This window comes from Gopherus evgoodei, chromosome 20, assembly GCF_007399415.2.
Source record: "Gopherus evgoodei ecotype Sinaloan lineage chromosome 20, rGopEvg1_v1.p, whole genome shotgun sequence".
Classification (NCBI taxonomy): domain Eukaryota; kingdom Metazoa; phylum Chordata; order Testudines; family Testudinidae; genus Gopherus; species Gopherus evgoodei.
Genome location: NC_044341.1, coordinates 10,889,811 through 11,011,706, shown reverse-complemented (window position 1 = coordinate 11,011,706; position 121,896 = coordinate 10,889,811). Strand labels below are relative to the sequence as shown.

Genomic DNA, 121,896 nt, shown 5'->3' with positions numbered 1-121,896 from the left:
GTGATGCTTTAGGGAGCCTCGGGGTCACATTTTCAATCTTTTGGCCACAACCAGTGTTAAAAACTTACTTGTTTTTAATAAAAGCTGAGAGTCTCTTGTACTCACATGACTCCAGGGGCTGGAGCTTTAATAAATACACCCCATACCATGGCAACCCCAGCACCAGTGGACGCCAAGCACAAATTCACCCACTGAATAAGTCACATGGAGGTGGCTTGAATATTTAGGCTGATGTTTCCAAAGCCACTGTAAGGGATTTGAATGCTTCCTTCCCAATGAGAATGGGGTCTCCAGATCCTCTTGAATGTCAGCTGGAAAATACACAGCTATGCCACACAGAAACAGGGAACCCCTAGACCCTTCACCATCACTGCCCCGACCCTAGCGCTGAATCCTGCAATCCCGAGGCAGTGCAAAGCAGTCTCTGTCAGTCCTTTGCCAGCACCTGTCCTGAGCCCTTGTCCATGGCTCAGACCCTGGTGCCACCCGCTCCCAGTGCCAGTCTGTCGACTGGTTTACCTTAGTCCACCCCGTGCTTTGCTGCACATTGGGCTACCCACATCTGCCATCCTTGCCTCTCAACTGCCCTTCTCTTCAAATTGGACTGACTACCTAAGAGAAAACCACCAGGGTTTTGGCAATGCTGAAAGAAAGTGGATTTTTCCCATCCTGTGTGGTTTAGGTAGCAAGATAATCAGCGCCTAGCTCCCTGGGATTGTACGGTTCTCTTTCTCTCTCCCCAGAATATCCTAGCACCAGCAGGGAGGAGAGAACTCCAACCCTCCAGTAGTCCCACTGGAGCGGAAGGAGAATCCCCACCAGCAGTAGAGAGCTTATGACACACACACTGCGGAGCAGTTCCGCTTCCACCCAGCAGAGGGCAGCGGTGCCACATCCCAGGAACTAAAACAAACAAACAAACAAACAAACAAACCCGAACCAGCCCGTCCTGCGGTTCCCAGCGGGATGCGTCCGGCGGGCCCCGCAGCCTGGCGGTGGGTGCAAAGTTCAGCCCCAAACTTTGCAGAAGTTGGGCGGCTGGGCGTGGCGTGGATTCAAACACCGCCCGGTTCCGCGCGTGGGCTCCACCTGCTCCGAGCCCACGCACCCAGCTCCCCTTCCCCCGCAGACAGGCCGGGCGCCCCGGGATCCCAGGCTCTGCCTCCCCCCCGGCTCCGGCTTCGCGGAGACTACAATCCCCGGCATGCCCCGCCGGAGCGCTCCCTGGGGTTCCGGCGGCTGCTCCGGCTGCTGACAGCGAAGGTGAGCAGAGCTCGGAGGCAGGCGGCAGCCGCAGCAGCAGCAGCCCCCAGAGCTAGGGAGAGGCAGGAGGGAGCGAGCCCGTCCCCAGCCCGGCAGGCTCGGCGGAGCCCGGCAGGCAGAGCGCAGCAGAAGGCGAGAGAGGAAGGCGGGGGGAGGAGGAGGAGGAAGGGGGGGGGGACAAGCAGCCCAGCTGCAGAAGCCAGAGCTCTGGTCTCTGTCTTCATTTCCTTTTCCCACCCAGCCCCGGCGGAGGGTGGAGAGCGATTTCTCCCCGGCTTGCAGCCCCCTCTCCCCGCGCACACGCCTCCCTCTGCTCCTGGCTTTTCTTTTGTGTGGTTCCCAGGCAGGCGGAAAGCAAGGGGGGGGGCGGATCGGAAGGGGGGGCGGCTAGGCAGGGGGGGGGATCATGTCCAGCAGAGTTGCTTGAGGAGAATGTGAGCGGAGGCGATGAACATGCTGTCATTGAAGGTGGCCAGTGGTGCTGAGGGCTCCATGAATCTCTCTGGCAGCAAAGACTCAGCCCCAGTGGAAGAGAAAAACCTCCCCCGGCGGGCGGCTTCGGAAGGGCTGGGTGCCCAGCAGCCGGCTGGTGAGTACCAACCTTTCCCTGCCTCCCCCCCCCCCCCCCGGCCCCTGGGATCCCCACGCTGCTCCGCTCGCCCGGCTCCTCAGGGCTGCTGGGTTTGCCAAGCAACCCCCCCTTCCTCTCCCCCCCCAATGAGCTAATCTAGGAACTTGCTGCAGAGTGCTTGGGTAGCAAACTCTGTGGGGAGGGGGTTAAAGGGCACCGTGCAGTCCAGATGAAACAGCCTTTGTCTCCCAGTGTAGCGGCTTGGCAGCAGTTGAGGCCAAGTGGGTTGTATTTCTCTGATTTCCTGTCCGCCCTCCCCGAAGCCCACACCACTCCAGCGACTGCCTCGCAATATGCTGCGAAGCAGCCACCTCTCCATCTCTCGCTGGCTGGCTTTCTGGGTGTGTGCCCCCCCCTCCACCGCCACCCTTTACCAAAAACAACCACACACAAAAAAAAAAACTCAATCCCTATCAAAAATCGCTTTAGGTGTAAACACTGATCCTGCCTTGCACATGCAGATGGGGGCGATGCAGGCAGGGGCTGTGCATTTGAGAAGCCCCAGAGTAAGAGGATATGTTTACTAAGTGGCGGGGGTGGGTGGGTGGGGAGTTGCTTTGAAAGGGAAGGGTGGGTGGCGAGGGGGGGGGTTGGAATGGAAGATCAAGCCAGCAGTCTTTATTATTTCAGCATGTGGGTTTGGTTCGAGGCAAAAGCGTGGGGGTGTTGGGGACAGACGCCTCCTGGCTCTGGCTCATCCCCGCCCCCCCTCAACTCCCCAGTTTGGCAGGGTGAAGTTGCATCCTCTGTGAGAGTTGTTCCCAAATTGCAGGAGTTTTAATTGCAGGGCAAGGAGCAAAAGCCGCAGAAATGTTTGGCGAGGGGGATATGGTGGGTGGGGGGAGGTAAAGGCTGGGGTGGGGAGACATTGTCTGGCAAGCAGAGTTGTGTGCATGCGCTGGCGGGGGGGTGTTACTAGAGCCAGCGTTACCTGTGGAACAAAGTCGCCTACTTCTTTAAATAAATAAATAAGCCTGGAATCTATGCATTTCCTTTTGGAGGGATGTGATTTCACAGGGTTCCTCCGCCTGCCTCCCCCTGCATGTGGGATTGCTGAGTGACAGCTGTCAGGCTGGCTTGTGTCCACTAGAAGGCAGGCGGTAGTTATAATGAAGGATGTCAACAAAATTTGTGGTGATATTTCTTTTCTCATGTGTGTGCCTGTATCTCTGTTATATCAGCCCAGCCCTTCCTGCTGTGCCTCCCCCCGCCAGCTCCAAAGGGGTGGGGGCTGCTGGACAGCAGAGGGATAGACCTTTGGATGGTGGGATTTGTGGGGGGAGTTTTCTTTGTGATCCATAGAGGCCTTTAGTTGCAAGCATGGTGAAGGTGCTTGGCTGGGCTGCCCAGGGGGGAGTGCTGCACAAAGTTGGATGGATTGGAGACCCTGCTGCTACCTTAAATTCTACAGATCTAGTTCTTAAGGGCCAAATTTTTGTAAGAGTCTTTTCTTTTGGATTTTTTTTTTTAAATCCCCTTGGTGCCAAGGCGCTGCAGCCCCTGCTTGCGAATAACACACTGGAATTCTTAGCTCGGACCCAGACACAGGGTTGCTGGAGTAGCTCCACTGGCCGGCACTAGTGGGAGACCAGAACTACCCCCCTGGGTGCTTAGCTGGAAAACACTGAGATTCTTATACATCCAGAAAACCAGACTACCCTAGTATCCAGGCTGAGGAGACTGAATACTCTGCAAGCTCACTTGGCAGGGGCCGGTTTCTCCCCATGCAAGACCAGGTGGCCAGTGCATAGAGAACTTGGCATGTTGCTTTGGGAGTGGAGATCAAAAGCCCTGTTCTGAGCTCAGTTTCACAGCTATAAACCCAGCGGTCAGTGGAGTGACTCCAGATTGACACCCACGTGACAGAGAGCAGAAGTGAACCCTAAGGACTTAGGCACCCATTCAGCAAAGCACTTAGCAGGAGCTGAAGACTCACTGAATTCAGAGCTTTGCTGAATCGGGGCGTGATGACTCACTCGGTGTCCCCTGGCAATGACTGTCTTCTTGTCGGTGGGATCTGGAGTGGGGGCGGGGAATGCTGTTCTTTATACCTATGCAACCTGAATAGGCCAAACCATCCCTGGTGCAACTCCACTGCAGTCCACTGCCTGCTGGATCGTTATGTGGCAGGGTGATTTTAGCCCACTGGACCCGACTGTGCCCTCGCTTGTGCTGGTTTTGCACTGAGCAAGTGCCCCACTCGCTTCCTGTAACACACATGCAGAATAGTCTGGCTCTGTTGCTTTCCATGGAGCTGCTCCCGGTTGGCACCAGTGTTGGTCAGAGCAGGATTGGCCCCGGTGCCTTGTATGTGGGTTTGAAGGGGAAGTATTGGCATGGACGTGATGCAGCGTTGGGAGCTGGAGGCTGGTGAAGGAGAGGCGGTGGAAGGTTATAGGAGGCTTGAAGGGGCTGGCTGGCCAGAGTGCCTGCCCTGGGCTCCTTAGGAGAGGCAGCAGGGACCCGGGGCAGTCTATTTCTGCTGAGATCCTGAGGAAAGCTCTGGGAGAATTGTAGGCTTCTATAAATAGCGTGTGTCAGCCAAGTGGAAACAGGGCCTTGAAATGCTCCTGCTATTCTCCCGAGCGCTGGAAACCAGCTCTTGGTAAACAGGGCTTTGGTGGGGAGGGCCCTCTCCTACTTCTGGACTTGTAATGTGGGGGGATGGGGGGAGATTTCTGCCTGGAAATGGAGCCCAGCACCCCATGGAGAAGGGGCTCTGGACACCAGCCTGGGGCTCTGGCTTGCTGGCTGTGCGATGGGTCCTTTGCATTGGAGATCTTCTCCCCTGCTCTTGGGGTACCGTAATGGTCAGTCAGGTATGTGCTGTCCTGTCGGGCTGAGCCTTACTAAAGTGACTAGGGATTTTGGGTGCCCAACCTGAGACGCCGTAAAGGGGACTGGGTTTTTAGTAAGTGCTGAGCATCCTGCATCTGAAACTCAGACCCCTTTAAAGTGGATCAGGTCAGGCCCCCCAAATCCCAAGTCGCTTCTGAAAATCCTGCCCCTCTGTATGAGCGCATATGATCAATGTATCCATTGTCGACCCGCTAGATCCATGGGGGGTCATTGTCTTCTACTCTGGCACGTCACCATTGACTTGGAGTTATTCCTGGTTCTACACCTGGTATGAGCGAGGAGCGACTCCGAACTGAGATGTTTAGCAAACCCATTGTGCGGGGTGTGTGTGCGTGTGTGTGTAGACCATGTTTTTGGCCAGATCCCTGGAAGGGTCATGTGAAACGTACAGTAGAGCTGTACGTTTTATATCCATGTGGAATAAAATCCAGAATGAGATGCTGTTACATTTCCAGCCCTGCTGATAACCTGGGCCTCTGTAGGGTATAAGAATAAATGTTCAGCTTTCCCCACCACCTCCATGTCAGGTGATGCATGACGGGCGCTAGAAAGCCCTGACTTTTGGTCTGTTTGGGGCAGACAGGTAAAACTTTGCTTCGGAGCTTGCATGTTATCTTCCATGCTGGGGAGTGTGGAAAGTGTGTTGCCCTGTGGCCTGCTGGTTCACATCCCTTCCCACACTGGTGCAATTTGCTGGTGCAATTCGCTGTCCCTCAGCTCTGCTGTGAGGCATTGTCTGTTGCACAAGAGTGCGTTGCAGTGCCTGCTGTGACTCCACCTCTCTGTTGCACACCTGTTCTGGTGCTTTGCACAGTTCCCCAAGGCACTTTGGCTCTCTTCCATAATTGTGTGACTGCATTGCTCACTGGGGCATTTGTGCACTCCTGAGGCAATGCCCTGACCGCTATGACACACCAGCCAGAGAACGTATGTGCAAATGCACTGTGCTCAATGGCTCCTAGGCTTTGTGCACGTGGGTGTATTACTCACTATGAAATAACCAGTGTGTCCCCCTGTGCATTGCAGGGCCAGTCATAATGCCTCCTCACACATACTGGTGCATTGCACAGACCAGCAGGACACCTTTGCTTCTTTGCACACTGTCCTGTGCAGAGCACTAGTGCACCGCCTCTCTCCTGCATGCTTACACTGGTGCGTTGCACTCAGCGTTGCCACGTCTCTTGTGTGCACACGCACTGGTGCATTTTATCATCCACTCTTTCACCTTTGCTTGGGCACATGGGTAAAAATGTTTTGTTTCCATAGCAAAACAGCTTTAAGGCTGTAATTTTCTTTTTCTTCAGATGTGATCTCTGAGGTGCCTACTGCGACTCTTAGTGGGGTATATTTTGGAGCCCGGGATGACAGGGATCTGACACACTCTTGGGATAGTTTGGCAGTGTAAAAAAAACAGCCTGGAGTTTAATGGGCTGCTTTCCGGGCCCAGGCTTGCTTGCTGTCGAGAGGGTAGCATGTGCTCGCAAGGTGATGAGGTGTGTGCGGGAGAACATATGAGGAAAGCGTCCCACTTCCCGCTTGGCAATACTCTTCTATTTGGGCTGGGAGCTTGCTGAACTGGACTCGGTCTCAGCAGAGCGCAAAGATACGTGGGGGACTGAGTCCCTGTTCCTCTCTGTGGGTTGGCTGCTGGGGCTGCGTATGGGGAAGATTGGCACAACGATCTCCTCTGCGGGGCTGGCATCAGTCACCGGTTCCATTGGCTGTCACGGAACCGGGTGTCCCTGTGCGTCCTGGGTGCAAAAATCAGCATCAGAGAGTCCTGCCGCAGCCAGGGGAGGGGCGTCAATGGGAGTCGCGTCCCTCTCCTTCCTCCCTGCTCCCCGGCACTGCACCTTGCCCAGCCTCAAGACAGGCTGATGTTTTCTTGGCGTGGGGAAGGCTGCTAGCCCCCAACGCCCTTGGGGCGGGGAGGTTCCTGGGGAATGGAGAGACCACTCAGGGGATCTAATTAACTAACGGAGCCCCCTGGCCCAGGGGAAGCAGGGTGCTGGGGGAGGGGGATGTTGGGTGGAGCAGGTTTCCAAACAATGGGTTGCCCTTTGGGGCTAGTTACTTGCCTGGGCAGGAGGGCTGCCCCAGGGGAGCATCTGTTAGAGCTTGCAGGATGCATGCAAAGCTGAGCGGGGAGAGAGATGCAGCATATGTGAAGTTTGTGTGTCCCCCTCCGTCTGGGAGCGATCTGCTAGAGGGAAGAGTTGCCTCAATCCAAGGGAAGGGTGGGGCAATAGCAGCCTGGGAGACCCCACGCCCTCCCCCTAAAAGCGCTGATGGCCGTGGTTCTGTTCCCAGCTCTGGGAGTGGGATCTAGTGGTTAACGGAAGTGGCTGATAGCAGCCCGTCGTCCGTAGCCTCCGCTTGGCTGGTCAGCATCTCTGCCATGGGAGAGGGATAAGACCAGACCAGGTTTGTGAGACAAAGGCGAGCCTGGCTCTGCGTGCCAGGTTCTGGAGATGGGGAGCCGGCTGCTTGGTACCCAGGCCAAGGGAGTCTGTTAGGGCGGAGCTGTTCTGCGCCCTCTGCCAGCCCAGGTGGGCAGCAGCAGTGGCGTGAGGTGGTGGAATGTGACTCGCAGGCCAGGCATAGGCCGGGTGCAAAGTGCGAGATGCTAATAAGAAGCGGCAGCAGCCGTTGGGCCCTCCGGGGGGGTGAGGTGGGAGATCCCAACCCACTTCCAGGGAGGGGGCAAAAGGGATGTAGCAGGGCATGCTAGTTAGGGAGCAGGAGATTAGGTCATGGGCCTGGGAGACTCAGATTTTCATAGACATGGCAAGTCGGGGTGGGTGTTGAAGAGGCCACAATGGGGATTGGGGGGGGATGCCCTATCAAAGGCACGTGCTTAGAGATGGGGGGCTGTTGGGGATCCCCAGCTCAGAGGAGATGATGGGTTGGTGAGCCGAGACCTGGATGGGGAGGGGACGTGTGTGCAAAGGCAGAAAAAAAGACACTTTTTAGGGACCGAGAGACTCCCCCAGGCACACCCCTGGGGTGGAGAAGTGGAGTGAGACACATTGACGTCTGGCAGACACGACCAGGGAAGGCAAGCCACTCAACATAGGTATGTGTGGAGATGTGGTTGAATGCCGACGCATCCTTATACGGCAAGATATGGGGAGACTTGGGAAAATTGACCGTGGTACCAGTCTTCCGAAAGGAGGACGCTGTGATCCTGGCGTTTACTGGCCAGGAACGTCTCTCCTCCCACATTAAATAAAGGGGTGCACTTAAGAGAAAAATGTCAAAGGTCCCAACCCTCTAAAGGCTTGTGCAGGTGCTTAACATCCATGGTTCTACCCAAGCTAAGCCTGGATGTTAGTCTGCAAGATCAGGGTCTAAATATCTGGAGGTTAATGGAACCTTGGTGCAATAAAGATCAAATCTTGCAGTACCGTAAATCCAGGTGGCTCTTTGGAAGTGGCTGAAGTTTTGCTGATTGACCCCAGCTGGCCCCCAGGAATTTCCCCAGAATAAAATGTGATGGCTTTGGTTGGGGTGGGATGATACAAGGGATGCTCTTAGGGGAGCACGGTGGATGACCTGTAAGGCACCTCGATTTTAGTCGCGTCTTTGATAGGATCTCACAAAATCTTATGGGGAAAGTTCAATCCTCTTGGCCTGGAAGGAGCACCTGTGGGGACCGAAAAGTGGCTGAAGGATTGTGGTCAGGCAGGGATGATAAAAGTCAGTGCCTGGCCCGGTGTTAGGGGCCTACCAGGGGCTGTTTTTAGAACCAGTCTTGATGGTCCAGAAGATACTAAACTGGGAGGAGCTGGGAACGCCAAGACAGACAGACAGGGCTGCCCAGAGCAGGGGGCAAGTGGGGCAATTTTCCCCAGGCCCTGCAGGGGCCCCCACGAGAATATAGTATTCTGTAGTATTGCAACTTTTTTTTATGAAAGGGGCCCCCGAAATTGCTTTGGCCCAGGCCCCCTGAATCCTCTGGGGACAGAATAACCCCACGGGCTCTGGAGAGACCAGAAAATAACAAACGAAGATTTGGGTTTGGTGGAGGACATTCAAGTTGGATGAGACTTTGCTGCCAGAATGAAATTTTGACCAAGACTGAAGAGGGGGAAAAAGCCATAACGTTTAGGGAATGTTATCTTCTTCTTATTTCGTTCCTTGTTTTTCAGTGTGGCTAGTAGAAAGCCCTGGGAAAACTAGCTGGACCAGATCTTGGATGAGAAGGGAAGAATGTGGGAATGAGTAATGGCCTGGAGGAACCAAAATGTGACAGTGGGCAGCAGGTTGAACAGGGAGGGCTTTGCATACTTGCAGTGCCCTATGATAACAAAGAAAGCCAGGGCAGCCTTGGGCCTGTGTGCTCTGAGACCTGGAGCAGGGGAAGCTAGTGTCCTCCTTCCTCCCAATACCACCCATCCCCTGCTTTTTGTGATGGGGATCTGGGCTGTATTGACCATCAGAGCCTGTTGGAAGGACCAGCAGGGGAGACTGGCTGGGATCTGGGGAAGGGTTTTACTTGTGCTGTGATTTGGAGGGGTTTCCCTTGGGGAGCCCTTCTCTTGCCTACCAATCCACCAGCCCACTGGTGCCTTTGTAACGCTTCCTGCAGCTCCTGGCATGTTGGGTGCTTTTTATAAGTGGTAGTAAATCTATAGGTGGTTGGATTGTCCTGACAGCCATGCCCCGGGTATGCCGTGCTCGGCTCTGGGCATCTTGTAACAAAGGGAGAACTGAGCTCATTTGCAGAGGGTCGAGGGAAGAGCAGCAAAACCGATTCAGGGCTGGAGAGGCCAGCTGACATGAGGTTGAATAAGGATAGGCTGGCTATGGGCTGGAGTGAATGGGGCTGGGGGCATATGCCAGGCTGCAGGGAGATTAGTTTGCATGGACCTGGGAGAGGAGAGGAAAAGAGGCGGAGGGAAAACTTTGATTGCTGTCAGGGGAGGAAGCTTCCTGGCAGTGGGAGTTCTGGGAGCATGGCCTAACATCTCAGGGCATGTGCTAAACCAGTCAGCGTATCGCGGGCTCTGAGCCTGCTAGGGACGGGGACGGGGAGCTGGGCTCTGTTTTTAGGTACTTCTATGGCGCCTCTTAAGTCCTAAGTGCCTCCAGTCTTCAGTGTATTTTGTCCTCACGTGCCCCGGGAGGCCGGGCAGTGCTGTTACCCCCTTGTGCAGAGAGGGGACCTGAGGCACGGAGTGATAAAGTGACTGGGAGGGTTGGGGGAGGGGTCTGTGGTAGAGCAGGGAATTAATGCAGGGTTCCCAAGTTCCAGGTTCATGCCCTAACCTCTGGGCCCCCCTTTCCTTCCACCAATAGGGGTTGCTACCCATCGGTCTTTTCCATCTCTGATTGCAAGGGGTCCATACGTGTCGTGTGTGCTGGGGTGGGAGGGGAGACCCCAGGGATTTCTCCATGGCAAGGGAAGCTCCTGGTTCTGCAGCTAGTGGAAGGGCATTGGGCGCATACTGTAACATGACTCTGGCCTGCTCTGGCCCAGCACGGGCTTTCCCCAGAGGATCCTGGATCAGTGTCTTGGTCCATGTCGCTCCATAACCAGGTCTTAGCTGGGGGTTTCTCTGCCACTCCCTCCCGTGCCGGCTTCCCCAACAGCCGCCACTCACATGGCGTGTTCTCCCGGGTGTCCTCAGCATGCACATCTGGTCCACCTGGGTGTTAATGGGATGTTGTGGCATCTCTCCCCCGCTCCCCAGCACAGCCATCCCTGAAAAGCTGCATTTCAGGAGGGCTGGGGGTGAGCGTGATGAGAACTCTGGGCCAAGAGGGAGGGCAGGGGACAACCCCGTTCAAGATGGGGCAGGACCACTCTGGGTGGGAGCCCCTGGGTGTGCAAACAAGGGAAGCAGTGAGGATAGGGTGGGCCTGCCATGCCCAGGGGAGCTGGTGGGGAAGAGAGAGGCAGGATTGGAAACAAAGAAGCACCCCCTTGGGAAGGGCCGGGGAGAAGAGGCCTGGGCTGACCCATGACCAAAGGGAGATGCTGAGTGTCCATGGTCAGACACAGTGCCAGGACCTCACGCTGCGAGCAGGTGTCTGCAGGTCCCCAGGGCCCACTGCTGGGTGCAGAGTGGGGGCTACCGCTGGAGCTGGTGTGGGTCTAGTGGGTGCTGTGTGGGAGGGGCGAAACAGAGGGGCCGAGCTCTGTGTGACGGGCTGGGGGTGGCTGCCCCCCCTCGATGTGCTAGTGAAGGCTGAGGCCCAGTCCAGCTGCTCATGTTGGCTGTTGATGCGTCCCAGCTGTCTGCTGGCCCCTAGGAGCGGCTGGGCGGCTCTGAGGTGCTGGGGAGTGGGTGTGGAGAGCCTGGCTTGCGAAGAAGGGGGCAGGGCAAGGGAGGAGATTGGGGGCGGGGGTGTCTGCTGTTTGGCTGCCAGGCGGGCGTGTGTGCAGGGTCCGGCTCCGCGAGCCAAGCTGCCATCTCGCCCCTGGGCTCGGGGTGCGGTGGGAATGGAAGCGGATTGGGGCGCGGTGCCTGGTTCTTTCCTTGCCTGGCGAAGGCCTGGCTAGTGCGGAGCTGTCACCTGGCTGATCAAAGGTGAATTCCTGAGCCAAAGCCCCAGGAGCTGTAATCCTCGGGCTGCAGCCTCCTGCTTTCCTGCCCCGCCCCAACCCCACAAGCAAAAGGAGCCCGGATGGAGGTGCCTTCCTCCCATCCACCATCCAGGGAGCTCCTCATCCCAGGCAATGTCCGCGTCAGCGGTTTGTAAGGAGATGAAAACAATCCATAAAGCTTGTTCTCAGGCCTGGCATTCTCCCTCCTTTCCTCCCCCTCCCCGTTTTCTCTCTCTCCCTTCCCACCTCTGCTCCTCTGAGATGCTTCAAACGCAGGGATGCCCTGAAGGCAGCGGAAGCACCTAGCAAGCACACACTAAATATTTGAACATGGATGGGCAGCTGGAATTTTACCTGTGGGGATCCCCCCCCACCATGACCCCTTCTCCTCCCAGGGCGATGGGGCAGGAGGGACAGACATAAGAGCGGCCAGACTGGGTCAGACTAACAGTCCATCTAGCCCAGTATCCTGTCTTCTTACAGTGGCCAATGCCGGGTGCTTAACAGGGAATGAACAGAACAGGAAATTATCAACTGATCCATTCCCTGTCGCCCATTCCCAGCTTCTGGCAAACAGAAACTAGGGGCACCATCCCTGCCCATCTTGGCTAATAGCCATGGACGGACCTACCCTCCATGAATTTATCTAGTTATTTTTTGAACCCTATTATAATCTTGGCCTTCACAACATCCTCTGGCAAGGAGTTCCACAGGTTGACTGTGCATTGTGTGAAATTCTCTGCCCTCTCTACCCTGCTGGCCATCCCCATGTTCAGGAAAGGGGCTGTGGAGGCCTTTGCTCTCTGCCAGGCATGGCATGATGAAAAACACCAACCCTCACCCTCTCCGGCAAGCGGCAGGCCTCTTTACTAGAGAGGGATCAGCGGGCATCTCTTCGATACAAAGCGCTCTCTCTGCAGCCCCTGGCACACAGACTCATGCACTAGGAGCCGCATTACCTGCCTACAAGCTAGTATCTCAGTGCACGCTAGTATCCCAACGCTGACACCAGCGTGCCCCCAGCCCACACTTACGCTCACCCAAGCCAAGAGGTACTATCCCCCCATCACATATATCTGCACCCCTGAAATGTTCTGATACACACACATATCCCGCCCCCCCCAGCACAGGCCTGCAGCTCCCCACCAGACACAGGCAAACATCTGCTTTCAGAGCCGTCCCCCGCACCATGGCTTCCCCCTCCCCCAGGCTGAGAAGCACCCTCCAGCCCAGCCCCGAACCCTGCAGGGGCTCCTGACTCCCCTCCCCTCCCCAGCATTCCATGGGAGTGAAACACACGAGCTGGCAGGGGCCGTCTCTCTCTCTCTGGCCCGCTGTCTGATTCCTGAACAAAGCCTCCCCTAGTTCTCCGGGGAGCCAGGGCTGAAACAGGAGAGGCGGCTTCTGCTGCCGCTGGCCTGGAATGGCTAATGATTGTTCCTCGGTCCCACCTCGGCTTTGCACTGAGAGAGGCAGAGCCCTGGGGTGGGGGCACTGGGGAAGAGAGGATAGGTCTGCAGGGGTCTGTAGCTCATGCTGGTCTGGGTAGTTGTTGTTGGACCCTGCGGGGGTTTACCAGCACTCTCCTTTCCACACCCCTGTCTTCCAGGCCTTCCCGGGGGGGCATGCGGTGCTGAGGGGTGTTCTTGCCTCTGCTCTGGGGGGTTCCCTGTGCTGTCATAGGGCTACAGTGACTGCCCAGCTGCGATTCTTCCCTGGGGACCTCTCAGAGAGGAAGTTGAGATGCAACAGCTGGAGTGTAAGCACCTTACGGGCAGAAATGCTGGGCCAGTTCTGTTCTATCTGCCCCCGGTGGGAGGGCGGATCAGCAAAGCCAAATTCCTTCCAGTGTGGCCGAGAGCAGAACCTGATCGCTGCTATCCCTGCACCTCAGCAAAATGCCAGGCACCCTAGTGGTGCTCCCAGAATTACAGGGATCTCTTGGAGAAAACGTAGAAATCAGTCACCCTGGTGGATCGAGGGTGGTGGGGGGAGAAGCCACGCTCATGGATACTGTTGAATTCTGGGGTCCCCAGCAGGTCCCCTTCACTTATCTAGCCCCGGTCGTCTGGAGAGCTCCCTGCACTTTGCACAAACCCACAACTGCCACATTGCGAGGTGGGTCAGTACCATTATCCCCATTCTAGAGAAGGGGAAACTGAGGCCTGGAGAGGGGATGTGACTTGACCAAAGCCATGCTAGAATAGGGCTTTGTCAGAGCCCAGATTAGAAGCCAGGATTACCTGGCTCCTAGTTGTGTGTACAGGCCACCAGACTGTGCCACGACAGTGGTATTCAGGTGGGCACATGAGAGCCTGCTCACTTTCTAGGTACATGCAGCAAAATGAGGCTTCCCCTCCCCATCCACCTCCGGTAAAGCAAGTCCCTGTCAGAGCGCAGTCCCCGACAGCGAAGGTTATTTTAATGGATGCATTACTTTAAACGAACCCTTCGCCATCTGTTCCACCCCCTAATTACGAATGCAAAAAAAGCCCATCTCGCAGCCAGCGCAGGAGAAAGTAAAGATATAAGTGATTTAAATGCATGTAGCCGCAGCTCTGCAAGCAGCTGGGATGGGCTGACTTTCACTCCTTCCTTTCGTCTCCTAAAGTGGGGCAAGTGGCGGGGGGCAGGGCCTCTGGTGCCCCACGCTGAGGGTATTTTTTCTTGCAAGGGGAAGGGTGGCTTTGCTGGAGAGCAGGCTCCGGCTCTCAGGAGGGGGCAGCAAGGGGGCATCTTGTTCCCCTCCCCCGCAGGTTAGCTTTGCCCCACAGCTAAATTTCTCAGCTCCTAGGATTCTGAGCCTTCAAAGTGCAAGGAACCGTTTTCTGCCTTCGTTTGCTCCAGTGCATTGTGGGAATGCCAGCGGGGTGGGGGGAGTGTGCGAGAGAAAGAGAGAGGCACACAGCTGCATGCCGTTTCAGACAAACCCTGGTTCTAATCAGCTCTAAGCCGTGCCACCACTGACTCGTTCAAGGCAGCTATCTGGTCAGGATGCTGCTTATTAGATGTTTACGCTGCAGTTGTGCCTCAAGGCCAGGCAGTTTGGGACCTGGGGCGCTAGGCGCTGTACAAATAGCTGGTAAATGATGGTGCTGCCCCATAGAGCTTAGGGGGTGAGACTGAGTGACTTGCCCAAGGTCACAGGGGAAGTCGATGGTGGAGCAGGGACCTGAATCTAGGTCTCCTGAGTTGTAGGTTAGTGCGCTAACCACTAGCCCATCCAGCCTGCTAGTAGCCCCATGCTAATGTAGCTTATGTGGACAATGGTGCCTCACAGGCAAATGGCAGAGATGAGCCTCTCAGTCCAGGAGCTTCCAGTCTGAGATAGATGAAAGGTTCAATAAAAAATAACTGATCACCCCAGGAAGAGAAGCGAGGCTTGGTGAGAGGGATAAGAGGGTTAAAGCCCACAAAGAGCAGTGGGAGAGGTGATGTCTCAGAGAGTGTGTCAGCTGTTCCCAGGGCAGTGGATCATACACCGTTGCCTGGTTTCGCGTATTTCGGGTCCGTCAAGGTTTCTCGCAGCCTGATCGTGCAAGATTGCCCAGTGCCCTCAGCTTCCACAGCTGCGAGCAGCCAGCGCTTGGCACCGTTGGCCCCAGGATTTTGTAATTTTACAAGGAAAGCTAATGTGAATGCCCACGTCTGATGGGTGGCTATTGAAAGGGTTGGCAGGAGGGCTTTGTCAGCGCCACCTCCTTGTAAGAGCAGCTGTATGGCTCTTCGGCGCCTTGCTACAAGATTCGGAGGGGGAGCTGCTGGAATCACATGTGGGGTCATGGGACAGTGAGAATAGGGAGTGCCAAGAGACCCACTCTGCGCCCTGGGGGGTAGGGTATATGCGTTAGACTGAGCTGGTGGGGCAGAGACCACGAGGTTCACCCGGCTGCAGAGTCATTGCCAGCCTGTTCTGGGAGGACCAAATTCTCCACTCGTTCACACCAGTGTAAATCGATTGTCTTCAGAGCAGTTACTCTGGATTTACACCGAGAGCAGAACCTGGCTGGTAGTTTCCAGTGTTGTCATTGCAGCTGGCTTTGTTGTATGTTATACACGTGAAGGGGAAAGACTATTCAAAACGGTAGGGCAAGATTTTCTAAAGTGGCTAGTGATTTTGGGGGCCCAATTTGGGCACCTTAAAGGTGCCTGATTCTCAGAGGCGGGGTTGCTTGGTGCTTTCTGAAGATCAGGCCTCTGTAAGATGGCACCAGAATCACTAGTCGTTTTCGAAAATCTTGGGTGCATTCTTTGACAAGGGACCTGAGCAAAACTCCTAGCTGTCCTCCGTCTCGCAGAGCAGGAGAGCCTGAATCAAATGCAATGAGACCATTTCTGCAAGGGTAATGCCCCATTTCACTCCATCGGTTTGACCAGCCAGGTCAGCCGATATGCCTGAAAATCCAATGCCACACGGGAGGTCGGGGTATATTTCGCCTAAGTTGTGCCGCATGTGTCCATGCATTTGTGCAGCTTGTGTGCTCAGAGATGTTCTCTGTTCCTCAGTAACACCCAGCTCTCATGACCTTTTCTATTTTTCTTAAAGCCCCAGCTGCCGGAATCATGTGATTACAGGAGACTCTTGGCTTCCATTTTGGGGGGGGGAGTGTGTTTCTCCCTCCCCACGTATGGTTGCAGAGAAGCTGGAAAACACAATCCCAAAAGGGTTAAATACCAGAAAGCAAATAAAATGCCTAAAATGTGTATTTTTAAAATCTCATTATTTTTAAGCCAATCTCATGCTTGTGGGGGTCCTGACTTGAGATTTTTGAGCACTTGTGGGCAATGATTCTGTCTTCTGTGTGTGCGCAAGGCCATGTTTCTCCCTCTGGGGGGATGGAGGGACACACACACACTCCCTCTCCCTCTCCCAAGAAACCGGCAGCTCTCTCACACAGGTGCGGTGCCCTGGAGTTGCTATAGATCACCAAGGGATGAACTCTCCCAGCCCCACCGTACAGTGCGTATTATCCCCCCCCTTACAGATGGGGAACCGAGGCAGAGTGCGGAGAAGTGACTTGCCCTGGCTCCCATAGAGAACCTGGAGCAGAGAAGGGCATTGGACGCAGATGACCAAACTCTTCGCCCTGTGCCTGACTCCACCAGATCCAGCCTTCCTCTCTGGGAAAGGCCAGGGGAGCCATGAGGTGGGTTGGCGATGGGGGCGTGGGAATCATAGGGAGAATGTCACAGGCTCTGCAGCCAGCTGGTTCCTCCTGTCCTAGGGAGGGGAGGCAGGTGGGTGAGGGGCTGCTCTGACCCTTTTTGCTGTTCCTGGGAGTGGGGTCTGCCAGTGAGTTCAGGCCCACCCCCAGTCTTGTCTGTGTTCCTGGGTGCTCCAGTCTCTCTCTGTTCAACTGCAGCAGATGTGCCAGCACTGCAGGAAGAGAGAATTAAGTTGGGCTGGAGGAATTTGAAAGCCTGCTGCAGGCCTAAGGGTCTTAAACACCCCTGTGGAGACGGGCAGTCATGCAGAATTAATCCGAGCAGCAGCCCGGCTCAGCTTCAGCCAGTGCAGATCTTCAGGAGAACAAGAGGGGAGTGGGGTGGGATGGGAGAGCGTGCCGAAGTAAAAGGCAGCTCTCAATGTGGAAATTAATAATAAAAAATTCAAGCTCTAACCTGGCCTTCCTCAGTCTTGAAGGTGGGGGCTGGTAGGGAGAGGAGGCGGTTGAATTCTGCCAGAGCTTAAGGAAGACTTGTCGGAGATAGCAAGTGGACCCCCACTGCTCCAGCAAACAGCAGGCGTGGGCTTGGGAGGAGGGCAGGGAGCCGGATTCTGCTCTCATGGCCCTGACAGAGGTTGCCTGGCTTTGCACGGTGTGACCGAGTGTGTGTGTGTGTGTCCACCAGAGAAAGTGCTCCCTGATGTCTCCCCCATGTGTCCCCCAATGGGAAACCTTGCAGCCCTTCCCTGGATGGCTTCGGGCCATCTGTTCCGGGGGTGCATGGGCTTTAAAGGGAAGGCATGTGGGGGAGACGGGGGATCCTGGGCCGCTTACACATGCTGGACCTCTGTGACCTGTGTCATGTGACCCGGGAGAGCCCCCGATGAAGGCTGATCTCATGGAGCAGCCGGCCCCGGATCTTATGGCTGGCAGAAGCACTGGTCTGCAAAGGGGCTGCGGGAGGGGGAGAGGTGCCTGATATTCCTTCCCCGCCCCCGAAGGTGGAGCCCCTCCTGAGCGGGGCAGAGCATGAGGAACGCCCAGCCGCCCAGGCTCGCCCTTCCACGGGAGGGTGGGAGCAGGGGCAAGACTTCTGCAGGCCAATGGGAAAATTCCCCAACCCCCTCCCCCGTGTGCAGCCCCCCGGATTTGGGGCCGTGCCCAGCAGGGTCGTGGCGCTGTCGAGTGCTCTGCAGCTGTTGCCTGGCCCTCTGCTCCTGGGTTTTATAAATAATGCAGCACAGAGGCGTGTTGGCAGAGAGCGATGCAGACAGTCGGGTCGAAGGAGCCTTCAGCACAGAGCGAGAGAGAGAGAGGCTTGTGCAACTTCAACCTTGTGGTCGCTGAAGATAGCTGGGCTTCGTCTGGCTGGCGCATTCACCTGCCCTCTGCTCAGCAGCCCGGGAACGGCCGCAGGGGCCCTGCTGGGTAGGTCTGCGCCAGCTGCCCGGGGAGCTGTGGAAGGGAGCTAGGCCTCGGGGGAGCTGCTTTCCTGTGTTTTGGAGGTGGCGTCCGCACTGGCTTTCAGCTGAGGCCCGCTGGGCGCTGCGCAGGCCTTAGCTAGCCTCACGGCCGTGCTGGGGCGGAGGGAGATCTCTTGTGTCCACTGAAACCGAGGGATGGGGACTTGGCCAAAGACGCTGAATGGCAGAGATGGGGGTAGGAGCCAGGCGCACTGACCCCCAGTCGTGGGTCCTGACAGCCTGAATACAGCTCAGAGTCAGGACTAGAACGCAGATGTCCCCAGTCCTCTCCCGGAGCTGGGACTAGAACCCAGGAGTCCGGACACCAAGCTCCGTGCTCTCGCCACTAGACCCCACTCCCTGGTCCAGGGGAAGGAGGTGTGCATTTTCCGAGTGTAAAGGTGTGCGTGTGCGTGAGCGAGCCACAAAGAGACCGCCGATCAGCCTGTTCTGGGGGCACCCCGCGGAGTCTCCAAGGTGACACCCACACACCACGGGGTCCCTTGCGCCCGCGCCTCGTGGCTTAGTCGCCCGATGGCGGAGCCTGGCTTGAACGGTTGCCATAGCAACCTGCCGTTGCTAAACTAACCTGAGTAAACATTGACGAGGCAGCCGAGAGCCCCGCTTGGGTCGGGGTTGGAGGTTGGGATGCTTGGCAGGGGGTGGCAGAGGGAGCCGCTGGGGGAGGAGGCGGAGGGGGCGGTGGGTGGCACGCAGGCTTTGTGGAGCTCACTGAGGGGGCGGCTTGGTGCTTGGGCCCTGCAGGGATTAGGGCAGGGGGGGTCCGAAGCCTGTCCAATGTCCATGGTCTTCCCTACTCCCATCTCCCCTCCTCCTGTCACCAGCAGCTTCTGGTGCAGCCAGCAGGAAAGCCAGGAGCCAGCGACGGACTAGAAAACAGTCTTGTGGAAGTATTTTTTTCCTCTTTAATTTAATTTCCGGCTGCGGTTGGAAAGATGCATAGGGAGCAGTGTGGTCTATTGGCCAGAGCAAGGGGCTGGGAGTCAGGACTCCTGGGTTCTCTCCCAGGCTCTGCGTGGGAATATGGGCCAATGGTTAGAGCAGGCGTCGCTGGGAGTCAGGATTCCTGGGATCTTTTCCAAACGCTGGGCGGGGGTGTGGTCGAAGTACGGGAATAGGAGCTGTGGCTCCTGGCTGCTGTTCCCAGCTCCGGGAGGAGAATTTACAGCAAGGGCCTAGGAGCCAGGACTCCTGGGCTCTATTCAGGTTCTGCTGCTGCCTGGCCGGGTGACCCTGGGCATGCCACTTCCCCTCTTTGTGACTCAGTTTCTTCTATAAAAGGAGGGGGAGAACACTTCAAAAACCTTTGTGGCACAAAAATCTCTTTCTTCTGTGTTACTCTAGCTGGCCTGTTTGCAAAGGTCCGAGCCCAATAGACAAGTGGTTCCACAGACAGGGCATGGGGAAGGTTCCCTCCCTGCTAATAGCAAACCATGGGGCTACCTATGTGGAGAGGAGTTGAGCCTGTGAGCGGGAGATTGTGCCTCAGCAAGAGGCAAGAGGGCCTGTGTCCCAGACCAGCTCCATCAGGAGCGGCTGTGGCGCTGGGAATTCCTGGAGAGCCCTGCACAGCCAGGGCTTCTGGCGCTTACCTTGGGAAGGAGCAGAAAGAGCCAGGCTCTTGTCCTGGGGGTGGGGATCATGCAGGGAGCCAGGAAGTTGCACTGCAGAGGGCGGGGATTTTTTTGTTTTTTTTCCCCCAGATCCGGGCTGCCTGCGGGGGCTGTTGGTCTTGTTTGATGGGGGGACGGCGGTTTCGTGGGTGACATGCAGATGTGTGATGCTTTGAAGGGAGTGGGCTGCAGGTTGGCAGGCTGGAAGGAAAGCCCCTCAAGCTGATGCGAAGTGGCTGAGTCCTGCCTGGTTATTAACACTCTTGTCAAAGTGCTTCAAAGAACTGAGCCTCCCAGCCTGCTGGGCATGTAGCCAAGTGTCTCCACTTTACAGATGGGGAAACTGAGGCACAGGGCATTTAACTGACTTGGCCAAGGTTGCACGGGGAGTCAGTGGCACAGCAAGATTAGAACGCGGCTTCCTGGATGCCTGCCGGGGGCCTGGCCTGTGTGGCATAGGGTGTAAGTCTGGGCAGAATCTGGTCTCCATGTGGCATGGGTCTGGCCCCAAGTGCTAGGGGCTGGAGTCAGCGTCTGAAGTCAGTGACGCAATTGACAGCAGTAGCATGACTGAGATCAGAGTCTGACTCTTGATTCCTGGCCCCTCAGCTATCAGTGCGGCACTGCCCCGGGTGCAGGTGCATTTCTGCTGCAGGAGTCTTACCTTTCCTCCCCTATGGGTAGGGGATGAGTCATAGTGATCTGGGGCCAGGTTCCCCACCACCACCCCGGTCCTTCAGCCTGGGAGCTCCCCTACAGCCTGGGCTCCAGCAAATGAAGACATTACCTGTGGCCTCAAGCACACCTGTATTTTCTCATGATGGGTGGGTGGCCGCAGCCCCTGCCCTGCCCCCTCGGGCATAGTAGGGTGGGGTGGGACTGGGAAAGGCAAGAGGAGGTGGGCATGCTGAGCTTGCAGGAGCTGCCTTGGGGGAGACAGGACTGGAAGGATGGCCTGAGCCCATGTGCACAGCTGCTGATGTCACCCCCCTACACACAACCCCCGCATCTCATCTCAGGGCTCTTGCTCCCTGCTCCTCTGAGGTGTCTGCCCCATATCCCCTACTGTGCCCCCCCCCCGGTGAGGGAAGCTAAGCAGCACTTCATTCCTATGCCCCACTGACTCTGAGCCTGACTCTGGCGGCGGGCAGGGGCCACTGGCGGCTGTGGGTGGCGGCCAGGCTTGTGGCACAGGGCCGAGGTGCAGGGAGTGTTCCGGGGGCGTGTGCGTGCATTTGTGGTGAGGCTAGGGCGTTTCTCGGCAGCCGCCGCCTCGCCTCCCCACCTCCCTGCAGTTGCCACGATGAGTCAACTGCCCTGGTCCCTCCCTTTCCTGGTGGCTTCTCTCTTGCTTTGTGGGGTACGGTGACCCCCGTAGAGCCAGCGCCCCCCGCAGTCAGAGGTGGTGCCGAGCACCAGGATTTGCTTCTTCCTCTGGCTGTTTCTCTCCCCTGGCCTTGCTGGCTGCTGCGCTGCCCAGTGAAATTGGCGATGATTGGCTCGTGGCAGTCCGGCATCAGTCACGGAGAAGGCCCTGTGCCCCCTCATTTGTGTCTTGGGGCTTCAGGACAGTAATGGAGCTCATTAGAGTCGGAGGTGCAGGTGCCCTAGGTACCTTGCTCATCCCAGAGGGCTGTTAATGAGCGGCTGTTAACGAGCAGCTCAGCACTGCACTGCTCACTCCTGAGTCTAAGTGAGGGAAGAGGCTTGATTTGAAAGCAGGACTTGCAGGGCTGTGTCTGAAATTGCAGAACTGCCTTTCGGTGGGAGGTGGGAGTGGCACAGCTGTAGCTGGGTTTGACAGGAAGGGGTTAATGAAAGGCCAGTGGTGGCTGGGGACCAGCTTCTCCTCCCTTAACCTGGGTCTCAAAGGTCCCCCTGGTATTTATTTGTTTGGTTTGGGCCTGACATTTATTTCTTCTTTTCAGTGTGGAGGCTTTCAGGTTCTTTTCTTTGCTACCTGCTACCCGCTGAGTATTTGGGCAACAGAGCTTTGCTTGTGATTGTACAGCTGCCTTTGTGCAAAAATGCTTCCGCGGGGGATCCATGTGTTGCACGGCTGCCCCTGGGCCACAGTGCTTTGGTATTGCACGTGCGTGGTCGCACAGCCTTCATGTCGTCCCCCGCCCCACCTCCTCGCCCCCTTGTGCACTGCTGTTCCTTTCCGGGCACCAGCTCCCTTGGCCTGGCTGCCCCTCAGCTGACTCTGTGGCAGTGCCCACCCTCTTCCGCCGGCTGCTGCGATTGCTGTCGTCCTGGGAGTTTGCTATGGTCCTAGTGCTTAAATGCTGATTGCACTTGCAGGCCTTCTGGCCCAGTTGTCTAACAGCCTGAAACCTGCAGGAAGATTGAGTGGAGACTCCCTGCCAGCAGCCCGCTGATTTCCTCTCTCACATACATGCTGCACTCGCACCTGATTAGGCTCTGGAGCCTCTTTCCTTTTGCCTGCATCACTGCAAAATAAATCCGCCTCTGCTTTTCCCTCCCTCCCCTGGGCCAAACTGTCGACGTCTCCCCCTGCAGCTACTGGCTGGGTCTGGCATGCCACAGCTGGGGAGGTGTGTGCAGCCTGGCACGGGGAAAGGATCTGAGTGCTAATGCCAGCTCTGCCACTGACTCCTCATGTGTCCTTGGGCAAGTGACGTCCCTTCTCAGTGCCTCAGTTTCCCCAAGTGCTCTTAGACCCATTTTTCCAGATGGGAAACTGAGGTACAGAGGAACCGAGTGACGTGCCCACAATCCTCTGGAAGCCTGTGGCAGAGCTGGGCTTCAGCCTGGGCGCAAACCTCTACACTGCAGTTAAACAGTCCTGTAGCCGGAGTCCCGGGAGCCCAAGTCAGCTGGCACGGGCCAGCTGCAGGTGTTGATTACCGTGTAGACACACCCACAGTGTACTCAGCACCCACAGCGCCAGCTGAAGCCAATGGGAGCTGCAGGTGCTCAGTGCTTCTGCAGACCAGGCCCTGGGCATCTCTGGTTGAAGGTCTGAAAACGTGGGCTCCCAAAATTAGGGGCTTATTCTGAAAAAATTTGGCTGTAAGCACCATGCCTTGGTTTCCCCATCTGTGGAAAGGGAATGAGTAACCCCTTCTGAGGTCGGGGGGAGGGGAGAGATAATGATTTCATTAGTGTTCGGGGCAAGCAGCTGAAGCTATCATGGCACTTGCTGGCGAGGGGGACATGTGGTGAGGTGAGGGTGGGCACGTGAATGCGGCTCACTTCCTGCCCCACTCAGCTCCCCACACCCAGCTCCACCTGTGCCCTGTATGTAAAACCTGGCCATAGCGCTCTGGTCCCCGTGAGGCCAACTGCCTGCCTATGGCCCAGTGGGGCTGAGAGGCGAGGCGGGTTCGGGTTCGGGAGATAGTTTCTAATATCCCTTCCCCCGCCCGCACGCTTCCTTTCTGCAACTCCCCCTCCAGCTGTCTCCCTCCCATCAGGTGCCATCCTGTGTTGAAGCTCTGGCCTGAGCCAAAGGATATTTCACTCTTCCCGCCCCCGCTGGTAACTTCAGCTGCCTCTTGCGTGGTCTCTGTGGATGAGGCCCATGTTAGGACAACCTGGTCTAAATAGAGCCCCTGGAGCAGATGGGTCTCCCCGGTGCTTTCGTCCTCTCAGCCCAGTCGGCCATATGAAGCGGGCCCCGGGTTTTCCTGTCCCCGCCGCACTCTGGCAGTGGTGTGCTCACCCCCCTTGAGCCCATCATCCAGGTCTCACGTCGCACATGCGTGGCCACAGGGCCGGCTTCTAGGGGCCTCCCTGAGGTCTGGCCCAGGTGAAACTGGCACGTTGGCAGCCAAGGTAGCAGATGGAGGAGACCGAAGGGCTACAGGGTCGGCTGAGCTCGTGTGGTGGGGGCGAGAATTTGGTGCTCCCGGAAGTAAAGGACTCAAGAGGGGGACTGGGGGAAGGAGGGGTGCAAGCATTCTCTGGGCTGCTCTGCCCATGCACTTCAATGTTAGCCAGTCCCGGGCCTCTCGCTGCCCACGCTGCCAGCTGCACTGGGCTTGCAATCTGAGTAAGAGCCCACTGGTTGGTGGCTGGTGACCTCCTGGCTTGCTTGCTTTAGCACAGGGCAGTCTGTGCGCCTCATAGGGGGCAGCCGGGACCCCCCCTCATCTTCCAAGTGGCATGAGGGACGTTCCAGCCATCTCGTGGCGCTCTTCAGGGGCAGGTGGGTTGGCTGCCCAGGGCAGGCATGGCTGGCACCCATGGGGCTCATCTGTGAGAAGTTGGGGTGAGGGTTGGGGGGCACTTAGCTGGCAAGAGCAGGCAGCTGGGAAGGGGGAGAGGAGTCATCATAAAGCAGAGATTCTGCCCTGGCCCCATCCTGCTCAGTCTGGATTTGGAGGTTATTCTATCAGCCAGTTCCTGGCCTGGGGGGAAAGGGGTGTGGAGGGGCAGGGAGCTGAGGAAGGGACGTTTTACCTGTGCCAGGGGTGGGGAGCTGGAAGAACGGCTCTGTTAATGTGCTTTCGGTTACGTATGCAGCGCTCGGGCTTTATCCCTGTCCCCGGATGGCCACATCCTCCCATTCAATCCAGCCTCGGCAGCAGGGTTGTCTTCCGGCCGGGGCAGGTGGGGGAGGTCAAGTTCGCAGCTGGGCTCTGGGGCCCATCTCTGGGCGGCGGAAACCACAGGGCACCTTCTGCATTGTATGTGTGTGTGTGAGAGAGAGAGAGAGAGAGCCGGGGGCCGGGAGAGGGACCCCAGTGTCTGTGTGCCAGAGCAGGGTCTATCCGCTGAGACTGAGCGAGGAATGGCTGCCAGGTTGGCACCTGCCGTCACAGCACGGCTGGGGCCTACCTAGCCCTGGGGAAGCAGGTGTCCCTGCCCGTTGTCTCCTCTGGCCTTGATCCCCTGCCCCTCTCTACAGGGGTGTCTCTCACACACCCCTGCCCCAGGGAGGCCAGCCCTGCACCCCACACACTGGAAGAAGGGCCAAGGAGGGTGATGAGCTAAGGCCAAGTGTTGCCTCGTTCCACCCTAATTTCCCTCCCTCCCCCTCTCCCCTGCCGGGGACTCTTGCCCTCCTCCCACTCCCAACTCCTTCCTCTTTCTCCCCAGCAAGGAGGCAGCTCAGCCCAGCCCAGCCCAGCCCAGCAGGCAGGCTGCCGCCAGCAGCAATCAGCTGGGCCTCTTCTCTGCCACCTGCTACTCTGCCTCTGAGTCACTGCTTGCATCCGGGCCTCCCCCGTGTGGTCCTGGGGAGAGGGGTGGGATTCTGCCTTGGCTGGCACCGACTGGCCCCATCGCTTCCTGGCCGAGGGGAATTTCTCGCCTTCAGGCGGTTCCAGTCCGAGGCCAGAGTGGATCCTGGGCAGGCGGGTGGTTCTGGGCCCTCGCCAGCCACTGGACACGAGTCCCTGGGCCTGCAGCAAGCTCTCAGCCTTGGTGCTGTAGATGTTTGCTCTAGGGGGAAGTCAGGACACCGGGGTTCGATCCCCAACCTCGCCCCGAGTGTGTTCGGTGACATGCCCAGGCAGACGATACTCTGTGTTTCCATGTGCCCCAGACACCAGCCTCCATCCTGTCCCGCTCAAGCCAATGGCCAGACTCCCTTCGGCTCAGGGGCAGTAGGGACGAACCCCCGTAAGGCAGGGGCTGGCGTCCCCACGTTCTGGCTGGGGAGGCAGGCGGAGAGGGGAAATAACATGTCCATGGTGACGGGCTGGGATCAGAACTGGTGCCTCATGGTGCGGGCTGGGAGGTCCTCGATCGTGCCTGGCCAAGGCGATTATGGAATACACCGTTAATGATGTAGTTAGTGGCCGTGATCCTGCAATGTGGGCTGCTAGTTCGGATCCCCGTGTCTTTGTGCAGTCCCAGTGACATCTGTGTACGCGCTAGCTCTGCCCGGGGCATGGGCAGAGAAGCGTTGCTATGCTCTGTGCCGTCTTATCCTGCAGCCCTGGCCGTGACTGCCTGCCCTTCTCCGGCAGAGCCCTGACCCCCATCTGGGAGGCATGGGGCTGTGACGTCTTTTAGCTTGTCCTCGGAGCTGCTGTGGTGAATGGAGGGCGGATGGATCTTGAGCTATCCAAATGGTGGGCGTTTGGATAGAAGGGGGTCTGTCCTCCTCCGAGTGTCCTGGAGAAATGGTGGGGATGGGCCGTGGGTCGCTCCCAGCCAGGCCCTGCTGGAGTATCGAGTTGCCCGCTCTCCTATCAGGGTGATTTCCCCCTGGCTGAGCCGTGGGGCTGAGGCAGAGCTACCTGCACATCATTAGTGAGTCAGGAGCACTGAGGGGAGAGTAACCTGGTGGAGCTGGAGTTCACCCCGTGAAGGCTGCTGGGTGCGAGGGGGAGGAAGGAGTGCGGCCCTCGCTGCTGCTGCAGGCAGCTCATGCTTGGCTGCAGATGGAATGGCCCCAGGTGTTGCAGGGAATGCGGGCGGCTCTCTGGGAAGCTGGAGGGGGCCGGGTGGGGGATGGGCAGGAGGCTTTAGCCTCATAAATCAGAGATTCATCTTCCTTTCCCTCCCCCCCCCCATTTCATCTCTTGCCAAACCTGCTTTTCCTGCAGGCCATGTGCAGGGCCCGTGTCCCTGATCATCCCCAGAATGCAGAGACTGGAACAGCGCAGCCCCACTCCTGTGCGGCTAGGGGTGGGATCTCCAAAAAATATATTGTCCTCTGGACTATTTCCTCCTCTGCCCCTTGCCTCCCCTGCTGTCTTACCCTTCTCTCTACCCCTCACCCTCCTGTGCCCCCCATCTCTTCCCGCCCCAGGGGACAGGGTTGGTCCGGCGCCTAGCCCAGCCGGGGCCTGACCCAGACCAGGGGCTCCTAGGCGCGACCACAGTGTGGCTGATAACCAGGGGACAAGGGGAGGTTGTCCCCAAGGTCTCCTTCGGTGGTTGCTTGGTAGTTCAGCGGCTCCTCCTGCAGAGTCCCTCAGCTGAAGCCCTAATCCACGGTGACACCGCGACCATCTCCGCAGCGGCTAATTGTGGTGTCCCCAGCCGAGGATTATGGTTTAAAGTGGGGAATAAGCAGCGGGAGCAGATGAGCTCCTAAGCAACAAAGCTCCTGTTTTCATGCAAGCGACTTTTATTATTACTATAATTAAAAGCCAACAGGAGGGAAAACGTGCCTCTGCTGAGCGTTCCCTGCAGGGTTGGCTGGGCAGGGACAGTGCCGCAAAGCTTTTTACCTGTCAGTGGGTGCGTAAGATCCAGCCTGTGTTTTAGGGCATCCTGCCAGGAGCAGAACGTAGGAGTCCTGACTCCCTGTCCGCTGCTCTGACCATTTGACCGCGCTCCCTCCCAAGCTGGGAATAGAACCCAGAAGTCCTGTCTCTACGCCCTCTCCCCTTCCTTCCCAGCTCCATCTCACGCATGCTTATCCAGCACCTTCCATTGGAGGGTCTGCAAGTGCTTCGCGGACATCATTGAATCATAGACTATCAGGGTTGGAAGGGACCTCAGGAGGTGTCTACTCCAATCCCCTGCTCAAAGCAGGACCAACCCCCAACTAAATCATCCCAGCCAGGGCTTTTGTCAAGCCAGGCCTTAAAAACCTCTAGGGAAGGAGATTCCACCACCTCCCTAGGGAACCCATTCCAGTGCTTCACCACCCTCCTAGCGAAATAGTGTTTCTTGATATCCAACCTAGACCTCCCTCACTGCAGCTTGAGACCATTGCTCCTTGTTCTGTCTTCTGCCACCACTGAGAACAGCCGAGCTCCATCCTCTTTGGAACCCTCCTTTCAGGTAGTTGAAGGCTGCTATCGAAACCCCCTTGCTCTTCTCTTCTTCAGATCAATAAACATCACCGGGTCAGGCCTTCCCTGTCCTTTCTGAGCTGGGTTCTGTGGTGCTGTCCCCATTTCACGGGAGTGGGAGCTGAGACTTGAAGAGGGGAAAGTGACTCACTCACGGTTCCGCTGTGAGTCTGTGGCAGGAGGAGCAGCCAGGAGCCTTGATCCCCAGCCCCTCCCTGCTCTAACTACTTCTGCCTCCCCAATCCCCTCCCAAGGCCAGGAAGAGAACCCAGGAGTCCAGGCTGCCAGCCCTGTGCTCTAACCACAAGCCACCCCCCAGTGCTGTAATGCAGGCAAGGCTGTCTCTGGGGTAATCTGTGTGCTGAGTGAATCTAAACTCGGCCCCTGTGAAAGGGGCTTTGTATACTCAGGGTAGAAGCAGGCCTGGCTCCTCCCCGGGCCATCTCTCGGTCCTGTCCTGCTGCGCCTTTGCATCAAGGCCACCATTTATTGCGTCCTGCTTGGGAAGGTGACACAGTCAGCAGCTGTGGTTTAGCTCAGATCTGTCTGGCCACGTTTCCACAGCTGAGCGATAAGCACAAGCTCCTTGCAAGAGCCTGAGCCACTGGGCCCGGCGCGGGCCGGTCTCTGGAGATGATTCTCTTTCAGGCCACGGGCCTCAGGTTTACCCTGTTCTCTGCGCTAAGCAGGTGAAAATGGAGCTCGGAGCTCTGAAACCGCAGCATGCCTGGCATGTTCTCTTTAAACAGAACTGAAGTGGATTTCGGGCTGCGCAGAAGTGACCCTGGAGGCTGGAGTGATCCACAGAGCATCAAATGGGGAGCAATTTGCAATGCCCTGGATTTGAGGTGAAAGGCTCTGTGTTTCATTGTCAAGCTCCGCAGATGAGCGGAGGAGGAGGGGGAGGAGTTTTGTCCTTTCTGTACTTCTGTGGCCGTCCCCACTGGAGATGTCTCCTAGCCTTTCTCCCTGGAGTTCAGTCTCCATGGCCCATTCAGTCCTGGGGGCCTCTGCTGAGCCTGCCACGATGCTGATTCCCAGGCTGTGGATTTCTGACCAGTAGGAACTGGCCTGAGACAAACCCATTCGTTTCAAGGAGCCCATCAGAAGGGGAGGAATTCGCAGTGCCTACCTGCCCATGCTGGATTTGAACCGAGAAGTGAAAGGCTCCATGTTTTATTGTCAGTCCCCTAAATCTGAGCCAACCACCCTCATCCCGCATGTGGCCCGCTCTAGTCAGTCTCCCAGGGTGACTATTAGGCTGTTACAACTGGCTGCCTGTGGGGCACTTTGCCACATTCAGGAACTGCTCCTGTAGCCCACGGAGCAGGTCTCCCCCATGATCTAACCGTGACTAACCTGGCAAACCCCATGGCTGCAGTAAGATCAATCTCCTGCTTTTTTAAGCCCTCCAAAGCCCCTTCAATCCAGTCCCGTATATGGGCGTTTCTGGCTGCGCTGCCCAGAGGGGAGCAAAGCGACAGTGGCTGTGCCGGAATACCCGGGCTATTTATGTCACACCTTCGAGTTTGTCAAAGCGGCCTTCTGCCTATCAGTGTGACAGAGCAGTGCCAGCAAATGGCAGCTCTTTCCAAGCAGGTACTTCTGCCTGGGAGCTGCCGGTTCCCCAGTGCCTGGCGCATTTGATTTCTCCGCATGGAATTCAGGGAGAATCAGCACTTTGGGGCGCATGGAGGATTCTTTGGGAGCCGTCCGAAAGCAGCCACTTGGCTGGAGGAAACTTGCTGCTGGCAGAGGGATGTGATGATGTGCTGGGACACAGGACTCACTTTGGCTGTCTGCGGTGTCACCTGTGTGCCTCAGTTTCCCCTCCCACTCTGTCTGGTTAGGTTGTGAGCTCTTTGGGACCAGGGCCGTCCCTCACTACTTGTCTGTGCAGCGCCTAGTGCAGTGGGGCCCCGATCCCAGTTGGGCACCTCGCACACCTGCTAACTAAGAGTGATGCTGAGCCCCTGTGTCTCTGCTGATTGCCTGCCCCAGGTGCCTGCACTGGCCTTGCTGAGGCCGCCCAGGAAAGAGAGGCAGAATTTGGTGCCTGGGGCTTGGCTCTTGGAGGAAAGCGGCTTTGGGGCAGGGCTGGATGTGCATCGCACATTCCAAAGCAGGTGGGGCCCAGCCTGCCACCCACCCAGCCAGTCAGACGGGTAAGGGGCCAGAAAAACAGGAGAGAAGCCTCAAATCTCTGATTCTCCCTCATCTTCCCATGTGCACTACCATCGTACCTTCTTGTGTGCGGCCCCCATGGCACGTGCCTGCACTCAGCTGCAAGGCCGTGATCCTGGCCACGTTCAGGTCCCTCCTAAAGACCTGCTTTGGCCATTCCGCTTGGTGACAGGTATAGAAGTTGCCCATTGTTCCCCTTCTCCTAATGCCTGTGGATTGGTCCTTAGACTCTATGGTCCATCCATCCCTTTGTGAGTGTTTGGAAGATACCTGGCAAGCAGCAGGCACTGCCAGAAACAATGATACACAGTGGACCAAGTTCTTGCTCACCTTAAATATTCCCCTTCGAAGTTAATGTGGGGGAGGCATAATCATGGGAGAAAGGGAAGCAGGATTCAGAGCCCTGCATCACTCGGTTCCCTGAGCTGGAGCCTCTCGCTGAGCCGTGTAGTACCCGCGCTTGGTACACCGACGTTTTGAATACTGCGTGCAGATGTGGTCGCCCCATCTCAAAAAAGATCTATTGGAATTGGAAAAGGTTCAGAAAAGGGCAACACAAATGATTAGAGGGATGGAACGGCTTCTGTATGGGGAGAGATTAATAAGACTGGGACTTTTCAGCTTGGAAAAGAGTCGACTAAGGGGGGATATGATTGAGGTCTATAAAATCATGACTGGTGTGGAGAAAGTAAATAAGGAGGTGTTATTTATTCCTTCTCATAGCACAAGAACTAGGGGGCACCAGATGAAATTAATAAGCAGCAGGTTTAAAAGAAACAAAAGGAAGTATTTCTTTGTACAACGCACAGTCAACCTGTGGAACTCCTTGCCAGAGGATGCCATGAAGGCCAAGACTATAAGAAGGTTTAAAAAAAAAAAACAACTAGATACATTCCTGGAGGGTAGGTCCATCAATGGCTATTAGCCAGGATGGGCAGGGATGGTGCCCCAGCCTCTGTTTGCCAGAAGCTGGGAGTGGGCGACGGGATGGATCACTTGATGATTATCAGTTCTGTTCATTCCCCCTGGGGCACCTGGCATTGGCCACTGTCAGGAGACAGGATACTGGGCTAGATGGACCGTTGATCTGACCCAGTCTGGCCGTTCTTAGGTTCTTATGAATGCTGGGGGAATCATAGGATGGCTGTTGCAGGCAGGTTCTCCCAGACCTGCCCATTGCAGGGTGTCTTGCATCTTCCTCTGAGTTCGCTTCTGTCAGCCACCGAGCAAAGTGCCTCCCTGCTCTGATGCTGTCCTCTGGCAGGTCCTGGGGTGCTAGGGGTGGGCATGGGAGACACGCCGGTCTGAAAGGTAGGTTTGTGTGCAGAGATAAGGCTCCGGATTGTCATGGCATCAGCATATTGGGGTTGATGTCCCCCCTTAAAGCTGCTCTGCCCCTGAAATGGGAGCCCAACCATTATTTCCCTGGCCTTTGCTGGGTTTTGAAGTCCTGCCAGTAGCACTCTGCAGATCTGCCTCATTAACAGGCAGCCAATTAGCACCCTCCCCGCTTGCCCTTGTTCAGTCCCCTGAGGGGTGGGGACAAGCCACAAGGCAAGCACCCCCCTCCCACCCTCCAGTCCCTGTAAGTTCTGGCTCTCTGCATTGTCCTGTCCCATCCTGCTATGTCCCTGGCCTGATGGTTTATTCCCCTTGATTCTGGCGTGCGGTGCCGGGGCTGCTCTCTCTCTGGACAGGAAGACGAATGAATTCCATTACGGGATCGTGATTTTATTCCACGTGTCAGGGAGTCTGAGATTAACTTGCTCACCAGTCTGTGACAAACCCAGACACACACACACACGCGCGCGCGCGCGCATAAACACAGAGGTGTTTGCGCGCCTGCTACAGGTGGGGCCGGAGCAGTGCACCGAGCCCTCCCCTTCCAGCAGGGCCCGCAGGCAGACGTCCTTCTGTGCTGCAGCCCCTCATGCAGCAGGAGCAAAATGCCACTGCCTTTGCATGGAGGCCTTGCAGCATGCACCTTTCCTGGGCTTCCCCCCAACCCACTGGGCAGCAGCCTGAGGGTGCAGAGGGGGACCCTAGGGCGAGCTACAGGAGGGGACCCTATGGACTGGGCAGAGCTCCCCGGGGCTGGTTCAGGTTCATTTGCAGTGGTGGGGGGAATGGTGGACTGCTCCTCTCACTTCCTCGGCGTGGTCTCGAGAACAGCTGTCGTCCGGGTGTCTCCGAGCATGTCAGCCTGCCCTGGCGGGTGCTGAGCTCCCAGCACGGGTACAGTGGTTAAAAAAGAAGCGGGGAAAAGGCCCTGTGCTAAACTCCATATTCCCCAAGTGAGAAGTGTACGGCTAGCTCCCGGGGTGGGCACCACCCCACCCCTTCCATCCCCGGTGCAGCGGGGCTGCACACCAGGCCTGTGCTCCTCAAAATAGGCCTTAAGCAGCTCATAAGCAGTGCCCGGCCTTCCTGCAGGCCCCCGGCGCACGGGTAGCGTCACCTCCAGTAGCTTTCAGGGTGGGGCAGTGAAGTGTCTTTGCCCTGGGGAGGGCAGGCCTGGTGGCCCGGAGTGCGTGGTTAGAGCTGGCAGAGGAGGCGTCCCTGGCAGTGTTCCTCCTTCAGCCCTCTGTGTAATCCCTGGCACGCTGGCTCCGTGTCACTGTTGCTAGGAGAGTGGGTCCCAGGCTGCCCTGCGCCGACTTGCCTGTTGGCCGTGTGTAGGGAAACAGGAAGGGCTCCTTGGCCCCCTCTCTGGGCCCTGGCCTGGCAGGCTGCTGGGGGTGGGGGGTGGGGAAGAGACCCGGCAGGAAGGGCTGAGTTAGCACAGCTGCCTGGAGGGCTGGAGTGACAACCCGTTCAAGGCTGGAATGGCGGAGCCTGACTCCCGAGTACCTGGCTAAATGGCACCGGTTGTCGGGGGCCGTGCATCTGCCGGGGCTGTGTGTGCCACATGGCTGCAGTGCCAGGGAGGGCTCGGCACGGCTCGGCTCAGCTGGCTGCGTGTTAACAGCCAGGAAAGAGACACACGCAGGCAGTAATGAGCCAGTGAATAGAAGGGCTGGGGAGTTGCAGTTGACCTTCCCAGTGCAGCTGGCGTCCTCCTTTCCTCTCCCGCCCCGCCCTGCGCTGATATGGGTGCAGGCAGCTGGCTATGTTTGCTGGAGGCTTTTGCATTCCACTTCTTGGGTCACTCGCCTTCTAGACCTCTCCAGGGAGTGAGGCTGCTGGGAGCTGGAGCAAACAACTGGAGGGCTCGGTGGCGGACAGACCCCAGCGTGGGGGCAGGAGGGGGGCTTCCAACACCATGGCCTCACTCCTCTTGCCTTCCCCCCTCACCATGCGGGCACATGTTTGCCTTTTGGAGCAATTCCTGGGGTGGGTGTCAGTGAGATGCCAGGGGCTGGGAAGCAGGGTATTCCAGTTACGCGTAGGGAAAGCCTGGGGCACGGTATTGTCTGGGCACTGCCTGTATCATGGCAGAGGGCCCGCTAGGTATGTCGCGGTAGCCTGGTGGTGGGTGATGGAGTGAAGCCAAGGGAGGGGGGAATGGGGGTTTCACATGACACAGTGGCAGGTGGAAATTGGGGTGCGGGTGGGGCCTGTTCTGGAAAGGAGAAGGAAGTCGGCCCAGGCCCTGCTCGGTGGGTCCCTTGGTTCTGAGCAGGCAGAGCTGCTGGGCTGTAGCAGCCGCATTGTTCCTGGGCTTGCCCTGGTTAATGTGTACTGGAATGCGCTGTGGAATTCTCCCTGGGAAGATTAAGGGTCTGTGCGGAGCCACAACAGTGCAACATGATTCAGTGCTGAAGGGAGAAGGGGAGGGGGATAAGTGTGGGGCAGGGAGGAGAAGAAGGTCCGTGGGGGTCGAGCTCTCCCAGGGAGCCCGGCTGCACAGGGGAAGGTCAGGTTTGGCCAGATGCAGCCCCTCCACCCTCCCTCCAGCGCTTTGCACATTAATGCAAATGCACAGGCCTGAGTGGTTCATTAGCAGCGTGTGGAATGGAATAATGCATCCGCATCCCATTAGCCTAATGAAAAAAGGGAACGGGCACCTGGAACAAAGCTGCCGACTCTTGGCTAGTGTCCTGGAGCTGACAGCGCTGGGGCCCCCGCTTGCATAGCCGGGCGCATCCTTGGGGGCCGGGCATGCCCAGCGCCCTGCGAGGGGAGGCCAGCGAGAGAGGTGCCCACTCTGGACAGGACGGGGACACACATGGACAGCTTCCCTGGCGCCTCGGTGCGGGAGCTTCTCAGTCTGAGCCAGGCACACATGGCCCAGTGTGGGGCGCATCAGGCAAGGGTGGGCAGTTGAGCTCATGAGCTGTCAGCTCTGCAGGGAACTTCCATCCTGCAGAACAGTACCATTGGCCCCTGGCCTGCTTCTGTGGCTCCCCCATGGCTCTGAACCCCCAGGGCGCTTGGGAGTCAGTGCCACTCCCTGGTCCTAATGGCCCATGCAGCTTGCTGGCTGTGTTGGTGTCTGGACTGGGGCCCAGGGAGCGCTGGGGCCAGTGAGCACGGCGGGTGTGACCCAGATCTTGGCACGCCCATGGTCCCCCATGAACTGGCCACATCCTGATTAGGATTATGCCTGGATTTACTCTGACAAATTTGCTCCATTTGCTTTGCAGCTTCTCTGAGTGCTCAGCAGGGCGGAGGCTGCTTGGACTCGGCACAGGACCATGCAGAAGCAGAGGCTGGTGGGGGCGGAAGTGGGGTGGGGGAAAATTTGACTCCTCTCCTCCCAGCAGGAGGGGCTGTCCAGACGTGGAGGAGTGTTAGCAGACAGCTCCTGCCCTCCTCCCTTCACCCAGCCTCTCCCAGCAGGCGGCGCTAGAGGGAGCAGCGGGGGAGTGTTAGGTGTGTGGGAGGGAGCAGGGAAGGATCAAGGGGTTCACAGCAGGTGGCGCTAGAGAGGAGCGGGGCAGGAGCAGGGGGCGCTGGAGGGAGAGGGGCAGGAGCAAAGGGTTCCCAGCAGGCGTCGCTGGAGGGAGTGGAGCAGGAGCAGGAGGGTCCCAGCAGGAGGTGCTGGAGGGGAGTGGGGTCGGGGCCGCCCGTCGGCCCCAGCAAGTTTTGAAAACAGCAAAGCAAAGCCCGGCTCCCCCAGCCAGAGTACCCGGCTCAGCTGGGCAGTCGTTCTGAGCCAGGCAGAGAAATGCCCTGGTCTCCGGTGCTGGGAGAGGGGAGGCTGAAGGATTAGGAGAAGCGTCGCCAAACAAACCAGGCTGTGCCGGAACCAATTAGCCTCTAGCAGGCAGCGTTTCGGATGCTGTTATTTCTGCCTCTGCTCTCCCTCCTTCTGTCTCTCTCTGCCGTTCTCTCTCTCTCTCTCTCTGGCTCCGCGTCCCTCCCCTTCCCCGTGCGCCCGCCCGCCCCCAGCATCTCCGCTGTCTCCATTCCTCGCCGTGTCGGAGCTTGTTTTGGGCAGCACAGGGTTGGAGTGAGTCACACCGCGCCGTGCGGAGGGATTAGAGGAGAAGTCTGCTGTCGCTGGGCATTGGGCCGCTCTGGCACCGTGGGTGGAGAACGGTGTGTTTTTTGTGAAACCCCCCGCCCCTTCACCCGCCCGCCCCCCACCCTGTCACCCGCCAGCATGGCCCGGGGTGGGGGGGTCTCTTGGCCGAGGCAGCCGGCGGCTGAGTCACGGATGAAACTTTAGAGCCGTTGGAACTTCCCCCGTGCTGGGGGAAGTGGTTTATCGGGGCGACTGGGCCGGGCATGTGGTTACCCAGTTTCCAGACTGGGCCCAGTGCACCGGTGTGAAACCAGGGGCTTTATATAGAAGCCCGGCTCTGAGGCGAAGGAGGAGAGATGTCTCTCCCACCCAGGGGGTGGCAGGGGGTGAGGTGGCCTAGTATTTCCTGCTGGCCCCCTCCCCTTCTGAGCACAGCCATCTCCTCCCCTCGCCTTGAGCTGCACTGGTAAGATATTGCAGCGTCCCTGGATCAGGAGGAGATTTAGGTCAAGTGCTCAAGTGAGTGGAAACAGCCATCTGTGTGGGGAGAGGCCAGGCCATCCGGAGCCCAAGGAGCCGATGGCCAGCGTTGCAGAGCAGGCCTCAAGGTGGGGGAGGAAGAGACCAAGGCGAGGACGCTGGCTTAAAAAGGCGCCGCAGACTCGACGGAGCGGGCGCTCTTCTCGTCTGCGGGCTCACGGCCTCCCTTTGTCTCCTTCCTGCAAAATAAAAATACCACCCCCCACCCCCCCAATGCACATGCACACTGGCAGGGCTGCTGTCAAACGGAGGGGGAAAGCTGCAGGAGCTGCCTTGGCCAGGATCCAAGACCCTTCTGACATCTAACAGGAAGGTGTATGTTTGGGGACAGGGGAGGGAGAGGATAAAGCGATCCGAGTGCCAGGCAGAATTGGGCCTCGGGATGACACGCTGCAAAATCCCAGCCTTCTCCTAGGGCAGGCGTGCAAATCTCCCCGCTGATAACGATCTAAACCAGGAGGAAGCATGGCCTAGTGCGTGGAACAGGACTCCTGGGTTCAGGCAGGGAATGAGGGTGGAGCTGCGGGGGACCCGGAGTTCTCCCAGCCGTGGGAGGGAATGTGGTCGGAGGGTGCTGGAGAAGAAGGTATTTTCTTGCCATGAGTTAGTCACCGCAAGGTAAAGCCTAGGGAAGTCAAGGCTGTTTGTAGGTTTCACGGGTGAGCAGATCAGGGCAAAGACTCTGGGGCCTCTAGGGTTTGCCCCAGTCTGCTAACTCATGGGAAGACCAAAGCGGGGATAATTTTAAAGTAGGCTTTTACCTCATGTTAATTACAGGGTAACAAACGTGTGTTAAGGACACACCTTTGTCCTGGTGAAGACAAGGCCTGAAGGTTAGAACCAGGGCCTGGGAATTAGGACTCCTGGGTTTTCTTTTTGACTCTCACTGACTCATTGGGCAAGTCACGTCACACCTCTGTGCCTCAGTTTCCCCATCTGGAAATACTATGAGCTTCAGTAACCCTGTACCACCCTCCCCAGAAGATGGCATTATATGCGTGGGCGTATATTGCTGTAGTGTGTGAAGACCCCAATCAGGTACCCGCCGTTGTGCTAGTCAGATGTTTACAAGGTTCTTAAAAGGTCTTTGAGATCCTCAAGGGAAAGGCACCAGAAGAAGGTAAAACAGTGTCATGAAGAAGTTCCCAGGCATCTGAGAACGGCAGGATATTGGGACCGCAAGGGATCATCCTCTGGGTAGGAAACCGGAGTCTGGCATTTTCTGTCCTTCACCTGCCGTTCTAGTTCTGTGTTTCCTGTGGAGTTCTTTAATTTTCTGATTGCATGCGTGCATGTGACGGAAAAGAGGAAACCCTTAAAAATCCTGCTGTGGGCGGGCATATGCAAACTAGGCTCTTTCCTGCAGATGGCACTGACGTGGGGTTGTGGGGCTGGCCTGGACCTGCTGATTCAGCGTTCCGAAGGCAGATGGGTCACGGGAGATTTCCTGTCCCGCAGTTTTTGAGGGATCACATAATCTCCAAAGTTAGAGGTGTGTGCAGTTAGAGGCAGTCAGGTGACCTTCGGCGGTCCACTGCTTCCGCGGATTTGGCGGCGTTTCTGTGGCTGATCTGCTGGTCCCACGCCTTCGGTACCTGCTGCCAAATTCCCGCCATAGCTGCAGCACCAGCAGACCACCCGCAGGCATGCTGCCGAAGGTGGCCTGACTGCTGCCCTCACAGAGACCGGCAGGCCGCCCCCTGCGACTTGCCGCCCCAGGCACACGCTTGCGGCACTGGTGCCTGGAGCCACCCCTGGGATTGTGTATGCGGGGGGGCGGGCGGGGATGGGCAAAGGAAAAAGCCTTTCTCTGCCATCTTGTCCCTTCCTCCAGCCCCGGAGCTGCATCGGTCTCTGCAGCGCTTTGCCCAGTCATATTCTAAATGGTCCAAGCCAAGGGGGCTCTCCAGCCCGCTACTTGGGAAGTCGTTCCCCAGGCTCATGGACCCATCGCACCGTTAAGAAGCTTTGCCCTGTTATTCAGCCTGTTTACATGGTAATTTCATTCCCATTTGCTAGGGAGGTGAAGCATTGGCTCAGCAAGTGTGTAGCTGTTTCCTGGGCTGCTGAGGACAGGGTTTGTCTTGGTAGAGTGGGGCTGTTTGCGGGGGCAGGGGATGGTGAGATCCCAGTGCACTCTTAGGTCCTGATCCTTTCCAGAAGCTGGGAATAGGCGATGGGGGATGGATCACTTGATGATTCCCTGTTCTGTTCATTCTCTCTCGTCACCTGGCATTGGCCTCTGTTGGAAGACAGGACACTGGGCTAGATGGACCTTTGGTCTAACTCAGTATGAACATAAGAATGGCCACACTGGCCGTCGATGGCCTTTCCTAGGTTCCTATGTCCTTCAAACTGCTGCCAGCAGCTGGACCCCAGCACCCGCTCAGTCGCACCAATGTCAGGCCCTTAGTGCCCTGCTGCCCCCACCCCACTGCGTGACGCCCATTCACTCAACGGGGAGGAAAGTCTCCTCAGTGCAAAGTTCTGCTTTTAAACTGAGCTGGTCTCTCGCCTTTAAAACCGGACCCACGGGGCTCCCAAGCCATCCCTGTCGCTGGGGCTGGAGGGGGGCTTTGTCCTTTCTGTTTCCTTTCGTTATTTTGGTGGCTCTGTGCAGCTTTGCTGAATCTCCACTAGGAGGGTGATTTGATTTGATTTTCCCTCCAGGAGTCCTCTCTCCACTTTGCACTTGTTCTGCCAGCTCTGTGTGGCCCGGGGGGTGAGCAGCACCTCCAAGGAGGAAGCATGCGGGCAGCCGGTTTGGTGCTGGGGAGGGGTAGTTGTGGCAGGAGGAGATGGTGTCGCATGTGTGTCCGGAGGGATTGTGTGGGGTGGGTAGGGAGAAGGGGGGGATCTGGGATGGATGGAGAGGCATATGGGGCAGTGATGGGGGACTGGGTGAGAAAGAAGTGGTATAGGGTGCTGGGGGGTGGGTACAGTGGGAGCTTAGTGCTGGGGGAAGGTTGGGGTCAGGGAGTGGGGGGCTGGTTAGGGGAAGGGAGTTACTATGCTGATTTCCCCGAAGCAGGCGATCCTTGGGGGAGTGTAGTGACTGGGGGCTGGCAGGTGGAAAGGGTCTGTGGATTCCAGGAGCTGCTGGTTCTTTACCGTCTCAGAGGGCTCCATTAATTCTTTAAATATCCAGCCTTTCCAGGTGGGTTTTGTTGAAAATTAATTTCCGGAGCTATTTTAATTTCGCTGTAGTTAATTTGCTGTTTATTTTAATTAATTAACGTTGGGTAAATCTCCTCCCAAGCATCCCGCAGTCGTCTGTGGGAGCCAAACCCGGGTGGGAGTAGGGCCGCCCAGAGGGTTCAGAGGGTCTGGGGCAAAGAGGGGGAGCTGCAGTGCTTGTACTCACCCGGCGGCGGTCCGGGTCTTCGGTGGCGGGGGGCCCCTCAGTCACTCCACGTCTTCAGCAGCACTGAAGGGCCCCCGCTGCCGAAATGCTGCCGAAGACCCGGACGACCGCCGGGCCAGGGCTCGGGGGGCCCCTGCAGGGCCTGGGGCTTGGGGCAAATTGCCCCACTTTCCACCCTGGGCGGCCCTGGGTGGAAAGTGTGTGGGGAGGGAGGGAGCCAGGGATGCCAAGGGGATCGCGGGGGCCAGGGGTGCAGGAGGGAATCTTAGTCCTCTGCCTCATTCCTCTGTCCCGCTTGGGGTCTCGCCCCTAGAATGGCCTTGAGGATTTGGCTCTCGACTGGAGAAACGCATTGGGATCGATAAACTGGAGCATCCCCTCTGTGTCCATCTGTGCTGTGGGTCTGGCACCCCAGGCCACCGTGGCCCATCATCAGCAGCAGGCAGCAATGCTCCAGGTCCCTGCTCCATCGCCCAGGGAGGAGCCTTCGGCTTGTTGAAGACAAGCTGAGGGGCAGTGTGGTCCAGGAGGTAGAGCGCTGGCCTGGCCATCAGGGGATCTGCGTTCTGTTCGTGGCTCTGCCGGTGGTCTGCTGGGTGACCTGGGGCCAGATGCCTCATAATTCTGCCCCCTTTTGTCCCCGTTGGCTAATCGGGCCGTAAGCTCGTCAGGGCAAGGATTATGTGTGCGTGTGTTTGTGCAGCGCCTAGCACAACTCCCTTCCTGCCCCGGAGCTCGGCTGGGGCCTCAAACCATGGCTGTCATGTCAATAATAGTAATAGCATCAACCCCCACCCCCTGGCTGGAGTTGTGGGCCTCCTTCCGGCCAGGGGCGGGGAGCCACCTGCTTCTCACAAGGGGTAGAGCCCCAGGGCGGGGGGACTAGCGGAGAGAGGAGAGCAGGAAGCTGTGGCAGGCACAGGGTCTGCAGGATCAGCGAGGAGGCTGGGGGGCGGCGTGGCCAGGGACAGAGGAGTGTGCAGTGGGATCTACCTCCTAACCCCTTTGTGACTCCTGGGGAGGAAATGGGGGTGTCCCCCAGGAGCCCCCTGCCCCAGGCTGCTGCTCTCCTCTCCCGAGGAGCATCAGCCGGCCAGGCTGCTGTTGAGAAGGCCCTACAGCCCTGCGTGTGTCTCCGTCCTCCCCGTCTCCTCCCCCGCTGGGGGCTCAGGCCAGTGGCACCACGGGTGGCTCACCTGGCCTGCTCAGGGTGCAGGGTAGCAGCTGACTCCAGCCCAGCGGCCTGAGGGTCCCCCGCCCCTCCCACGCAGGGCACGTTTCCTCAGAGACAAAGGGGTTTAGGAGCCCTTGTCCTGTGGAGGGAGCCTATCTCACCTGGAGGCGGTGGGAGCCGCAGGCATGGGGCCAGGCCTTGTGTGCACTGCAGTGGAGTCCAAAGGCCCCAGGCGGGAAGGTGCGAGGGGAGGCAGGATGGTTTGAGGGCCTGGCCTGGTTGATCCTGACCCACAGACGTAGCCGCAGGGGGGGGAAGGGGTCCATGCTGGCAGAGCGGGCCCAGCCCCGGGCACCTCTGCGTGGGGCTATTGTATGGTAGCACCTTCTCTGGCTCTCATGTGCCTGCCTCCCCATGATGCAGGGATGCTGCACGGCCTGCTGCAGGGGCTCCCCAGGCCCCCCGTCTCCTCTCCACGCCCCTCAGTGGCTCCTTCTCAGCCCCAGACTCACTTCCAGCCCCTGGCACAGAACCAGCCCTTCCTGGGGCGCTGGATCCCCTTTATCCTGCCCTGCAAGAGCTCTGGATCCCCCAACTTCCTCCCCTTCACTCTGGGGCTCCAGGCCCCTCTCCCCCTCCCTCCAGAACCCCACAGGACAGCTTTGCCCCAGACTCTGGGTCCCCATTTTACAGCCCCGCTTCCTGCAGCAGATCCCAGCAGCAGCCCCCAGCTGTCTTCTGCCAACCATGGGGAAGGAGGCTGCCGTGATGGCTGGGGCGGGTGCCTGTAGCTAGGCCAGGGAGGAGAACGAATGAACGGGCAGGGATGACAAATGGAGGAGTGCATGAGAGGGGGAATGTGCAGGGTTAGGAGAGGGATAGGGTGATGGGGCGGGAGGGGGTGAGGTGAGGAGCAAGCTAACATCAAAGCAAGGAATAGGAGAGAGACCTGAATGCCCTGGTGGGGTAGTTGATACGGTGGGGCTCAGAGCAGAGCTACAGGCGATAATGGGTGGGGGGGAAGGGCCTCTGGGGCCCCAGCTCCACTGGGATCCACAGGGTCTGGTCTATGCCCCAGCGTGTAAGCAGGCCCTAGGGAGAGTGACTCCTTTAGTGGACCGGGCCCCAAGGGCCCCCACACTTGCGCTGGCTCGAGGCCCTGAGACTGAACCTGGGCTGTTGCTTAGAGGGCGCCCTGGGTACTTTAAAAACCGCCTGCTCGTCTCCTTCTGAGTCGGGCTCCCCCTGCCGATTCCACGGCTCCCCCAGGCCTCCCTCCTCAGAGCCCCACCTCGCCCCTCAGCTCCCGCTGTTTGGCCTGACCTCACGGGTCCCTTGCGTTCATTGCGGGTGAATGCTGGGACTGAGCTCTAGTCATCGGGGGGCTATCGGGGCCCACAACAAACCAACTAAACTGTGTGATGCTCCCAGATGCACCCCTGTCTGGGTTTGCGGCCTGGCTAATTCTGGAGAGGTCAGTGGAACTGCTGGGGCTGGGCAGAGTCCCTGGCCCCGATCCTGGGCTGGAAAGCAGATGAGTCCCCTTGCTGGGAATTCTCCCACAAACAAGAGGGGGGGCGAGGTAGGTCAGGTAGAACAGATGCTGCCCCCCTCTGCCGGCGTGGGAGGGGGTGTGGCTGAAGCACCCTGCTTGCCCGGGGTGATGGAGTGGCCTGAAGAGGCCATAACTTAAAGCAGCATCTGGGACTACCCTGCCTTATGTGAGCAGCCAGGCAAACCCTCAGCCAAGCCCAGAATTCAATGGGCACAAAGGTGGCTCCTTCCCCCAAATTGGGGCCCTGGGCCTCTGGCCCATCTGGCAGTGCCCTGCACATTTTGGGCACTTGGGGTGACAACTGCTGTTCTCTCCAGCACTGGGGTCGTGTGGGGCTCTGCGTGGACAAATAAACAGGCCCATTTCTGACCTCCAGGAGCTTGCAGTCTGACTTGGACTCAAAGTAACCCCGAGCCCTGGGCCATAACATGTTGCAACAGCTGCACTCGATCCAGTCAAATTGCTGGGCTGACTTCAGGGGGGTCCTGAGAATGTGGAGGTGGAAGGGAGTGGTGAGGGTCTCCATGGGTTTGCAGAGAGCTAATCCTGGTGCCCAGGGCACTGGTGAATCCATGGAGACCCTCACAACACCTTGCAGTTACTCAGGGGAAGCTGGGCTCTGGACCAGCGGGGTCCCCGGAGCCTTTCCCTGCTGCACTGTGGAGCATTGGAGGGTGGGGTCCTTCCAGAGATCTTTCCCTTGCAAAGCAGTCCAAAGAATGGAGGAGTTGAACTTGCCGGTGTGGGGGTGGGGGGTAAAGAGGAAACCTAAATCTCTCTAGAATGGAATCGACACAAGGGGATGCCGGGCCAGGGGTCCGTCTGCGAGCACACGTGTGCTTGGTGCACGCCAGGGCCTTGACTTCCCTGATCCGGGGGATCCAAGTGTGGGAGGCTTTGAGGAGGCTGTTGCTAAGAGGTGCCAGGGATGTGCTGAGCCGGGAAGGGTTAATGGCACCAGGACTTTCGGAGAGTCTCCCTCCCTCCCCTGCCTGCCTTGTGTTCTTGGCAGGGAGGCTCCCCTAGATAAGGGGAAGTGCACAGGGGGGAGTCGACCAGAGAGAGCCCTGCTGCTGGCAAGGAAGCAGAGACCTTTATTCAAACTATGTGTCTGGAACCAGCCTCCGGGAGCAACAGAGAGAGAGACAACAACAGGGACCCAGGGGTGTGGTGGGGGAGGGAAACTCCCTGTTACATTTCACCCTCCGGCCCAACCGTCTGGTGAACGGCAAAGCAGGCTGGGCTGGTGGGGAGGCAGGGAGGGAGCAGAACTGTGTCTGTGCCTAAAGTGAGTCCAGATCTGCTCAAACCGCAGGGCTTTGGAGGCACTGCCTGTCCCGAGTGCTGGGTGCACAGCCAGCCTCTTCAGAGAGCACAGCTCCTAGGCTGCAGTGTCTGCCTGCCTGCCCCTGCCTCGGCTGGGAGTGCGGGATAGCTAGCTTCCCACCCCTCCATGCCCGAGTGGAAGGCATCCCCCCAGCGTGTAGAGGAGCGCCGTGTGGCTTAGTGAGGGAGGGAGCACTGCCTCATGGTTAGAGCAGGGCCAGGAGGCAGATGACCAGAGTGCTGTGGACATGAACTGGAGCATTTAGGCTCCATCTCCACCACTGCCTGGAATGACCTCAGCTGGCAGTGCCATGCGCCCAGGCCCAGCCATCCAGGCCTTTCACAAGCATTGGCTGCAACGCCGGGGGTCGAGCCCTTTATCTCGGCTCTGACTGATTGGATGCCTCATATAATGGACCAAGCAGCCACGAGGGATTTTGCCTGGAGCTGGCTGTGCTCAGCACCTTTGAAAATCAAGCCCTTTCAGCACCGTACCTCGGTTTGCCCATCTGTAAAAGAGGGATAATACTGAGCTGGGGAGAGGGGCTGAGGATTCATTCATTAATGTTTGAAAAGCACTTAAATAATTCACCACATTCAGTGGCAAAAGAAACCCGGCTAGTGCATCAAGCCCCCTGCATTAGCCTCTCTCTGCATCCCTGAGCGTCACTCGCTTCATAGCACATAGAGGCAGGAGGGGAGCAATCCAGAACTAGGAATCTAAATGGGTCAGAGCCTAAGGGTGCTGCATGGAGGGGATCCTGCAGACTGGGATATGCCCCGGGCAAGTCTGGGTGGAAAAGTTCTTACGGGTAGCCCCAGTTATGCTGGTGGTGTTTCCCTTTGCATGTGTAAATCCTCTCCTTTAGCCCAGGAACGGCTGCCCTCACCCGTGCAAAAGCCCATATAAGCAGATGCATTTGCAGATCCAGTGCACTTGCAGATTACTGGGGCAAATTACTGCTGATTTATTACCAATTCATTATTTGTATTCTGGTTGTGTCCACAGGCCTTAAAGTAGGATCAAGGCCCCATTTTACCAGGCCTTGGGCAAACATGGAGAGAGATGCCTTGTGGGAAACGTGGAAGATACTGAAACACTATGACTGCCATAGTTCTTTGCACATGTATAGAACCGTTTGTGCTTACTGTGTCCTTACTTAAGCAGATGGTGTGGACAACTGGCTTGAGCAGTGGACTAGGACTCAGGATACCTGGGTTGTGTTGCCACTTGCCTGGTGGGTGTAAAATGAAGCTATTGACGAGTTCTTTGTAAAGTGCTTTGAGATCTGTTGATGAAAAGTGCCACAGAAGAGCTAAGAATCATTATTATTAGGCTCGCGGAGGCGAAGTGATGTGCCCAAGGTCACACAGGCTCCCCATAGCCTGCTTTGTCCACATGATCATCCACCACGATCGGTCTGTTTAGTAACACCACGCTACATGCTTGTTGCAAGGCTCCACCAAAGTTGCTGGGATTTAATGATTCATGTCAGAAGTTTGGCTGAGGCCCGAGAACCGGTCTGGTTGAATTATTTCGTTAGGGATATTTTTTTGATGAAAATGGCTCTTTTTGGGGGGGGTCAAAATAGAAATTTCTGTGGGAAAATGTTGATTTTGAGCAAATGGTGGTGAGGAGGAAGGGGGTTTGGCTTCGCCAAGAAACGACACATTTTCTGTTTCTAGCAACTGAACATGTTCAGCCAAATCCCTGCAAAATTTTCAGCTTTGGCAGCCCGAAACTGAAGCTGTTTGCAGAAAAATGTCAATGAAAATGAATTTCATTTTCCATTGGGGGGGGGAGAAAGGGAGAGAGAGACACAAAAGCATCTGCAGCCGTGTTCTACAAACAGACCTGTTGCGTGAGCCTGGCTGTATCAAAAGTTCCTGAAACGTGGGGATTTCTTTTGGATTTTGGAGCTTGAATTGCAGTTTCACTCAGAGAAATGCATAGTGAGTGTGAGAATGTATGCAAATTCCTATGACTCAAACTTGAGGAAAGGTTCCTACAACCGCCCTGTGAACTGAAGATTGTCCCCGCCCTCTGTGCTGCCGGGCTCCAGGAATCTGCAATGCATTACTCTTTGCCTCTTCTTTATCTATAAAGAACATTGCCATGAGAATGGGATCTTTGTTTCACAGGGTGCATCTACACTAGGCAAGCAAGCTGCTGCAAGGACGCCACTGGCATGGAGTGGCTGGTTCCTGCTTGTCCTTGTATCGGGTCAGTGAATCCAACCCAGCATCTGACAGAAATGCTTTCACTCCTTTGCACGTGGTGCATGCAGCCTGGCTGCGCCGGTGCATTGTGGGATGCCTGTGGCACCCAGCATGGTTGCTGGGAGCAGAGGCTTTTGGGTAACTTCCACATGCAGGACAGAGTTAGGAGCAGCAGCCTGAGTTTTTGTTTGGGTGGTTTTTTCCCCCTAGCCACACAGGGGAATCCATTATACGAGGCATCCACTCAGTCAGAGCCGAGATAAAGGGCTCGTCCCCCGGCGTTGCAGCCAATGCTTGTGAAAGGCCTGGATGGCTGGGCCTGGGCGCATGGCACTGCCAGCTGAGGTCATTCCAGGCAGTGATGGAGATGGAGCCTAAACACTCCAGTTCATGTCCGCAGCTCCCAGTTCTGTTGCCTGCCCGTGCTGGGAAGTTACTGACAGGGATACTCCTGGGCAAACAAAAGGGCTTGTGCCTTGAACTCCATTGCAAGGTTTGGGGTCGGGAGAGCACTGTGTTATTTACAAAACGGGGCCTGTCCCTGCTCAGGGGCTCCTGGCCCTTCCGCACCAATAGGATTCGGGTGTCAGGTGGGCAGGGAGCAGCAGGCTTGCAGGATACCTTAAAAAGCGCAAAGCTCCTGTTTTCATGCAAATTCGTTTTGTTCGGAGTGAGCTGGGAAGGCTGGAGGAACGGGGCTGGGGATGACCTCTGGGGAGACAAGGGTCATCATTCAGCTGGAGTCAAGATTGAAACCTAGTGCTCCGTGGGGCTCTCCCCCAATGATGATGAGGGACGAGGGCGGTCTGTGCTCAGAAGAGGCCCACCGCTGGGACAGCTGGGTTGACCCTATTCCACACTGAGAGTCCTCGACATCCTAGGACCAAAGCATCAGGGATGCTGGAGCTCCGTGGGCAAAGAAACAGCGACCCTGGTCCTAGACCTCACTGCAGGCAAAGCCAGGGGTCTCTTGCTCCATTGCCGAGGGCCTCCCAGATATTAGAAGGTATTAATCAAGAGAGCGGCTGTCTGTCCTCGCCTTATCTCTGTCCATTCCCAGGCAGATCACGCGTCCCACCTTCACCAAGCAGGGAGTTGTGGGAGACAAGCTCAGGCCCTGGAGATAGAAGGGTACTTCTGTTTTTGCGGGTCCAGCTTGAGACACCTTGAGCCTGGTTCTCAGAGGGGCCAGACCTGAGCAGCTCTACACGCTTCCTGAAACCAGGCCCCTGGTGTCTCAGGGGCTCCTGAAAAGAGCAGCCAAGAATGCTAGACATCTGAGTGGGTCGCTGTGAGACATTGGAGCCATGCAATAGCCAGCATGTCTGGATAGGGCTCTGCAGAAGCCATCCTTGGAGATACAGAAAGGGGCAACACCCTGACAGAGGGCAGGGCAATCCCGGTATATAAAAACTGGGGTCCTAGTCCTGGAGTCCCACGGGGCTACTCCCAGGAGGAAGGGCTGTGGGGTCAGGGCCTAGTGTACGTGCGGTAACCTGTGGAATCTGGCACACTCTCAGGGGCCAGGAGAGCGAAGCTCAAGGGGGTTGGATTATGGTCAGAGGAGCGTGCCGCAGCCTTCATAGCCTTTGAGGGCAGGAGGGACTCTTGCCATCCCCTGGTCTGATCTCGTTCGGGTGGATGCACCCTCCCTCCGCATGGGGCTGGCCTTGCTGTGACGTTTGCCCTGGGCAGGGCTGCTGTGGTACGTGGGAAATGTTCCGAGACCCCTTTGTGCCAGTCCGAGTTCAGGGCAGTGCAGGAGCGACTCTTAGCAGGGTTTGCGGCAGGAACACAGTCCATCAGGATACGATTCACCTTTGGCAATTTCCTCCCAGTTCTCCAGTCAGCCACAAACTGATATTTTGTAGTATTGACATCAAGGCCGTGAAATGTGACTTCATTCCTAGCTGGCAGCGGAGCAGGTTTATACACAGGCACCGGTGAGCTATTTAGAGTGTGACCTTTTCGGGGCAGAGGGCGTTTCCTGCTCCATCTGAACAGCACCTCACACGGCAGTGCCCTGATTCTGCCTGGAGCCTCGAGAATATGCCTGCAATCCAAATAATAAGAAATACTCCTATTTTGTGTATACATCTGTCTAATTAATCCCATAGGAAACTAGGGTTTGCCCGACCAGTGGCCAATCTAGCATCTAAGAGTGGCCTACAAGCATCGTCCCATAAAGCACCTGATCAGTTGTGTGTCTCAGTAGATGGTGAAGAAGGAGCAACTTCTTCCTGACCCCTGAGGTGCCCAGCTCCTACCCTGAAGCCTGGAACTGGATCCCCCTTAGCATGTATATAACGGATAGTGATGGTAAAAATTATCCAGCCCTTTTAAAATCCAGCCACGGCACATGACCTTGAAACCTCCAGTGGCAGCAGTTCCCATAGGAACAGTGCCTAAAGCGGCAATGTCTTTACCTGGCTCAATCTTGAGCGACCCCCTCGTTCTCTGATGATGGTTCCGCAAAGCAAATGAGCATCTGATCTGCCCTTTGCAGTTGCAGATCTTGCACTAAACCGCCTCATTTAAAATGTAAATAACCCTCTAATTTCTGAAGCTCTTGGGCCTGGGCCATTCCCATCCTTGACTTGCCGACCTTCCTTCAACCTCTCCTGCCCCTTTAAGTTGAGGCAGCTGAACCTGGGTGTTGGAGCTGCCCCTGTTCTTCTCCTGTTTGTACCGGGTCAATTGCAGGTGTGATTTTAGAGAACGGAATTCTGCCCATGGCTGGAAATGAGCGAGCCCTGATTGACCTTAGCGGTTGTCTTCTGGCAGCACCTAGGAACCTGAACCAGGGAGCAGGACCCCATATACGCCAGGGGCTGTACAAACACATAGAAAAGACCATCCCTGGCACACTAGACCTACAATATAAATAGTCAGGCCAGATGAACCAATCTAGACAAACAGCTTGTCAGCTGTACAGCCCTTGTAAGCTACTGTCCCTCCCCACTTTTCCCCTCCCCAAACAAGTTTCCCGACTATCAGGCTGCCACAGCCGACCTTCTGCCCAATCTAATCTGTCTTGCATTATTTCCTGTCTCTTTATTAATGCACCCAAGTCTCCTGTTTGCTTCTTTCACTGGAGTAACCACAAGAGGGAAGTTGGAGCATTCTATGATCCTGTCAGAGCACGGAGAGATGTGTATAAACTCATTCATGGGTCTCCTGCCTTGTGATCTGTGGAGTCAGAAGGCTTGCTCTGTGAAGCAGCTTGCGCTGACCACTGTCAGAGCCGAGACGCGGGGCTAGATGAACCATGGGTTTGATTCAGTTTAGCGAGCCCTGTGCTCCTTTTGCAATTTATTTTTTAACAAGAAGATCATGCTTTTTATCAGAGCCCAGAATACTGTGCCCTTTGCCCTATGGCAGGGTGGCTGTAAGGTTCTGAGCGACCCGCACAGGAGGAAAGTTGCATCAGGATTTGTCTTCTAACTAGAGCTGGGCTTTTCAAAGCAGCCTAAGGGGTTTAGGCACCCAACTCGCACTGACTTTCACCTGCCTTAGGGCCCTTCGCCTGGATCGGTTTCATGCATGGCTGAAATGTGGTGGGGTGGGATTGTGAGGGGAGTTAAGCCTCATCTGCACCAGAATGGAAAATGGTGCTGCCTGCAACCATTCTGGAAAGCTGCTCAAGGGATGGGCTCCCTGCCGTTTGAGGCCTCTGGAAAGGAGGGGAGTTTTGCTACAGCATCCACGCCCCGAGCTGGGGTTGGACTGGGTGGAAGGGGATCCTGCAGCAAAGATGAAGTCAGAGTTTTTTCCCCAGCTCGAGTTGGGCGGAGAAGATAGACTCCGGCTTGGGACCCACCCCCGAAGAGAGCAATTGCTCCTCATCCAGGAGAAACTGGCACATGGGTGGTAGCAGTAGTATAGACGGGGCACCGGCACTTTTAACCACTCTCACTTAATCCTGCTCCAAGCAGATCTACCCCTGCCTGCACTAGTGCTTTCCTCCCATTGCTGCCACTGGCAGTGCCACCTCTGTGGAGAACCCCGAAAGGAACTAGCAGAGACGCAGCCTAGTGAATTATCTCAGTCCATTCTGTGGTCCTGGTCCCCACCTCCTGTTGATGGCATCGTTTCATCACCCAGTCTGCCAGCACTTCATGTGAACATAACCCAGGTTCCTGCCATGCTAGGATGCAGTCGTGCTCAGACACAATCACGCGGTCCAGAATGGAGGTGAAATTCAGTTGCTGTTGCTCCACGGCCGTTGTGATTTCCACCAGCTGAGACTCCGGCCCGTTGACAGCAGCGTCGGTTACCTGTGCAGGAACCCAAGTGGGCTTTGTGGTTGGGGCAGCACATACGGGCCTGTTGTGGGAGATGAAGCCAAACGCTAAGCAGCTGAAACCACCTGAGCCATGGGGTACTTGGGTCTAACTTTGCCCTTTGAAATCATCTTGCTGCTGTAAAAGAGATTTTGATTATGATGATTTTTTATTATTGCAGGTTTTAAATAAATTGGAGGGCTGAGGCTCAGGAGATCCGGGGTTTCTTCTCAGCTTTACCCCTGCCCTGTTAGGTGACCTTGAGCAAATCATGTCCCCTATCTGGGCCTCAGTTTCCCCCATCTGTAAAATGGGGGTAATGCTACTGCTTCTCGTTTGTGAAGTGCTGTTGAAGAGCGCTGTATGAGAGCCAGATGTTGTTATTGTGGGGAAAATGGTACATCCACAGCCCAGCGCCACTGACTAGTGCTGGCAGATCAGCTGGTGGGCTGTAGAAGCACAGTGGCTGCGGGTGTCAGAGCTTACGAAACGGTTCTGGGCGGAGGGTTTTATTTTAGAATGCCGTCTGTGGACATGGGCCAGAAAGGACCCCGGAGACCTAAAATAAAATATTTTCCCAGTCGGATGCCTGTGATTGGAAGATCTGCTGCTGCCATCGTGCTGAGTGGGGTTTTGCAGCTGTGTGTCTCCGGGTGACCACCCTGCATGGTTGTGTGCGTGCGCAGTGAGAATAATTGGAACGTCTGGAGCACTTTTGCTTGTGAGGGTCTCCAAGTGCTTTTAAAAAAACGTCCATTTGTTAATCATCACAGCTTGAGGCAACCGCCTGACCCCTGCTTAACAAATGGGAAAACTGAGGCAGAGAGGGGATTTTTCTACGATGACACGGGGGGCTTGGTGGAGGACATGGGAATAGAACCAAGGAATCTTGACTCCCAGATGCCAGCAGCTTTCACTCTAGCTGTTAGGTATGCTGGTTCAATGGAGGCAGGGACTGTCTTTCATTATATGTTTGAAGAGCGCTCAGCACAATGGGGACCTGATCGTGACTGCCTTTAGGAACTTACAAAATAGTATTTTCACTTCTTATGTTGTCGCTTTAGGATATGAGATGTATGTCAGACATACTCACGCATGTTTTAAAGTTGTAGGAGCGTATGAATAGCAGTTAGAGCAGGGGAAATGAGAACTGGGACTCCTAGGTTCTCTTCCTAGCTCTGCCACTGATTTGCTATGTAGCCCCAGTCACTGCCCCCGCTCTGTGCCTCCATCTGTAGAACGGGGGTGCTAACCAACCCGCCAAGATACTGGCTGGGTTCTGGCTTCCAGTATATCTTTCCAGATGAATGACCATCTGCAGAGGGCTGGGGAGTCCCCAAGTGAAAGGCAGCTTCACAATGCAAAGTGTTATCATCGTAACGTAAAATGTGCTTTTCCTCTCCCAATTTGTAACACTGAAGTTCGTATCCGAAGCGTCTCTGCCACCTCTCAGCAGGCAGCTGAAATCTACAAGGGAGATTGTGTCCTTGCTCTGGTGGATTTTCCCCACTGCCTCCCTCTGTGGAAAAGGGGGGGTCGGGGTGCTAAAAATCAGGAAAGAGAGAGTTAGAAGAGAGCCTCCCTTTGAAAACCCTAACCTTATTTTCCCAGGTCCAATGCCAGTTTCCATGGAAACAACAGCCGGGAGCAGAAATGGGAACCAGAATCCAGAAATGCAAAGCCTAGAGCTCCTATTAATTTCACTTGCTGGATTCCAGCTCCCGTTTCCCCAAGGAAACTGACTTCAGATGGAGGAGAATATAGGAAGGCTTTCTCTGTGGGACCACAATGGCTGCTCCCACCGACTCGGCCAGAGCCCGGAGCCTGCATTCCAGGCCAGAACTGGGCCTCATTTTTTGTTGCTTCAGGCCCTGTTTCTGGAAACGCAGTCAGAAAAGCAGCCGGCAGCTGGGGCCAAGGCCTTGCCTTGGGAGATTTCAGCTGCTGGCTTCCTGCTGGGGGATGCAAGTGTTAGGTTCCAAAACCAGCTACGGATTTGGACCCATCTTGGGACAGGCAGTGGCTGGGCTGAGGGTTAATGAGCTAACACGTTCCAGCCTGCCCTGTTAGCAATTTCATTCGCACACATACCACGGGGCGGCTGGAGATCACCGCAGTCGGGATCTGTGTCAGCCAGTTGGGCTCCTCCTTTCATGGCAGCCGTTCCTTCCTCGCTTTAGAAACGGTGCCACTTTGGTTGTCCTTTTAGGCATTTGGGCTCTTTTTTCTGATGTGACTCATGACGATTTAATCGTCCTCTTTATTATTGCAATTGCCTGAACGGGGCCCTGAGCACCTTGGCGGAGGAGGGGAAGGGCATGGCTTCAAACGTGTACCTCTCTGCGGGTTAGTGTGTGCTCTCTGTGTGTGTCTGTAGTGTGGTGCCCAGCGTCTCAATCCCGATGTGTTGGGTATCGCACAGTCCTGGCCCTGCTTCCCACTTGCCATATAACCAGACACAACAGGTGTTTAACGCAAATGAAAAAAAGACCAAATAAGTTGAACAACCGTGAGCAACGTAAGAAGCGAGGAAGATATTTATTATTTGTTTTCCGATTGTGCCTAGGATCCCCAGGCATGGCCAAGCCCTATTGAGCCAGGTGTTGTACAAACCCAAAACAAAAAAACGGTCCTTGCTCCAAAGGTGACAATCTAAGGGTGTGTGTGTGTGTGTGTGAGAGAGAGAGAGACACACACACATGTAGGCACTGAATGCCGTGCACTACCTTTATATTGCTGCTCCTGGCAGGTCTTGGCAGAGAGCCTGGAGAGCGAGGCCCAAGTTGCAGAGTTCCTGTTCAGAACAGAGTACGGATCAGAACTTCCCCAAGGTTTGGGTGTGTCCGGGACATGGGTTTGGCCAGCCAAGAAGTTTCGCTCCAGTTCCCAACTCCGCAAGCCCCAGGAGGATCCAGATCCAGTGTTTTGATTTGGGGGCACGGGGTGCTGGAGTGGGGGGGGGGGCTGAAACCATGCAGAGAGGGCTAGTGCTAAGCAGCCTGAGTAGAGACTCTGGGAATAGGGGGAGGTGTCTTAGCCCGAGTCCGGTGCGGTGCAGTGAGGGTGCTTTGTGTCTCAGCAGCGCTCGCTCTGGCCCCGAGCTCCCTGCTCTCATGGCCGGATGAATGCTTTGCCGAGGGTTTCAGGCTATTCCTCCGGGTCTCTTTCCCAGTCTGCCGGCTTGGCTGGGGGAGGGGTGTTTGCAGCCTGACGGAAGAGAAGCTGAAGCATTGTACTGGAGACAAGAGCAGTTCAGAGAGGGGTTGGGCTCCTGTGTGACCCCTGCATCCATCTGTCCTTGCTGTCCTGCCATCCTAGGGGGACAGATAAACATATGCAGAGACCCTAGGCTGGCACCCAGTTAGGGGAAGGCTGGGGGTGGGGGGGTCAGTATTTTAATCAAGTCCGCTGTATGTGCTACGTGTGCTCCTGGGAATCGGGACTCCTGGGTTCTAGTCTTGACTCCTCCCTACTGGCTGGGTGACCATGGACAGATCCCAGCCCCTTCTGGGATGCAGGTTTTCCCATCTGCAAAATGGGAATAAGGAGACTTGCCCTTCTGTGCTGGAGTGCTTTGAGGGTCTCTGGTGATGGGTGCTGGTCAGATTCGAAGTTGCATTATTGGTCTGGGTGGCTTGCTGTTTCGCACGTGTTACGAGGTGCCCAGAAGTGACTGAAATGGGAGTTGTAGAAATACTTAAACAGAGATGGGCCCGTTGTGTATTTGATTCTGCAAAATCCCCTGTAGATTTGGTTCTGCAAAGCCGCCTGGGCCAGCTGCATGTTCTGCAAAGCCTCAAAGGGCTTGGACCCACAATCCCGTGTTTTTGGGCTAAGCTGCGTGTGTACAGACAGGCCTGTGTTTTCCCAAGTGCATGTGCCCGCAGGCTGGAGCTGAATGCGCTCCTCGGGCTGTGCCTATGCAAATCCCTGCCTTGCTCTAGCAAAAGTGCTTGTGTCTCGCGCACGGCGTGTGATGTACACATGCCCTAGCGTCTTTCTTGAGGGTGCGCTGTGGAAGATTTCTGAGGGGGTAGCATTGCTGCAGAATGGTCCAGGAACCCGGAAGCGTCTTGAAGGCAAATGCTGGCGCCACCACCAATGCCCTGTGTAATATTGGCCAAGTTGCTGATGATCTGATTTTCCAGAGCACCCAAATGTCCGCTGGGGGAAGGGATAGCTCAGTGGTTTGAGCATTGGCCTGCTAAACCAGGGTTGTAAGTTCAGTCCTCGGGGGGGCCACTTAGGGATCTGGGGCAAAAATCAGTATTTGGTCCTGCTAGTGAAGGCAGGGGGCTGGACTCAATGACCTTTCAAGGTCCCCTCCAGTTCTAGGAGATAGGTATAGCTCCTATTATTTATTATAGGTTAAGTGAGGTTGCTGAGTGCTCTGAAAACCAGCCCATTAGGCTTTCCCAGCCTCTCCTTCCCCATCCATACAATGGGCAAAGGGCAACTGCCCTCCCAGGCAGGTGTGCTGCAAGCAGGGCTCGGGAGTGATTGTCCGGGCCGAGCTTTGGTGCAAAGCGTTGAGTGGTATTTCTCTCCCTCTCCCTGTGCTGTGTGTTGAGATTCTGGGATCTGTGCATACTGACTGGTTAACACCAGCTTTGTGTGCCCACACCGGTATACATCATTTGCAGACGGACAGGTATCAAGATACATTATGGATAACTCACCGAGAGAGACGCTATTAATAATACAGACACATACAGAGGGAAGAAAGTGCACACTTGATTCTCATGCTGCTACCAGGAGTTCTGAAGCTGGATCTGGCTGCCTCTTCCCACACGTGACTGCAACACAGTGGGTAGCTGACAGCCCAGAGAGACTGGCTTGGGGCCAGGAAAAAAGCAGAAAACACAATGTCTGTGCATATCCTCTCTCTTAAAATAACACTCCAACACCGTCTGAGACGAATTAAAATAAGATCAGGAGCAATCTTGCAGGGAGAGACGGAGGGAAAGGCAGGCAGGGAAATGTACATGGCTGGCTTTCGTCAGCCGCTGCCGCATGGATGCAGCTGCCTCCCCGCGCTCTCTCTGGGTACAGGGCTCTTGGGTTTGGAACTTAAGTTTAAAAAAAGAGAGAGAGAGAGAATCCAAATCCATGTCAGGAAGCGGGAAGGTGGTGGGGGGAGAGAACCATGACGTCGTGTGTACTGGATGCCCAACACATGTCGGTCCTTTAGGGGAGACTTGGCAAGGCGAGAGATTGCGAGCAGAGCCTGCATGATGGAGATCATCAGGAATTTCCTGCAGCTGGAGAACACACCAAATACCAGAATGAGCGCGCGAGAGAGCGCGAGAGAGCACAGGGCGGCCAAAGGGGGGAGAGGAGAGAACTTTAAATAATCATTAATGAAAGCGCCGCCAACGACACAAAGCTGCTGCCGCCCCGGTGGCTGGGGGGGGGCGTTGTCAGGAGTGAGCGGGAGCTGGGGAGGAAGGTGCTGGATTGGAGCAGGGCTGGGTGGAGGGGACACTGGATCGAAGAACCTTGGCTCTTGGGGTTTTTTCCATCCGTTTGTTTGCCTTTTTTTTTTTTCATGGCATGCCGTGGGCTGGGAGGCTGCCCTCGGCTCTTGCAGTGCGATCTACAGCAGAGACACTGGCTTTTGCTTCCTTCTGTCCCACCCTGTCCTCTCCCCTCCTGAGACATATGGGATGCCTTTCTCCCCAACTGCATCCTGGCATGGAGCATGGTGGGAGGTGCCTCTGATTTCTTGACACTGGGACGTGCCCGAGACCAGGGGCTCGGGTGCGCATTTCCCCGGTGGGACTGTGGCTTGGGAAAAGCTTGTTGGCTTCAATGTTTGTTTTTTGGAAAAAAAATCAGCCCCTCAAGTGCCCGGCGTGTTTGCAAACCCTGGCTGGACTTGGTCCGGTCGACCTCCGCTCCGCTTCCTCAGCTGCTCCCTTGGCTCATCCACCATTTGCTTCCCGTCTGCCCCTTCGCACCAGGAGCCGTCTCCTCTGCAGTGCCTGCCATGTGGCTCCCTCCCCCTTAGATCTTATCATCCGGGTTCTTCCCACCCTAGTCCTGTAATGGGGCAGGAGCTGTGGTTGCACCCGTGTTTCTGGTTACAGGGGATGGTTCATGTTTGTGGTTTTACCTCTGTAGATCTCCAATGCAATTTGGGAGGCCTGTGGGGTGGGGGAGGCAGATTTTTACTTATCTCTATTGTGGTAGCACCTACAGGCCCTGGTGGTGGATCAGTGCCCTGCTGTGCCAGGCGCTGTACAACGCAAAGCTAGTCACAGGGGATGGAGAAGGGTTAAAAGCGATAGCACTGGGAGCCTGCTTCCCGTCAGGGCCTGTGTTGCAGAGAGACAAGTTAGTGCGGTGATGCCACAGGCCCCGAAGGGCAGAGATCTGCAACATCCGTGGGTGTGCTGAGCTTGCAGGGCATGCAGTGAGCTGAGCACAAGCAGCTGTGCGTGGAGAACCCTGCAGGCTCCTGGCTTCGCCACTCTCGGCAGCCCCGGATTAATGTCCTGGGACAGGCTTTGTACAAAACGAGCCTTTTCTGGGGTTTGGAGCCGCTAATGCATCCAGGTGCAGACTGCCCCCTCCCCCTCCCCAGCTTCTCCCCCTTGGATTTAGTACTTGGCTGTGCAGATGCTCACTCTGGCTCCCTCGGGCGGGCGTGGGGGGGACGAAGGGGGGGAGAAGAGATCAGAAGGGGGCATCTTGCAGTGCAGGAGCCAGGTAGCTGAAGGTCACAGGGAAAATCTGGAAGTGGAGTTTGGAGCTGAACTGGAGAGCCCTCCGCCTTTGATGGCGGGGAGATGGGAACAAAGCATGGCAAAGGAGTTAGAGGGGAAGGGAGCAGCATCTCTCTTCATCCGTGCCCTCCTCTGCCAGGGGGCTGAGCACCTGGCACCTCGTCGCCACAGGAATGGGTTCCTTGGGATGTCCCAGACAGGCAGCTGGTGGCAGGGGGTAGGATCTTTGCAGTTGGGAAGGTTTGTTTATCACTTATTTACCTGCACAGCCTCTGTAATTAACCAGGTAGAAGGGCCGGAGAGGGGTCCCGGGGACCGGCTTGTGCATTATTGCCAGGTGGCAGCCAGCTAAGGTAGAAAGCAGGCCCTGGGTTTGCAGTCCCAGAGCCGGGCACCTCGGTTGCTCCAGCACCAAGGGAAAAGGTTCCATTTATTCCAGGCCACAGCATCTCCTTGACCCCAGTGCCCACCTGACATAGCTCCTGGGCCCGTACTAGGGATGCTGGGAAACAGCTGATCTTATTAGCAGGCCTCAGATTTGCCCAGCAAACCTGAGTCCCAGTGCAGTGGCCTGGGGCAGAGGGAGTGGGAAGTCTGACTCTTGGCCTTCTGTGTGGGCTTGTAGCCGAGAGCCGTGGGTATGTTGTCTTCCCCGCTCCCTGTTTTTGACATGGAAGGAGCTGCTGCTTGTGCTGTTGGGGTATCAAGCAGGGCAGTGGCTTTCTGGGCCTCCAGGTTGTCTCCGTAGCCAGGCGCGTTCCTGGCCTTTCTCCTGTCCTCGCCAGCAGGTTCCCATTTCCACCTGGGGCAGCGGGAGCATAAGGTGCTGCCAGTGAGGGACCTGACCTGCAGGAGGCGCTGTGCCAGTGACGGAGCTGCTCCTCCTGCTGGCACATGCACGCTGCATAGGCTCTAGAGAAGATGGTGAACCCCTGTCCGTGACTCATCCAGACTCCTCCTGCTGCATATTGCTCTGGTCCCTGGCAGAGGAGCCTCAGCTGCTTTGCAAGCACTACTTGGTGACACCCCCGCACGGCGGCAGAGCACCGTTCACACTAGTCTGGGACTTACCCAAGGTCACGCGGCAAGTTAGAGGCAGAGTCCAGGACGGAATTTGGCAGCCTTGGTGTCCAGTCCGTTGCTCCGACTTCAGACTGTGCTCCCCTCACCCAAAACAGAGTTCCTCCCTCCCCCCCCCCCAAGCTGGCTTTTGGCCTTGCCTCTGGGGTGGCTGCTTCCCAAACAACCCCTGGGGGCGGGGTGGGGGCACCCTGGCTGCGCCTATGCTGCCGTAGTGGTGCAGCTTGCTTGTCTCAGTTGACCTGGTTTGCTTTTTCCATTGTTTCCCTTTGCAAGAATCCAGAGGTGCCCAAATGGAGTGGGGTGCCTAGTGATGGCAAGGGGGCAGGGGAGGCCCTCAGGGGGTGACTCGGGGCTGGCTGGAGGAGGAGGCTCTGGCAGGCTTGCTCCTTCATCTTTGCTCCTCCTCTCCCCTCCGTATAGTTCTTCTTAATACTAGATTGTAAACTCTCGGGATCTCTGTACTGCGTCTGTGCGGCACCTTGCACAATAGGACCCTGGTCCTGGTTGAGGTCTCTGGGTGCTGCTAGACTACAAATAACACTAACAATTCATGGGCAAAGTAAAAGCGGTTACTGCAGGGAACAGAACAGAGGTGGAGGATTGTCCAGGGAGCACAGAAAGGCAGCGGGCCATACAAGGCATAGACTGATTCCTGCCCTAGCCAGCAGGGGGCACTGCAGGAGACAGGCTGGGAAGGGCATTGCATAGGCTGGGCACCAGGGCATTGTGTATGCTCTGCTAGCAGGGGGGCTGCCTCCCATGCCATCGCTGGTGCCGAAGAGGGCACTGGCACCATCTCCCTCTCTGCCGAGATAAGGAAGTTGTCTCCGGGATTTTTGCGTGATGGGAATCTCTCCTGCCCCGGCTCACTGATCCGCGAGGCGTCCCTTTGATCTCAGCGCGAGATGCAGCAGCCACGGCACAGAGAGGGGCTTCGTTTTTCCGTGTAATTGCAGGTCCTCTCCTGCTCCTCAGTAGGGGAGAGAGGGAAGAAAAGGAAGGAAGCAAAGAAAGAGAAGTGGGGGAAGAAAGGAAAAGCAGAATGGATTTTTTGCTAACAAGCTTGAAACTCTGGGGAGGAAATTCAGGGTGGGGGGCTGGTCCTGGCGTCTTGGTGTTGCATGTCTCTGCGTGACGTGAGGAGCTGAGGTAACCCACCCCTGGCATTGTCAGTTACTGGTTACCTTAAAATCAGGTGAATTGGGCACTCTGACAAGGGAGCAGTGTGGAGGGAGCAGGGGTGCAAAGCATCCCCTGCCCAGCTCTGCCACTGCCCCTCAAACCTGCTCCTGCCGCATCCCCTCCTCCTCCAGTCCTGGATTCCACCCAGCTGTAATCCTGACCTGCAGCCCCTGCTGTTCCATGTGGCTCTTCGTCCACTCAACAGCTCTGTTAATGCACATCCGTCTGCTGCCCCCCTGCAAGGCTAGTCCTGGGCTCCCCACTCAGTGCTGCTAATGCACTTCGTTCCTGACCCTCTCCCAGCTCTGTCGAGGCCCCTCGGCCCTGAATGGCAGCCCCCCTGCTGCAGCAGGGCTGGGTCTCTCCTGTGCCTCGTCTGGTCTTGGGTGCCCAGGCAATGCGCTGATTCATCCCCATTCGGATCCGCAACAGCCCCTGCCATCCTGACCTCACCCACCATCAAGTGCCTGCAGCCCAGCTGCCAGCGCCTTGTCTGAGGAGGGGCTGTTCCAGTCCCCGCCCAGGCCCATCCTTTGGGTCACTGACTGGGATGAATGAAGAGCATCTGCAGTGCTCCCGCACCCTCCCTGTCCAGGGACTGAGCCACCCTCTTGGGAATCCACCTGCGTCTTGGTGCTGCGGTGGACAGAAGCCCAGGGGCTCCCCTCTTATGCATGCGCTGAAACAGGCTTGGGTTCAGTTTCCTAGAGCTGAAAGGTGGATTTCCCCACCTCCAGCCATGAGGGAGCGATCCCCGCAGCCAGCCGCATGCCTTGGTATCTGTGCATTCACTTATACCGGAGACCGGGATGCTCCAGAGCTGACCTGTGGATCAGTCTGTCTGCTCGTGAGCGGTGGGATCTGCTGCTCTGCCTGAGGGAAGTGGGGACAGCGAAACATGGGGGTGATGAGTTAAAACCGAACTAGTTGAGTTCCTCCTTTGCTGGGTTTTCCGGCACATCCGCTCTTAATTCTCCTTCTCTTGCTCCATGCTCATCATTCTGCGCATCCTCCAGTCCCTGGAGTGGCCAGCAGCAGCATTGTGCTGTCTTGCTGCCATGGGGGTGGGCAGGAGGAGCTGTGGGTCCAGGTGGATGTTATGCCGTGGGAAGGAAGGAAGCGCTGGAGGCCTGGGAGCAGCTTCCACTGCAGTCATTGACCCAGGGATGGCTGGAGCTCAGAGCACGGGTCTCTAGGTCCGAGCTCACGCGCCAGGCCCTGCGGCTGGGGCTTGTAACAAACTGGCACACTCTGCAGATGGAGGAGGCGGAACTGGCCCTGCCCAGGTTTCATCCTGGGCACACAAGAACAGAGAGCGAGATGGCTCTGGGCTAGCTGGGGCCCTGCGTGGGCTGGGATTTGAGCCTTCACTCAACAGGAGCCCAGCTCAATCAGCCACTAGCACCGTTCGGGGGTGCAAACCCAGGTGTCAAACCCTGCCTTAAACTGGGGACATCCCAGCCCTGTTCAGTCGATGGCAACGCGCCCGTTGGCTTCAGTGGGTCCGCAGCTTGCCCTGCCCAGCGTGGAGCAAGGGCAGACCCTTGTCTAGTCTGGGAACAAGGTCTCCCCTGGCCAACCAAACCATTTAAACCTAGTTTAAATGGGACCCTAAAGTCAGTGTGGCGGGGGCCACTAGCTTCTAGCAGCCGTTTCGCCCTTGCTAGCGCGGGGAGGGGGCAGAAGGAAGCGCCTCAGCCTGGATCTCTTCTTCTAACCCACACCGCTCCATTTTCCTAAGCCTGTGGCTGAATGGCACTTGCAGGAGGCCGTAAATCATTGATCAGCTTTGCTCCAGCGCTGAGAAGACTCTGTCAGAGGGGAAGGTCAAGCCGGCTGCAGGGGAACCCTGGCACAATCTCTCTTGGCCCTTTCACCAGGGGGCCGGTGCGAGGCATGGCTGGGGTACCCGCCCGCCCCCTCGGGCTTGTCCCTGGCTCAGCCCGCAGGGAGGTGACTGGGGATACTGGCTTCAGCAAGTCTGAGCCTGGCATCTGTCGAATGTCACCTTACCCAGACAGTCTGTGCTTCCCTCTGTCTCCATATCAACCGTTCTGCTCCAACCACCTGCACGGGGGTGCGGTATCGAGGTGCGGTATCGAGTGGCTGGAACAGAAGAGCCATTAGGCAAGAAGATTAGCTCGCTGCCTGGGATCTGCAGCCAGTTCCCCACCTTCCGCCCATTTGCCTCCTCCCCCGGATGCTGGGCTGAGGCCCATAAATCACAGCTCTGGGGCCTAATCCCGAACGGCTGACTCAGAGTCTCCTAGTCCCATGGTGAAAGAAACAAGCCGAGAGATCCTCTTTCCCCGCCCGGGCCGCTCTGCACGGCTTCATTTACTTTAACCCTGGGAATCGAGGGTGACGCCTCATACGTGCCAGGGCCAGCTCGGATGAGCTGGCAGCTGCCGAGGCCCCCTGGTCCCACCCTGACGAGGATGGTGGGATGGCCGCTGTGCGAGCTGCAGGACTGCGCAGTGAGGAACACAAGCTGCTGGGAGCCGTGTGGGGACAATCTCTGGAGCATTTAAGCTGCCTCCCCTAATAGGACAACGATCCATTGCGGTAGGCGCTCACAAGACGTGGGCTCAGTTCTCTGCTCTGCAGCCTTGGGCAAGTGAAGTCAGCTCGTGCTACGTGCCTCGGTTTCCCCAGCTCTGAAATGGGGAGGGGCGGCTACTGATCCGTTTGTGAAATGATTGGAGACCTATGGGTGGGGAGCGTTCATGATAACGCTCTCTCAGCTCTGCTGGGGACACAGCACAGGCCTCTGTACTGGGACAAATCCAGGCCTCGCAGAGAGCAGCTGTGGGGAAGGAGGAGAGGGCCTTGCACTGTGTCCTGCCCTCTGCAGACAGGGATGGTGGGGTGGGTGGGGGAAGCTCCCTTCAACAGACCAGACGTTCTCACCCCACTGAGGGGCGGGTGAGGGGTGAGGACCCTGTCTGTGATTGGAGATAATGTGAATGTGCCCCAGTTACATTAAGCCCCTGGAGAGCCTCTGGGGTCCGAGCGGCCCAGAGCAGAGAAACCCGGAGGCTGAGGGCACCTCCTGACTGCAGTAATGCAGGGAGGACAGCAGGGGCCCGGAGCTTTGTTCTGAGTGACCCAGAGGCGTTAGGCGCTGTGTGCTCCCCATGCCCAGCTCCAGCCCACAGCCAGGCCCTGTGCTGGGCTGAAACTAGGGAAAGGGGCTTTGTGGGCTGTACAGAACCCGAGGAAGCTCTCAGACAGATAGATGGACAGGTCCCTGGGTCATGGGGAATGCAGAGGCCATCTGGATAGCTAGATCTCTCCTTTGGCAGGGCCTCCGTGTTGCTAGGGGAGCCCCGTGTTCAGTGGAGCTGAAGGGATGTTGGTGTGTTGGGGTCGGGGGATCCTTCACTGATGTGACTCAACAGAGCCCCATTGACGTCAGTAGATCTGGGCCAGTTGGCATCCGCCAGTGATCCGGCCCCAGGAGCACATGGGCACGAGAGAGGCCAGGGGCCTGATTCCGAGCTAGCGTAGCAACCGTTGTCGTCGGTGGAGCGGCTCCCAGTTCGGGCCGGTGCCTGCGATCGGAAGCATGCGGGTGCGTGGGATGGCAGAGCCTGGCTCCCTGCAGGGGCATGCCGTTCCGCCAGCATCCGTGCTGGCCCCAGCGTGGTTTGAATCCACTGCAAAGGGAAGGTCTCAGCCCCGCCTCCCAGCACCTGGTCCAGATCCGGAGGATGGAGGGAGAGACATGAGCCACAGATAGCTAGATTTGTTTTCCTTCTAGCCCTTCCACAGCAAGTCCGCCTGCTAGTGTGTAATTTTACCACGGTGCCTAAATGAGGGACAGAAGTAAATTGACCTTTTCACCCTTTTTCCTACCAAGGGATTATAGCCTGTTTCCTGTTAAATCTCCTCAAGAACCGGTTTCATCCTGCTTTGGGGGAGCGGGGGGGGACGACTCCAAGGGGGCTTTATTTTTCCTTCTCTCTCAGCAGTTCCAGTTGGGATTTCCAAGGCCTGCTAATTATCCCAGGCTGAGCGCTGGTGCTTGTTCCCGTACACGGCCCGGGCTCCTCTCTAGCCCGGGAAGGTGGAAAATCGCTAACAGGAAGGAGGCGAAGGCAGGCAGTGATAAATATTGAAAGGGTGGGATTTGGATGTGGGCACAAGCAGCTGCGGTGGTTCCAGTGTCACACTATCTCTCCACAGGTTTACTGACCCATTTCCATTCACACGGCTGCCAGTATCTTAGCAACTGCAACAGTCCCCCAAGAACAGGCATATTGCCTGCTATTAGTGACTGCTGCAACTGTGTCAAGGTTAGCCTGCTCCCTGAAAGCCCTGCAGTGTTTGTTTTTCACGAGAAGCCAGCACAGGCTGTTTTCTGACCCAGACGCGCATGCGCAGGTAGAAGAGACTGGGTGTGTGTGTGTGGAGGGAGGGGGAAACAGCCCCTCTCTCCAACCCAGCCCCCTTCTTCCCCGGATCGTGAACCGTCCGGCTGTCCCCTGCGTCAGCTCCCTGCAGCTTTCCCGGGGTGTCCCCACCGTGCTTCTCGGTGTGCGGGAAGGAGCATGCGGTTGGATGCGCCTAGCTGCCCTGCTGTACAATGGAGCTGTGGGCATGGGCGACCTTAGTCCTCCTCTGGGGTGGGGATTTACCCCCATTCCAGCAATCTGTGGCTGGCCACCCAGGGGAAGCTTCTGGGGGACTTTCAAGGGGGCAGTTACCAGCAGCCGGCCAAGCTCCCAACACAGATGGCGAGTGCCTTGGATTGGGAAGCTCCTTGGGGAAAGAACTGTGGCTATTTTCACCGGGAGTTAGGCATTTGGGCAGCTAACTCCTTTAAGGTCCTTTGAAAATGGCAGCTTGTGTCCACCGATGGGCCTGCTGCTTGTGGGTGAGCAGCACTCAGAGCTTCAGAATAGAGCCCTGCATGGGACTGGTTTTCTTCATCGCATCCCCACTCCCACCCGCTCCCGCGTTGTTTCTTCCACTCCCATCTGCAAAAACCTTAGATCCCGCAAGCGAGACAGATTCCCCCATGCTGCTGGAAAAAAAAACCCAAATGCAGTCGGTTAATATATATAACAATGGCATTCAGAGAGAATTTTCACCACTAAAAGAATAAACCAAATCTTGCTTAAACCATTTAGTGTTTTCCCGTAAATTACCACAGTCTGTTTTTGGGTTTTTTTGCCACCCAATCCCGCCCACAACAAAGCACATTTTACCCTCTCCCACTACTATGGCAGTGGGTCCAGTGGGACCGGCAAGATCCCATTCCCGGTGCAAGACTCTACTTCAGAGCCACGACATAGCTGCAGTTCCAGGCGCAATGGGCCACACAGCTCCCAGGTGTTCAGGCACCGAACTAGCAGAGAAGATTATCACAAGAGCGTATCACCCAGCAGTTCCCACTGAGACACGTGTGGCCTTGTATCCCATCAGTGGGGATCTGGGCCTGACTGCAGGGCTGGAGCACTTTGGAAACTCACCCTCCATGTTGGTTCTCCTAACACAAACGGGGCAGGGCTACCGTCAGTAATAACAGTCACTTAGGATTGTTAACCCGTGTCCCTAAGACAGGTGCTCTGGCCTCAGAATGCACTAGCCCCGGGAATCAGTTTTTCCAAAAGGCTTTTTGGGTTGTTAGTCTGAAGTTGGATCCGTCGTGTGTTTTCCATTACTGGAAGTTTCCTCCATTTGGATGTTTATCTCGTATTTTTTACCCTTCAAAACCAAGCTGTTGGGATATTTTATTTTTTCCTCCCTGATGAAGTTTGGCAGGTGATTAGTCCTGGATGTGTCTAATCGGTTTTTTCCTTCTTCTTTGGCATCTTTGTATTGAAGAGACATAAATAAATCAGGCAGTGGGGAGAGAGAGATTTAACTTTGAAAAGAGGCTGCTTAGAAGAGAAGCATCCGTAACTTTTTTTTTTCCAAGCTTCTTCTGGAGAGACTTGCACCCGTGGAGTCTCTCCATCCTTGTGATCGTCACAATCCTCTGATGCAAGAGTGCATGCCTGCTTGTGTACCACTGCCCTCTACTGGATAGAATCAGAACTGCGCAACTATGTGCCATAGGCCCTGTATTCTCACGTGATCGGGAATCTATGCACTTTGGCGGACCTGAGTTCTGCTTCTGCTAGGATCAGTGTGGGGAGCAGTATGTTCCTGGGCATCTCAGAATTGGTTACAAGAAGCATCTCCATAACGGAGCTGCTAAGTGATTAAAGCAGATAGGTTGGGGGAGACACCCAGTTTGTCAAAGTCCCTAAATACAAATGAATGTAGTATAGTGCTGACTGTCTATGGGGTAAAACCCCTGCCGTACTGTGTGTGTTGGGCAGGGCGGGGTCTGAGCCTGATTTACATAGAAATTTACAGAATGTTTTACAATCAGAACTAAGCGCATCTCCTCCCTGAGTGCAGGGAAGGAGCTGTTCATTGGTAGAGCTCACCCACAGGACAAACCTGCTGTCGGCTCTGTTTTGGCCTTGCCACACGTTTGCAGGGCGAGGCTGTGCTTGCCCCTCCAGAAACCCCTTCCATGCGCCACCACAGTGCAGGCTGCACAGAGCCACCATGGCAGGGGGTTGCCTTTGTACCCTTTGCCTGTTCAGCCATTGCCGCTAACATGCTGCGCGCCTTCCAGGCGCATGTAGGCATTTGCCATCCCCGTGAGCTAGTGCATGTCATTAGTCTCATATGCAGATGGGGAAACCGAGCCACAGCAAGGGGCAGGGACTTGCCCCCTGGCAGTATGCTGAGCCAAAGGCAGAGCTAAGAATAGAACCCAGGAGTTCTGGGTCTAGGGCCAGAGTATTCACAAAGGTCCAGCTCCCATTTAGTCACCAAAATAAGGGCCCAGATTTTCAGAAGAGGTCAGGATGGTGGGCGCTGAGCTGGCGGAAAACCTGGCCTGCAGTGTCCCACTCGGAGCTGTCAGGTGCTATTCCCCTCGAGCTTTTGGAAATTGAGCCCCAAACTCCCTTTGACTTCAGTGGGAGCAGAAGCAGGCCCCTGCTGTCTGTGCATCTTTGAATTTAGACCAGATCCTGAGTGTTGGTTCAGTGTGGCGTTGTGTCGGGGCCTCCCGCAGACCCTGTCCGTGTGTGTTGGTACAGCAATACCTCCAGGCCTCATAGTGAGACAGTCCAAGCCCCAAAGTGCTTGTGAGCTGAATGGAAAGATAGACAACCAGGTACCAAGGGGGAAAGGGACTTTCCCAAGGTCACCTAGTAGGCCAGTAGCAGAACCAGGAATAGACTCCAGGTCTCCTGACTCCCAGTCCAGTGCTCTTTCCATTAATCATGCTGCTGCCCATGTAAACAAAAGGTGTCCCTGGCCACCGCAGCTAGACAGTGAATCAGACTTGTAGGACTGGAAGGGACCTCGAGAGGTCGTCTAGTCCAGCCCCCTGCACCCATGGCAGGACTAAGTATTATCTAGACCATCCCTGACAGGTTTTTGTCCAACCTGCTCTTCAAAATCTCCAGTGATGGAGATTCCACAACCTCCCTAGGCAATTTATTCCGATACTTCACCACCCTGACAGTTAGGAAGTTTTTTCTAATGTCCAATCTAAACCTCCCTTGCTGCAATTTAAGCCCATCGCTTCTTGTGCTATCCTCAGAGGTTAAGGAGAACAATTTTTCTCCCTCCTCCTTGTAACAACCATTTATGTCCTTGAGAACTGTGATCATGTCCCCTCTCAGGCTTCTCTGCTCCAGACTAAACAAGCCCAGGTTTTTCAATCTTCCCTCATAAGTCATGTTTTCTAGATCTTTAGTCATTTTTGTTGCTCTTCTCTGGACTTTCTCCAATTTGTCCCCATCTTTCCTGACATCTGGTGCCAAGAACTGGACACAATACTCCAGCTGAGGTCTAATCAGTGCGGAGTAGAGCAGAGTAATGACAGGGCGGCCTGTAGAGACCTGGGGTTGAGAATGGTCAACAAACTAGGCATGGATTTGCAGTTGGATCGGGTGGTGTCCTGCAGGGGTCCCTTGCCCGGAGGTATCAGCCCAGCCCAGAGCAGGGAGATGAAGATTTCCCTCTGGGCGGCCTTGGTGAACCCCCACAACCAGCGAGCTCCTGAGCATCTCAGTGATGTGGACAAAGGAAGCAAGAAAGAAGGAAGCAAGAAAAATGATTTAAGGGGTTGGAGGGATTGATTTATCCAGAACAATTAAAAGAGCTGAATCCGCTTAGCTCAGCCAAACAACATCCAGGCAAGGTAGGGCTGAGACCTGTCTGCCATGTCCAGAGTAGCCCAGGGGAGAAACCATACTGGTTAGGGTGGGTAAAGGGGACGCTCTTGGACACGATGGTGCAAAGGGCTGGGCGAGTCCCGACTGAGTAGCATTGTGCCCGTGATGGCATCTGCAAGGCCTCCCTGGCAGTGGAAACTCCACTGGCTCCTTGAGATATTGCAAACCAGCCTGCACAGCCCAGGGCCTGGTCCTGACTGGCTGGGGGGTGGACTTGGCCATCAGCTGTTTTTTGTCAGCGCAGTCTTGGCACGGGGGGCCTGGAAGGGACCCGTCCCCACCCTGTTGCTGGAGCAGCTCATGGGCATCGCAGAGGTCCGGACTCAGAACTGAACTCCAGCTGGGAACGGAGAGAGCCCAGGAGCCGGGGCTCCCATAGCGAACGCAGGGGCAAGAGACTGAAAGCGCCAACGACCAAGCCCAGGTAGGGAGGGGTGCCGAGCTCTGCTCTGGATTGAGGCGGGGGCTAATCTCGTTGGCCTCAGTGGAAATTGCAGCCAGTTACCCCAGGGCTGCCTTTGGCCCAGCGTCTCCGGGTTTAGAACCAAGTGGATGGCAGGGGAAGGGGTGCGGGGTGCAGCTTGATCCTGGAGCTGGGCTAGCTGCCATCCAGGTGTCCCAGAGCGCCGGATGCCTCTCAGGCGTATCCTGAGATGGATGGCAGGGGAGGCTGCAGCCTGGGGTTGTGCTGTTGCCAGCTGCTTCCCTTGCTGAGTCTCATTTTGAATGAGACAAAGTTAGAAAAAAACCACCGTCACCCCTATTCTAAAACTAGATTCTGGTCTAAATCCTGGTGGGTGAGTAGCTGTGCTAATCCCTGGGGTTAATCCGCGCCTCAGGAGCAACTCCTAGCAGGGGCCGTGGCAGGAGAGTGGACGGGACGTGTTTCCCTGTCCTCACCATGCTACCAACGCGGAGTGAGGAATGAGGTGTCCCGTACCCAGGCGATCCCCCAGGGAGAATTTCCGAGGTCGGCAGGACGTAATTACCTGCCGGGCGGCTCTTGTGATGGGATTGTCAGGGAGCACATGGGGCGGGGGAAAGGGGGTCAGGGGGCCTCTGGCTCTTCCAGGAGTCAGCACCTCTCTCAGCATGGGGTCCCCTCGTACCTGTGCAGTCACTCAGTCGCTGCAGTCTCAGAGGGAAGTGCGCTCCCTATGGACCCGCCAGTGCCGCTGCTTGAAGCACGCGAGGTTTCTTTGAAGATCTCCTACCCCAGTTCGGCACTGGAATGGACACAGACGTCGCTTGCTTTCCTCTGCACCCGCCTCTCCTCCACTCAAACGTTTCATGGGTCTCGCGGTCTGACCCTGAAGCAACTCAGAGCAGGAAGCTCTCCCCAGCTCGGCAGTCAGAAAGCAGAGAGCTGCCTCCTTCACTATGGGTGTTTGTAGCCATGTTCAGGAAGCTAGAGCTTAAAACACTTACGTGAATGAAGCCAGGGGCCCTGGCAAGGCTGGGTGGGGGGTCTAGCCAGTACGTCTACGCGCCCTGCGGGACCGCAGGGAGAGAGGATCCTTGTCCGGGTACTGGGAAGGGAACTAGGGGCATTCAGTGAAAAGACAAGGCGGCAAATTCACAACCGATGAAAGAAAATACTTCTTCACCCAAGGTGTAAGTAGACAGTGGAACTCATTGCCACAGGAAGTCATTGAGGCCACGAACTAGGCGAGATTATCTGGATGACACCAATCCAGAGCTGGAATAGTTCCCACCAACATACGTTTTGAGAAAGAGAGGAATGCTCCATGCGTGGGGGTTCAAGCCAGCCTCCAACTACTAAGATGGAACCTAATGTTGAGGCCTCTGTCCTCTGAAGCATTTGGGGCTGATGCTGCTGGAGACAGGCCCCTGGACTAGACGGACCTTGGTTCTGATCCAGTCTGGCAATGAGTATGTCTCTGCACTTCCAGGCACCGCTCGGCCCCCACCCCCATCGCTCCTGCTTCTGCAGCTAGAGAAGGTGGAGGGTGGGCAGGCTCACTAGAGGGTCTGGGCACTGCGCTCAGGGACTCTGCCCGTGTGTGCCCTAAACTCCCCCATCATCTTCCCTCGCCGGCCCCTAGCGCTGACTCTCGCAGGCAGGATTTGCAGCCAGGAAGCGAGGGAGGTGTGTTCCGGAGGCCACCGGACTTATAGGAAAGCCCCCCCGCCCAAGCCCAGGAAATATGTTGGGATAAGCAGGGGTGGCGCCAATGGGGATTTGGCCCCCCGCTATGCTTTGGGCAGTTCCTGGTGCCCTTCCCTTTGCCAGCTGCCAGGGTGGTGAGGTCAGCCCTGTTCGGGCCAGCTGTGGCTGTGGAGACGCTCCAGCACCCTGGCCTGCCCGAGGCAGGGTTGCTGCCGGCAAAGGGGCCCGTGGAGAAGGGAGGCCTTAGAAGGCCCAGGCGGTTTCAGCAAGTACAGATTGAAGCTTCCCGCAGCTGCAGCGTAGATCTTCCTGGGCCCGCAGCAGCAGGAGCCGTGGCGAATTCTCCAGCTGCTTCTGTCGGGCGATGTTAGGCTAATTAAAACAGCCTTCCACCTGGCAGATTGGTTAGCGGCTCCCGGCCGCCGGAGAGCCACCGGGGCCGAAGGCTCTAGCCCAAAGCATACGGCTCCGGGAGCGTGTTTGAGAGTGAGGGCACAAGCAGGGCGCCCAGCCGGGGCGGGTGCGCAGAAACCAAGTTGCCTTTTCAAGGAGATGAGCTGAGCAAGGGCCACACGTTGCCCCTGGGCATTCCACTGGCTGACCTCGCCCACCAGATGGGTGCTGCCACGGCCAGCTCCGTGCCCCTTGGCGGTGAGATCTAGAGCCAGCCGGAGCTGGGCCGGAGCTGGGAGGCAGCGAGGAATGTGATGAATGAGAACAAAAGGTCTAATATGCCATTGGATGGGGTGAGTGGAGCCAAAAGGTTTTCTGCTGACCCCGCCACCGCTCAGCCCCATCCTGGCTCCCTCCCTCCCACACACACAATCTCTTCTGTTGACATGTCAGCATTTCTTCTTGCTCGGGCCAACAGGTGCGGGGCCTGCTTGGGGGGCTGCCTGCCGCCAGGTCGGTGTAGGGGGTGTGAAGATCTATTTGTTTCACAGAGGGCTGGGGGAGGAGGTTGTTAATAATGTATAGCTCTGGTGTAGATAGGGCTCTGCAGCCATAAAGCACTTTACAAAGGAGGCAAGGGAAAATGAAAGAAAGGGAAACTGAGGCACAGGCAGGAAGTGACTCGCCTGAGGTCAGCCAGCCAGCCACTGGCAGTGCGGGGAATAGAAACCAGGTCTTCTGTGTCCCTGTCCAGCGTCCTGTCCGCTAGGCCACACAGCTTCCTTGTGAGATATTGCATCAGACCAGGTTCCCCCGTAGAGATCTTCACCTTTCCTCTGGGACTCCAGGGCCCTTCTGATGGGCCTTCCCGTTTGGTTTGTAGGGAGCGATGCTCTGTGTGGCTCTAGTGCTGGTTTGATACTCTTGAGGCTGGATTCCTTTATTTGCGCCGGGAACGGGTCCAGAAGCGGTGCAAGCTTTCCTGGGATCTGGCCAGTGCTTGCTGTTAAGGGGGCCGGTTCATGCTAGTTACGATAGATTTCATTCTTCTTCTTCTCTGTGCTCCATTGTGCTAGGTGCTGCACAAGTACAGGGGCGGTGTCTACACAGGAGTCGTTATAGGCGGGAACCGAGGCCCAGAGAGAGGAAGTGACCTGTCTGTAGTCATATGGGGAGAGCTGGCTCTCCTGAGGGCTTTTAACCACAAGGCCATCTTTCTTCCTGGGGAAGGAAGGTGTCTGTGATGTGCCCCCTACTCACTGCACACAGCCCCCCCCCCCATGCTATCAATGCCTTGGCATTAGTGGAACAGGGAAGAAAACACTTTGCATTGACACTTTCCATCTCTCATCACCGCCGACCTGGCCTGGATTAATACCAGCATCCTAGGAGGTAAAAGCTGCCCCTGTTACCTGTCACTAGCCAGTCAAGGAGGGGAAGTCAGCTAAGAAACGCATAGTAAAAGAAAAGACTTCCAGAGCTCCAGTCTGCTCTGAATCACCCCTCTCTAAATCCAGAGTGACTCCATTGGATTTACACTGGGGTAGCTGAGATCAGAATCTGAGGCACTGTGTTGGTCTATGCGTCTAACCTATATTGAGCTCATCAGCATGGTATCTTGGCACTCTAAGAACTGGGCCTGTTTTCTAAATGGGGGCCTGATTCTGATCTCCCCGGAGGAGGTTTTACACCCATCCATTGACTTCCTGATTTACCCAGGGGTAAGCTTGAGGAGAGTCAGGCCGTGTCAAGCAAACGGCCCCCCCGAGCTGCACCATTTCACCTCCTCTTTGCCCCGGCCCTACCAGATCAGCAGGCACTGCCTGAGTGATGTCACAGGCTGGGACCCTGTTGCTGCTATCTGGACGTTAATGGGCTGTAAAGGGTGCGAGGGTGTTTCTGTCCCCACGCACGCTGCACCAAACCAACACCCTGCATTATAAACCGATGGGGCCCCGGCGAACAAATCCCTGCTAGAGTGAGGCCTGGCTCCCCTGCCACCGCGTGGTGCCTCTCAGAGCCCTGTGCTCAAAGACTTACACTGACTCGTGGCAACTCCACGCCAGCAGCAAATCCTACAGTGCTGTGCTGGTGAAGTGATGAGCAGGGTCAGTTCTCCGCAGAGTGGCCCAGGAGGGGGGGACCCATTCCATCCCTTTGCAAAGGGGGGGTGCACCCCCATCTCACTTGGATCCATGGCCCCCTGCCCTCTTCTCAGCCTCCGAGGGGCATCACCTTCTGCTGGCAGAGCCAGCGACTCAGGGCACAGTGGGATGGGGAGGTCTGCAAGGGGAGGTAGGAGAGGGTTCGCTGGCCATGGGTGCATGCAGGTGACTCCTTTCCCCAAAGGCTGAGCCAAGGACGGCCACCCCAGATGCCCCTGCCTATGACTAGGCTAGGAAGTTGTTTAGCAGAACTGTAGTTGTTTAGCAGAACTGTTCCTCTCCCTCCCCTCCCATCTCCTGTGGCCTGAATAGAACGCAGCCGTGGGAAAAGTCACGTGCCCTTCAGCTGGCAAGAACCCGGCTGGCTCACCTTGCTGCACGGTGCATGACACTGTCCGAGCTCACCGGGGGCGTCCGACGCTGCTCCCTGCTTTGGAGTCCCACCCCCCTCACCCTAGCCCCATTGATGCTCCGAGCTTTGCCAGCATTAGCCCCATTTTGCATGGGGGAAACTGAGGCACAGAGCAATGTGTGACATGCCCCAGGTTGCCCAGTGGGGCAGTGGCAGAGCTGGCAGTAAAACCCAGGGGTGCCCCCCTCTAACCACTAGACAATGCTGTCTGCCTTGGTGAGTGCTCTCCACCTCCCCCATGGGCGGGTCTTGGCTGCCTCTGGCCGCGAGGCGGCTTTTGGCCCAGTTTCTGGGGTGGGACAGGTGGCGGTGGCCTGGCACAGCGACCCCGGCAGCAGCCCGGGAAGGGTTAATGGCGAGTTTGCTGCTCCTGCAGACAATTAGTGCCATCTCGCTGACAACGCCACAGTGAGCTCCCAGCCTCCTCCACCTCCCTCTTCCCGGCCATTTCAGCTGTTTATTCTGAGCCTTCACAATTGGGATTCTGACTGGAGGAGTTGGCTCCCCTCGCTGCCCTCTGACCTGCTGTTGCTGTGGAAACTGGAGCCAATGTAGGACTCTGATGGCAGGATTACTGAGCCTGAATTCACAATCTCTAAACTCCCTTGAACATATAGAGAGCTCCCCCACACACACCGTTCCCATGGAATCCAGCTCCCGTCCCATTCGAAGTCGGGGCGCTGAGTCACGTGCCCCGGCCCCAGCAGCCTTAACGCCAGAGCCTGCCCTAAGGGAGTCACGCTCCCCATGCCAAGGGAGGGAGCATGGGCCTGGCAGCCAGGGACTGCGGCGCTGATCTCCTGGGTTCTCTTCTCAGAAGAGCAGGCAGGGGGGTGTTTGTAGAGCTAGAACAAGAGACTGGGTGCCAGGACTCCTGGGTTCTATCCTCAGCTCTGCCCCGACTCTCTGCATGGCCTCGGTCAAGTCTTTGCCCCTGCCTATGCCTCAGTTTCTCCAGCTGTAAATTGGGGCTAAGTGCCCTTTAACTGTCTCACAGGAGTAGTAGGAGTTTTCAGAGCTTGAGCTTCCCGGGCAAGCCAATGACAAAACCTCCAGTGACGGCCAAGGGAGCAGGGCTGGGCTCAGCTCGCTGGTGTTCGCTGACGCTCAGGGTGAGCCTTGCGTGGAAGATGGTGCGGAGTGGCAGAGGGTTTTAACAGCCTGGCCCAGGCCCGTCGCTGGAGGACCTGAGTGCCCAAGATGGCGCCCACGGGCAGTTCTGCGGGCTCTTTGGGGCGGGCTGGCTTGGAGGGATCATAAAACCTCCTGCCCTGTAATAACAAGCGCCTTCCTTCTCTCTGCTAGCTCTCCGGGCTGCCCCCAGGCAGTCTGCCTCCCGCGGAGCCCCACTCCCATTTGGGTGGCTAGATCCATCCCTAGTGGTAAATCCCAGGGTCTTGCAACTTTTCTCCTCCCCCCGTGTGGCCCCAGTTCCCCCTCCCAGACTCGGGCTCCTGACAGCTTCTTGCTGGTTGCCTTCCTGCTTCACTCCCAAATCTCCCCACCGCTAAATAAAGCGGGAGTGAGCCGAGGGGAGAGCTCGGAGTCTGGCCTCGGCTGTCAATCGCCTGGAGAGAGCCCGAGAGGAAGAACCGATAAATGCGCTAGCCCTTGATTAGAGCAGCACAGCTGCCTCCTGTTCCCCATCCCCTGAGCTGGGCGCGCTCCCTCTGCCCAGCTCTGTAGCCAGACAGCCCTGCCCCAGCCCAGCCCCCCCGCCAGATCCTTTGTGCCTTAATGCATATGACCCCATTGGCTCCAGTGGGGTTTGGCTGGCAGGAGGGCTGCAGGAGCCGGCCCTCGTGTACACAGTGGGGAGACCCACTCCGGTGCCCAGGAGCAGAGCTCGCTGTTTGTCCTTGTGCTGCCCGCTTGTTTCCCCCGAGCAGACAGATGGGGGCGCAGCCCTAGTGAGGACCCCGATGCTGCATCCCCACTCATCTCACCCCCCGCGTGCTGCAGACAGAGGCAGCATTGCACGCACAGCTGGACGGGTGGAGGACCCAGGGAGAGCGGCCAGCCCCGAGGGGCACTGCCATGGGTCTGCCCTGGAAGCCATTGCTCTGTTCTCCCCTCCCGCTCCCCCCAGGCTCCGGCCCTCTGGCCTTTCCTGAGCCGGCTGCTGCTGGAGAAACCAGACCCCTTTCCCACACTCTGCTCCCAGCCAACTGCCCCCAGCTGAAACCTGAGCCAAAAGCATCTGCAAGCCTCATGCCCCAGCTGACATTCCAGTTGTGAACAGAGCCCTCCCCCCCTCGCCCACTCCCCATCACTCCTCTCATCTGCTCCCTCCTTTCCTCTCCTGCATGCTCCCCTCCTCCTGTCTCTCCCCCTGTCACTTCTCCCCCCACCCCCCACCTGCTTTCCATGGATTTTCTTCAGGGCTGCAAGCCTGATTTGGCTTCTGATTTCTCCTTTCCCTCCTGCAGGCGCCTGAAGTCTCTCTGGACCTCGTCCACCCTTGTGCTGCATCCCAGAGATTGAGCTGGGGGGAAGGACATAAGCCCTTGAAGCCTTTTGAAAACAGGGAGCCCTGTCCCCCATTTTAAAGGTCGTCCCCTCTTGCTCATCCCGAGGGAGGGAGGGAGGGAGAGGCCTTGTTTGGCTGCGCCACTGGCTGGGTTGGTGGCTGAGCATCAGGCTTCGTGCTCCAGGCCACTCAGAGAACCCGGAGCTGCGTTAGTCATGATCAATTAGTGCTGCTTGCCACCCCTCAGTTCTCTGCGTCCCCGCCTTGTGCCGCTCTGGGCAGGCCCCTTTCGGTACTGATCGCACCTTGCAGGCGCACGGTGCCCCCCAAAGCCCCTCTGAGCCAGGGCACAAGCGCTGGTGCAGCAGGGACAGGCAGGGCGCCCTCCGTCGCAGCAGCGTAGTGTGTTGGCATCCTGCAGCGTGGTGCCCTGGGCCACAGCGGGCGCTGGGAACTCAGGAGAGCTGTTGGGAAAATTGGAGAAATGGATGTTTTTGGTGCCTCACTTCCCGACCAGCTATAGTAAATGCGTTTTGTCCGCACTAGATGCTGCGTGCCCCAGTGCAGACTCCCCGATCTGCGTCCAGACGCTCATTCTGAAGTATATTGCAGCAAATGCCCCCAGATCTGCCCACGAACATGCTGGTTCCCTGCAGCATCCTGCTCCGGGCTGCCCTGCCAGCCAGTCTGCTGTGCATCGGGCTGCAACCAGCTTCGTCTGCACTACAGTCAATTTTGCTGCATTATCCTGCAAGGGTAGGACGCTGGGCTGCGACCAGGCATCTCATTGCCAGGAGCCCGGTTCTCCTCGCTCTTCCCCCGGGTAAACCTAGGGAACGTGTGCCGAAGTCAGCAAAGATCAGAATCAGGCCTCTGGGCTTTGGAAGGTGCTGTGAGCAGCACATGGCGGAGGGAGGAGCCCGCCCACTGAACTGTGGGTTGAGTCAGGGTTTGCAGGAGCCTGCCCCCGTTGACATGCATGGAGATCTAAGCTCCTTGCCCCTCCCTGTCACATGCCACTCAGTGGGCTGGATTCCCCTGGGCATAAGCAGGTACAGCTGCACCAGGACAAACAAAGCTGGCTGCAGTGGCCTTGTGCATGCTACAGCAGGGCTGAATTTGGCCCAGGCTGTATTTCCTGGGGGGCCAGGGGGGTAGGTCTCCTTGAGGCTCAGCCAGGGACTTGCCCCAGATGCAGTGAGCGCCCACCTCAGCCCCCCAAAATACACAGCCCCCTCGCTGTGCCCGGTGGAGACGTCACTGGGGTTGAGCCGTCACTGGGGTTGAGCCGAGTGCTAGGAGAACCTTGCTGGGGCAGCAGAAGCTATGTGAATGGTGCATCAGGCCCTAAAAGGGAGCTTGCGTGCCCCAGCCGTCAAATCCAGCAGAGCTGCACCTGCCCTCCCCAGGCTGGGCACTTAGCTACGCTGCCTGGCGCTGTGGCCGTTTCCCCTGGAGCCTCAAAGGCTTCCACTGCTTTATATCAGAAAAAGCAGGAGGCGTCCCCAGGACGCCAGCCCCATCCTCTCCCTTCCCTCCATTGCTCCCCCCTGCCCCGGGTGGGGGTGTACCTGGAGGGGAGGGTTGGCTGCACTCTGCTCTCTGGCAGACCCCTTGTTCCTCCACAGCTGGACCTGTTCTCAGATGTGTCTGCCCCTTCCCATTCTCTTTGGTCCCGTCCTCTCTTCACATCGTCATGGTGCAAGGTCCTCCTTACCCTCCCCTGCCTGCCTTGGGGTTTTGGCGAGCAGTTTGCAGTTCCCACTTCTTGAAGATGCGGCGGCATCACAAAAGCAGAGGCGCGTTCAGTTGGCCAGCGCCGTATGCCTGCCAGGTCCATTTCCGCCATCACGGCATCCAGCCAGGCAGGACTCCGGCACTTCAGTGTCCTTTGCACCAGGGACTGGGGAGATCTGGACACATCCTCTCCGGGGGAGGGGGGAGTAGTCCGTGAGGATGGATCTCGGTTTGCCTGCGCCTCTGTCCGTAGCGTAGCTCAGGGTAAAGGCGGGTGAACGGAGTTGGCCCACTTCCCATTTGAGGAATATGGAGTTTACCCACATCTCGCCCTGGGTGTCCACCATTGCCACTGGCCTGCAACACCAGACAGCTTCTTCTACCATCACCCTCTCAATAGAAGACCTCGGTCCCCTTCTCCATCTCCCCTGCTCCTCTGGCTCTTAGCCTGCTGTAGCCTTGCCCCAAGCAGCTCTGCCCCAAGGGCTCGGCAGGGCAGGTCTGCATGGGCCTCCCCGCCAAGAAGGCACTGCATGCACAGGCCAAGAGGTGCCTGGACTCTACTTCCTTTGGAAATGGATCGTTACTTCTCTCCCAGGCCTAGGTCTTCAACTTCTCCACCTGAGACCCATCCTCTTAATGTGGGTAAAGTGCTTTGAGGCACTTGAAGGAAAGCCCTAGAGAACGGCAAAGCCTTCGCTCCTCTACAGCTGTGGGATCGCCGGCATCATGACAAATCCCAGAAGGAGGTAGCCTCCTGGCATGTCAAGCCCCACCCAGTGCTCCAGCTGGATGTTCAGTTTATGCCCAAAGCTTTTGATGATGGCTTGATTGCCAACCACATAGCCCCATTCATTGGTAAACACGCTTCTGAGTTCATTCGTCTTCCATCTGAATAACGTGTCCGTACCAAGAAAGCTGCTGAAACCAAACCAGTGTTGGGGCACGGACCCTCCCCAAAGCGACCGTGGCTGGGGTTGGTCCCCTGGTGCCCTGGGTTTGCCGTCACAGGTGCAACGTGCCTGCTTTTGTCACTGGGCATTTCTTAGAAGTGGTATTGTTTTGTCTCTTGGTGGAGCTCTCAAGCACCACCGGAACCCGTCGACAGAGAGCGAGCCAGCCTTCCAAAGGAAGCCGCTCCGTCAACGCCCCTCAGCAGCTGTGTTCTCCTCAATTAGAAGAGGTAATGGAGCAATTTATGGGCATCTCCAAAGTGATGCCTGAGTGACAGGCTGCATACAATCAGCGCCGGGGCTCCGCCAGCAACTTGTGTTTTTCCAGTTTGAATGGAAAGCTCCCTGGCAAAAATAATAACAAATCCCCCGGTGCGGCAAGCCGGCCTCTCTCCCCAGCTCCATCATCAGCTAGGAGTAGGGCTGGGTCCCACCGTTCCTTGCACTAGGGCTGGGACTGGTAGCCCGGGATGAGTGCCCACATTCGGGTTCAGGTTTACTCCCGGAGCTGGCAATGCCATGGCAGGGGTGGGGTTGGAGGAGAGTTCTTTGCAGCACCCAACAGTGCCCCCTCTGCCCACATAAGGAACAGCATTCGCTCCAGCCCAAGGATAGCGACTGCAGTGCAGAGGCGTGGCAAGGCTCTTAAACGGAGAGGATCCTCCTGCAAGTGCGAGAGATGAAGGGCCTCGCTGCTGGGTCTGCTTTGGGCAGGGGGGGCAGGGGCTGGGAATCAGGACTCCTGGGTTCTATTTCTGGCCCTGCCGCTTGCTTGCTGTGGAATCTTGGGCAAGTCGTGTAACCTCGCCACGCCTCACTGGTAAAACAGGTCTGATCATACGTACCTGCCTCCCAGGTGTGCATGAGGGACCCCTCATTAGTGTGGGGAAAGTGCTCTGAGATCCCGGGGCACAAGGCTCTGTACAAGCGTGAAGTGGTGGTGCTCTCCTGTCCACGCCGTTCTGCCTTGGGGCCCGGTGTACACACTCTGGGAGGGGTGGGCATGCAGGGGGTTAGGGGACAAGGAGAGTGGGGCAGGAAGGATTCCAGGAAGCAGTGAGTTTGGGGGTGCTTGCCTGACTGGCATGCTCACTTAGGCGTTATGCTGTCCCTGAGTGTTCACCTCTCCAGCTGCCGGGGTCTGTGCAGTTTGGGGGTGCTTGACAAGGAGAATGGGGCAGGAAGGATTCCAGGAAGCAGTGAGCTTGGGGGAGGACAGGAGGGCTGGGTGCCATGGGGCATGTGATTGAAGGAACAGAGGGAAGGGGGGAGCTGAGCGGGGAGGGGATCTTGCAGGCGAGGAGCTTGGACATGGTGCAGTGAGAGATGGAGAGTTCGGGGGGGGGGGGTTACTTCCAGGCAGTGTCCGTGCTATACTTGGGAGGTGGGGCGGCTGGAGACATGGAAGCTAGAGGCGCAGGCACCCTGAGAGGATTGGGGGCGGGGCGCAGCCCCATGGGATCAACCCCATCAGCCAGGGGAATAGACACAGCTTCCCTCCACTGGTGCTCCCACTGCCCCCCTCAGACCTGCTCCCACTGGGCACAATGGCAACCGTCTGCTGGGGACTGAACCAGGAGCTGCTGGGCCTGATCCTGCCTCTCACCCCCAGTACAGTGCACGACTCGAATCCAGCAGCCCCTCCTCCCCCACCCCCGCTGTGGTGTGACTGCCTGCATGAGAGATGGGGTTGGGGGACCCAGGCTGGCTGTCCCAGCTCAGTGTCCATGGGGGCAGCATTGGCCTGGGCGAGGGGGAGCTCCTGTTCCCGTGGCCCGCTCCCAGGTGCCATGGCTAGCCGGCCTGGGTCTCTCTCTCTCTGCAAATGGCAGATGGGGAGCTCTAGCTTGTGTGTGTGCTTCACATGCCTGACTGGCATGCTCACTTAGGCGTTATGCTGTCCCTGAGTGTTCACCTCTCCAGCCGCCGGGGTCTGTGCAGCAACATGCCTCCTTTGGCAGCCTCCCCACAGGCCCCTCTCGATCCCCGTCGGCCCTTCCGAGCCTCCTGCGCCGACGTCTGGGTCTCCCAGGAAACCGGCTCCTCGGCCAGGAGTTTCTGCTCAGCGAATGCGCGCCTCCGAAAGCCCACCAGCGGGCTCATAAATCCTGCCGGGGAAATCGGCCCTTCTTGTCTAGCTGGTTTCTAAAATTGGCCGAGGGAGGGACCTGTGTGTCTCCCCCACCCCCCTTATCTGCCCTCCTCCCCTGCCCGCTTTGCTGGTGAGTCACCAGCATGGCAGGCGAAGTGCACAGGGGCTGGGTGGATTGAAACCCAGCCTGGGTTCGTTGCGCTCACGCTGGCCTATAATAAGGACAGCGTGTAGGGGTGGGTCACCTGGCGAGGGTGAGTCGGCGCCCGGGCACTGCCAGCCCACAGACTCGGTTCCACGGGCTAGGAGGGCAGACAGGGGCATGGTAGCTAGGGACACGAACCGCTGCAGTCTCTCGCCTTGCACACCTGAGCCAGGCTCAGGAAACGGGCCCAGCTATTCCTCTGCCTCTCTCGCTCCCTCGCCGCCTCTTTCCCACTTTGTCCATCACGCCCTCCGCTGCCCGCCCTGCAGCTCCCTGGCTCTCTCCTCCCTCAGCCTCAGAGCTTCCTGCTCATGGGGCTAAAAGCCGAGATGGGCGCACAGGTGACTGGAGTCCATGCGGGGTGCTGCACACCCACCTGTGTGACAGAGACACAGAGCGGGATTGCTCTGCCTCCCCTGGGTATGTGCATTTCCACCCTCCTGCCCCTCTCCCCCCGGCTCTGGGGAGCACCGTCTCTAGAGCTTGGGACGGGCATGGTTCCAGCTGGCGCCTTCCAAACATTACTGGCCTCCCAGCATCCAGCCTGCCCGGCGTTAACCCTCCGCGTGCCATAGAAAGGTTACAACCTGCCCCCGCCCCACACACACACATCCCAGCTTGGCTTCCATAGCCAGCCTGAGATGGGAAAAGAGCCCACTCCCTGCGCAGAAAAGCCAGCCTGTGCCTTGAGCCGGTGTGGGGCGGCTGCTGGGCAGGGATACACCCTCGCTCAGCCTTGTGGTCTGTCTCTAAGGGGGGGCCCTTCTGCAGATCCTTGGGGGCAGGGTGGTAGCCACCGTCCTACCCGGAGGGGGCAGTGGTGGGCACGAGGCCCAGGTGTGGAGCGTAGGTGACCGCGCAGGTCGGGCCCGAGGTGCGAAACAATAAAGCTGAGAGCAGAGGCAGGCGTCGGCATGGCCGCTCAGCCCTGCAAGGCATGCTGGGCCAGGGAGCTGCTGGAGGAGAGGAGCACCATCTCCAGCTCAGCGGGGCGGGCGAACAAAGCTGGCACTGAGGAAGGCAGCTAAATTTATCTCCTTTCCCTGCTAGCTCTCTCTGAACTGCAGCTCTCTGTTCCAGCCGGCCGAGGTGCCATGGCTTCAGCAGTCCATCTGTCGGCTGATTTCCCAAGCCCCACCTCCCCCGCCGAAGCACCTTCCCTGAGCCCCTCCGAGGAAGGGGAAGGGGTGGGGAGGGAAGGGGCTGGAGGGAGGCAGGCCCGGTCGCTCCACCCCAGCCAGGTAGGAAACAAGGGTCCGAACCCTGCCCAGCTCCCCTGGATCCAGGGGTGGTGAGGCAGGGAAAAATCTGGCCTTTAAGGATAGAATCACCCACCCCCCCAAGAGGCGGCTGCACCGTTGAACCCCGCATGTGTGGGGGGAGGCTAATTTGTTGCCTGGCAGCCCCTGCCCAGACTGACTGGCTCCAGCAGGGAAAGGCCCCTTTCAAGAGGCACCAGCAGAGCCTCCTGGGCTGACTGGTACCAGGCAGGCCGAGCATCAAAGGCCCTGTCTGCACCAGGTGGGACAGAGCCGAAAGAAGCCGCAGGCTGGGCCCCTTGGAACGCGCAATGCCTGGGCTGCGTCAGCAGCCCCCCTTGACAGCTGCAGAGTGCTGGGGCGCCCCGGGAGGAGGTCGGTTGGTCTGTCTGTCTGGTGTGGCTGCTGTGGCAGCAGCATCTCTAGTGGTTTCCACCCAGCATGGATCGGGAGACAGACGCGTTGAGCTGCTCCCGGGTCAGACGGGCTCCCTAATCCTGTCCCATCGGGCAGTGCTTGGGGGTTGGAGGTCGCCCGAAAACCCACGCTCCCAGAATGCACTGGTATGAGCCGCGTTGGTGAGGTGCATGGTTGGGGGAGGCGGCCGGGTGGTTCTCTTAGGGTCGCCGTGTGAGGGCCATGCTGAGCCAGGGCAAGGGGGGGGTGGCGAGAAACCAGCTCTCTGGTGCCATCGGTGCACCTGCAGTGGTCTCATCTCTGCCCCCGAAGGGAGCACGCACCTCTCGCAGCACTGGGAGAGCAGACTTTGTGGAGTTAGGCAGCAGGGTGGGCTGCGCCCATGTGCCCAGGAGTGGGAGGGTCATGCTCGCACGCCAGGCCCAGAGCGGGCGAGAGTGGTGGTGCTGAGCTGTTGAAGTCAGTGGACATGCGTTCTCATGGGGGTCGGTCAAGCTGATTGCAGCAGGGAGGTGTTGTGGCTGGAGAGGGGGACAGAGGCCTCCGTCCACTCTCTGGATCGCCCCAGAGGCGGGAGGTGCCTTCACCTTGCGTGTGGCCTGGCATGAAGATCTCTGGGATGCCGCTCTCTGTCGGGTGAGAGCTTAACTCTCCACTGCTTGTGTCTAGCGCAGAGCCCTGGGTGGCTGGGCTTTGGGCATGGGCTTGCATGCACTGCCCAGATCCCAGACGTGCCAGAGTCGGGAGGAAGGACGGAACTGTCTCTAATGCACCCTCCAGGGGTTCCCGTCTTCTGGAGCCTGCATTACCCCTGCGGGAGCCAGCCAGGTGGCTGTGTCCAAGCCTGCCGCTGTAGATGCTCCACAGATGGAGGCTTCTACCCCTTGTCGAGAGCTAGCTTGTCGCCAGCTCCGTGTGCCAGGTCTCCCACCCAAATCCAAAGAGTGGGAGTTTCCCAGGCGGTGCCCATAATGGGGCCATCTGCCTAGCAATTCTGCACCCCGCTGCTAGACTCCCAGCGCCCGCCATGGAGCATCTCACGTGTGACATTTCTCTCCATTCGCTGTCGCCGCTAGAGTGGAACTGGGTTGTGGCCATCTCTGCTGGAGAGAACTTCCCCGGCTCGCTACCCGATTCCACTCCATGGGACCTAGGAAAGCTCTGCTCCCATGACCTCGAGCTCCAGTGGGGCTGTAACCCCCTGATACCGTCAGCTGAGGTAAATCTGCTGGACCTGTTACCTAAGATGAAACACTCTGGCCATCTGTTCTGTCTCCTCATTATAAATGCCAAAAAAAAGAGTCAGTAGTGGAATGCTCAAGTATGGCGAATAGTGATGGGAGCACGGGGGGGAGAGGGTCGTTGTTTTTTTTTGCAGGATGATGGCTATCGTTAAGGTCAAACAATCCCTCCGCACGCACACACACCCCTCCTAGTCCTCCGCTGTTCCACCTCCCAAACCCCGGCTGCCCAGCTGGAATGAACTGGATAAAATGGCTTTATCGGTTTCCACCTGCTCCTCTGTCTTTACGCAGCCAATCTGTGACCGTGTTGCTGACTCTCGTGGTTTGAGCGCGAGTCTCACAATGATTTCATGGGTTTCCTACAGCTCCAGCTCCTGGAGTCATGAGAGTTTATGTGAGAATCTCCGTTTTCATTGGGGCGGGGGATAGTTTCTCACTTGGAAACACGCAAGACAAATACAAAAGACGGCCGCCACATTTTGTGATTTTTAAAAAAAATCTTGTGATTTTTTTTTGGGGGGGGTCTGACTCCTGATTTTTTAACACGGGGGTTGGCCATGCTGCCGCCACCATTGCTGTTCAGTGAGAGCAGCTGCCCCTGCTGAAAAGTAGAGGAGATCTGGAAGGCTGTGGGCTGCCCCAGGACCGCAACAGAAATGGAGGGGCTGCAGTTCTGCTCTGGTTTGCATCAGGACAGAAAGGAGCTGGCAGAGATGGGGTTGGAGCTAGGAGTGGTCTAGCCAGGGGGATTCTCAGGTCAGGATTCTGGGGCACTGAAAAAGCTGTGTGGACAAATTTCTCTTCTGAGGTCTTTGCCCTCCCCTGGGGTGCCTGTGTGAATGGGGGGGGGGAGAAGCCAACGGTTGCAGTTGCTATGCTGAGGTACCCCCCAACATAGACTCATTTGGGATGGTCCTTGATAAAAGGCTGAAGTTGCGAATCCAGACCAGCTCTTCACCAACGTGGCGAGCGGAAGCGTGCAAAGGCCGGTGGGGGGCTCAGAGGCGCGTTGGAGGAGCGGGGGCATCGGCGAGGCGAGCCTCATGTGCAGTAACATGGACAGGAGGTGCCAGGGGGTGAGAGCAGCCAAGCGTGTGCCTCTGGAAAGCCTGCTGCAGCGCCCTACGGGACTGGGCAGCCAGTGAATCCCAGAAGACGCTTATTCCTGAATCCAGCATCAGTCACAGGCAGGTCTCTGAACTCCATGTGCATTTGCATCCAAGGATTTGGTGACAGGAGGTCTTTGGCTGCACCGTCCCCGCTGCCATCAGCCCTGAGCCCTTCACTGCTGCTCTGTCAGCTGTCTCACCAGAGCGGGGAGGTGGGGGGGGCCAATCCCAAGTAGTTCTTCCGGTTTGCGTCTTAAGTCATCAGTTCTCATTCTCCAAGCCCCTAGCTTTGGAGGATTCTGCGTTTACAATGTACCGCCACTTGCTTTGGGGATAGCACCGCTCTAGTGCAGGGGGAATCAATCAGCGGCCCGTGAGCCAAATCCAGACCGCCGGATACTCTTGAACTGACCCCGGAATCTTTTTATTTACATATTATTGTCCTTGGTGTTACTATTTATTGTTTTCTCTGGAGTCGGGATTTTGACTCTACCTTGACCGAGAAATTTGGAACTTAGCAAAAATCTAAGTGACTACCCCTGCTCTAAGGTAGTACCCAGGGCCCCGCTGTGCCAGGTGCTGCACAGAAACAGGGCGAGACAGGCCCTGCCCGGAGACTTTCCGATCAAAATAACCCCGCCTGTTGTCTATCACCCCATTGTGCAGATAGGGAGCCAAGACACAGAGAGACGAATTGGTTTTCCCAAAGAAGGTTGTAGCAAGGCCAGCAATCCCTCCCTGCTGAGTCCCAGTCCACAGCCATCACCACAACACCATCCTTCTTTTCACTCCTCCACCTCCCTCTCTTCCCCCAAGAGCCACAGAGCACTCAGCACAGTCACTGTGAAGATGGAGAGGGAGAATGACCTTTGGCAGTCGGGCAAGGGGAGGAAAGACCTGCAGTTCGGCAGCCAATACAGCCGGGAGCTGCAGAGGAGAAGGCTCTTGCACCAGATGGCGAGAAAAGGCAGTTGAGGAATGGGGCGGGAACAGAAACGGGCATGGACAGGAGAGGGAGAGAGATGGCCATGGGCCAGAGTCTTCCTGGGCCTCAGTGTGTCGGAAGTGGGACTGACTGCCCCGGGGAAGGTGATTTAGTTGGAATCTGCTCAAAGAAGAACTCTGGGTTTGTTTCTTTTGGTGTTTCAGTTTCCCTGTTACATCGAGATTGTGAATTTGTTTCTCTTCACAGCCCTGCGGCCCGGGGTGGGGTTTGGACCTTGCCAGCCCCGGCATTTTTCATCTGCATTTTGTATCTTGAATGAAACTAAACAGAACCCCCCGGTTGAGGGTGTGCGCCTGGGGGGGGGGGGGGAGGAGAGCATTCTGGCACTCCTTCCCCCAGCCCAGCGCAGAGCTCTGGTGGGTGGCACAGGTGAATACCTCCTTCTGTTCTCTTTTGATACAAAGCAGCCCATTGGATGTGAGGGGAATCAGTTGAAGTTGGGACTTTCCCGGGGAAACCCTGAGGCTCTCTGTGCCTCCCCACCCAGGTAACCACCGAGCAACTGCCCCGGGACGCTACACACCATCTGCTCCTCTCTCCAAGTGACCTCCACCTCCCTGCCCTGTCCACCCTGTGTCTGTTGAAGGCCTCCTCCACCTCCTGCTGCTCTGATCCCTTCTCTGTGGCTCCCCCCCACTGCTGAGGTGTCAGCATGGGGGACACAGGCCTGGGAATCCAGGCCGGCTGGGCTGGGCTGTTTGCCTCACTGTTTGCTTTGGCTTACGGCCCTTCCCTGATTTCCCCAGCTGAGGAAGGGGGGGTGATGAGACGGCCCCGCCATTGCGAGCGCTGGCGGGGGGGAGCGGTGGTGGTATTTGCATTGGGATGGGTGTGATGGCTTTCTGAGCTAGCAGATGCTTGGACGTGTTCTGGAAAGGCCCAGGAGCATGCTAAGGGCAGGTCTATGCTGCAGCCACGGGGTGCAGGGAGAGCGAGATGGGGAGCCACAGGAGTGCCAGGGGGCAGGAGGATGCCGGGGGCAGGGCTGCATAAGGCCACAGAGGGGAGGGCTCCTAGAGTTTAGACACGTGTAGCTTTTAAGTCCAGAAGGGCCCATTAGATCATCTCCTCCGACCCCTTGCGGAGCTCAGGAGAGGAGCTGAGTGCGGGGAGGTTGGACAAACACAGGAAACCTCTGAACCCACCTGCCGAGGAGTCAGCACCCTGCTGATCTCCATTTATGTCAGGAAGGCGCGGCCTGGTTCCTGGGACATTTGTTCAATGGAGCAGGTTGGGGCCGATGGGAGCTGAGCAGTGACTGCCGGGGGCATGGGGGGCCCACAAAGCACCATCTACAAATGGCCGAGGGGCAGAAAGAGCAAGGAGGGAGCAGCTTTGTTTGGGGTAAGGCTGTGAGCAATGGGGTGGTGTTGAGAGAGCTCCAGATCTGTGGTCTCACCCCCCAGCAAGGATGGGCACTGGAGCCATTAGGAGGGTGGGAAGAATTCTGGAGCCAAGGACAAATCGGCTGGGCAAACTGGGAAGCCAGGGAAGGACCAGGTGGCTGCGCCCAAGGTGGCCAGTGTGTGGCAGTGTTTCAGTGCAACATCCTGGTTAGTGAAGGACTTAGCAGGCGCAGTCCAGACCTGGCAAATGTCCCTAGCGCTCTAGTCTGCACAGCTGCTGGGTGACTGCTGTTTGCCTGCCCGTCCCTGTGGTCTCCGGGTGGGCCCCGAGCCTCAGTGCAGAGCCCATCCCCATGGTCTGCAGGCAGGCCTCAGTACCAGAGCTCATCCGTGTCCCACAGTGCATTCCCACTCGGATCTCATCTCCGTCATTAGCTCCTCCGATGGCTGCGCGGAGCAAGTCCCTTCCCCATGGGACGCTGCCGCCCAGCACTAGGTGGGGTTGGGCTTTCAGCCGGGTTGGTGGCAATTCACTCCCCCACCTAATGCAGTCTCCCCGTGGCACTGCTAGCCAGCAGCTGTCGCATGGGTGGGCGAGCGGCAGAGCAAAGCTTCTCTGTTACCCCATCAGCCTGGTGTAGGCGTGCAAGGCTGGGCCGTGACACTGACCGCAGTGGCCTAGTTCTTGGGGCAGACATGCCCTGTCTTAGCTCACCCCCTCCGCGCTTGGCCCGGGCCACCCCGTCCGCCTGCTGGGCTCAGAGCGGTTCAAGGTGGGCCTGAACACAGCTGGCTTCCCCCCCCAACCCCCCACCCCAGCTCAGCACCAGACTGAATTAAACACCTGGAAAGAGGCCACGTCCTTCCTGGAGTCACCCTCCTCCAGCCCGGGGGTAGGGGGACGTTAGAGCTTCAGAGGGAGCCCCGTGTGCCCCCCATCCCTCCGGCATGGGGCAGCAGACGCTGGACAGCTTCCCAGGAGAGGGGAGGGCTGGTGGAGTCTGTGTCTCTGCTTCCTGCCACCAGGAAGCCTGAAACTGCTAAACTAATTAAAGATTTTCAGCAGCAGGATTAATCCTGGGGGGGGGGGGGTGGCGAGCCCAGGTAGTCAGGAGGATATTGGATTTCTGAAAGGCAAGTCAGCACTCTTCAGGGCTGTTATCTTCCCGAGGCTCCAGGGGTCAGGAGGTGGGAAACAGAGGTGCCTGCAATCTCTCTCTCACACACCCCCTGTGCATTGCTCCTGTCTCTCCTTCTGTGTCTCTTCCTCCCTCCTGCTCCTCCATGCATCTCCCCCACACACACACACCGTGCATCTTCTCTCTCTTGTGTGGTCTCTAGCCGTGTTTTGTAACCAGCGAGAGAGAGAGAGAGAGAGAGAGAGAAATCCCCCTGGCTAACAACCCGGGAATGGTGAAGTCCAGAGCTCCTAATGCAGACCATGTGGCAGGCTGCCTGAGGCGGAGCAGAGAGGTGAAAAAGAACATTGTGTGGAGAGCATCCGCCTAACGGGCCCTCCTCCCGGACCCCCTACCCCGCCCACTCCCACTCCCTCTGCACGCCCCAGCCGAGGGGGGTTGGGCTCAGGGTGGGAGCTCACTGCCCCCTAAGTACATGTAGGGACAAGGTGCCTCCCACCCCCCCAACTCCCTCTGGGCATTGGAGCTGGGCGGGCAGTGCCCGGCGCCATCTGGGAGAGGAGCAAGCAAGCTGTGTCGCACGGTTTCCATTATATAAGACAGGGGAGTGAGTCACAGGTCTGTTCTGGGGGCCTGGAGCCCCCTTCCCCTGCATTCCGGTTCTCAGCAGGCCCTGCTGGCTGTGTCGTGGGTGGGAATCCGGAGTCACCCCCCATGGAACACAGAGGAGTTACTTTGCGTTCACACCAGGCTTGCCAGGAGCCCGCCGGGGTTAACTGCATCCGCGTCGCTGCCCAGGGGACACGCTTTCTGCACTCGGCCTAGGGAGCTGCATTCTGGTGCATCCTGGCCCTCCATTTGGAAAAGCCCAGAGCAGGGGTGGAGGGCAGAGGCCACAGTCTCTCTCTTGGCCAAGTGAGCATCCCCTGTTCACCCATCATACGTCAGCAGCAGCCAAACCCGTCAGATATTGCAGGTCCCCATATCCCACCCCTATGCCTAGCACAGAGCTGTGTGCTCCAGTCCCTCCGCCTTTTGGGGGTCAGCGGTGCGGGGGGAGTCGCCTCTTGCCTCCCCTCTGTCTGCTCAGCAGCTGCTCAGGCCTGTGCCTAGTCGTTAAGAGGCTTTAATAACCCAGAGCAAGTGTGGTCTCGTTACAACCAGAGAGGAGCCCGCGCAGAAGCTGGCTGGAGCTGTGTGCGCGCGTCGGTGACTGTGTGTCTCTGGAGCTGTGTGCGCGTCTCTCGGGGTGCGTGTGTGCCCATGTGTTTGCATGCCGCGTGTGTTGCCCTGGGTGTGTCCGGGTGACTCGGTGTCCTTGCGACTGGGGGTGCACAGGCTGTGCATGGCGTGTGCTTGCATCGCCCTGGCCACAGTCTGCCCTGATTTGTCCCGGCATCAAGCTGGAGTAACTGCCCCGAACCCGACAGAGCCGCTCTTGATTAACGGACACACGGCTCTGGCCCCATCCCAGTCCCTGACTGGTTTTCAGTCTCTCCACGTTTCACTTGAATTAAAAGGGAAAGCAGCATGTGCGAGGAGAGGGTGGGGGGGATTGGTACCCTGGGGGCTGTTCTGGAAAGTCGTCTGTGCGCTTCCTGCCTGCCTCTCCTCCAGCAGCTTCCAGCTCCGGGCACATTAGCAGCTGCAGGAGAGACTAGACCGGTCTTTCTAGTGCATATTTTGCTGCTCCATGTTGCCCCTTGGTGTAACTCGACACCGCCCGGGCCAGCAGCCGCTCTGTGCAGGGCTGGAGGCAGGGCTGCCTGCATTTCCCTGCCAGCCAGGAGACCCAAGGATGGGGAGGGAGGCAAAGAGATGGGGACTGAGTAACTGACAGGTTTGAATTCTCCTTCCCTGCCTCGTTGATAAGTTGTCACGCTAATGCAAGCAACGGGAACAGTCTGGATCATGTGTGTGTGTGTTGGGAGGACACAGGCTGACAGGGAGAGGGACAGTCGCACAGGCTAAGGGTGGGGAGCAGACAGACACACATGGGAGAGACACCGGCAGACATACAATGATACAGAGACACACACACACACATGGAAGGATACAGAGGAAGAGAGACGGAGACACACGTACAAACGCAGACCCGGGCACACAACCCAGGAGAGGCTGGTAGCCACACAGTAACACCGGCTCACAATCGCCCAAAGAACGAGCGACACAATCCGGGATAGACACGGGCATGCACACACACACACACACACACGAGCGCCCGCACATCCGCACCAGCACAAAAGAGAGGGCGAAAACCACAACCCAGCAGCACACCCACAGGCAGGGGGAGCCCTAATGCAGAGCTCAGAGCCTGGCTGACTTCCTCTGGGGCTCCGCTAGATCCTGAGTGAGACGGGCAAACAGACACGAGCCAGAGGAAGCCAAGAAAGAGCGAGATGGGGATGGGGCCGGAGTGACAAGTGGGCAGGAAGGGGAATCACCCTGGAAAAACACTGGAAATGTCAGCACGTGGCCTGCAGCTGATGCCGCCAGGACAGACCGAGGGCCTGTGTACATCCGTGCTTCCATCCAGGCTGATGGAAAGGCGTCCGTGTACAGAACGCTGCCCAAGCAGTGACCTTGGGCGTGGGGGTGGGGGCAAAACGGGGGGAGGAGGTGGCGCCGTCACCCCTCACTCGGTGGCCAGAGGGAGCCTGTCAGTTCTCTCCGGCACATTTGGGTGGAGAGGGAGAGAGAGCGGCTTAGACAAACAGACAGTTGCAGACAGATGGGTAGGCGTGAATGCCTGTGCTGCTATCTGTACCCGCTCTCTCTCTCTCTCACACACGCGCACACAGGCTGAATAACCCTGTGGGAGCCTGTGTTTAAGATGCCAGAGTGGAGCACGATTCAGCAAAGGGCCCTGCTGGGCTCTGTGCTGCTGCTGCTGCTTGCATAAGCCTCCCCAGGCATAAGCCTCTGCCATGTGGGGGGTGGGGGTGGGTGAGAGCCGCTGCCCCTTTGCGCCCCAGACGCCATCGCTGCCTCCCTTTCCCCCGCAGGAAGGGCATTTCTGGGCCCGTTCACCTGTCGCTGGAACAAACCCCCGTCACCGCCAAGTTTCCCTGCCTCTCCCTTGCCCCCAGCGTGGGACCCTGCATTCCCCCTCAGCTCACGCGCCCGGGTCTGTGTGCTGCTCTGTCACAGATGGGAGCTCCCTCGCCTGCCAGCCCATCGGCCTGGAAAACGGAGCCAGCCCGCCAGCCGAGTGGTTCCAGCGCGCCCAGGGCTCCGGGCTGCGCCAGCCCCACAGCGAGGCGGACGGCGGCGAGAGGAACTTCAAAGTGAATCTGCACTGCAAGCACTCGCGGCCAAGGTAACGGCTCCAGGGCGTAGGGCAGCCTCGTGTTCTCTGTGGGGGGGGGGGAGCAGCCCCGTGGTATATGGAGGGGATGGGGACAATCCTGTATTATCTATTGGGGACGGGAACAGCCCCGTGGTATCTATAGGGATGGGAGCAGTCCCGTGGTATCTGTAGGGGATGGGGGCAACCCTGTATTACCTGTAGGGAATGGGAACAGCCCCGTGGGATCTGTAGGGGATGGGAACAGTCCTGTGGTATCTATAGGGATGGGAGCAGCCCTGGGTTATCTATATGATATGTGGGGAGCGCCGTGTTATCTATAGGGAACAGGAGCAGCCCTGTGTTATGTACAGGGGATGGGAGCAGCCCTGTGTTACCTATAGGGGATGGGGGAGCAGCCCCATGTTATCTGTAGGGGGTGGGGGAGCAGTCCTGTGTTATCTATAGGGGGTGGGGGAGCAGCCCCATGTTTTATTTTCCCAGTGCACTGGAGGCTGAGGCCATCTGAAATTGGGCCTAAGGATCTGATTCACGCCCCCTAGGTTGGCCTGTTCTGGGGCAGCCATGCGGGTGGATTGTGCTGCCTCTCTCTCCCCTGAGCAGGCGTGCTGCAGAGGGGCTGTGCCCAGGGTTGAATGGGGCCTTTGTGTTTCTCCCCCCACCCCTAGCAGCTGAATCCGGGCTGGGCCTGCCAGCGCTGCCTCCCCTGGAGCACCTGCCTTTGCCCCGTAGCGAGCGTCTCACTCTGCCGCAGCTGGCCTGGGGTGGGCGGTGAGCGCAGGGGGTGGCAGCACCGGGGCTCTTCGCCCGAGCCTGGCACCCCTGACTGGGGCCGCGAGGGCTCAGGTCTGCAAACCCTCATCAGCCTAGGTTTGGAGCCAGCTCCGTTCATCAGAGCACCCAGCTTGGAGGGGACGAATGGTTGGCTCTGGTAGGGTGACCAGATGTCCCGATTTTATAGGGACAGTCCCGATTTTTGGGTCTCTTTCTTATATAGGCTTCTATTACCCCCCACTCCCATCCCGATTTTTCACACTTGCTGTCCAGTCACTCTGGGCTCTGGGCTTTGCCCACCTCTGTCCAAGACCTCCACCTGTATTTTGTTCAGAAGGGGCACCTCAGTGTTTCTGGCTGTCGGATCTTTCTGTGCTGAATGGTGACCCCAGGGCTGGCGTAGTGGCTGCGGGGAAGCTGCAGGTTGGGATTGAGGGGCCCTGGCACAGCTATGTAGGGAACGCTTGCCTAGACCTTGCGCTTGCCCATAATACGCTAATGCTGCCCCTCACCAGCTATAAACCCACCCAGCACTTAGCCAAAACCCCTTGAGCACGCTGGGGGAGCGCAGGCCCCGGGCCGCACGCTGCACAGAGAACCGGCCTGTCAATAGCCACCTTGGGCCGTGGCGACTTGCCCAGGCAGGCAGCCTGTTTCATAAGTGCAATGAAATAACCCAGTCACCCCAACCCAGTGCCCCTCTCTGCGCCCGTGCCGGGGAGAGACAGGGTCCACCGCCCAGCTTCCCCACTGCCCGGCACTGCATCCTCTGTCCGTGGCAGTTCTGCCCCAGGGAGGTTGGTCAGTAGCATTAACTGAGAGGGGAAATTGAGGCATAGGGCAGTGAAGTGACTGGCCCAAGGTCCGAACTCGGGTCTCCTGGTGTCCCCATTCCCTCCTGCTGCAGCCGCTGGCCTGTCCCGCCTCTCCTCCCGCCCCGCACATAACAACAGCGTCGCTGCGTTTGATCCCTGCTGGCGCTGGTGCTTTTCCATGGGATCCTGACCCTTCTCACTCCACATCTGGCCAAGCGTTGCCTGGAAACGGCAGCCCTAAGCACCGGGTGTTCTCAGGGGGAGGGGGCGGGAGAGGAAGGGGAGCCAGGGCCCCTGCCGGTGTGTGAAAGGCAGGCCCCAGAAGCCAGGATCCTGATCCGAGCCGCGGGGCGGGCAACGCTGAAAAAGGAGGGACACGTGGTGGGGCTGAAATGCCCAAGCTGGCGGAAACGGGGGCCTTCTGTCCTAGTCCGCAGAGGGTGCTGGATGGCGCAGCGCCCGGCCGGGCTCACGGCAGTACCCAGCATGGCCTGCCAAAAAGCTGAGGTCACTTCCTGCTGCAGCAACTTTCCATGAGCAGCGCCGGGGCGGAGGGGCTTCGGGGGTGGAAGGGATTCGGAGCAGGGCAGGAGCCATTGAAAACCATGGGAGGGGGAGCTAGGGAGGGGGCAGTAAGGCGGGGCGGGAGGAACGCTAAACAGGGTGCAAGAAGGAGGTGTGCAAAGGGGGACGAGGCCTGGCAGGAGGGGGCAGATATTGACCCTCAGGCGTCCTAGCCTCCAGTGGAGCTCCAGCCTGTGGGGAAGGATGCTGAGTGCCCTCCCATGCCCACCCCTCCCTGATTTACCTTGCACCGCTGTGGCAAGGGTGGGGGAGGGGTGGCCCAACCCCTCCCCCTCTCCTGCTGCCTTGCAAATGGGTTTTGTTTGGTGCTGCTGGCAGGAAGGGGGGAAAGACTCCTGCCTCATGGGGAGCTTGGGGGGGAGCCAGCAGCTCCTTGTTATTTAGCCTGTTTAAAGCTGGGCCCAGTCTGAGAGCAGCCTGCGTCCCTGCTGGGTCCCACCCCAGCCCCCCTGCTGCAGCCCCGGCGTGGGGGGTGTTTGCTGCCTGTTTAATAGTGCTGGCGTTCACGCCCCACTGGGCCGAACGGGGGAGCCTCCTGCTTCCCTAGGTGCTATCGGTCCTGGCAGCATGCGGCTCCGGAGGAGCGGCTCACCACAGGCCTGGTCGCACACCTAAAATGCAGGGCGACTAGGCTGCGAAAAATCCCCCGCCCTGTGAGATGGAGCGCCGTGGCCCTGATGGGGCTGAGCGGGCGGAAGGGATCGTCCGTTCACCTAGCAACTGCCTCTCGGGGAGGTGGATTGACCACAGCGACAGGAGAACCCTGAAGCGTCTATGTACAGGGAACGGGGTCAACCTCCAGGAAGAGTTTGACTCTGTGAGAGGGCTGGGTTCCTGCCATCCAGAGGGGCCAAGTGATGGGTGTAGGGGTGGAGATTTCCTCGGTGTTGGGGGTGAGCGCCCATCAAGATGGGGGACATTACATGGTGGTCTCTCTCCTCGCCTCGGGCTGCTGACGAGGGTCCCCAGCCTGACCGCCAGGTGCCAGACCCCAGCCCTCTCTGCTGTGGAAGGATAAATGAAGCCATGTTCCCCGAAGAGCCCCTCACTGCCTGCGGGGCGCGGGGGAAATGGGGCCTGGGGCATCCCCACTCCGGGCCCAGCCATCCTCGGGAAACGCTGGGAACAAAGAACTTTTCTTTCTCTCGTCCCCTTCCTTCCTTCCTTGCAGACCCGGGACCGGGGGAGGGGACAACCAGGCTGCAATGGATCCATTTCCAAAGCATAGTGCCAGATGCTTGCTTCTCCAGGCGACTGGGTGGAAGGAAAGGGCTGGCTGGCTGGGCACAAAGGGGCTTTCTCTCAGGCCACAAGGAGCGCAGGTTGCAAACTTTAAGCAGTAGGTGGGAGCAGCTCTGCTGACGGGGAAGGGGAGGGGGCAGTGGGGAAGGAATCCAGGAGTGCACAGGGCTTAGCTGGTTAATATGCATCAACACTTGGAGGAGGATCTGTAGCTCACAGGGGACACCTAGCGGTGGTACATCTGCAAAGCGTTTTCCCTTGGTGTGGGCTGCTTGGCACTCTGCGCCTGGTGCAAAGGGAGCAGGAGGCTGAAGGAGCAGGCTGGAAAATGTGCAGAAGGTCCAGGGACTGTGGAGCAGGTGCACAAAGCCCAGGAGCAGCATCCCAGCCTGAGGCAGATCCCCAGCCTAAGGGCAGGTGTACAAGGCCCAGAGCAGATTCCCAGCCTGTAGCTCAGACGTGCAAGGCCCAGCCCATAGCTCAGGCGTGCAAAGCCTGAGGCACATCCCCAGCCCATAGCTCAGGCGTGCAAAGCCCGAGGCACATCCCCAGCTCCTAGCTCAGGCATGCGAGGCTTGAGGCAAATCCCCAGCCCATAGCTCAGGCGTGCGAGGCCCAACCCGTAGCTCAGGCGTGCGAGGCCCAGCCCATAGCTCAGGCGTACAAAGCCCAAGGCACATCCCCAGCCCGTAGCTCAGGCATGCGAGGCCAGCCCGTAGCTCAGGCGTGCAAAGCCCTAGGCATATCCCCAGCCTGTAGCTCAGGCATGCGATGCCCGAGGCAGATCCCCAGCCCGTAGCTCAGGCGTGCAAAGCCCAAGACACATCCCCATCCTGTAGCACAGGTGTGCGAGGCCCGAGGCAGATCCCCAGCCCGTATCTCAGGTGTGCAAGGCCCAGCCCCTAGCTCAGGTGTGCGAGGCCCGAGGCAGATCCCCAGCCCGTAGCTCAGGCGTGCAAGACCCAGCCCCTAGCTCAGATGTGCGAGGCCCGAGGCAGATCCCCAGCCTGTAGCTCAGGCGTGCAAGGCCCAGCCCCTAGCTCAGGCATGCAAGGCCCAAGGCAGATCCCCAGCCTGTAGCTCAGGGGTGCAAGGCCCAAGGCAGATCCCCAGCCCATAGCTCAGGCATGCAAGGCCAGCCCGTAGCTCAGGCATGCAAGGCCAGGCACAGGTCAGGGGCATTACCTGTTTGAAAGGAGCAGACGGAGCTCCAAATCCCATGCTCCTGTGTTGGTTTTACCCTGCTCAATCGCAGCAGAAGGGCACGTCCCCCTTGGTGGCCAGGCAGGGGTCAGCCTGCGTCGAACGAAAACGGTAGCGAGATGCCTTCAGTCCTTGCCTCGGTGCTAGAGCTTTGGGCCAAATCCAGCCCATGCCATAGCGCATGCAAGCCAGGCTGGTTTCCATGGGAGCAGCCCCTGCTGTGGAGTTCTTACCGTGGCCCTGATACCACGGTCATGGGCACATTAGAAATCTGCAGGCCATGCCAGCCGGGGGAGCTCGGAGTGAGTTAGCCGTCCAGAGTCAGCCCCAGCCCAGGGTGAGAGAGAAAAGTCGGGTGGGGGATGCGGACACAGGGCTGGAGGAGCTGAATCTAAGCTCTAGGCTGTGCAGGGAAGGCCCCACTCTCCGAGCTAAATGCCTCTTCTCTTCCCTTTGCAGAGAACTCAAGTGTAACAGCCGGAGCAGCAAGGCCGAGGGTAAGTGCCATTCCTGGGGCCTTTCACCTGGCCCAGGCCCTGCAAGGGGGGCTATGGGGCAGCCGCAGGACTGGCTGGAGGGCAGTTTGGGTATCGGCGGCCTCACCCTTGTGAACAATTCCCAGCAACTCCCGTTCCCCTGCCCCATGGATGGGCTCTCCCTAGAGGGGCTTTCTGTGCTGACCCCGTAACGAGGCTGGGGCAGGGAGCTCTGTGAGTAAGGAGGACCCAGGGATTCCTGGGAAGCTGTCATAGAGGGAGGTAGGGGTTCGGCCCTGGCAGGCTTCCGCTGGGGCTGGCGGGAGGGATTTTGCTAGTGGGCATCAGCTGTGGCTTCTGTGTCGGGGAGGGATGGGGGGTATCACAGCATTGTGTTTGTGATGGGCTGTGGCTTAGCTAGCAGGAGAAGCTTTCCAGCTCTCTGGGGGTTCAGCTCTAGAGCAGGATCCTTAGGGCGCTTGTGGAATCCCCGTTTTCGAAGGTTTTTAAGAACAGGGTGGACAAACACCGGCAGGGACAGTCTAGGTGTACCGAGTCCATCCCTTCCAGCCCTCCTCAGGAGACATTGCTGTACCGTGCTTTATGGAGCATTCACCCCTCCCGTGGAAGCCCGCAGGGTGCCAAGCTAGCTGGCCCAGCGCTGCCCTGCCCCACATTAAGAGCCTGACTTTGCTTCTCTGCCCGTTTCAGGTCCATGCATCGGCTTCCCCGATACCCATGTCAGCAACTGTTCCACCAAGAGGCACCCGGGGGAGGAGGAGTTCAGGATGCGCGTGAAGCCCCCAGGCCCAGTGGTAACGTCTGGTGCCATCCGCAGCTCACCTGACTACGTCCGCGAGCCCAAGTTCTACCAGGCAGGCCATCCTGGGCAGAGGCCGGCAGCGTGCCCGGCAGAGAAGGCCTTATCCTGTAGCGTGCTGAGCTTCCCTGAGGGTTCCTGCCCGGCGCTGGGCCGGGAGCACCAGTCCAGCTCACTGCTCCATGGGGACCCGGCTGACAGGTGCCAGAGCCTCCACGCCCTTGGTCCCACCAAGGGAGAGGACTTCTCGGCCAACGCTCTGGGCTGCGCCAGCGACCCCCAGATCCTGGTAGGGGGCCTGGATGAGACAGCCACCCACGACCGCGCCCCCAAGACCTTCTCCAATGCGACGTTGGCCTCCAGCCGCTGTAACGTCGACAACATCGTCTTGCTGCTGAAGAGCAAGTGTGGCAACGGGCGAATCAACCTCCACCCGGTGGTGCAGCTGATCGACATCATGAAGGACCTCAGTCGGCTCTCTGAGGACCTGAAGAACAGCGGTGTCCACCTGGACTGTGGCAGCCTGCGGCTCAACAGCCACCCAGCCCCCAGCGAGGAGAGCCGGACGCTGGCCAGCACCGGGGACCGAGATCTCCAGTACAGCTTCTTCTCCTCAGCCACGCTGGCCAACAGCATTCGCAGCCCAGAGGAGAGGGTGGCACAGTGCAACGCCAAACCCGAGCTGCCCAGGCAGACTCACCCTGCCCCCTCTGAGAAGGAGATGGAAGGAGGCAGGGAAAGTCCCCAGGTACCAGGATGCCAGAGCAGCGCTGCCCCGGCCTCAAAGCCACCCGGCAACCAGGACGAAGCCAGCTGCTCCGAGCCAGACCCCACGGATTACTCGGAGCTGGCTGACGCAGATATACTGAGTGAACTGGCCTCGCTGGGCTGTCCAGGGGCCCAGCTGCTGGAGTCTCAGTCTCTGGAGCCCCAGCCCCAGTTGCTATCAGCCCAGGAGCTCGATTCCCAGTCCCAGTTACTAGATTCTCAATCTCTTGAGTCCCAGCCTCGGCTCCTAGATGCCCAGACTCTGGAGCCCCTGCCCGAGTCCCTGGAGCTGCAGAGTTTGGAGCCGCTGCCAGAGTCGCTGGGCCTCCAGTCTCTAGAGCCCTTGTCCGAGTCTCTGGAGCTCCAGTCTCTAGAGCCCTTGTCGGAGTCTCTGGAGCTCCAGTCTCTGGAGCCCCTGTCTGAGCCTCTGGGACTCCAGGCCCTGGATACTCTGCCCGAATCATTGGATCCCCAGCTCTTAGACTCCCAAGCCCAGCTGCTTGATCCTGAGGCCCAGTTACTGGACAATCCGTCCCTAGGGCCCCTGCCCAAGTTGCTGGAGCCGCAGCCCCAGCTCATGGCAGCCGAGCCCCTGGGGTCCCATCCACTCCAGCCCCGCCTCGGTAGCTGCCGGCTGGGAGAGGTGATGAAGCGGGGCTCCTGCGCGGGGCGGGGCATGGGGCGGGGCGGGGATGACCACCGGAAATACGCGCTGCGCAGAACAGACAAACCAAAGATGCTCGGTCGCCGGCGGCGGGCGGGGCGGGGCCGGAGGGCGGAGGTCTCTGCCGAGAGCCGAGTCCTTCCCCTGGCCATGCCAGCAGAGGTAGTGCTGGGGCCAGCCGAGCCCAGCGTCTCCATCCTGCTGGCAGCTCCCGCCCTGGAGGCCGACGATGTCCAGAAGGCAGCCCTGCAGGCCAAGAAGGGCAAATGCCGCGGGGTGCGCAAGATGGTGGTGAAGATGGCCAAGATCCCCGTCTCCTTGGGGAGGAGGAACAAGACCACCTACAAGGTCTCCTCCCTCAGCAGCAACCTGAGCGTGGAGGGCAAGGAGCTGACGGCCCGCACCTCCATGGAGCCCACCCCGCTGCTGAAGATGAAGAACAACGGCCGCAATGTGGTGGTGGTCTTCCCCCCGGGGGAGATGCCCATCATCCTGAAGCGCAAACGGGGGCGGCCCCCCAAAAACCTGCTGCTGGGGCCAGGCAAGCCTAAGGAGCCCACCCCGGAGGTGAAGAAGAGGAGGAGGAGGAAGCAGAAGCTGGCCTCGCCCCAGCCCTCCTACATCGCCGACACCAACGACAGCAAGGCCGACTACTCGGATGTGCTAGCCAAGCTGGCCTTCCTGAACCGGCAGAGCCAGTGCTCAGGGCGCTGCTCCCCACCACGCTGCTGGACCCCCAGTGAGCCCGAGTCCATCCACCAGGCCCCTGACACGCAGAGCATCTCCCACTTCCTGCACAGGGTGCAGGGCTTCCGCCGGCGCGGGGGCAAGGCGGGCGGCTTTGGCGGGCGGGGAGGGGGCCATGCCGCCCGCTCGTCCCGCTGTTCCTTCAGCGACTTCTTCGAGGGTATCGGGAAGAAGAAGAAGGCCCCTGCCGCCGTGCACGCTGACCCCGTCCACCCTCGTAAGAGGGGCCGGCCAGAGCCGGATTCCGTGGGGAAGCCCAAGCGGAAGAGGCGGGCTCGCAAGAACGGGGTGCTCTTTCCAGAGCAGAACCCCAGCCAGAACTTCAGTGACGGCACCTCGGAGTGGGCCGGGGACAAGGGGAGCCCATGGGCACCCCACCACAGCCACCTCTCCAGCCAGGCTAGCAGGAACTGCAGCTACCAAGGGGCAGAGTCCCGGGCATTCCACTCGTCGGCGCTGGAGTCCAGCTCTTCCAGCCGGGCCAGCTTCTTCACCGGGAGCAACCCGTCCTCCCAGACGGAGGTCAGCCAGGAGAGGCACAACCTCTTCACCGGCTACTTCCGCTCCCTGCTGGACTCGGACGACTCCTCGGACCTGCTGGACTTTGCCCTTTCAGCCTCGCGGTCCGAGTCACGGAAGTCCTCAGCCACCTACACGGCCCCGCCCAACACCATGCCCAGCCAGCGGGGCCTGGCCTCCTACCCTGGCAGGAGCGCCAAAGTCACTCCCGCTGCTGCCGCCACCACCGAGGCACCCTTCCATGCAGTCATGCCAAGCCGGCAGTCCTTCTCCCACAGCCGGGCAGCCGGCTATGGGGTCTCCCAGGCCGCCTCGGATTGCCGTGGGGCCGACGCTTTCCAGAAGCTGGTGCCGCCCTCGGCCGTCTCCAGGTCGCCCACCGCTCACCCCACCGCCACCACCAGCTATGCCCAGTACGGTAGCTACGGCTCGGGGCAGAGCGTGACGCCCTCCAGTGTGTTCCAGCCGGGAAAGCAGTACCCCGCTGCCCAAGACTGTCCCAACAACAAGGACTGCAGCTTCGCCTACGGCAGTGGGAACAGCCTCCCTTCGTCCCCCAGCAGCGCCCACAGCGCCGGCTACGCCCAGCAGACAGTGGGGCCCAGCTTGCCGCTCAGCAAGGCCTCCTTCTTCACCAGCTCCGAGCCGGGCCAGTTCTCCAGCTCCTCGCACACACCCCTAAGGTGCGACAGCCGGGCCAGCACCGTGTCCCCTGGCGGCTACATGGTCCCCAAAGGTTCCGCTGCTTTCCAGCCCTCGTCCGAGAACTGCCGACAGTTCCCCAGCGCTGCCCAGTGGACTTTCCGACAAGGCTACGGGGGCCTGGACTGGAGCTCCGAGGCCTTCAGCCAGCTCTATAACCCGGGCTTCGAGTGCCACATCAACGAACCTAACGTCATCCTGGACATCTCCAACTACACCCCCCAGAAGGCCAAGCAGCAGACGGTCTCGGAGACCTTTTCTGAGTCCTCCTCCGACAGCACCCAGTTCAACCAGCCGGCCGGGTACAGGCGGGCCAACAGCGAGGCCTCGTCCAGCGAAGGCCAGTCCAGCCTGTCCAGCCTGGAGAAGCTCATGATGGACTGGAACGAGGCCTCCTCGGCCCCGGGTTACAACTGGAATCAGAGCGTCCTGTTCCAAAGCAGCTCCAAGCCCGGGCGGGGAAGGCGGAAGAAGGTGGACATGTTTGATGCCTCCCATCTGAACTTCTCTTCCTCTTCTTCCTCCTCCTCGGTGTATCCCTCCAAGAGGAGCACGGGGCCCAGGCAACCACGGGGCTCCCGAGGGGCCTGCGCCTCCAAGAAGGAGCGGGGCACAGGGAAGGCCAAGTTCCCCACCAAAGCCCAGCAGGTCAACGCGCTGTTTCAAGAGAGCACAGACTTGGGGCTGGATTATTACAGCGGCGACAGCAGCATGTCCCCACTCCCCTCCCAGTCCCGGGGCTTCGGGCTCGGCGAGCGAGAGCCGGGCGACTACGCTGGGCCCTACTCCATGAACCCCTCCACCCCTTCCGACGGGACCTTCGTCCAAGGCTTTCAGAGCGATTCCCCCAGCCTGGGCCAGACGGACTTGGAGAGCAAACACTTCCCCGCCCTGCCGCACCAGCTGGCCGCCCCGGCCCAGCAGACTGTGTTCGAAGCCAGCTTGCAGAAAGCCTTCTCGCCCAACTGCTCCCCGACCCTGGCCTTCAAGGAGGATCTGCGGCCGAGCGACATCCGCAAGCTGCCAGCCTGTGAATCACTCAAGCACAGCATGCCAGGGAGCGGCCTGCCCCACCCTGCGCACATGGCCTGCCGAGACCTCCCCATGCCTCAGCCCCTCTACGACTCCCCCAGCTGCAAAAACCCTAGCTACTGGTACTCGCCCAACTCCAGCACCCGGAGCCCCCCCTACGAGAACAAACCTGGGGCCAGCCTGCTGGTGGACTTCATGGGGAGGGCTGACGCCTCCTGCCTCAACCCCCATCTGAGCAACCCCAACACCTCCAAGGGCGAGAAGGAGCCCCTCGAGATGGCCAGGGCTCACCACCGGGGGGCGTACGCTTGCCCCTTGATGAATGACTTGAATATCTCCCCAGTACCGAGAGACTCTATGCTGCAGCTGCAGGACAACTACAGGTACCCGAGCTTCCCGCCCCAAGGGCATCCCATCATGGCCGCGGCCCAGAAGAGCGGGTTTTTGGGTCCAATGGTAGAGCAACACCCCGAGGACACTTTTACAGTCACCTCATTGTAGTGTCATCTAAAGTGCCAACCGGACAACGAGGTTTTGTTACAGGGTAGGTTCTGGGGAGGGGACTCGGAGGGAGGGGAGGCACCGAGCTTGGCCCCTAATACCCAGGGATGCAGGCCTGGGCCGCCACGTTGGGAGGGCATGGTTAATCTTGGAGGATAAAGCGGGAGGGGGAGGAAAAGAGGGGGACAAGGAGGGGGCAATGAATTGATGGGTTGGGGTGTGAGCTCAGCTTGGGCTGGGGAGTGGATCCCCCAGCAAGGCTCAGGTGAGAGGTTCGGGGTCCTGTGAGAATACCCGGAGGGGAACCGGTGCTTCTCACATGTTCACGTGTCTGCCCACACACGTGCAAAGGAGCTCTCGCGTCACCCAGTTGGGGAGGTGACACCCTGATGCTAGAGTCTCTGTGTGTCTAGCTGCAGTACGTAGAGGAGACCTGTCCCTGGAGGGTCAGGGTGCAGGGAGAGGGCTGTATATCCAGCATTGACGGTGCCCTAGAGGTTTCAGAACATAACTGGCTGCTTCTTGGGCTAGTCTCACCTTTCTGTAACTGGGACCTGGGCATCTTGCCCCCTGGATTTGCCAGCCAGTGGCTAAGCACGAGCCCCAGGACACCCTTCCAGCTGCGGTGGTGCTATCTTCCGTGGGAAATCCTGATCCCCAGACTTGAAGGCAGGATGCTGTCAGGAGCCAGATATCCTCGCTGGCTGATGGCTACCAGATTCCAGTTCAGCCACGCTCTGTAGCTTGGCTTGCTAGGAGGGACTGTGGGTTTGTCTGCAGTGTGTGAGAACTGTCCGGTTCCTCTGGGCTCTGTTGAGTAGGTCTGAGGATCCTGTGCTGGCCGCGGCAGGGAGGAGAGCCCTGCCCCACTTTGCACCTGCTCCCGCTAGATCTCCAGACACAGGATTTGCCTAAACATCCCAAGCAGTGGTCAAAGCTTAAGCCCAGGCCCAGGGTTTCCATGGCACCAAGCCACGGAGGGCTTGGAGAGCTCCCTATTCCCTCCACCTCCCCCAGGGCTATTTGATCCCTTTCCCAGCGAGTCAGTTTGCACCCAGACTGTACTCCATGCCCTATTCGCAATAGAGATCACCCAGCCTCTCACTTCCTGACGGCTGCAGGGGCCGGAGGGCATTGCTTCCCATGCAGAGCATTGCAAGAGGGCTGAGAGGCATTGAAAGGGATGGTTTGTCATTAGATCAGCCAGAGGCAGGACATGGGAGGTTATTGACCAGTCGGTGGAATCCAGACTATATAGACTTGATGGGCAGGGCCTAGGATGGCAAGAGGTACAGCCCAGGTTGGTGCAAAAGGCCCATTGGCTTCAGTTGCCCTTCACGGGTATAAACTAACTGAGGGTAAGATTGGATGGCGTGTGGGCTGGGATGTGTCCGCTCTCAGGGGAGTGAGATGGTTTGGAACAGGGAGCCGCCGCCTCTCTCCCCACACACACGCAGGTGTAAATCAGGAGTAACTCCACTGAAGCCAGGGGAAAGCCAGAGGGAGAGGGGAAGGTTTGTCTTTGTGGGCCCTGGGAGAGCTGGCTGTGCCACAGACACCCTGGGTGGCCTTGGGCATGTCACTTAGCTCCCATTTAGCACATGAATAAGGCCTGGATCTCCCGAAATGCCCAGCTCTTAGCGTGCCGCCTGGAGCCAGATTTTCCAAAGAGTTCTGAGCTCGTTTGCAAAACAGGCCACTTATGTCACTGCCCCAGTCTCTCTCAGCATAAAACGGGGTTGTTCGTCTTTCATTTCTCCCACCCTGTGAGCCTGATTCTCCTTTATACTCTGGCCTCTTTATACTGCTCTGAAACAGCAAGTCACTTTCCCATGGACTTTACGGCCTCTTTACGCTCCCAATGCTGTGTAAAGGGGCCTTAGTGTAAACAAGAATTGGGCCCGTTGTCTGGGTTGCTATTAAAACTGCAAGCTCTTTGGAGCAGGGCCTGTGTCTTACCACGTGTATGTACAGCACCAAGAACAGTGGGGTCTGATCTCTACTGAGCCATCTAGGGGTGACCGTAATCTCCAAGGGTTTGTCTTGACCTTTTCTCACCCCACTCTTCCGTCTCTTTCTTTTTCAGAGCTAATTTAGCCAGCACTTTTTCTGGAACACTTTTCAAGTTCTGTATTTAACTGAGATCGAGAACTGTTTGTTTGTTTGCTTTTCTAAAAAAAAAGAAAAAAAGAAAAAAAAAGAAAGAAAGCAGAGAAGAGGAAGAGAGAAGCCCCCTGGTTTTTTTTTTAAATAAGAACTCACTCCGTCTCTGAACAACATGGCTGTGATTTTTGGACCAAGCCGTGTTGTCGTGTCCCCCCACACACACACCTCCCGCTCCACAGCCTCTAGCAGAAAGACAATCGGACAGCAGCCGCCTCCTTCCCGCCCCCGCCTGCATGTGTGTGAGCCGACAGAGGGAAGGCAGCGGAACAGAACTCGGGACGGCAACGGGAGGGGTTGGGGGGGTTGGGATTTTTTGTTGGTTGGTTTGATTGGTTTTTCTACAAAAATAAATGAGATCTGTGAACTCGAAGGAAAAACTTACAGCTGCCGACCGAGGACTTGGCTACGTCCCCTCTTCCGCCACGTTTGCCGTTTTGGAGGGTTTTGTTCATTTTTTGTTCCCCAGTGTGTTTGTTTTTGGGGGTATTTTTGTTGCTTGATTTTTTTTTATTTTTTTTGGAGAGCCAAATATATATATATATTAAAAACTTCACCAGTGGATCCCGGAGACACACCTATTGCCTGGTAAGTAACTGAGCAGGATTTCCCCTCCCCTGCCCCCCAGACCCGCTTCTGGGAGTTGATGGCTGTGGGTGTTAGAGGTCGTCCCCTTCCCTGATGAATCTTGGGGGGCTGGATCAGAGCCGGCTCAGGTTGGCGATTGCTGCAGAGGACTCCGTTGATTGGGGAGCTGAGCTGTGGGTGGAAAGGGGAAGGCCCCTGCATACCGCAGCCAGTGTGGATCAGGGGAAGGCTGTTGGTTTAATTACTCTGAGTTTAGTAGTGGAGGAATAAAGCTGTGACCTGGAGGAAGGGCCCCCGCAGACTCCGGCGTGGTGTTGATCCTTCCTGCGCTGGGGGACAAGTCAGACCCCCCGTAGGGCAGCAGAGGGGGTCCCAGCACCACAGCTCTGAGCCACAGCCCACCGAGATCAGTGGACAGGCTCCTAGGGTTTGGCGTGAGCCCCAGTGCAGTGAGGACGCTGCCGCTAGGGTGATCAGAGGTCCCAATTTTATAGGGACAGTTCTGATTTTTGGGTCTTTTTCTTACATAGGCTCCTATTACCCCCCCACCCCCTCTCCCGATTTTTCACACTTGCTGTCTGGTCACCATAGGTGCCACCCACGTGCTCCCCAGGTCTGTGTTCGTGTCTCACTCATGGAACTAGGAGCTAGATTTTCCCCTTGCTTGCGCTTGTGGGCATCTCGACAGCTGGGCAGGGTCTGGCCCTGCGTGTCTGAGACTGAATCTGAGCTACCCTGCATTCCTCTTGCTCTTCTCTGTCTCCTTCCCCCCAGCTCTCCTCTCCCATCGCCCTTTCCTGACTCGTACCCCCGCAACCGCCGTGGGCTGATGAGATGGACGATCCTAGCACACCTGCCCGGATTTCAGTGTGGCCTGACTGGGCCGTGTTTGGGGAGGTTGAGCAGCCTTCGCCCCCAGCGGGGCACGTGAAATGTTCCCAGTCCCTGTTCATGGTGAGGCTGGTAGAGGCACGGACACGTGCATCTCCAGGCACGGACGTAAAGGCTGGGTTCAGGCTTCCTCGCCCTCTGTGCAGGGGTGGGGTGAGAGGGGGCAAGGAGCCCTTTCCCGCCAACTCTCCCCCATGCAGCAGGCAGTCCTCACCCTGGATTTGACCCTCCTGGGGTGTACTGGGAAAAGGGGGGGCTTACAGCGACTGGCCCAATGCCAGGTTAACAACACTTTCCCCGTGATGCTGTCCTAGGGGTGGAGTTTCGGGGTGGTGGATCTGTGAACTGGGGCTGGATAATGCGGTGAATAGCAGCACCTGCAGTGGTACCGTCAGTGCTGATGGGAGGGCAGGCGATTCTCACCAAGGCCATAAACTGCTCACTCTGGGGCTGTGGGAGGGATTTTCCCCCGTCACCCCTACTTGGCCAGGTGTCCTGTGGGTCTGGGTGCTGGGAGGCCCTGTCTGAAGCAATGATCCGCTGCTGCTGTCAGCGGATCCTGTGCCCTGAGGCCTCTGTTCGGTGGAGGAGGCCGCTGGGTTTGGGATTTGTGCTTAAATCGGGTCAATAGGAAGGGCTGTAACACGCCGTCCCCATGCCTCCTGGGCTCTACAGTTCAGCCTGCGTTTGACTGGCAACCACCTACTGCGGGGACCGCCCGTGTCTCTGGGCTTGGGTCTCCGCTCACCTGACCCCCCAGCCCTGCACTGATTTCAGCAGGGTCGCTCCTGATTTACACCCGTCTCTGCGTCCCATCCAGCTCCCACTGCCGTCAACAGGAGTCTTCGCGTTGGCTCCTTCAGGAGTCGGATCAGGCTGCCGGGCAGGGGAGACTCAGGTTCTGCTGCACCCCCTTGGCAGGCTGCCCCCGCTAGGCAAAGGGGCAGCCGTCAGCTCCATGCGGCTGGAGTCGCTGCCTGTAGAAGTGGGTGTGAAAAACGGGACGTGCTGATATGGGGTTGTGCACGCCTCTTTGGGTGTCGGCGTGTGCACACGCATGTTGGGCTGTGGGGGAGAGAGACACATTAGTGGCTGGGTGTCCATATTTGCGTGTCCCTTTGTGCATATACATGTCTGTGTGTACGCATGGCTGTGGGGGGGGGGGGCGTCTGAATGCCTGTCTGTGTGCAGGACTTTAGATCAGTGCTTCTCAGCCTTTCTGTACTGGGAGGCTCTCTGGCCAGGAGCTGGCCCCAAGCTCTTCCCAGCTAGCAGTATAGGAAGGGTAGGCTGGCGGTCAGCCCATGAGCCCATCCGTGCCCCTCAGGGTAAGAACCCATGACTCGGATCCTCTGTCAAAGCCCGCTGCCTTGGGTTCCCTGCGTTCAGCCTGGTTGATCCTTCCAGGTGTGTGCAATAGACCTCTCCATTCCCATCCCAGCTCTCTGCCTGGGAAGCCACTGGCTGTTCCCTGCCCCTCGCCCTGGCAGGCGGGACCCCTGAGCCCTGCAGAAGGAGTCCCCTGGGTGCTGAGTTCCAGCCCTTAGTCAGGGTGCAGTTAGAGCCGTCAGTGGCTGGGTAATTGGGTGTTAATTGCGTGCCAGGTTATTTCTCGCTTGCTCAGTGAGTTTCAGTAAGGGGCTCTCCGTCGACAATGGAGCAATGTTGAATTAACAGGCCAGCACTGCCTTAGGAGTGGCACAATCAGGGCTCAGGTCAGGCCTTTCACGCTCAGCTTCTCTGTAGGCACCTATTGAAATGGGTCGACTTCCAGCAGTGTTCAGCATCCACTGAGAATCCCCCATCTGCCCCACTGAGAACAATGGGGAGTTCCCCCCATTCACATCCCTCCCCCCACTGAGGATGCTGGGCACTGAGCTCTTGTTATTACAGTCACACCGAGAGGCCCCAGCTGCGATCCAGGCCCCGTTGTGCCAGGTGCTGTACATTCCCCCTGTGAGAGACGGGCCCAGCCTCAAAGCACTCACAATCTCAGCGGACGTGGTAGACAAAGGGGTATGTGGGACAGAGGAGAAGTGATGTACCCAAGGCAGAGCGAAGATTAGACTCCAAGTTCTCCTGACTCGCAGCCTAGTGCCTTATCCTCTAGCCTGTGCTGCCTGGCCAGCTGGTATGAAAATCTGCACTGAACTCTCCTGACCCTCCAGCCTCTCATGCCCATGGGCGGATCCTGCAAGGCGCTGAGTGCCTCTGAGAAATCCCCAAGGCCTCTCCAGGGCAGGATGGAGGCAGCGTTCCCACTGCCCTGGCTATACCTGCCCTGTCGAGAAGCAGGAGCCCTCGGTCTCTTGGGCTGGAGGGTTCGAAGCTCTGGGGCCTGGCTGTGGGGCCTGTGGAAGAGTGATAGCCAGGCCTGCAGTACTGTCACCATCTTTAGCTCCCAGGGAGTGGAGGGCAGCACCATGGCCCGTGCCCACAGCAGGCAGGCGTGTGTCCCTGTTTCCAAGCCAGCCCTTTCCAAGGGAAGGAGACTGACCCTGGGCTGGGGGGCAGCACAGAGGGAGGGGTTTCTGCAGGGCGGGTCGCTGGCTGCGTGTTCGGGAGGGCGCTTCAGCCAGTGGGGCGAGGCTCAGGTTAATGCCCCGTCCTGCAGAGCAAACTCCTGCTGCTCTCATGCCCACCAGCCCCTCAGCGGGCACCGCTCAGCAGAGCTACCCTGGGGGCGATGGAGTCCTGCGAAGCCAGGGGAGCTGTGCTGAGTTACTCCAGCAGAGGATCTGGCCCTGCAGGGCCTGCTCTCAATAGGTGATTAGCTAAGCCGAGCCCAGCTCAGCTGCCGTATCTATGACAACTGATCTTGGCTCAGGCCTGAGCTCTCCTTGTTCCCCTTCCTTGGTGGCCTAATGGGCTCCAGAGGTTGACCCGAAGGGCGAAGCCGGCGCATTCCTCCATGTTCTCATGCCTCTGGATCCTCCTGCTCCCTGGTCTCCTGCCCTCCAAAGCTGGGCCCTCCAGGCTCCCAGGCAGCTTGCTTTGCTTTGTCCAGCTCGGCTCGACTGCCTGATGGCACAGGGCCAATGGGAGTAACCCAGCTGATGTCAGTGGAGTCACTCTGGATTTACATCAGTGTAACCCAGAGCGGAATCTGGCCCTTGGAGCGTTTCTTGTATCCGTTAACACAATGGATGTAGTGCAGATCTGGTTCCTACATTGGGCCCCCTACTCTGCGGTGTGTGGCCAAGCAGCTGTACCTATTCCCTACTGCCCCCACCGTACATGTCTGGTCCTCAAAGGCACCCAGAAAAGGTGTCACGGTGACAACTGGGTGCTGCACATGCACCCAGGTCCCCGCTGTGAGCACAGCTCCAGAGAAGATGCATTGGCTCATCTCAGAAAATTGTCTGCTGCACGGCAGGGAAATCTTTGCCCTTCTCCCCATGTGCTCCAGGGCCAGGCCTAGCTCCCTTCTGGCTTAAACAGGTTCTGCTGCTCTAGATGCTGAAATGCCTCTGAACGTCAGAAACCTGCCAAAACACACACACACACACACACACACACACACACACACACACACACACACACACACACACACACACACACACACACACACGACAGTTTGAAACAAGCCAGGTTCCATCTGGAGCTGTGGCATTGGGCAACCTGGAGATCCTCACGGGTGTCAAACCAAAACCAGACCCCTGGTCTACCTAGTGAGTCACCCTGACAATGGCTGGGAGCAGATAGGTACTGGCCGAGCAGCCAGTGGATATCCTGTGTTCTCTTTTGCAATCCTGTGCCATGAATAACATTTCTTCCTGATCCCCAGCTCATCAGGTTATGCCCTGAACCAGGAGGGCTGAGCGTCCTGGGAATTTTTATCCTATGCTAGTGTGATTGCAGATGGTTATGGTGGGATTGTGTCTGAACTTGACCCTGAGGTGCAGGTACCTCTGAGCAGGGAAGAGAGACTTTTCATGAGCGGCATGACCCACAAAGTTCAATGGTTCTGCCTCTCAGCCCACAACAAGATGGGGTCATTGTAACTGGCCCATTCATCTAACAGAACCTCAGCACCATAATCTGGATTCGAATCGGGCTTTGAACTACACTGACGCCTCTCCTGACACTATACTGGCCTGATCCCCTCTTGCTGCCAGCCATGGGACTCCCCTGACTCACGCCAGAGTAACCGAGAGCAGAGCCAGGCTCACAGAGCGTATATGTCATGGTGATGAGTTCAGCACCACCCAGGGACCTGGCACGATGCCCAGCACTGCCAGCAGAGAGGCAGAAGGGCCCTGCGGGTCAGGCGTTGGCCTAGGGTGCAACTGACTTCAGTTCCTGCCTCTGCCTGAGGTTTCCTGTGGGACTTTGCACCAGTGTCCAGTTCCCCACCTTCGAAAGAGAGAGAGAACGTGTGGCCTGCACCTGGCATCTCTGTGTCCTGCCACCCTTTGTCTGCTAGATTTATTTAGATTAAACGGTTTGGGGGCAGGGACTGTCTCCTATTCTAGGTTTGTCTACACTGGGCATGCTACAGCCGCAGTTGTGATGCTGTAGCACTTCAGGGTAGACGCCGACCACAGCCATGGGAGGGGTTCTCCCGCCCACAGAGGTGCTCCACCGCCCCGAGAGGCGGGAGCTGGGGCAACAGAAGAGTTCTAGTGCTGTTTAGAGGGTTCGCTTGGCTTAACTCAGGGGGTGGGTATTTCACACTCCTGAGCACCGTCGTCGGGCCTGGCCTCGGTGTATGTACCGTACCTAGCGCAGCACCTAGGAACCCCAGCCGTGGACCTGGGGCCGGATTTTCAAAGGTGTTCAGCCACCTAAAGCTGCAGAAGAGTTGGGCATCATAGTGCCCTTCTGTGATTCACCACCGGTTCTTGTCCCACCCTCATCCCCATAGTGTCCTGCCTAGCCACGTCTTTAGGCACCTAAATACTTTCTGCAGCTTTTGACCCCCGTTGTGCTAGACACTGAACAAAAACACATGTCCTGCCCCCGTGGCAAGACCCCCATTGACTGCAGCGGGTGTTGGATCAGACCCAGAGGCCTCCAAGGCCCCGGGGTGAGAGCAGTGTGTCATCAATGTCTGTTTCATACCAGTAAGCGGGTGGAGGCAGGTGTGTCCCATTAATTTCCTCTCTCATTTTGTCTTTTGCAGCTTATATAAACAAATGAGAAGACCCCACCCTCGCCCATCCCAGCCATGAGTTCACTACACCACAGTCTAGCATCCACTGGCAACTCTGGGCAGGTTTTTTTTTATTTTTTTGGCAGGGGCATGGGGAGATGGGGAATGTTCCCCACTCTCAAAGCATCTGCGTGCACCGAAATCCCAGCCAGAAGAGTGAACGGCGCCGTCCCGCTTTTCGTCCACCTGATCTCCACCCCGGGTTGGCCACTCTGCCTCTCTTCTACTCAGCCCCCTTTCTCCGCAACTTTCTTCTCCTCTCCCACTCTGTTTGGCAGCAAAGATACCCCCGGTCTCTCCTCTGTTTGGAAGCAGAGGGACGTCTATTTTTTTTTTCTGCACAAAACCAGCAATTGTATATACTTTTGAAGAAAAGAAAAAATGTAAAAAAAAAAAAACCCACAAAAAAAATCAAAAACAAAAAACCCACACACACGGGAAAAAAATTAAAAATAAATAATCCAAAAAAAATTGTTGAGAGGCAAATATGCAGGAGAAAGAAGCAAAAACCCACCAGTATGCACTGAGAAAATTTATTTACAGATCGATCGACAAAAAAAAAAAGTAACAATAACCTATTTATTGTATATACTGTTTTATTATAAATCGTGTCTTGTATATTGCATTCTGTACATCTGCTGTGGTTTGTGATGTGCAAATTCCGCATGGTTTCATTGGGTTTTGGTTGCCTTTTTTATGACGACAATGATTTTAGTTTTATTTTTATTATTATTAATAATAATTTTTTTGGCAGGACACACCCAAAGATCCAAATTTGTATTAAAAAAAAAAGGAAGAAAAAGATTAAAAAAAAAACACCACCACACCCTCTTTGTGGGGGAGGGGGGTTGCTTGGTGGGGGGACTTCGGGGGAGGGGGGTTGCGGGGCCAGGAGTTGTCTGAGTTCTTGTTTGCCGCTTGTGAGCTACACCATTATTCCTTCCTCCATGCTTTTCCCAGCTGCGCCTGTGATGAGCTCAGGGTGTGTGTGTGTGTGCACGCGTGGGTGGGTGACTTTTTATTTTTGCCCTCTCTTTATCCTGCCCCCCCCCCCCTTCCCAGGGTTTGGAAACTATGTACAGCTTTGTGGATTGTGCAAAAAAACAAAACAAAAAAAAATGCCCTCCTGTGTTGTCCGTTACTGATCTAACCTGCAGTGCTTGTATGAACTAGACCAGAAATCTGGTCACTTTCAGGCGGGGCGCCTGCTCTGAGCATCCGTTCATTAAAGACCATGAGCTCCTCCTGCTTTATGATTTCTTTGAAAAGGCCCCTTGAGTCCATACTCCTCGCTCACCCCAAAAGTCCCTTTCGCTTTCCCACTCTACTGGTCTTTTTGTGTATTTAGGAAGGAATTTTTAATAGGCACTTTTTTATATTAAAAGAAACCTATATATTGAGCGATGAGGCTGCTTCTTTTTGCTTCTGTGAAGGGTTGGAGAGGATGATGGGGGGGGGGTTAATGGAGTCTGTCTCCCCGCCCTCTCCCCCATCCCCCGGTGGTGCAAGGGGGTTTTGGAGCTCTGCAATGGATTAGCTGGTATGGCGTGAGATGCTGTGATTATGCATTAGCTGGGGGGTTGGGTGTTGGCGGGGGAGGGGGATGGGTGTTGCTTATGAGGCTAGATCCGGAGCTAATGGGCGTTTAAAGCTGCCTGCTGGAAATAACCAGTATCCTGAGTGACAGGCAGCAGCCAAGTGAATGTGATTCACGGTGCAGGGCTTTGCACGCAGCCCTGTCAGTATTGGGATTTGCACTGCCAGCCTCTGAGGGGATGTCTGCCATGCAGCTGGGCGCGGGCCTCCCAGCCCAGAGAGACAGACGTGTGCTAGCCTGCTTAAAATAGCAGCGTGGCCCAGTGGGTGAGGGGGGTCTGGCCCTAGCCTCCACCGTGTTATTTTTAGCAGCTAGCTCAAGCCCTGCTAGTGCGAGTCTCTGTGTGGACGTCTGCTAGGAGCCTTTTCCCAGCCACTGGTGCAACCACCCTGGTGTTGGTGGGACCTGGGCATTTTTACCACCTGTGTTCAGCAAAGCTTAGAGGACCCAGGGTGGCACTAAACATGCATGGGGAAACCAGGCTGAAATCTAGCTCGGACGAGGCATGAGTGAGCCTGGAACAGTCTCTTCCAGGGCAGGGCTTTAGGAGATCGGCCTTTTCCCTCCGACGCGGAAGGAGAAAGCAGCCAAGCCAGGTTTCAGCCTAGCACTGAAAAAATCAAGTAGCAAATGGAACACTCGGCAAAGAGCTCTGGGGCTCCCCTCTGCAAGGCGAAAGCTGCCTCTTTATGGCAGATGCATCGCTGGAGGGAACGTGGAACCCACTAGGAGCATCAGCTGCACCAAAGGGCTGAAGCAGGACTTAACGCGGTGCATAGATCTTGTGGGACTTGAGCAGTGCCTGTGCCTGCAGCTGGGGCTGAATTCCTTGCTTGTTACCAGGCCTGGCTTTGCAAACATGCCACAGGCAGTGGGAAGGCGCCTGCTCTTTATCGGCTAAATGGCTTCTGCTTTGTCTCTTTCCTCATCGCCTCTGTTGTGTGTCCTTTCAAATCCTCCCTGGTCCAAGAGGGGGTTTGGTGCTGGCTCAGTGCAAACAGGGACAGATGTCAGGATCCGAGAGGGGCGGCTGGGTGCTGCTGGATTCCTGCATCCAAAATCTTGGGTGGGGGGGGAACCCACTGCAGGGCGGATGAGCAGAAACGGGAGAGTCGGGGCTCAGCCGGGACCATGCCGGAGCTGCAGCGAGAAAGGCCAGAGATGCATATTAGGAGGCAGGTGCCGGCGAGCGTGTTTACAGATGGGCTGTGCTGCCAGTGCTCCTGATAGCTGGCATTTTTCTCAAAGCCCTGGCTCTCAGCATCGCGAATCTCAGCTTCTATTGGGGAGGAAAGTACGTTGCTAGTTGTGGTGCAGAGAAAAGCTTAAACATGTGAAGCTCTGAGACAGGGAGGTGAAGAAAACAAACCCCCAAGTCTAACTGATTTAAAAGACCTCATGATTTTTAACTTGCTCTCATAATTTGATAGGGGGTCGGGGGGGGCTGATTTTGAATGCTTGAGGTTGACCATGCAAGATATAGGGAGAAGAGTGCAAGATGCCCAGAGCCTCTGTTCCTTACAAGCAGGGATGGATGTGACTAGTGGGCCTGGGAGACAGGCTGCAATCCCAGGAGCTCTGCTCCGGAGAACGGCCTGATTCAGCAAAGGACTGCGAAAACCGGTTTCATTTTTGGTGATAGCACCCAGGTGCCCGACTGGGACCAGATTCCTGCCTTTGGACGGGCGCCGGTCAGGAGCAGCTCTGCTAAAACTTCCCTGCTGTGGAAGGGGGAGAAGCAGGTTCCAGGAGGGAGAAGAGGAGACAAATAGCAGTGGATGGAGCAATCAAAGAGAGGTGACCGCTTGGACAGGGAAGGAGGTGATGGGTGAGACGCGTCTCTCGGCAGAGCCTTGCACTGCCAGCCTGGTGCATTATAATGCATCACCCATCATAGCAAGGGGCACAGTGAGCAGGAGTGGCAGACAGGCTTAGAGGCTATTGGGGCAGGGAGCCTGGCCTACTGGGTTTTAGTCCCAGCTCATCCTGTGTGACCTTGGAGTGAATCACCTCCAGCTGCCCTTGGTTTTCCTGACTGGGAAATGGGCATAATCAGGAGCTGAAGTACTGGGGAGGTAAGTGTTGGGTGTCTGCTGTGGCCCCACTGGCCATGGTATCACCCTGAGTGGCTCTGCCTTGGGACTACATTGCCCCTTCTTCCTTCGTGACTGCTGCCTCCTTCTTGCTTTCGCTTTTACTCTAATGAGGAGTAACAGGGTGGAATCAAGAGAAGGAAAACAAAGCCTGCAAAACCCAGGGCCTAACAGTGAGGGAGGGGCCTGGTAGATAGTAAAACAAGCTCCCAGGGGAAGAGGGGGAAGCCACATTGCTTGGGACTTTTCAAGCTAGCTGGGAGAATATAGTGCTATAGACTAATCCTGCACTGGCACGGAGGGTATTATGGGGCCTAATTGCTCTTTGCTGTATCTGATGTCTGTGTTATCCAGACCCTGACTAAACTGATTAGTTGCAGCAGCAGTGAAATCGGCAACAGTGTTGGCGGCAAGTTGTTATGTTTCAGAGTCAACACCTCATTCAGATGAATGGAGAAATCCAAACCTCTCCCAGCTGTTCTTCCAGATTGTCTATCTACAGGCGTAGACACACAGCCCTCCATGGGGGCCCATTGGAAGTACTTTCTCTGCGACCATGAGAGCTGGAAATGGAGGGATTTAAGGAAGAATGAAAGGTTAAATGCTAACAAAATGGATAGGGCCAATGGAGAAGAACTAGAGCAGTGAGCCTTGGGAATAGGAAAGCCCCACTCTTCACCCTCAGTGCCACTGATACTATAACACCGAATTGCAATTGCAAAGTGCTTTAAGATCTTCTGCTGGAAGGTGGCTTGGAGGTTAAAAGTATTGTTGTTTTCATAGATTCATAGACTCATAGACTCTAGGACTGGAAGGGACCTCGAGAGGTCATCGAGTCCAGTCCCCTGCCCTCATGGCAGGACCAAATACTGTCTAGACCATCCCGGACAGACATTTATCTAACCTACTCTTAAATATCTGCAGAGATGGAGATTCCACAACCTCCCTAGGCAATTTATTCCAGTGTTTAACTACCCTGACAGTTAGGAACTTTTTCCTAATGTCCAACCTAAATCTCCCTTGCTGCAGTTTAAGCCCATTGCTTCTTGTTCTATCATTGGAGGCTGAGGTGAACAAGTTTTCTCCCTCTTCCTGATGACACCCTTTTAGATACCTGAAAACTGCTATCATGTCCCCTCTCAGTCTTCTCTTTTCCAAACTAAACAAACCCAATTCCTTCAGCCTTCCTTCATAGGTCATGTTCTCAAGATCTTTAATCATTCTTGTTGCTCTTCTCTGGACCCTCTCCAATTTCTCCACATCTTTCTTGAAATGCGGTGCCCAGAACTGGACACAATACTCCAGCTGAGGCCTGACCAGCGCAGAGTAGAGCGGAAGAATGACTTCTCGTGTCTTGTTTACAACACACCTGTTAATGCATTCCAGAATCACATTTGCTTTTTTTGCAACAGTATCACACTGTTGACTCATATTTAGCTTGTGGTCCACTATGACCCCTAGATCTTTCTGCCGTACCCCTTCCTGGACAGTCTCTTCCCATTCTGTATGTGTGAAACTGATTGTTCCTTCCTAAGTGGAGCACTTTGCATTTATCTTTATTGAACTTCATCCGGTTTACCTCAGACCATTTCTCCAATTTGTCCAGATCATTTTGAATTTTGACCCTGTCCTCCAAAGCAGTTGCAATCCCTCCCAGTTTGGTATCGTCTGCAAACTTAATAAGCGTACTTTCTATGCCAACATCTAAGTCGTTGATGAAGATATTGAGCAGAGCCGGTCCCAAAACAGACCCCTGTGGAACCCCACTCGTTATACCTTTCCAGCAGGATTGGGAGCCATTAATAACTACTCTCTGAGTACGGTTATCCAGCCAGTTATGCACCCACCTTATAGTAGCCCTATCTAAATTGTATTTGCCTAGTTATTATTGTACTTCCTATTTGTCCGATACCCAAAAACGAGGGGCATAGGAAAGCGACTGCTGCAGCAGGACGATGGGCTACAGCTGCTGCAGCGGGTGGCTTCGGTCCAGTAGCACAAATCAAGTTCTGTGTCATCTCTGGCCTGGAATGCGCTTACCACAGAAGCTGGGCACAGCTGGGTGCTCCCTGATGCAGCACAGCTGATGTAAATCGGGTGCAGTAATAGAGGTGAGGCAGCAGATTTGGGGGCTAGACAAGGGCTGGCCCCTGTGATGAGCAATGTGATGAGGGACGGCAGGGGAGGAGGAGACAGCCAGTGGGTGGAGTGCAGAGGGCATAGGTGGCTTTCATGGGGACTCTGCACTGAGCAGGAGGCAAGACTTGGGGAGAACGGATTAGGAAAGGAGGTTTTTGTGGCTGTGGGGAAAAGTCTGACAAGAAGAGGAAGGGATGTGCCCTGCTCCCCTATTAATGGCAAAACTCCCTGGGGCAGCAGGGCCCTGGGCCCAGCTGGAATGAGCCCCGGGGTCTGGATTTGAGCGCTGGGCACGAAGCCCTGGAACCAGAGATTCTGTGTCCACCAGGGAGCAGATCCTGGGACAAGCTCCCCCTCCGAGGAACAGGGGCTGACGGAGTGCTAGGCAGCAGGCCCAGGCTGCCCTTGCTCAATGTGACCATGGCCCCTTGAACATGATTGAACAGCACGCTGCCTGCTCCCCTCCCAGCCCGCCTCTCACTCAAGGCTCCGAGAAGCATGAATCAGAGCCAGCGCTCTGTCTCCTGGCCATGGCGCCGTGCCCTTTGCCGTCCTTCAGTGTCAGGCAGGGATCCGGCCCCCCAGCACGCAGGCCGAAGGGGGCTTTCCATGCCACAGCGACGGGGCGCCTGACAGATAGCTCAGCTTTGCTCAGCTCCCCGCCAGCAATGGGAGGGGGAGAGTGCATCGACTTTGGGCTGCAGACAGGTTAAGAGAGAGAGAGACGGATGGGAAAAACGCCAGTGCCATCAAGGGAGCCCGGCACGCAAGTTCCAGGAACAGGAAGCTAAACCGGCCACCGCCGGCCGGGAGGGAGGGAGCCAGCCTTGGGGCCTGTGGGCTGGAGAGGCTGGCAAAGCGCACCAGCTACCTGTGGGTGGGAAGAGGTTAGCAAGATCCGCAGGGTTATGGCTACTGCAGCTAAGTGCTTTTTGCATTGTTGGGGGGGAGAGGAAGGAGGTTGCCATGGAGAAAAACACATGATCCATACTGATGGACGAGGGGGGAGTGAGATCTGCCGCAGCAAATATGAGAGGCTTGAAAGCCATCTGCACAGTGCCAGGAGAGAATGGGGGGGGGGAGAGGCTTGGACTCTCCGATGCAAACCCCACTCCCCCTTCTTTGGGTGAGTGCTAAACCAGCCGCCTCTGCGTCTCCAGCCCCCCGCTTTGTCTCTGACCCCTGCACACACACACCAAGGGAAAGGACACCCTCCCCCACATCGCTTCTGAAGGCAAAAGAACCTCCCAAGTTCCTGCCTTCCCTCCTGTGCCATCACGGCCAAATCAAACAAGAGCCTGGAAACAAATCAGAACACCACCCCCCCCCCGGCTCGCCCACCGCCCGAGCCACCTGCCAATCTGCCACTTCTGAGCGTGACCCGGTGGTGCCTGATTTAAAGGGCCAGCACCCCTATTTTCACAGGGCCTAGGCAGGCAGATGCGGAGTGGCATTTAAAGGGCCACAGGCCCTGATCGATATTGGCCTGCTGGGAGGGGCTGGCTGTGTTTGCAGTGAGCGAAGGGGATGGGCCCAGGAGGACGTGCTAAGGGGTTTTTCAGAAGGATTGAGTGAGGCGTGGCTCAGGCATCTGCTGCCCTCACATTCGCCTCCCTCCCCATCGGCAAACTGCTCCCCTGCCAGCAGGGCAAACGGAATGGGCCAGTGGGGCCCGAGACAGGCCGTTTGCTGCTACATGGCAGGATATGCGGTGGCTTGGAAAGGTTCACCATGGGGAACAGGCTTCCAGCCAGAACTCCAACATGCACAGCTTAGGGAAGACAGCACCCATTCCAGCCAGCTGCTCCAGGGCCTCTAACTCCTTCACCGCGGTCCCCGTAGCAGTCCTCTGGAAATGCATTTCCCCTGAAGCACCAGCCACGAGAGGCTGCTCCATGGTGACTGCCGCTGCCAGGGGTGGCTTCCAAACAAGCCTTTTCCAGGTCACAGCACAGCTGGCATGGTTGCAGGTGCCCAGAAGCCCGAGTAACAAGGGCGGAGGGTTTGCAAGAGCTCTCAGGAGATGATGTCTCCATAGCAGCCACCCCACCATTGGCTTATACAGAATGAAGGCTTGGGACCAGATTTGCTTATTGCAAAAGTACCGAGCAGGCCTCAATGTTCACCCTTCCTGCCCGCCCGCCACTGAGGGAGTGATGCAAGGTTCAAGTATCACTTATGTCACACTGCATCCTGCCTGGGCCTTGTCTGCCCCTGTGCAGAGGGGTGGAAAAGAGCCACGTGGATCCAGCTCCTGGAAGGACTCAGGCGCCAGCAAGGAGATCAGGGGTGCAGGCTGAAGAGATCATGCTCCTAGGGGGCTGATGGCTTCAGCCAGCTTTGCGGGGTGTCACGTACAGGTGTTTGGGTGGGAGGAGTTTAACACCCCCCCCCCCGTAGCACCAATACCCACGAACCCTCCCTGTTCGGATGAGGGCAGAGCATTACTCCTGCACTAGGAAGCTGCAGGATGCTTGGCAAGGCGTAAGGTGGGACTCAGCAGGGCTTGGCCGAGGATGGCTGGAGGTCTCCGAGCCGGAGGAGGGCACATCAGCAACATGGCTCAGAAAAATACCCCTGAGCTTCCTTGAAATCCCATCACTGGGCAACCCCCAGCCCAGCCATCCCGCCCAGCTAGTGTGTGACGTGGCAGCTGCCAGACTGCCAGTCCAGCCCCTTGCCACCCCCTTGCCCTGAGGCCAGCGGCTGGAATTGGCCTGCGCATGGCACTGTAGGGAGCCGGGCGCCACCCAGCGAGGCTGGCGAGGAAGAAGAGCAGGGCCGTTGCCTGGCAACAACTCAGCTGTCTGTTGACCTAGAAGGAGCCGCTCACTCTTGATACAGCTGGTGTTTACACGGCGCCAAGGCTCTGCCTTCGCCTTCACACGGAGCTAGAGCAAGGCCCCGGCCTCCCCCCACTACCCCCCAGAGCCACTTGCAAAAGGTAGAGACAAAAGAGAGAGAGCACAGAGCGGGAGGCAGAGTCAGCTAGACACACACATGTGCGCGCACACACACGTGCACACGCAGACACGTGTGCACATGCACACAAACATGCACGTGCACACGCACACACAGAGCTTGGCAGGCATGAGGCTGCTTGAGCCCCGATGCCATTGCTAGCTGTGCACTGCCCAGCCCCAGCCTTGAGGCCAGCAACCTCCTGAAAGGGGCTGGTGGCCCTTAGCCCCTGCTGAGGTCGGTGGGCATGACTGAGGCTGAGGGACTGGCACAGCCAGTGGGCGAGGCCCTGGGGAGAGAGGAATGACTAGTCACTAGAGTCAGACTGGGGCACTCACTGCTAGCACTTAGCACCACATAGTGAATGTTTTTGTCTTTCAAAGTACATAGTGAATGTTAACAGATGACACCTCCCCCTGAGAAGTGGCTAAGTGTCGTTAAACCCCCAGCTTACTGATGGGGAAACTGAGGCACAGGAGGGTGGAAGGAACTTGCCCAAGGCTGCACAGTGAGTCAGTGTCAGGATTAGAACTCAAGCATTCCTGGCCCCCAGTCCTATGCTCTAGCCGCTCCACTCCACAGCTCCCTGTTTATACCCCTGAATCAGGGTGTATTGTTTGTAGCAGGGGAGGGATAGCTCAGTGGTTTGAGCATTAGCTTGCTAAACCCAGAGTTCTGAGTTCAGTTCTCAGAGAAAAATATATAAGTGTCAGGGACAGTACTTGGTCCTGCTAGTGAAGGCAGGGGAATGGACTCAAGGTCCTTTCCAGCTCTATGAGATAGGTATAGCTCCATATATAGGCCCCACTGCATCATTGCTCTGCACCTCGTGCACTAGTGTAAAAAGGGTGCAAAATACTACAGCATTCTGAACTGGTAGCATTTTCACACTCACCTTGCATTGGTGGAAAGGACTGCACAAGTGACTTGGGCCCTGGTGTCTAATTGTGAACATCTTTAAAAAGACCACAGATCCCACCCTGATTGACTGCCTACCTGAGGGTCCAGGTGTAAGGTTACCCTTTCTGCCCATATACAGAGTTCTATACTAAAAGTGTTAAGGTTAAGTTATAATTTCTGTTCAAATCGCTCTTTTCAGTCATTCTTAATTATCTCAAGAAAGGCATTCCTTTTGTACTGAAAAGGCCTATGCTTGGTCTCAAGATTATTCTTTTATTATTTTTGCAAAGTTTCAGACAAATTAGTTCAGATTTACCTTAGTTACTAGCGTATGGTGGGGGGAAAAATCCTTCCTATGCACCAGTGAATAATTTTGCATTCAGGTACCATGAGCGAGAGACTGATTCCAGGCACTGCAAATTTGTCTTGTTGTGCAGATCTCCCTGAGATCTGAGACTCGAGTCAAGTTTGAAGACGCTTGCTATTGTAGTTTTAAAGTTATGAGCATTTAAAAGGGCCAGCTTCACAGCTGCACAGCAGAATTTTTCCAACTTTAAATGGTCAACATTTTCAAAACCTGATCTGATTTTCTTCAACTACAGCTTGCTTTTTAAGACTCAGTTAAAAACAGTTTGCACTAGTCACGTGGCTGAGAAAAAGCTTTTCCAATTGGTTTGATTGCTATGTTTTTTATCAGCATAATCCAGCCTTTCCTATCAGCACAGCGCCTAGACGCGTGTAGTTGATTACAAAGTTTTGCCAGCAGAGCTACTTGAAAATGACTTTAGGTGTTTTTTTTTTTTGTTTGTTTTTGCGGGGGGGCTGAAATAATCACATTGCATTGATTAATTAATTGTAATAGCATGTGTCTATCAAACATGATTTACGTAGATTATAGATCTCTATTATCAGAAATGATTCCAGATTCAAGCTGGTGTTATGCTGACTTCTTTGAAAAATGTCTGCCCCCCCAGCCACACAAATCTACAGTCTGACAGCGGAATGTGCCTCAGCTGTTACGGCAGCACAAGGGAGGAAAGGTAGTATCTCAGGTAGCTTAGAGGCCCAAATCAAGATTGGGCCCCATTGTGCTAGGGGCTGTACATGGTAATAGTCACTCCTGGTTCCCCAAAGCCTACAATCTATAAATAGACAAAACAGAGAAAGGGCAAGTGGCTTGTCTGAAGTCAAACAGCAGAGTTAACATTTGAAGCCAGGGACCATGGGTCTCAAACACTGCTCTACAATAGTCTTTAGCACTAGCAGGCTCCAACCTACCATCCTGAGCTGGGCTAAACACAGTCAGAATAAGGAGCTGATCTCAGACAGCAGACCCCCCAGTCCTGGGAGCTGATTGGCAAAATTCTGGGGCCCTTGATTGGTTCACAGCCCCTATTTAAACCCAGCACAGGAAGAGGAAGCTGTCTATGGCAGTGGGATTCACTTTGCCTTGGACTGTGTGTTCCCTGTTGCTCCTGCTCCTCTGGCTTGACTTCCTGGCATCCTGGCCTGATGCTGGTTAGCAATCTGTGGTTCTGCTCTTGAGTTTGTCTCCTGCTTCTGATCTCCTGGTAACCTGATCCTTCCTGCCGCCTGACACTTGAGTCTCCATTTGCCCTCTGACCTGGCCTGACTCCTGCTTTGACTACTAGGTCAGACTGCCCGCATCCCGTCGTGACACCAGGTCTCGGGTGGGAGCCTCCTGCAGCTGCCACTTTGGCAGCATTCCTGGATCCAGAGCCCAGTGGGGTCTGGACAGACATGGATGGGGACAATAGAGGCTAGGCATGGTGTGGCCAATATATGCTATTTGGCTATGAAATTATGGCCCGGACCGTCCTGGCTTTGCCTGGGCACCATCTAGCTGGGATGTGGGACAGCATGGAGCTGGGTATGGCCGTAGATGGGTTGGGTTTGGGCACATGGGTGGACGCAGAATGGACAGGCAGGGCATGGGAGCATCTGGGCACGTGGCACAGGCATGGCATGGATCCACAGGGCCCGGGTGGGTTTGGGCATGTGGCACAGGCATGGCATGGATCCACAGGGCATGGGAACATTTGGGTATGTGGCCTGGGTGTGACAAAGATCCACAGGGCACGAGTGGGTTTGGGCACATAGCCCGGGAATGGCACGGACCCCACAGCTGGCTTTGGGTCCAGTGCGGTGGGCATGGGCAAGTTTGGGCACATGGCCCGGGCATGGCATGGTTCCACAGGGCACGGGTGAGTTTGGGCACATGGCCCGGGCACAGCATGGCGCTGAACAAGCAGGGCACAGCCCCCACAGCTGGCTATGGGTCCAACACGGTGGGCACAGGGAAGTTTGGGCACATGGCCCGGGTGCGGCACGGATCCACAGGGCCCGGGCGGGTTTGGGCACGTGGCCCTGGTGTGGCGTGGATCCACAGGGCCCGGGCGGGTTTGGGCACGTGGCCCTGGTGTGGCGTGGATCCACAGGGCCCGGGCGGGTTTGGGCATGTGGCCCTGGTGTGGCGTGGATCCACAGGGCCCGGGCGGGTTTGGGCACGTGGCCCTGGTGTGGCATGGATCCACAGGGCACGGGCGGGTTTGGGCA

General features: G+C 57.2%; 1 protein-coding gene across 7 annotated transcripts; it reads left to right on the top strand.

Moving 5' to 3' along the window:
- Positions 1-974: 974 nt before the first annotated feature.
- On the top strand, positions 975-110,252 carry AHDC1 (AT-hook DNA binding motif containing 1). 7 transcript variants are annotated; one of them, XM_030539397.1, is made up of 6 exons: positions 975-1,263; positions 1,732-1,852; positions 89,828-89,996; positions 95,063-95,100; positions 95,791-100,875; positions 102,919-103,006. In XM_030539397.1, exons 2-5 carry the CDS (start codon positions 1,756-1,758, stop codon positions 100,830-100,832), a joined length of 5,346 nt encoding a protein of 1,781 aa, XP_030395257.1. In that variant the 5' UTR covers positions 975-1,263; positions 1,732-1,755; the 3' UTR covers positions 100,833-100,875; positions 102,919-103,006. The 7 variants fall into 7 exon arrangements, 6 of the variants coding, with proteins under 6 accessions (XP_030395257.1, XP_030395256.1, XP_030395254.1 ...); XM_030539396.1 differs by lacking the exon at positions 975-1,263 and adding an exon at positions 1,275-1,395; XR_003997351.1 differs by lacking the exons at positions 975-1,263; positions 1,732-1,852 and adding exons at positions 17,051-17,902; positions 109,600-110,252 and having other exon boundaries at positions 95,791-100,714; positions 102,919-103,583.
- Positions 110,253-121,896: the final 11,644 nt, after the last annotated feature.

Coding starts and splice junctions, on each gene's coding strand:
- AHDC1 (XM_030539393.1), top strand. CDS start 17,578: ATGGGAAAATTCCCCAACCCCCTCCCCCGTGTGCAGCCCCCCGGATTT. Junction 17,903..89,827: donor GGCCGCAGGGGCCCTGCTGG/GTAGGTCTGCGC, acceptor GCTCTGTCACAG/ATGGGAGCTCCCTCGCCTGC. Junction 95,101..95,790: donor CCGGAGCAGCAAGGCCGAGG/GTAAGTGCCATT, acceptor TGCCCGTTTCAG/GTCCATGCATCGGCTTCCCC.